Raw genomic sequence first — 144,179 nt, 5'->3', positions numbered from 1 at the left:
TTATGTGTTAGCAGAAGAGCCAACACCGTGTTAGGAGTGGAGGCCGAAATGTACGCGTTTTAGCTCACGCAGGCTGGCGTGAGGAGGGAAGAACTATACTGACGTGAGATCTGGAACATGGCAAGGATTGAGAATTCAGAAAGCGGACGTAATTAGTTTGATACTTAACTTCAATTCATTATTGATGAACGTCGCTCTTGACGGTACATGATTCACAATAATATCTGTTCGGAATTGTAACTGAAATATGACGCCTTGCTAGGTCGTAGCAAATGACGTAGCTGAAGACTATGCTAAACCATCGCTAGCAAAGTCGGCTGTATAACTGGGGCGAGTGCTAGGGAGTCTCTCTAGACTATACCTGCCGTGTGGCGGCGCTCGGTCTGCAATCACTGATAGTGGCGACACGCGGGTCCGACGTATACTAACGGACCGCGGCCGATTTAAAGGCTACCACCTAGCAAGTGTGGTGTCTGGCGGTGACACCACACTCAAAATTTTTGAAAACATTATCAGCGATCTTATATTAATACGATAATTAGAAAACAGTCTTGATCGCAACTTTCTTGTAATGGAAGTGACAGGTTTCAATCTTTAAGGATCATCTTCAGACTCTGAAATAACATACGTACAGATAGAGGGATCCTTACAGTAACGTATATACACTAAAATAAGATTACAAACTACATATACCCAGAACGGCAGGTGGACTTCAATGGAGCAGGCTGCCCCGATCCACGACGCTAAACTGACTGCTAAATGGGTAGGAAGGGAGTGGTCATAATAGCACTATTCCCACTCACCGTCCTGTGTATGACATCAGTGTTAACCAATCAATAGTACAGTGTGTACTATTAGCACAAAATGTATTACAATAGTCTACAGGGTGAAAAGTATTTAAACCGACAAATTCTGGGAGGTTGTAGGGGACATCTAAACAAATGTTTTTCGATAATGTCATTTTTTCGTATGAGGAGTAGTTAACCCGGTAGAGGAAGATTTCTCAGGCTGCAAATTAATTAAACCAACAAACACTTTTCCATTTTTTTATGACCAAGAGACAACACATTAACACAACCCAATTTCAATTACACTAGATTTTCAAGTATGCCTCCAATGACACGTAAACAAAGGTTACACCGTCAGATCATGTTCTGACACGGGCAAAAACCCCAGGAGTATCCTGAATTGTTCCTGCTGCTGCTGCTACTATCCGGGAAACCAGATCCTCTTCTGGTGCAACAGGAGTTGCGTAAACAAGGTTGCGCATCTCTCCCCACACAAAAAAGTCCATAGGGGACAATTCTGGGGATCCAGCCGGCCATGGTACAGGACCACCTCTGCCAATCCACGTTTCTGGGAACCGTCGGTCCTGGAATCGACGCACACGACGGCTGAAATGAGCCTGCGCCCCGTCATGTTGGAACCACATGCGTTGTCTTGTACGAAGCGGGAAGTTGATAAACCCGCTGTGCAGCTCGTATGTTGTGGTGCGCTACGTAGTACGCACCAACTATATCAATGTACTCACTCCAGGTGTATCGCTCCATTAGTAAACAGAGACAATGCACTACTACACTGGTGGACAGCAGTTGGCTACAACTGAAGAGCGTAATAAGGCCTCCTCCGGTTTAAATAATCCTCATAGGAGAAAACGACATTAGGGAAAAATATTTGTTTAGATGTCCCCTACAACTTCGCAGAGTTTGTCGGTTTAAATACTTTTCACCCTGCATATTACTAAGATACATCGTATAATTGTTATGAAATAGCTTTTCAACAACATATATAAACTATAGTAAACGATTGGCTTAAATTAAAGTATTCTAGGCTGACGTTTTCATCCGTTCCGTAACATACATATATGGAATAGCTGTCAAAGGTTGCTATAACGATAAAGAGAAGCTACTAGCGAAGATAATCTATATGGACGTTGATAGTGACCGGCGACCAATATCAATGAGACATTCTGAAAAGCTGTCACGGAGTGCTGTAACGACAGCAAAGACGATGTATGTAAACGTTAAGGGTTGCCGTTAAAAACGGCGTCCTCTATCGATGCGACACTTCAAAATAAATAGAAAATATAGTAGTGAATATAATAGTCATTATAGATTATTCATAGCAATATGAATGGCCGAACAGCGAAACATGGGGCGTTAGTTAACAAACAATCTTGCCTGTTATGGCCGGCCGGGATGGCCGAGCGGCTCTAGGCGCTACAGTCTGGAACCGCGCGACCGCTGCGGTCGCAGGTTCGAATCCTGCCTGGGGCATGGATGTGTGTGATATCATTAGGTTAGTTAGGTTTAAGTAGTTCTAAATTCAAGGGGACTGATGACCTTAGCAGTTACGTCCCATATTGCTCAGAGCCATTAGAATCATTTTTGCCTGTCATGTAGGAAGGAAAAACATAGACACAAAGTGCTGCATAAGGTTTTAGATATACTGAGCTCGATTACATCTCGTGTTCGACACAGAGTCTGAAGATGATCCTTAAGGATTGAAACCGGTCACTCCGATTAAAAGAAATTTGCGATCAAGACTGTTTTTTAATTATCAGTGGTATACTGGTGGCGTGACGTCTAAGGGTGAATACATTACATGATACAAATTATCTCATGAGACTAGGAATAATGTTATCAGAGAAGAGGTTAATGTTCTCAGTATCAATGATGAAACAAGAAAAGACAGAACATACCGGTAGGAGCACTGATACAGGATCGCAAATGACAGAATACCACAACTGATTTCTACTACAAGTTGGAAGGACTGCTATAATATCTACAAAGAGACAAGAATCAAGAATAATGGGATCGGTTATCAGACATATACCTCCTAAGGTCATGGAAAGAATTAGGATGAAGAAAGAGAAGAAGTAGAGAAAGAAGAAGAAGTAACTGATGATGATGATGAATGCAGGAATTTCTCCGCAGACAGTGCAGAAGTCTTTTGTTGATGTAAGGAACGTTATATGTCAACCACCAAGAGCTGCTGATAAATATGTTTTCATTTATAACTAGTTCCGTTTTTCAGATCATGGACAGGTACCTTAAAGTTATTTACGACAGCCTGCCTGATAATATTGAAATTTAGATGTCAACCATTAATATTTGTATACATGTCACTTCTTAGCTGTGAGGGCGTGCAGAAAGGTAATGCCTCCGAATTTTTTATTCTGTTCAAAATATCAGTTTCGATACTACACGTCATACATAACACTCGGTCGACTTTACAGCTTCGCTGTCACAAGTTCCAACTATCTGCCGCTAGAGCGCTCAGAATTGTAGTCGGAGTATAACGTAACTATGTCTGTGGGTGAGAAACACTGTGCTGTAATCGAGTTTCACCATTTCGAACGGTTCTTCCACACAAGGAGCAGCCTCTACTTCAGCAAGACAATGCGAGACCACTGCGAGCGCTGCGACGTCTGCAGCAATCCGACGCCTTGAGTTCGCTGTTATCGATCTTCCTTCATGCAGTGCCGACTTGGCCGCATCTGATTTTCATCTGTTTCCAAAAGTTATGAGGCCGGGGGGTGGGGAGGGGGGGCGGAGGACGGTCATGAAAAAGTCAGACCATTTAGAAAATGCACCAAATCTACAATTCTGAAGATACGGCTTGAAATTTTGTAACATGCTTCACGTGAAATTAACAAATGTACTGTTCAGTTCCTTGGTTATGTATATAACTTTTTTACGGAATTTAAAACTTATTTTCAAAAGGTAACATAAGTACTCTTTTCTCAGAACTGTTTCAAGACATTTTTACAATTTTGGTAAACAATTTTGGAACAGTGATCAATAGATAATTATATTTTGACTAAAGTTCAGTCTTGATCACACCATTTATGTTTCAATGACATAGGTAACCGGTTTTCGGTTATTTTTACATAACCATCATCAGACCTGTGGATTAATTTTAAGAAATACTAGAAACCAATCTTTAAAAAAAATGAAAGTGCCTAATGACGACAAAATTTAACAAGATAAAATAAAATTAGTTACACCCATGCCTCCCTTAGGATGGTAGGCGGAGCTCTCCTCAGCTGCTACGAAGTCAAATGACGGTTATGAGTGCTGAGCACGAGCTTAAATATGCAGAGGCTCCGCCTACCTCCTGTCACATTACTTCATAACTGCCAATCAGCGTTCATAATACGACGCTATCGTCAAAGTATAAAAGTAGGAAATCCCCTAATAACATAAAATTGATTCATTTAAAATGTCTGACTAACAGATAGTTAGTATGTGTACAGCTTATTTATATTTTAGATAAAAACTGTAAACTACGATGTGTAATAGTTGTGCCCTCTATGGGCAACCTTAATACTATTACAGTGTCAGTTACATCAAAGATGTGAAAGTCCTTGGAGTTGTGGTATATATCGATTATACCGAGTCGCCTACATCACAATTGCATCTTTGTTGGATGCTGCAGAATCGTCTTACTTTAACTGTAGTATTCATAGCAACATTCTTTATAGCAGTAGGGTAGCAGCCAAGAGTACGTTCCGCATCTAAAAAATTTAATCAGCGGTCTCTTCAATTATTCAGACATACATAATGCGGAACGTACTCTTGGCTGCTACCCTACTGCTATAAAGAATATTGCTATGAAAACTACAGTTAAAGTAAGACGATTCTGCAACATCCAACAAAGATGGAGTTGTGATATAGGCGACTCGGTATAATCGATATATACCACAAGTCCAAGGACTTTCACATCTTTGATGTAACTGGCACTGTAATAGTATTAAGGTTGCACATAGAGGGCACAGATATTACACATCATAGGTTACTGTTTTTATCTAAAATATAAATATGCTGTACACACACTAACTATCTGTTAATCAGACATTTTAAATGAGTCAATTTTGTGTTATTAGTGTATTTCCTACTTTTATACTTTGACGATAGCGTCATATTATGAACGCTGATTGGCAGTTATGAAGTGATGTGACAGGAGTTAGGCGGAGCCTCTGCATATTTAAGCTCGTGCTCAGCACTCATAACCATCAGTTGACTTCGTAGCAGCTGAGGGGAGCTCCGCCTACCAGCCTAAGTGAGCCATGGGTGTAATTAATTTTATTTTATCTTGTTAAATTTTGACGTCATTAGACACTTTCATTTTATTTAAAGATTGGTTTATAGTATTTATTAAAATTAATCCACAGGTCTGATGATGGTTATGTAAAAATAACCAAAACCGGTTACCTATGTTATTGAAACATAAATGGTGTGATCAAGACTGAACTTTAGTCAAAATACATTTTTACAAAATTTTCTGTATTTAATCTCTTCGCACACTTCTCTAATGAGATTTTTCGGATACATCGAATACGAGAAATCTAATAATTTTTAATATAATTCTGTACGTATATATTAAATTCATGCAACATTCCAACGACTTTTCTCCGCTTTTCAACATCTTGTTTAGGCGTTTGTTTAGGCGTTGGTCAACAGCATGTACATATATTACAAAATGCATAGCATTGTACTGTCTGTTATAATGATATTTATTCTGCTACAGGTTTCGGTCTTAGACCGTCATGAACGGCAGCTGAATAAATATCATTATCACAGACAGCACAGTTTACATTCAGAATTTCTAAATTTACTCTTGCGACAGCGATTACTGGGTTGATACAAATGAGTGCACAACATTTCAAAGTTCTAAGCTTCATAGCTTCTGAGAAAAAAGTCTATGAAATTAAAAAAAAACTTTATTTTCAGGAAATTAAATTTACAGTGTTAGGTTTTTCTAGTGTTAACTGTTCAGAAAGCCCAGATTTGTATCCAGGATCCTCTTTCCGTTCAAGGTTTCAGTTCCGTTTACTTCTTTTCTAACTTCCTCTCTTTGCCTGGTTTTCAACTGCCTTTTTAGCTGCAGATAGGCACTGTAAATCTATTTTTCTCAAGATACCTTGAGTGAAAATTTTAATTCTCTCTAACACTTTCATCCTCCCAACGTTACCATCATTAAATACAAAAAATGGATCATAAATTGGAATTCTGACAAATGTAGCAGATGAAAATGTTGTTTTAGAGCACTGTTCCCTAATGAGTTAATTTAGAGACGATTTGGATTCAGCTTATTACCATGAACACACTTTTCTTTGTAAGTTCAAGATTCATAGCCTTCTAGAAGTACGCCGTGACAGTTAGCTGGAAAGCAATGCACAGAATCGTTGGTCGCCGAGCTAGTATTTAAGTGTTCCTTCAAAAAAATGGGTATGGAAAGAAGCTCGCGTCACACATTACTCATATTTCAGATACCTCGGGTGCGATTGCGACATCGAAACTTTGGGGACTTACGTTCATGAGTTGTACTAACAAACAAAACATAAATTGAAAATTGTCATTTTCGGTCAATTTCATGAAGGTCCTCTTTATAGAATACCTTCGAGTTTTTCACTTTGATAGGTGTCGTTTGAGCATCAATCAACTGTACAATAACGTCATATATTTGCTCTTGAGCTGTTACATATGCGATGTTGTAAGCTGTATCGCAGAGTTAGCTTATCTTTGGTGTGCGCATAGACGCAGTAGCAGACCGTGGTTGGCGGTGTCAAAGTGAGGAAGCAGTTGCAATGTAAAAGTTCAAATGTAAAGCCTCAATTTATCGACGTGTTTAATTGATATTATTATGTAATGGTAAGTGATCTGCGAGACAAGAAGTGTAATAGAATCTTTTATTTACGTGAAGCGTAATTATGAGGTAATTTTTATAAACTCACCCTATTATTATTGCTGCACAAGTTTTCACCTACCGTTGTCTTATAATTTTTAATTCATCATGGTTTCTTCGTACAGAAACCAGATGGCAGTTATAAGAGTCGAGGGGCATGAAAGGGAAGCAGCGGTTGGGAAGGCAGTGAGACAGGGTTGTAGCCTCTCCCCGATGTTATTTAATCTGTATGTTGAGCAAGCAGTAAAGGAGAGAAAAGAAAAATTCGGAGTACGTATTATAATCCATGGAGAAGAAATAAAAACTTTGAGGTTTGCCGATGACATTGTAATTCTGCCAGAGACAGCAAAGGACTTGGAAGAGCAGTTGAACGGAATGGACAGTGTCTTGTAAGGAGGATATAAGATGAACATCAATAAAATGAAAACGAGGATAATGGAATGTAGTCGAATTAAGTCGGGTGATGCTGAGGGAATTAGATTAGGAAGTGAGACACTTAAAGTAGTAAAGGAGGTTTGCTATTTGGGGAGCAAAGTAACTGATGATGGTCGAAGTAGAGAGGATATGAAATGTAGACTGGCAGTGGCAAGGAGAGCGTTTCTGAAGAAGAGAAATTTGTTAACATCGAGTATAGATTTAAGTGTCAGGAAGTCGTTTCTGAAAGTATTTGTATGGAGTGTAGCCATGTATGGAAGTGAAACATGGACGATAAATAGTTTGGAGAAGAAGAGAATAGAAGCTTTCGAAATGTGGTGCTACAGAAGAATGTTGAAGATTCGGTGGGTAGATCACATTACTAATGAGGAGGTATTGAATAGAATTGGGGAGAAGAGGAGCTTGTGGCACAACTTGACTAGAAGAAGGGATCGGTTGGTAGGACATGTTCTGAGACATCGTGGGATCAGCGTAGAGAGTAAAAATCGTAGAGGGAGACCAAGAGATGAATACACTAAGCAGATTCAGAAGGATGTAGGTTGCAGTAAGTACTGGGTGATGAAGAAGTTTGCACAGGATAGAGTAGCATGGAGAGCTGCATCAAACCAGTCTCTGGACTGAAGACAGCAACAACATGGTTTCTTCAAAAGTAGACAAAGAACCAAGTGTATTCCGAAAATACTTCGACTTGCAACTAGCAGAGAACTCATTGCACCTCACGAGTGTCTCTGTGTAGATACAATAATTTACAGCTTTAGCGTAGGGGCGCACAAGACAGAGCAGTACTGCAACGCGTTATCCAGATCTGCGCAGAACAGGGGTAAGGACTAAATATTTTGATTTCTTTTTATTCAATCACCGCCAACTTGTGTCATTCAGAGACAGTAGGATTTTTCTGTATTGTGTATCAGTTTTACTTGAGCGATCTGTGATCAGTTTTGCAAAACTTCGAGTAATTATCGTAAGTCTTATGTCAAAGATCATTAATCAGGCAATTTACACTGTTCAAAATTCTTGCAGTCAGATTATTCAATTTTCCAGTATTAAAGTCCTGCCTGCCCATTACCACAGTTCAGTTTTCTCTTACGATTCATTATAACTTTTTCACAGCTCTTATTATTGTCATTCATATTTTTCGTTACTTACAGAGAACTTTCAAATTCGGTAGCAATGAAGCGATGAAAACAGAGAATAGATCGAGTTTCCGTTTACAAATTCGAACGTACGACAGTGACGGTATCAACAAACTGGTGTTTCGTCGGGAGAAACGTGCTCGTCGCTAAGGTGACTACGCAGAGAAAGAAATATGTAGACTAGAAGAATGAAGATACAAAATGTCAAAGTTTGTTTTATTTAAAAATTTTATGTTTTCAGATTAGAAATGCGGGGCATTAGTTGTCATCACGCCATCATACGTAGCATACCTCCACACGGAAATGTGGAATACGAATGCAATATGTAGAAGAAAGTTAACAGTTAGCACACGATGGTACTTATGTTCTTTGACACCACTGTTTTAATATTGGCACGTAGTCTGTTATAAATAACTACCACGTTATCTGTGATCGTGTGAAGATAGAAATCGATTGTGAATAAAAAGAAATATTTTTCGGCAGCTCTAGCTAGTACTTACAAGCAGTGGGTAGCACGCTTGATTATATACTGAGGGAACATACAAGGAAAGGAGTGGTTAACAGACTATGGCTTTTGATGGATTACCAAATCGTGACAGAATACTGGACAGAATAATACAACAGCTTTAAAGTTATAAATTTCAAGGGCACGAGGAAGAGTAAAATTTTATGAACGTCTCATGAAAACAAACAGTATTAGAATTTAACTGACGATCCATTCTCACTGGCCGATTATACTTCCATATGCTGGATTTAATTTCTCATTTTAGTTCCCCGGACAAACAATCTATTTAGCTCCAAGCGACTTCTTACTTTGGAGGAAACCAAAATATTTCTGGAGTTTTTAAGCGCCGTAATTCGTGTAGACGTCGGCAGATTTTCTTGCAACGCCATCGATGCTTCGTATTCAGTTTAAAGAGATCGCGACCATTCACCTATCACATGGCTGCAAGAAACTCACATTGATGCCACGTGCCGTGTTTGACACTGAGTACCTGGGTAGCAGCGGGGTGCCTGATCGCTGAGGCGGAAAATTGCAGAAAGCGCCACCATGACCGGAATGCAGCGTCCGCTTGCTCTTTTGTGAACAGAAGACCAACTACTTCTCAACCTCCTTGGAACTCCGCTTCAAGACACCTGCTTCTGACAATGACTTCCTGTTGGCAATATGTCTGCTCCCTAGTTTGGTGAGCCAGAGGGGCATTCATAGCAAGATGACGCACTAAAACCCCTATACAGAGTAATATTTGGAGCGAAGTGATTGGGAGTTGAAACACTAGCTACCAGTAATGGTCACGTGGTTACAAATCATGTGGGAGAAAAATAGTTTGCAAATTCCTAATAACAATGAGAAGAATCTTTCAGTCGAAGCCGTAAGAGATTTGCCATTTGTTTCACAAGGTTAAGCTGCTGTTGACGACAATGTTGATTAATAGTAAAAGGCTTTTTTGAGCAACTAGAATATACCAATACTTCGTGTATGCAAAAATTTTATCCTACATTTAGCCCCGCGGGGTAGCTGTGTGGTGCAAGGCGCCTTGTGACGGTTATCGCGACTCCTCACGTCGGAGGTTCGAGTCCCCCCCAGGGAGTGGGTGTGTGTATTGTCCGTAGCGTAAGTTAGTATAAGTTAGATTAAGTTGTTGTAAGACTAGGGACAGAAAACCTCAGCAGTTTGGTCCCATAGTACCTTAGCACAAATTTACAAAAAATTTTCCTACATTTAGAACGGAAATGTTGTAGTTCATGAAACCCTTTGTGCCTAACGCTCGACGCTGTAAACAGCGTTCTTGCTGACAATTTGAAGTTAGTGTAATTTAAAAACCAAAATATTTTGAAGTGAGAGTTTCTTATTCGAGATTTTGGACAGAAATAATGGGAAATAAAAGAGAAGAGAAACGTTTTAAGACGTGTATTATCTTTGGTGGGTATAATGGACTAACAATTTCTTTAAAATTGTTCAGAAATTTAAAATTATTTGCTTCACGTGGCGTAGAAAGTAGAACATCAAAGAGTCGCAACTGTGACCTTAGTATCACTTTATGTAAACGGTTTACTTTTTTGTAACATTCAGCAGGAACCGGTGTCTCGTGCACATGTGCTATTTATTTTTGAATACACAAATGTTTTTCATAAATCTCTGTAACTCAAGAACCACAACATGTAAAAGCAATAGCAAAAGGAGAGTCAGCGATATAAAATACGTATATAAAATTCTTTTTCTCTTCTGTTTTCGTAAGAGCATAATTCTGTATTTTTTTTATTTCTTCCTCGGCCTGCATTAGTGAGCAGACATTGCGAAAAAGCACGCAAAAAAGTAGAAGCACGAAATTCCCTAATAAGAAAGCTGTCCAATAGCAAATGGGGTGCCAAACCTACGTGGTCAGAACTTCAGCCCAAGCTTTGTGCTTCTCAACTGCCGAATATGCCTGCCCGGCATGATGCAGATCCGCCCACGCAAAAAAGGTAGATATTAACTTGAATGAAACATGCAGGATAGTGGCAGGCTGCATGAAACCAACTCCCATAGAAAATCTTCACAGGGCTGCAGGTTTCACAAACCCTGACTCACGTAGGAAAGCCCATGAACATACCGAGAAGCTAAAACAAACCTTTGATGCCAGTCACTCAATATTTGGCCTAGAGTGTGGCCCCAGCAGATTCAAATTCAGACGCCGTTTCCTAAGTTGCGTCTTAGATGAGCCCCCCATCTACTATCCACTAAGAGAGGACCCACCAAGTGATTGGAAAACCTGGAGAATGCTTAACCGCATCAGAACTGGGGTGGCTCCTGTGAAATCTAATCTGATCAAATGGGGTTTGTTGGACGAAAATGACGACAAATGTGACTGCGGCACTCGACAGGACATGGAACATCTTCTACAATGCCCTGCCTGCCCCCACAGATGCACCCTCGACGATCTATGGCTGGCTAAAGAAGAAGCATTGGACATTGCCCAATACTGGGCAAACAAATTGTAGTTTCCGGACACGAAAAAGTAAAGTAAGTGAGCAGACGCGTATTGCAGGTTAATCTGATGTTTTCTGGTTTAAGTCTTACAATTATATGTGTAAAAAAAACTTTGTTATTATTCTTATCATAAGTTCTCCTAGTAGGGATATTTTCATGCTTCTGTACTAATTAACACTGTTTCAGATCTTTTCGGTTGAAAGAGCGGCAGATCATTCTGGACGCGTAACGGTGGAACGCGCATTGCGTTCAGTCATTAATTCGTTGCTTGCTAATAGCAAATCACGGACCTGAGATTAGATACCGATCATTGAAATGTGTCTTGCCCTTGTTATGTGTAGGAAATTGTCACGAACAGTTCCGTCACTCGACTCTGAACAATGATTCTGTGGAGCTGAAGATCTGTCAGATTCTAGCCCCACTGATCGATACTGACGGATGGTGGTTGATAAAGACTAGCTCTGGCATTTGTTAATAACATGTCTATAGCCTTTACTGAGCATACTGCGTGGTCATACCTCGCACAACAGCGGTGCGTTTTTTGAGCCCACATTCTCATCGTCTAAATAATGTGTTACGCTCGCTGGCTATAGTTGCATTGTTGTTGAAGAATTTCATTCATGTCAGTTACTATTAAGTTAAATTTGTCGCTACATTTGCGAACTCAGCGCTCAACCAGAACTGTTATTAACTTATATAAAGAGCAACGTATCAAATCGCTAAACTCATCCAGATTCCTGGGAATAGTATAGTGCGAAGTTACGACTTTTGACTGTTGAGCATGGAGTGAGTGGAGGGAAGCGTAGTTTCCAGCGTGTGTAGCGCGCGTCAGCAGATGATTACGATGACATGTCAGTTCTACTGGGCGCGGGACGTGGCAGGGTGGCTTGACGGCGTGAACAGCAAGCTGGTCAATTTGCGATCTTTCTGAAACGATTTTAAAGAAACTGTTCTGTAATAAACTGTCTTTCTCACGAATCCTATAGTTTAAGCCGTCAGCTTCATGACGAACCACCTGTTGTTGTTGTTCTCGTGGTCTTCAGTCCTGCGACTGGTTTGATGCAGTTCTCCATGCTACTCTATCCTGTGCAAGCTTCTTCATCTCCCAGTACCTACTGCAACCTACATCCTTCATCTCTTGGTCTCCCTCTGCGACTTTTACCCTCCACGCTGCCCTCCAATGCTAAATTGGTGATCCCTTGATGCCTCAGAACATGTCCTACCAATCGATCCCTTCTTCTAGTCAAGTTGTGCCACAAACGTCTTTTCTCCCCAATCCTATTCAATACCTCCTCATTGGTTATGTGATCTACCCATCTAATCTTCAGCGTTCTTCTGTAGCACCACAATTCGAAAGCTTCTATTCTCTTCTTGTCCAAACTATTTATCGTCCATGTTTCATTTCCATACATGGCTACACTCTATACAAATACTTTCAGAAATGACTTCCTGACACTTAAATCTATACTCGATGTTAACAAATTTCTCTTCTTCAGAAACGCTTTCCTTGCCTTTGCCAGTCTACATTTTATATCCTCTCTACTTCGACCATCATCAGTTATTTTGCTCCCCAAATAGCAAAACTCCTTTACTACTTAAATGTCTCATTTCCTAATCTAATACCCTCAGCATCTCCCTACTTAATTCGACTGCATTCCATTATCCTCGTTTTGCTTTTGTTTATGTTCATCTTATACCCTTTTTTCAAGACACTGTCCATTCCGTTCAACTGCTCTTCCAAGTCCTTTGCTGTCTCTGACAGAATTACAATGTCATCAGCGAACCTTAAAGTTTTTATTTCTTCTCCATGGATTTTAATACCTACTCCGAAGTTTTCTTTTGTTTCCTTCACTGCTTGCTCAATATACAGATTGAATAACATCGGGGAGAGGCTACAACCCTGTCTCACTCCCTTCCCAACCACTGCTTCCCTTTCGTGCCCCTCGTCAACTCTTATAACTGCCATTTGGTTTCTGTACAAATTGTAAATAGCCTTTCGCTCCCTGTATTTTACCCCTGCCACCTTCAGAATTTGAAAGAGAGTATTCCAATCAACATTGTCAAAATCTTTCTCTAAGTCTACAAATGCTAGAAACGTAGGTTTGCCTTTCCTTAATCTAGCTTCCAAGATAAGTCGTAGGGTTAGTATTGCCTCACGTGTTCCAATATTTCTACGGAATCCAAACTGATCTTCCCCGAGGTCGGCTTCTGCTAGTTATTCCATTCGTCTGTAAAGAATTCGCGTTAGTATTTTGCAGCCGTGACTTATTAAACTGATAGTTCGGTAATATTCACATCTGTCAACACCTGCTTTCTTTGGGATTAAAATTATTATATTCGACGAACCACCTATCATTTCGTTAATGGTCATAGTTACTAAGGTGTTTCAGCCGTAGGTAATACTGCAAGAAATTCTTAGTTGGCAGTTAAAAATAGTTGTCTCTCTGAATTTGTGTTTGATACGTGTTAGGTTTCATGTTGCTGTGTGTTAGATGTAGATAATATATTGAATAACTCTTTAAAAGTGTCCGGATATCGCTGTCTGTTTCCAGTCTTGAGAAAATGAATGTACATAAAGTGCTCCGACACGAACTCGTGAGCCAGTCAGAACACTGGAATGCAATGTTCATAAAATCCCCGTATCTCAAAAATGTTTTAAGGTATCTAAGCAAGATTATGGAACATGATGACGATTACGAAAGTGTTTTTCCATGCGATTAATAAGGGGAATTTCCATAGCTACAGCGATATTCAAGCAACCACAGCTTTTTCAATGAAATAGTTTTATTATTGAAGACGAAACGAGAACTGCTAAGGGTTTTTTTTAACAATATAAGTGAAGAAGTTACTCATTTATTTTTATACTGAGAATTTGCTGTTTCATAATCTATTGACCTGACTTGCAGTCAGCTGTTGATGTAATAATACGCTATGTCAGGATTCTGCCGCAATTTTAACTACATCACTGTTAGTAATGCTGTGTTTTAACAAGAAATGCAGATTGTAACGGGGCATCAGAAGAAGTTACCGTATTCCTCGAAAGTCGTCAGTCCTTCATGAATCAGTGTCTCCTCAGCTACCTGCTTGGTATAATGGCTGACAACTCAAGACCAGTCCCATCGTGTAACATTTGCTGTGTCTTCTTTCATCAGCATTTCAATCTCAGTGAGTGTAAACTTCTTGCGCTGTTTTGCCACATTACTTTTCATCCAGGTCGTACTTAGATGAGCATGATACGGATGAAGCCTGATTAAACTATGTCCTTTGCCGTTAGCCAGTTCGTCGACACGGTAGCATGAGGTTTTGGTTTGTACAACACTAAAAGTTACATCAACTTTACCTTATATATCCTAGGTTAAACTTTATCTCATGGAACATTTCTTTGTACCCAGAGAAAAATACTCCATTCTTCCACTGTATAGTTGGAGCTGTATTCATCACAACAGAGTGGAATGGAGTTACTATTGCCGAATTCTGAGGAATGTTTTGCAGCAGAACGTTATCTTCCCAGCCGGTGACCGTGTTCTTCGACGACAGTTTTATTCCAAATCTCGTATTCAGATGCGCTGCACTGTTGTCATCAACGCACAACGTCAACACAAAAGACTTTTCACAATACCTGACGACTACAAAACACTTCAACACCAGAAAAAACGACTTTACTACGAGAGCTGACAGACGTTGACGCATCTAATGCGTGACACCACGTGGCAGTGTATACTCATGGTGTGGCAACAGGGGCGCCTTACCAGCCGAACTGCTGGCGGCGTAGTAGGGAAGGCTGGTTTGCCATTGGTGTTACCTGGGCAACGACGTCATGTCCCCCTACGGTCAGCCGCACGTCAAAAGTCGCAACTAATTTTAAACGCACTATAGTTTATGAGGATATGAAACAGAATCAGTTTACAGGCTAACAAGGGGAGGCCGCCAATTGTGAAATTCAGATTCGATTCATACTGTGCATAATAAAAGCTCATGCCCAGAGGTGTAATGTGGCAAAACACCAAGATGCACTTCTCAGCCGTTGTCGAGAAAATCGACAGTTAAAAGAAACCGTTGCGGTGAAATACTCTCTACGATTATTAATTTTCCACAGCGTCGTGGCGCAGCGGTAAGCGCTCGGGTTCGTAATCCGAAGGTCACCGGATCGAATCTTGCGCTATGCAACTTTTCTTTTTGTTTTTTGTAAATCAAATGTATACACACACACACACACATATATATATATATATATATATATATATATATATATATATATATATATGTGTGTGTGTATACATTTGATTTACAAAAAACAAAAAGATAAGTTGCATAGCGCGAGATTCGATCCGGTGACCTTCGGATTACGAACCCGAGCGCTTACCGCTGCGCCACGACGCTGTAGGAAATTATTACTCGTAGAGAGTATTTCACCGCAACGGTATCTTTTAACTGTCGATTTTCTCGACAACGGCTGAGAAGTGCATCAATATATATATATTCATCGTCCGCCACCAATTGTGTTCTCCGATTTTTGCCGATATGATACGATACGCGTGGTATGCATCAAACCTGACGAACGATAGAAAAATTTTTCAGAATGTCAATCAGGTGTGTTTCCCAACAGATAGTTTAAAAAACAATTGTTCTTGTAAAAACGCATCGTTTATCAGATGCGCTCGATGCCGTGCTGTTTTCTGCTTTCCATGTTTCTATGATAACTATCACTCTGGTTGGTGCGATACTCCAGCTACTTCTGGTCACTAATTGCTAATTATGTGCGAGTGTATACCGAACTTTTCAATAAATTGTATCCACTTGAATACTATTTGTGATGTTGTGTTTTATTTCAAGTTTTATTTTTCCACGACAAACGACTTTCAGCAACTTATTATATGCATAATTGTTGCAACTGATTGCCGGGAATTATATATATATTTTAATTACAAAAAAAACAAATAATTAAAAAAAAGTTGCATGTCGTGAGATTCGATCCGGCGACCTTCGGATTACGAACCCGAGCGCTTACTGCTGCGCCACGACGCTGTAGAGAATTATTAATCGCAGAGAGTATTTCACCGCAACGGTTTCTGTTAACTGTGGATTTTCTCGACAACGGCTGAGAAGTGCATCTTGGTGCTTTGCCACATTACACCTCTGGCCATGAGCTTTTATTATGCGTAGTATGAATCGAATCTGAATTTCACAATTGGTGGCCTCCCCTTGTAAGTCGTAAGTACGGCAGCTGGCGGACTTTCATATACATATTTTTTTCCGAGAGTACACTGTACCACTACTAGTCATTTCCTTTCCTATTTCTCAAACAGAGGGCTGGAAAGACAACTGTCTATATTCCTATGTACGAGCCCCAGTCTCTTCTGTCTTATCTTCATGGTCCCTACGTGAAATGTACGCTAGCGGCAGTATGTTCAAATGTGTGTGAAATCTTATGGGACTTAACTACTAAGGTCATCAGTCCCTAAGCTTACACACTACTTAACCTACATTATCCTAAGGACAAACACACACACACCCATGCCCGAGGGAGGACTCGAACCTCCGTCGGGACCAGCCGCACAGTCCATGACTGCAGCGCCCTAGACCGCTCGGCTAATCCCGCGCGGCTGGCGGCAGTAGGATCGCTTTTTAGTCAGTTTCTAATGCCAGTTCACTAAATTTTTTCAGTAGTGGTCCTGCAAAACAGCGTCGCCTTCTTTCCAGAGATTCCCATTTCAGTTCCCGAAGCATCTCCGTAGCACTTCGCTCCTACCAGCAATTTATTTAGCAGCCCACCTTTGAATTACTTCCACGACTTCCTTCAATCCTACTTGGTGATGCGGATCCCAACCATCATCTGAGTAGTACTCGACAATGGGTCTCATTAGTGTCCTATATACGGTCTCCAAGACTAAACCATCCACGTTCAAAGTCACTATGTTCTGCTGAGCGGTCCATTTCGCTGTTACTGCATCTCTACTGACAGTCTGATAGTTCTCTTTACATGTGGCTGTACATACAAATATACATTGGTATTAGTTACAAATGTTTTGCTAATTTTAAGACTTAGGCTATCGATGTTTTCTGTAAAACACTTAGGCGAGTGCCAGGATACCTCCTGTAGAAATAATTATTGCCGATTTGATGGCACGTTCTTGGATTATTGACTTAGTATTTCATCTCCAATGATCTCACGGTCGAGATCACTGTAAAACCAGGATCTTCCTTCCTTCGTTACCACTAGGAGGATAAATCAATTGTTTGTCACGAGGTTAGACTTGCAGTGAAAAGCTTTAAAAGATCCGGTATGAAGTGAGTAACTCAAGCGGTAAGACACAGCGTAAAGGAAACTGTTCTTCGTTCGTGTAAGCGGAGTTTGTTTTGAACTCTCTTCATAATTGGGGTTGTGTGCTGTCACTCTTGTAGCAAATATTCTGTATTTTATTTCTGACTGTGCTACTGCAGCTTTCCTACAATTACTCCATCTTTTGAAAGAATCACGTTCGTACGTTAATCCACCTGATAGCATATATACAGGAAGTTCTGTCATCTCGCAAATTATCTCGGCGTGACTGATTAATTGTACATTTTCGGGTGCTCTTCGACATGGTAATTCCATTTTACTGTGCGTTACTTCTATTATCAACCCTGTCGTATCCTTCACGTGCTGCGAAGCCGTTATTACGCTAGGAGCAAAAAAACTGAGATATTTTGAAAAAACTGAAAAAAGGCCGAAATTTTCCAAGTTTTTTGACTGCAGAAAGTTTTCCCAAGCGAAATTTTGTTGGCAAAAATCGGTTTTCTAATCTTTCCAACCATATGAACGAGTTGAAAAAATAAACTCTTCTACCCCGCCTTTTGCAAGGTATATCTGCTATTTGACTGGACTACGCGTGCTCATTGACTGCACTCCATCAGTGCATAACACAGCAGCTCGCAGCAGCTGAAGAAGACGGATGGGTCGGTCGTTGAAGTGCTGTGCAGGAAAAGGAACCCAGCAGCTCTACTGAACAACTGATAGCGCACCGTAAATCACACAGTACAGATTTACTGGCCAAGTTGTGGCGGTTCCTTCTCTCACTCTGACATACCGTTATGATTTGCAGGCTGAGGCGAAGGGGTGTGTTCTCCCTGGGGGAATAAATTCGTCAGCGAGTTACCTACACCTGCTACTGATTACTTACTGCTTTTAAAGTAATATCAGACTGCAATGTTTTATAACGCTAACTCTAAATTTGTACGTACAACATTTCTACGAATTTTACTGTTACGTTGACTGTACCAAGGCGATTAATTTTGGAAAGTAATGACACTCTGTACATCAGCCCGCAGATAGGCTGGACCAAGTCCACGCAAGCACAGTGCTGGAAGACAACTTCCGTACTTGATGAGGTATTGATTTAATGTCAAATACTCTCAAACATGCACTAAGAAACATATTGTAATAGGTAAAAGTTCCCCAACGGTTTCTGTTTCAGAAATCTATCATGTTCAAAAAGCGGCACTGTCAGTAATAACATTTTATTTACGCTTCAACCTAACTGGGATCCAAACGCAGAAATTTTTTCTGTTACATAACTGTACTCCTAAAAAAATTTTCAAATGTGTATGAAATCTTATGAGACTTAACTGCTAAGGTCATTAGTCTAAATTATCCTAAGGACAAACACACACACCCATGCCCGAGGGAGGACTCGAACCTCCGCCGGGACCAGCCTCACAGTCCATGACTGCAGCGCCTGTACTTGTCAAATTTGTGACTAATGACTGTTATCATTCCGGGAACTATACAAAACATCTTCCTTACTTTTGAAACTACTTTCCCTTTCGATGCAGTTTAGAGGTCTTCCAATTATAAATTGATAGCTGTAAGACTTTTTTTTCCCTTGTAGCTGTCTAAAACCAAGTATTCCTGAAGCGGAACTGAAGAACAAACGTTTCTATTCGGTAAACGATACTATGATTCACTGTTTCCAGTATAAAAATGTGGTTACCTGGTCAGATATATATTGACAGCCCGATGAAACGTTAAGCACCCAGGAGATATGGCCAGATGTCAATGTAACAAAGTACACGCACACACTATGGACAGGTATTATAAATTATAAGGGACGATCAAAAAATTCGCGTTTGAGAGTGTATATGCAATGTTTCATGGCTCCGATGGCGGTATGTAAGAACCGACGTACAGGCAAGGGGCCAGTGTAGCACGCTCGTCTTTCCGACATGCGAGCGGTAAATGTGAAAACGTATTTGGCGACGTTATTAGTTAATCCGTCCAAACGTAACCAACGTGCTTTTATTCTTTTCTTGACTGCTGAAGGATGAGCACCGTTAGACATCCATCGGACATTGAAGAATGTGTGTGGGGAAACATACACTGGTGTCCAAAATTAAAGCAATGAACTGCTATTTCCCTGTCCTATACGCCTAGAAACACCAAGGTATTTAGGTTCCACGGAGCACCAACCAGGGGCAAATTTTGCCCGTGTTACAATAAGTTGTATATCTTGTAATTTGTTGTAATATGTTTTTATTTTATGTAATTCTGTTTCCATTGAGATATTAGTTTAACAGGAAATAGTGACAACATAACTGAATGCTTAATTTTTTTTACACTCATAGGGTGAATATAACAACCAAGAATGGTCAAATCTTGGTCAATGAAAGTTTGTGTAAACAAGATAAAAAGGTTCGTAATTTAATACAAAGGCTGTCTAAAGTTTCTATGCACTCTTTGATCTATTAACTGAATAATACAGCTTTGTCATTGAGAGAGAGTTTCAAAAACAGAAATGAAAACACTTGCTAATATAGATGTTATTGTACATTAAAAAACTCTCGGAAATCACTTTTCGCTTGGAGAGAATATTTTCACTTACGGATGACATTTACCTCCTGCACACAAAATGGTTGATTCTGAATGAGTCTCACACAGATGGCGCCCACAGCTTCCACATTTTAACTTGGTTCTTGTGATATTGTCTCTTGCTCTCTACTTACTTGCATTCTTCAAGCATAAGTAGCACCTTGCTTTCCTAGTTGGTATTTAATTTGCAGCAATTTTGTTTACCTCTAGTTTCTTTCCTAGGATCTCTCCCATCGCGCAAATAATAGGCATCTGGAGTCCCTTCAAATTCATGGCTCGCTCTTCTACGTATTGTTTCAAACGTTCGTGGCCTAATTCATGGAGATACAGTTTTCTCGCGTTTGGTTTCCTTTCATTTCATTTAGGCGCATTCATCTTGAACAGTTCGTATGAGTTAACTGCAGCTATATCAAGTAGGCTATAGAACATTGACAGTGGCCATCTTCTCGTACCCCTTTTTGTAGAGTATGTCCTAACCATGTGATCTACGGCATCCACTCCTCCCTTGGTGGAATTATAGTAAGGTTTATGTGTGTTTTCTTTTTTGGTGTATCAACTTCTACTCCTGCATTACGATGTTGTGCAGATAACATCAACAGATTTTTCTTTGGTTTTTCCTTTGTGATGTAAGAGACAATTGTTACTGGCGGCTTCTTAGAAGATGGGTCTGTGAATGCGAATTTGGAGGAATACAGCTCTCTGCCTGCTGTCGCCTTAAGTTCCTGAGGTACATGTTTTGTGTTTGATCTGAGTGTCCCAACCAATGTAAGTTTGTAGTCTTGATAGAGAATGTCCGCCAACTCCACAGAAGTGAAGAAGCGGTCAGTAGTGACATTGTAGCCTATATTCTTTATTGGCTCCACCAGTCTCTTCACAATCTCAAGAGGAACTCGTTCACTGGCAGGTCTACTGTCTTTTCCAGCATACACTTCCAATTTTACTATGTATCGTTCAGTTGCACTAGAAAGGATTCTAACTAATATTCCATATTTTTCAGGTTTGTCTTTGAGGAAAACTTTGAAAGGACAACGGCCTCTGAAAAGACACAACATTTCATCAGTTGTATTGTCAGGTCCACTTCTGAAGTACCGTGGGAATTTTCCATTCAATACTTCAAATACTTCACGCAGCGGCGCAAATTTGTCACGTACACATCTGTCTGACATGGCGCTTTAACATCAATGCGAAGAATTTTCAATAGCTGATATGCTCTTGTCTTACCCATAGCTCCTCTATAAATCGCTCTTTCCAATAAATTTGACCATAAAGCAGATAAAGAAATATTGGTGTCCTGGGGAACTCCCATTAGAATTAAAATTCCCATCACGCATATATTTCAGAATAGCTAACGGGTTTTTCACTTTCCCAGCACTGGTTATTCCTTGACATTCACGGACTATGTTACCAAAATCCCTTTTACTATGTCTCGGAGCTTCTGCAAGATACACTCTGCCAGAACTTGTAACATATTTATGTGGTTCGTCACCTGCATGGTTTGTTTCTGGAATCCTTTTCTACTTCTGTATGATCTGACTCAAAATCACTTAAATCTGATAATTCGTCGTCGAATAACAGTTCTGCAAGAACTTCTGCGTCGTCTGCGTCGTTCAAGCCTCTGTAACTCATCTTACAAAATCTACTTCACAATAAAGGAATCTCTCTACTGTGACAAACTGCTAATAGTAATAGTGGCAAGTTTAAAATCAACAATGAAAGTGAAACTCAACGATTAGACGCTCAAGAAACCATTGTAAAAGTCATGTTTGAGGTTGCCAACTGAATAAAAGAAAGAAAAACGTGCTGGCAGATTTTGCCCATGCTTGGTAGTTGTAGGGAAGGTAATAAGAATTATGGTCGCATGGAGTACCAACCCCGGGCAAAATGTGCCCTTGGCCGTAAGAGTCCTGTTTTGTACTTGCAATTATAAAAATGTAACCATAGAAACCTACAGCATAGTGTATTATAAGGTAACAGACAAATAGAAAAAGACCCAAAAACATAGAAGGATATTTGCCATGACATTTTTAAAAAATAAAAATGTACGGGCAATTTTTGCCCGTGCTTTGTGTTTCTAGGGACATAGATTTCACGATATAATCACACAAACTGTCAAGAGATGTCGTGAAGGTCATGTTCAGCACGGAGGATGGCATTCCTATCACCAGACAACCACGCCAGCAATGACGTCAGGGCACCTATCAAGCGGAATAGTGTTTACAGGGTGTACGTCAACAGTCGCTGTGTACACGTTACTGACTGCAACAGGCAAGACGCCTACAGACTCTCTGCTGTTGAGGGCCATAGGAAGAATGGAAGCACTGATGTGGCCTGATGGCTTAGTGTGAATAAAATGGTTCAAATGGTTCTGAGTACCATGGGACTTAACAGCTGAGGTCATCAGTTCCCTAGAACTTAGAACTACTTAAACCTAACTAACCTAAGGACATCACACACATCCATGTCCGAGGCAGGATTCGAACCTGCGACCGTAGCAGTCGCGCGGTTCCGGACTGAAGCACTTATAACCGTTCGGCTACCGCGCCTGGCTAATGTGAATCGTTCTCTCTCGGATGAGGTGACAACTTATAGAGACCGAAACTGCATCCTGGAGAGCAGGACAGGGCCAACCACGTGCAATTTCAGAATGAGTGGACCGTTATTTTCTGTATGTTCACGACGGTACCGCCTTACTACTGCACTTCAACTGAGATCTGATCTCGTAGCATCCCCCGGACGGTGCTCAGAGGACTTCAGCAGAGTGGCCTTTATTGTTGAGGACCTGCTGTCTGTTTACCTCTGGCGTGTCTTCAGAAAAGGGAACGTCTAGAGTGGAGATGTGAACACGCCACCTGGACAGTCAAACGGTGGGCCAATGTTCTTACCACAGATGAGTGCCGATTTGGTTTGGACAGTGATTCCTGAAGGATTCGCGTCTGTAGGGCACGTGGAAAACGATTTCGGAACCCAAACGTTGTGGAAAGAGACCGATGTCGAGGAGGATCCATAATGGTGTGGGCAAGGATTATGTGGACCACTTGAACAAATCTTCATGAAATTGTACAGGTGAATCAGCTGGATTTAACTGCTGTCAGGTACCGCGAGGAGATCTTGAGATAGCATGCGCCGTTGTTGCCAGGTGCTGTGGGTCCAGACTTCATACTGGTGGACGATATTGCTTGACCTCATGATAAGGAAAGGTGGTCGATGTATTTTTTTCAGATGCTAGATACAGCACCCATGACGCGGCCTGCTCGCTCTCCCGAATTGAATCCCGTAGAGCATGTCTGGAATGCACTGGGGAGACGGAAAGACGGCTTGCATCATTTCAGCGACCACCAACGACTCCCCAAGACTTGTGAGCAGCTCTGCATCCGAAATTCCTTCACCAGGGAAGACGAATGGAATATTCCAGAATTTGAAGTACGAACAGCTACTAGCATGAGTTTCTTAGAAGTAGATAGCTTAGGGGTTGCGAAGCAACTCAAATCGCTTGATACGGGCAAGTCTTCAGGTCCAGATTGTATACCGATTAGGTTCCTTTCAGATAACGCTGATACAATAGCTCCCTACTTAGCAATCATATACAACCGCTCGCTCACCGATAGATCTGTACCTACAGATTGGAAAATTGCGCAGATCGCACCAGTGTTTAAGAAGGGCAGTAGGAGTAATCCATCGAACTACAGACCTATATCATTGACGTCGGTTTGCAGTAGGGTTTTGGAGCACATACTGTATTCAAACATTACGAATCACCTCGAAGGGAACGATCTATTGATACGTAATCAGCATGGTTTCAGAAAACATCGTTCTTGTGCAACACAGCTACCTCTTTATTCGCACGAAGTAATGGCCGCTGTCGACATGGGATCTCAAGTTGATTCGCTATTTCTAGATTTCCGGAAAGCTTTTGACACCGTTCCCCACAAGCAACTTCTAGTGAAGCTGGGGGCCTATGGGGTATCGTCTCAGTTGTGGGACTGGATTCGTGATTTCCTGTCAGGAAGGTCGCAGTTCGTAGTAATATACAGCAAATCATTGAGTAAAACTGAAGTGATATCAGGTGTTCCCCAGGGAAGCGTCCTGGGACCTCTGGTGTTCCTGATCTATATAAATGACCTGGGTGACAATCTGAGCAGTTCTCTTAGGTTGTTCACAGATGCTGCTGTAATGTACCATCTAGTAAGGTCATCAGAAGACCAGTATCAGTTGCAAAGCGATTTAGAATATGGTGCGGCAGGTGGCAGTTGACGCTAAATAACGAAAAGTGTGGGGTGATCCACATGAGTTCCAAAAGAAATCCGTTGGAATTCGATAACTCGATAAATAGTACAATTCTCAAGGCTGTCAATTCAACTAAGTACCTGGGTGTTAAAATTACGAACAACTTCAGTTGGAAAGACCACATAGATAATATTGTGGGGAAGGCGAGCCAAAGGTTGCGTTTCATTGGCAGGACACTTAGAAGATGCAACAAGTCCACTAAAGAGACAGCTTACACTACACTCGTTCGTCTTCTGTTAGAATACTGCTGTTCGGTGTGGGATCCTTACCAGGTGTGATTGACGGAGGACATCGAAAGGGTGCAAAAAAGGGCAGCTCGTTTTTTATTATCACGTAATAGGGGAGAGAGTGTGGCAGGTATGATACGCGAGTTGGGATGGAAGTCATTAAAGCAAAGTCGTTTTTCGTCGCGGCGAGATCTGTTTACGAAATTTCAGTCACCAACTTTCTCTTCCGAATGCGAAAATATTTTGTTGAGCCCAACCTACATAGATAGGAATGATCTTCAAAATAAAATAAGAGAAATCAGAGCTCGAACAGAAAGGTTTAGGTGTTCGTTTTCCCCGCGTGCTGTTCGGGAGTGGAACGATACAGAGATAGTATGATTGTGGTTCGATGACCCTCTGCCAAGCACTTATATGTAAATTGCAGGGTAAACATGTGGATGTAGATGTAGATGGAAGTCAGTGCCTCAACATGCGGTTGATGACACCATTCACAGCATGTCCCGTCGTTGTCAGGCCTGTATTGGTGCCATAGGTGGTCACACCTAATATTGAGCTCATTAACCAGTGGTCAGAATGTGTGTTCAAATCCGTTAAGTTGAAAAAAAACGAATAACACGTTGTCTAGCATTATGCATGTTGAAGTTGATTATGTTCTGTATTCTTTACATTGTTTCTACTTCACTATCACCTGTTTATACTGTTTCGTGGCAAAACAGACGCAACCTTGCAGATTTCCATTTTGTACCTTTAATTTTGTACACCATTGTATCAGTCGAAAATGATCACTGTGGAATGTTCCGTGGAAAAGGGTGCCGCTGCTTCATGATAACCCACTTTGAAACACCCCAATTAAATTCCTTTACTGGGTTTTGTGAAATTTATCGAAGCCGCCAAACAGTTAGTTATTATGATTATAACACCGTGTGCTTAATGCATGAAAGGCTATCGGTTTTTCTGCTATGGTTACTGGGATATTTCAACCGAGTGCGGCTGTTTTGCAACTGAATAGTGGAATGATTGAAAGTTTGTCTGTTATTAAGGACCACAAAGTGAAACGTCCCCTTTTGAAAAATTATATAAAGACTGTGCTTAAACTGACACACAATATTTTTAGCGCAACGCAATCTGACTTTCAATAATCCCTACAAAAGAATGGTCCTGACTAACATTAACCTATACCTTTCACAAATCACTTACCTTACAAAAATGTTCATTACTCGAACTACTGCAATACAGCGAGCGCCACTACTGCCAGCTAAATAAAAGATTCAAACTACTGATAGGCATAGTTAGCAAATGAAGGATTTTAATAGAGAACAAACAATGTATTTACCTTAATAGTGTTGAAAACTAATAATATACATACCAGTTCATGACATCCAGTCTTACAAATTTCAAAACTCCGCCATTTCTCTCCCCACATCCACCACTGCTGGCGGCTCACCTCCAACTGCCAACGCTACGCGCTGTTAACAGCCAACAGCCCAACACTACAATAGCGAATATTACAACAATGCCACCCAGCCACAGACTGCCCATAGCACAGCCAGTGATTTTCATACAGAGCGCTACATGGCGTTACCAATATAAAAACCTATAGAGCCTATTAACAAAAGGTTGTGATGTACAAACAGATACATATTTCCTACTAACACACAAATGCTGAGGCAGTTGCTAGCTTCGTCTTACACGTCTAATTACGGTTAGATCTTTTTGTTGGTTGCTGATTTTAAGTACTTCGTCACACGCAATGATGATGGTTAACATTCACAACAATCCTCACTGCAATCCACGGTTGTTGCTGGCCGACGCGGTTGACGCGAAACACGTGATTCGGCACTCGTCACTTTATGTTCCATATCACGCGCGAATCGGTATTAGTGAGGGCCAACCCTGACGACGATCAGGGGGACGTACTCACTCGTCATACTCCGGTGAATTTTACCGCTTACAAGTCACTAGACCTCCATTCTTGTCCGTCTTTCCCGCACTACAGCTCGCTCGATACCCTCCAGTTCTACTCCGCACTCGACACTCGTCTCACTGACTCCTGCAGCGCTTGACAATCGACTCCTGTCTGCTATCGACCTGGGCGTCGGATACTAGCACCTATGTTCGTGGGATCACGGATCCCTTACAACTTCCACATATAGCAAAAGTCGTAGCGTAGAACTTACACCAGTACATTTGCGACACCCTCGAGCACCGTCAGACTAGGATGTGCACCAGACTGCTTCACGCAGCGGGACAAGGCGTTGTAGCAAACCGAAGCGACGGTGGCATTAATTCCTCACAGCTAGCTCAAAGTGACTTTACCTGCTTGTCACACCGATACTGGACTTCACGTCCTTCGAACGGAAACCTTCTGATCACCCTTTGCCTCTCTGTGGCAGGTGCAAATGCCACCAGAAGGCATTAGAGTTGTCCGTGTTTAGTATTGTTAGTAGGCCTGGAAGGGAATATTAGGGCGGGGGTGAACAATGTCAGATGTTAAGTGTTCACTGAGAAGCACGTGGAGCTGTCACGTACTCGTGGTAGACAGCGTTATCAGCATCTGACAGAGTTTCGAAGGGGCCTTAGTGTGGACCTTTATTTGGCCAACTGCGCCGATCGTGCAGTATCCTGATATGTGAGGCGTTTGGGTGTGGCAGTGGACCATGCTGAAATGCCTTAGAACGCGAAGAGAAGCAGGAACGTGATACCTTCTCTTAAGCAATTGAAAGCGAAAAGTAAGATTTGCAGCTGGCCAACGGTTCTCTTGTGGTAAACGGCTAGGCACAGTAGCTGAACATTTACTCGTTTTCTTAGTTTACACAGACGTACGCAGATATACAAAAGATATATACTTTCCTTTTCTTAAAACACTAAAAGCAATAGTCGTTAAAACATTAATATCATGCATTTTTTTATATCGTAAAATCCTTCAAATTATGTAAAGGTAATTACTGAAATTCTAAATGTGCCAAAATTTCATTTCTCTTTAAAATTGGAACCAATAAGGTTTAAAAAGGATTATAATGAGCGAATGTATTTAGAACAATCACATAAGTTGTAGATATCCAAGTTTCCTTTTACGTTAAACATTAAAACCAAGAATTTTAAATCACCCACTGTATTCTTTCTAAACCATATAAGCCTAAGTTCAGACACTCTTTCACGTTATCGCATCGTAGCTGACTAGAGGGATACTGACATATGAATGACTTAAGGCGAGTTCAACCAATAACGTCGTGAGAAAACCATCGTTACAGTAGTTACAGAAGAACCAATAACAAAATTTAATTACAATTCCCTGAATCATAACACACGCTAATGCGGCCGGTCACATATCACCCTTTCATCAGTATCAGATACATCTGTACATGGCTGGCTTTCCTACTATCCCAGGCTAAGAACAAACCCTGTAAACAACAAACTATCACTATCAGTCTTAATCAACTTTAATTTCACCCTACCTCTTGAATATGAGGCAATTAGGAACAATACATTTCAATATTGATGGGATTGATTGACATCTTAGTAATCACAGATATCATTTAACTCCCTTACATGCAACTTTCGGTCAGTGGAACCTGAGAACCCGTATCCACAATCACGTAGTGCCCTGAAGCTGACATCACCTTTCTAGAATGTGATGCACACAGTTCAACACGATTTACGCATACCGAAAGGCCTACAACACAAAGGCATCCGATTTAGCCACACATATGTGGAAATTTGCAGAACGCTGCCGGGGCACAATTTCTTGACAATACAGTCAATAATAAGCCCAACTCGCTCTTCGGTGCAACATCCAATGTGATGCGTCCCAGAGGAAACAGGACAAATGCTCCCGAGACTTGCTAACCGAAAGCAGTTTAATTTTCAGGACGAACCTGCACGCGATCAGAAACTATCACAGACGAATGAATTACTGTTGCAGCCAGGGAGAATGACCCAGTTGATATTCCAAAGTCTATGCGGAAAGTCGCCGAAATCAGAAGGAGTGCCCGTTCCGATGTGGTGTGCTCCCCGCCATCCGCTGGCTGCACAACATCCGGGCCGCTCACCCATCGCTGCCCGCCTCCGGTAGCTGAGTGGTCAGCGCGACAGGACTGGCTGTTGTGTTGTCCTAATCATCATCATTTCATCCCCCTCGACGCGCAAGTCGCCGAAGTGGCGTCAAATCGAAAGACTTGCAGCCGGCGAACGATCTACCCGATGGAAACCCTAGTCACACGACATTTGCACTACTGGTCATTAAAATTGCTACACCACGAAGATAACGTGCTACAGACGCGAAATTTAACCTACAGGAAGAAGATGCTGTGATACACAAATGATTAGCTTTTCAGAGCATTCACACGAGGTTGGCGCCAGTGGCGACACCTACAACGTGCTGCCATGAGGAAAGTTTCCAACCGATTTCTCATACACAAACAGCAGTTGACCGGCGTTGCCTGGTGAAACGTTGTTGTGATGTCTCGTGTAAGGAGGAGAAATGCGTACCATCGCGTTTCCGACTTTGATAAAGGGGTCAGATCGTAGCCTAGCGCGATTTCGGTTTATCGTATGGCGACATTGCTGCTCGCGTTGGTCCAGATCGAATGACTGTTAGCAGAATACGGAATCGGTGGATTCAGGAGGGTATTACGGAACGCCGTGCTGGATCCCAACGGCCTCGTACCACTAGCAGTCGAGATGACAGGCATCATATCCGCATGGCTGTAACGGATCGTGCGGCCACGTCTCGATCCCTGAGTCAACAGATGGGGACGTTTGCAAGACGGCAACCATCTGCACGAACAGTTCGACGACGTTTGCAGCAGCATGGACTGTTAGCTCGGAGACCGTGGCTGCGGTTACCCTTGACGCAGCATCACACACAGGAGCACCTGCGATGGTGTAGTCAACGACGAACCTGGGAGCACGAATGACAAAAAGTCATTTTTTCGGATGAATCCAGGTCCTGTTTACAGCATCATGATGGTCGTATCCGTGTTTGGCGACATGGCGGTGAACGCACATTGGAAGCGTGTATTCGTCATCGCCAAACTGGCGTATCGCCCGGCGTGATGGTATGGGGTGCCACTGGTTACACGTCTTGGTCACCTCTTGTTCGCATTGACTACACATTGAACAGTGGACGTTACATTTCAGATGAGTTACGACCCGTGGCTCTACATTCGATCCCTGCGAAACCCTACATTTCAGCAGGATAATGCACGACCGCATGTTACAGGTCCTGTACGGGCCCTTCTGGATACAGAAAATGTTCGACTGCAGCCCTGGCCAGCACATTATCCAGATCTCTCACCAATTGAAAACGTCTGGTCAATGGTGGCCGAGCAACTGGCTCGTCACAATACGCCAGTCACTACTCTTGATGAACTGTGGTATCGTGTTGAAGCTGCATGGGCAGCTGTACCTGTAAACGCCATCCAAGCTCGGTTTGACTCAATGCCCAGGCGTCTCAAGAACGTTATTACGGCCAGAGGTGGTTGTTCTCGGTACTGATTTCTCAGGATCTATGCACCCAAATTGCGTGAAAATGTAGTCACATGACAGTTTTAGTGTAATGTATTTGTCCAATGAATAACCGTTTATCATCTGCATTTCTTCTTGGTGTAGCCCCACCCTCTGTCGTCCGGACCACCAGTTCCCCAAGGCTCGCCCGGCGCGCCCCTTAAAACTGCTGTCCACGGCCGACATCTCTGACCACAGAACATTTTCTCTTTGCGTGAAAGCGCGCTGATGCCAGAAAGCGATACGGTCGCATGTAAGCATCGCAGACGGATGATGCGAAGGTCATACGACCGTATCACAAAGTTGATTCTTGAATACACGAAAACAGCAACCAGCGACTGTTAATGATGCTATTTATTTTCAACAATAACGCCTATTACTGGTTTCGTACCGCCAGGTTCATCTTCAGCCGTCTTTTCACGTTTAGATTACATATGTTGTTTACATTTGTTTTCGGTAGTTTTTTCCCCTTGTCGCGAAAGTTCCCCGTAGTGATGGTGTGCTACAGGAAAGAGCAGTGAGAGAAGCGGCCTATTCAGCTATAACTGTACCTAACAACGAATGAAAACGAAACAAATCCCTAAGGTGGAAATGTATTAGTTTCCGGCTCCTTTCGTGGAATTTCCTGCATCATTATGTTGTACAGTTGACTGCATGTGTTCACATTATAGGTTAAATCACGCACATAATGAACATGTCTTGTAGAGAAGTGTTGGCTAGACCGTCAGAGAGAGCTCATCGCTGGTTCCTGCTACTACTAAGGTGAGTTCACCATTCGATCTTTACATATTTTTACCAGCTTCAAACAGGAGGAGTGCATTAATGGATAGGAACAGTGATTGTTGTGTACAGATGCGAGCTGAGTTGGCGACCCCTCACTCACAGCTCCAGGCTGCTTCGGCTTCGGTCACACAGCTTGAGGCTGCTACCAAGGGGCGTCACTGTAAAGGATCCAAAGTGGGGATGCAAGGGGCATCGAGCACGTCCCATGTGTCCTCCGACTGGTCTACTGCTGTGGCCGCCCAGGGTACTACCTGCAATGAGGTTGACCCCTCACCCGTGATCGAATGGGAGATCATTCTAAAGACTGCCAGGCAGTGAAAAACTTTCCGATGGCCGATCATAGAGCCTCCCCGATTCGCTTGACTAACAGGTTTCGGGCGTTATCTGTGGCTGACGATGTTTCTCAGCCGGATGCAGTCGTCCACCCCGTTCCAGAGGAAGCTTCTCGGTCCGAAAGATATGGACATTCACCTAGGGTGGGTCTGCTGGTAGTTGGCTCCAACGTTAGGGGCGTAATGGGGTCCCTTAGGAACATGGCTGTCAAGGAGGGAAGGAAGCCAGTGTGCACTCCTTGCACATTCTGGTGGGAGTCATTCCGGATGTGGAAAGGGTGCTTCCGGATGCCACGAAGAGTACTGGGAGCAGCCAAATGCAGGTGGTGGCTCATATCGGTACCAATGACGTGTGTCGCTTTGGATTGGAGCAGATTGTCTCTGGTTTTGGGCGGCCAGTCTTGCTTCTGAGTTTAAGGCGGAGCTCACCATCTGCAGCATCGTCGATAGAACCGACAGTGGTCCTTCAGTGCAGAGCCGAGTGGAGGGTCTGAGTCAGAGGCTCAGGCGGTTCTGTGAGCTTGTAGGTTGCAGATTCTTTTACTTGCACCATCAGGTGGTGGGTTTCCGGGTTCCGCTTAATAGGTCAGGAGTCCACTACACACAAGATGCGGCTACACGGCTAGTTGGGGATGACTGGAAGGGACTGGACGGTTTTTTAGGTTAGAGGGTCTCAGGGTACCACAGAAGGGGTGAGGGGCGTCTAAGAGTTGGCAAGTAAAACACAGTAAGGTAGGTGTAGAAACGATTGGTATTGTAGTTGTAAATTGTCGTAGCTGTATTGGGAAAGAACCAGAGCTCCAAGCCCTAATAGAAATCACTGAAGCTCAAATACTTGTAGGTACAGAGAGCTGGCTAAAGTTCAGCCTAAATTTTTTCAAACGATGTATCAGTGTTCAGAAAGGATAGGTTAAATACAGTTGGTGGTGGAGTACTTATTGCTAACAGAGGTAGTTTGCCTTGTAGCAAAATTGAAGTAGATAGTTCGTGTGAAATAGTATTGGTAGAGGTTATACCTGACAATTGGACTAAACTATTAACTGGATCATTTTACCGAACGCCCGACTCAGAAGATATAGTTGCTGAACAGTTCAGATGAAACTTGATTCTCATTTCAAATATGTACCCCACTCATACAATTACAGTCGGTGGTGACTTTAATCTACCCTCGATATGCTGGAAAAACTAAATGTTTAAAGCCGCCGGCAGGCATAAAACGTCATCTGAAATTGTACTGAATGCTTTCTCAGAAAATTATTTTGTACAATTAGTTTATGAGCGCACTCGAAGCGTAAATGGTTGCGAAAGCATACTTGACATTTTAGCAACAAATAATACTGGACAAATAGTGAGTGTTGTGATGAATACAGGGATTAGCGACCACAAGGCAGTTACTGCTACACCTACAACCATCAAAAAGAAACGCAAATTATCTATTTAAAAAAGCTGATAAAAATGCTCATAACGCCTTTTTAAGAGACAGTCTTCCCTTCTTCCGATCTGAATATGTAAATACAGAAAAGTTGTGGAATGTTTTCAAAGTGATAGTACCAACAGCAATAAATTAATAAGTGATGGTACTGATCCCCCATGGTACACAAAACGGGTCAGATCGTTGTTGCAGAAGCAACGAAAAAAGCATACCAAATTTAAAAGAACGCAAAATACCCAAGATTGGCAAAGTTTTACAGAAGTTAGAAATATGGCACGTAATTCATTGTGAGATGCTTTTAATAATTTCCACAACGAAATTCTGTCTCGAAATCTGGCAGAAAACCCAAAGAGATTCTGGTCATACATAAAGCACACCAGTGGCAAGATACAATCAATACCTTCACTGCGCGATAACAACGGTGAAGACACTGATGACAGTGCCACTAAAGCAGAGCTATTAAACGCGTCTTTCCGAAACTCCTTCACCAAAGAAGACCAAGTAAATATTCCAAAATTCCAGTCAAGAACAACTGCCAAGATCAAACACATAGAAGTTGATATCCTCGGTGTAACAAAGCAGCTTAAATCATTTAATAAAGGCAAGGCCTCCGGTCCAGATTGTATACCAGTCAGGTTCCTCTCAGAGTGTGCTGATAAAATAGCTCCATATTTAGCAATTGTCTACAACCACTCGCTCACAGAAAGATACGTACCTAAAGACTGGAAAGTTGCTCAAGTTACACCAATACCCAAAAAGGGAAGTAGGAGTAATCCGCTGAATTACAGGCCTATATCACTAACGTCGATTTGCAGTAGGGTTTTAGAACATATTCTGTATTTGAACATTATGAAGTACCCCGAAGAAAACGATTTATTGACATATAGTCAGCACGGATTTAGAAAATATCGTTCTTGTGAAACACAACTAGCTCTTTATACTCATGAAGTAATAAGTGCTATCGCCAGGGGATGTCAAATTGATTCCATATTTTTCGATTACCAGAAGGCTTTCGACACCGTTCCTCACAAGCGTCTTCTAATCAAACTGCGTTCCTATGGAGTATCGCCTCAGTTGTGCGACTGGATCCGTGATTTCCTGTCAGAAAGGTCACAGTTCGTAGTAACAGACGGAAAGTCATCGAGTTAAACAGAAGTAATATCCGGCGTTCCCCAAGGTAGGGTTATAGGCCCTCTATTGTGCCTGATCTATATTAACGACATAGGAGACAATCTGAGTAACCGTCTTAGATTGCTTGCAGATGATGCTGTCATTTACCGTCTTGTAAAGTCATCAGATGATGAAAACGACTTGCAAAATGATTTAGATAAGATATCTGTATGCTGCTAGAAGTGGCAATTGACTCTGAATAAAGAAAAGTGTGAAGTTATTGACACGGGTACTAAAATAAATCAGCTAAATTTCGATTACGCAGTAAGTCACAACACTCTGAAGGCTGCAAATTCAATTAAATACTTAGGGTTTGCAGTTACAAATAACCTAAATTGGAACGATCACATAGATAATGTTGTGGGTACAGCAAACCAAAGACTGCGATTCATTGGCAGAACACTAAGAAGTCTGCCAAAGAGACTGCTTACACTACGCTTCTCCGCCCTATTCTGGAGTACGGTGTGGGAGCCATATCAGGTGGGACTGACGGATGACATAGGAAAAGTATAAAGAAGGGCAGCTCGTTTTGTATTATCGCGAAACAGGAGAGATAGTGTCAGAGACATGATACGTGAATGGGAGTGGCAATCATTAAAACAAAGACGTTTTTCGTTGCGACGGGATCTTCTCACGAAATTACAATCACCAGTTTTCTACTCCGATTGCGAAAACATTCTGTTGGCACCCACCTACATAGGGAGAAATGATCGTCACGATAAAATAAGAGAAATCAGGGCTCGCACGGAAAAATTTAAGTGCTCGTTTCCCGCGTGCCGTTCGAGAGTGGAACGGTAGAGAGACAGCATGAAGGTGGTTCATTGAACCCTCTGCCGGGCGCTTCATTGTGAATAGCAGAGTAATCACGTAGATGTAGATGTAGTAACCCCACCACCCTTTCCCCGACCCCCAGGAGGGACGTTAGCAGACAATTACATTAACCACTTAGAACAAACACTTTTCAAAGCTAGCAATCGCTTCAAAAGCAAGTGCTCAGGAAAAGAGGAATAAGAAGTAAAGAAAGAATAATATACGATATGTGCTACAGTCAAGTAGAAGCGTTATGAACAGAAGTTGAACAGGTAAGTGGTCGCATAAAACCCCACTCACAAATTAGGCTTTATTCCTTTTCGGACCGGCCAGCTGCTGCCTACGAGACCATACGAGGAGCTATCTATAACCTTCTATTTGAGGAGCAAAATAACTGAAAATGGTCGAAGTATTGAGCATATAAAGTGTAGACTGGCAATGGCAAGGAAAGCGTTTCTGAAGGAGAGAAATTTGTTAACATCGAGTACAGACTTAAGCGTCAGGAAGTCGTTTCTGAAGGTATTTGTATGATGCTGCATCTGCTTCTTTATTCAAGTGCGACGCTAATCACTCGCCTTTTTTTGTTTTTTGGTTTTTTGCTTCTTTTAAGTAAGTTTCTTTGTTGTTACGTAGCCAGTAGTTCTTTCTGGTGTAGCATGACTCTTTTCAAATGTTCTCGATGAAACCTTTCGTTTTATTATAGAGGTTGGTCAGTTCCCTGGTCAAACAGGCTTCGCTACCGTGCCGAAATCCGACTACGGAGGCTGTCGGATTAAAACGTACTTATTTTATTCCTGCTTCTGTAGTTTCTGTACCACAGAAACCACAAGCAGCCCATCCTTGCACTGATAGGCCTTGGAATGAAATTGCAATAAATGTAGAAGCTTACAGCTTTTGCTTTGCTTACAGCGAATGTTGTTAATAACTTCTCACTATAGCAGTTATGAGATCTCTGCTACGGACGTTCTTTGCCTTCGACTGCGATTCGGCTCTTCATATGTAAGTATGGCATTGGGACCGCTGCTACGCACTAAATTTTGCTCGAGACGTTCCTACAGCAAATTGGTCTTTAGCCTATCACGATTGCACTGCTTCAGTAACATCGTTGTTTGTACGCACCATGTGAGCATTATGTAAACAACCTCGAATGCACCACGTATGCACTAAGTGTTTAGAGAAAACCTATGGCAGAGTAAATATCACTACAGGAATGCCAGAGCGTTCTAAGGTCAGAGCTGGTGTTATAAACGCAGATCATTGTCTGCAATAGATTTTAATTTAATTTTAAAAGAGATAGAGAGACAAGACCAAAAATTAAACATATCTGAAATAAGATCAGATAATAACACAATAAAAACCCTTGTATTGGTGGACGATGTTGTTCTAATCAGTGGTATGGAAGAGGACTTGAATTTAATGACGGACATATTGGACGGACAGCAAGATTACAAATTAACGAGGAGAAAATTGAGTACATGGCCGTGACCAGCGCTCTCTGTGGTGGCATCCCACGGACAGTCGATGTCACTTTTAAAGTAATGTGCATATTTCAATATTTGGGAAGCGTTTTTAATGAGCGAATAGAATGGAAGTTGAGTTTAGGGCAAGGTCACAGCGGGAAGTAGAACATATTTTCTCTTACGGGACGTGTTGAGCAGTAGAGCACCTTCGAAAAGTTTTAAAATCAGACTAGAACAGATTTCACCCTCTCGACAACTCTGTACGGTTATGGTACACTTATAGTAAGGAAAACGTATGAGCAGAAGCTTCCAGCCATCGAGACAAAGATATTAAGGGACATATTTGGCGCCAAGAGGAACAGCCAGTCATAGGAATGCAAGATTATTAAAAAACCAGGCACAGGCAGAACTATACTCACAAGCGGATGTTATCCGAAGGATGAAGAAAAGAAGACTGGTACGGTCAAAAAACCTAGTTTGATCGTCGGTAAAGCAGATGCCAGACTGAGATTCATTGGAAGAATCCTAAGGAAATGCAATCCTTAAATAAAGGAAGCGGGTTACAGTACGCTTGTTCGCCCACTGCTTGAATACTGCTCACCAGTGTGGGATCCGTACCAGTTAGGGTTGATAGAAGAGATAGAGAAGATCCAACGGAGAGCAGCGCGCTTCGTTACAGGATCATTTAGTAATCGCGAAATCGTTACGGAGATGATAGATAAACTCCAGTGGATGACTCTGCAGGAGAGACGCTCAGTAGCTCGGTACGGGCTTTTGTTAAAGTTTCGAGAACAAACCTTCACCGAACAGTCAAGCAGTATATTGCTCACTCCTACGTATATCTCGCGAAGAGACCATGAGGATAAAATCAGAGAGGTTAGAGCCCACACAAAAGCATACCGACAATCCTTCTTTCCACGAACAATACGAGACTGTAATAGAAGGGAGAACCGATAAGGTACTCAAGGCACCCTCCGCCACACACCGTCAGGTGGCTTGCGGAGTATGGATGTAGATGTAGGTGTAGATGTACGAGTAAATGTAGCTGGCATGGAAGAGGTAAGACTACAAAGAGTAACGTTCTCAGAATTTGTCGAGGGCATAAGGGACCGAGAAATGCCACGGACAGGATGGAAGTATGAAATCGATAGGGACAGAGAGGGCCTGAGAAAAGGAGTGGACTACGAAAGCAAGCAACAGAAATGCTTGATGGGAAAATTTAGAGAACGCATATGGTATCCCAGGCCGAAGCTGCAATTAATAAGAAGACGTGTATAGTCATCTGGAGCTTCAGTAACGCAACTCTAATAAAACGCAATATGTTGAAATTTTTGTTCGTTTTAAATGATAGAAATAAAAAAATAAAAATGGGAAATAATGGCTGCAACTAATTATTCCACTACTTTCTAACCAGGACAAACATCGAATAACAAATCACATAGTTGTAGCCATGATGTGACTGACACCAAAATTATTAAAATTGCTGAATACACATAATTACTTTACACAATTTGACAAAGGTAGTCCCTCAGTAAGGGGACACTGGAAATATTCACATAATATGCAAATGAGGTCCATAATTTTCATCGCTAATGCAACTTCTTTAACTGGATGTACTTGCAGCAGCTGTATCTAGCACCAAAATTACTTAATCACCATAAGCCCGCCAATTTAGGTTAAATGATTCTGTTGATAATTAATGTCCACAACGCAAACAACATTTTGTTGCCACAGTGCGTGTTTTAACCAACCGTAATTCGTGCAAGCACTCTGCGAGTAATTACGCCTCGAGCGATCAATTACTATCCGCTATCGTGTTTGCCGAATTTACATGGGAGCTCTTGTGAGTGCAATAAATGGAGCTGCATCACGAAACTGCTCTGCTTAGTGGTTTCCCGGCAGTGCACAGTGGACAGAGATCCGACATTACTGTGGAAGTAAAAATGAAATAACTGCTACATTCAATTAGTATAGTCTAGCTGTCTTTGGCAACTCTTTGATATCACTCTATTCGTTGTCTGCGCTGTTAGTAGTTTGAGTGCCTCGGTATGTTCTTTTGTTACTGCAGCCTCCACAATTTTCGGAAAGGACTTCAATAGCAGCTTCCTCAGAGGCGATTTGTAATGATTATTCTGTCGTCACTGTTATTTAGATTGTACGGACCTGGAATAACCCACATATAGGTAAAATAGAGCCGTTCATTCCACCTTCGTCTTGCCGCAGTCCGCAGTTCGTGATTGCTGAATAGTGTCGCGTTGAACCTCCGCCGTTGTAGCGTGTGTAAATTTGGCTACGTTTGCTCGGAAATAACGTCACAGTACTGTGCTTTCGGCTGCACTTTTGAAGCGAGGTAAATTTTATAGGATTACTGCTGAAGGTAGAGAGATGCAACAAGAAACGTTTTTTATGGATAATTTATCTTAGAATCCGCCCCGATAGCAGAGCGAGTTAACGCCCGATTCTGGGATTCAGGGAGACGTTCCTTCCCCAGATCGGATCCGCCCAACAGATTAACGACGATGGCTGGTGAGCCGGACATCCTGTATATAGTTTTTGGGTGGTTTTCCATATCGAGTTAGGTAAATACAGAGCAGGTACTCACGTTCAAATGGTTCAAATGGCTCTGATCACTATGCGACTTAATTCTAAGGTCATCAGTCGCCTAGAACTTAGAACTACTTAAACCTAACTAACCTAAGGACATCACACACATCCACGCCCGAGGCAGGATTCGAACCTGCGACCGTAGCGCTCGCTCGGCTCCAGAATGCAGCGCCTAGAACCGCACGGCCACTCCGGCCGGCGGTACTCACGTCTCACCTCAGAAACACTCTACGCATACATTTAGAGAAGCGTTCTCACACTTGCACAAAGATTAACTCTGTACATACACAGATAGAGGTACACAAGATTCCGATTCCGGTGCGCGGGTGGTGGCCAAAGTGTGGCCGAAGGGGAAAAGGGGGGGGGGGGGGGGGGCGGTTGGAGCAGGGCCGCAGGCAAGTGTTGATGACGTCGGGAGAGGCATCCGACCACCAACTAACATTGCCTCACCCATATAACAATCCCGACCCTGTGGAAGAAACGGGAAAGACGAAGGATAAGAGATCGACCTTGTTAAGATTTTAAATTCAACGATTAGTATATCAAGTGACAAAGAGCTACCACATTTTAAATTAAACATATTTGTGATCAGCATTGCTTATATACGATCTGAGGTTAATTTCTTGACTTAGAAATGTTTCTCATTTGACTGTGGATGGCTGAGGTACATGGGAATAGATGAAGAGTAACTGAGCCCAAATATCAGATTACCGTTTCATTTTTCTTCACGTTTAATGTTCGGAATACTTGAAGACCGGTGTATGCTTTTATCGTTCTTTTTACTTTTGTTTAATGTATCATTACAGCAAATAAAAGAATGAAAGACGATAAAAATGCATAAAGACATGAATTTGATATTTAACTTCATGACATTATGCATCTGTTTTTCTCGGACTAGGCAATGAGAAACGCAGGCACTGGTTGCAGTACGTACATAAAGCAGTGTCCGATAAACCGTGATATGATAATACTGAAGAATACAGCTGTCTCATGTGCAAGAAATTGTGCAATCCAAAATAGTCTTTGGTGGCATATCATTTTCTCTATTTAATGAGTGGTTTCTGTAGCGTTAGATCAATACTAAACTCGTCTCTAAAAGATAAAACGAAAGAGCAAACGTAGCGATGAGAGCATAATGATAGGTAACAACAGTGCCTGTTAGCTGTAGCGGTACCGTTCTACGCCAGAGGAGCATCTGGACGACAATGCACTTGTCTCCCGAAGCTATTAAAGAAATGGAGAAATAAAAAAAATATATAACTTATAACCAAGTTTGACACCGTCACATGTTACAAAAACGTGGTTGGTTATACAGTAATAAATACACATGGCCTGTAATGCAGGCTCAACATACTCTGCTTAATTTTCTCATCACTGTTTGTGTGCCGGCCGGAGTGGCCGAGCCGTTCTAGGCTCTACAGTCTGGAATCGCGCGACTGCTACGGTCGCAGGTACGAATCCTGCCTCGGGAATGGATGTTTGTGATGTCCGTAGGTTAGTTAGGTTTAAGTAGTCTAAGTTCTAATCCCATAGCGCTCAGAGCCATTTGAACTGTTTGTGTGACATATAATTTGAAAGGCAATTCGACGTTTGCAACATTTATAGATTTAGAGAAAGCTTTCCTCAGTGCTGACTGGAATACTCTCTTTGAAATTCTGAAGGAAGTAGTAGTGAAACGCAGGAAGTGAAAGGCTATTTACTGCTTGTACAGAAACGAGACGACATTAGTGAGAATCAAAGAGGCATGAAAGGGAAGCAGTAGCGGAGAACAGAGTGAGACAGGTTTGTAGCCTATTCTCTTTGTTACTCGATCTGTACAGTGAGCAATCAGTAAAGGAAACTAAAGAAAAATTTGGAGAAGTAATTAAAGTTAAGGGAGAAGAAACGAAAATCTTCAGGTTTCAATTTGAATCTTCCAGGCTAGCTGCTAATAGTTTTATTATAGTTCGTGCAATAGGCCTATTTCGGTAGTATTGTCATTGTCAAACACACCTGCCAACATTCAGTCCATAAATCTCGTGGCAGGACTGCCAAAATAGGATTATTCTGCAAAATACAGTAAAACTATTAGCAGCTGACTTGGAAGATACAAATTAAAAGAGTTTCAGGATGTGGGCCTACTATTAAAAAAAATTACCCTGAGATTTGCCAGTGGCGTTTGCAGTGTATTTTTACAGAAAGGACAGGACCTTTCCACATGATGCACGTATCTATTGCACTGCAGTCGATATATCCACATGTGGGCTCAGCTCTCGGCCAAAAATATTGATAACAGTGAAACCAGTCATAATGCAGCAAATGTGAAATAGTGCTTTGGTAGTTTTTATGAGTCATTAATATTAGTGTCAATCAGCTGTTGTGTTCAGCGTGACCAAGATAATATTGTTAAAGCTTGATGGTCGTTTGATACATCTGTATGTAGTGTAATGGTACTTGAATTACGTAACCATTACGGCACCTCAACTCAATCTCTCGATACGAGCAAAATTCTACTGTGTTTCTGAAAAGTAGTTGACATATTTCTGAGACAACATTCAGATTTGATTTCATTAATGTAGAGGTACTTCGATACATCGATATGTTTGTATTGCAATGATATTATTCTTATGTGTATTCTATCTTTTGTCACTATGATCTTTGACGTACTTGTAACTCTGATTTTTGGGCGCGTAAGCGGTTATTAGTTGTTAGAGAGTCGGACCTTGAGAAAGTCAAGTCTTGGACGTCATGTTGGAAAGACGCATATTGTAGTCAGCTTATAAAATGTGAACTTTAACAGTGAGGAAGATGTTTTCAATTATGTTTAGTATCGTGAAGTGATGTTTTGTGTGTTACGCGATATTGCAACAAAAGCAATAAAAAGGAAGTGTAACTTAAATTCTGAATGCTGATTATTTTTTACATCACCATTGTGCTAACTTTCAAAGATTTAATCTTCAAGAATGGTTTGTGAAACACATCTATAAAACTTTTGAGTATAGCAGAATAAAACCTAGGCCTCTTTGCATCCGAGCTTGGAATCATCACCACCTAGGTTTTCAACGAGACCAACGTGGGTGGGAAACACGAAAAGATGAGTGCCTAGTTTATTCATTATTACATGAAATGACTTTATTAACTGTGCTCTGATGACACCTGCACATAATAACCTTGTTGTTGCCCGAAAATGCAGTATTTAGCAGCGTGAGCAACACCACAATCATTATTAAATTTTGACCTTTGTTGTGGTAGGGTTGTTAGAGTAGGAGGATAGTGTTCAGTACACGCCCATTATCGCTAAGGCATTTATGATTGGCACATTACGTCGCTTGCTTAAAAATTCTCTGTCATAAGTAGAACAATATTTCTCTGCACATAGCAAACAATACACGAAGCTTGCCTTTCGGTAATAAGTGAAAGCTTACGAGAGCGTAGCCATAGGCAGCATATTTTTAATTCGGTATCTTGAATAAACTCAGCTGCCGAACAATCATGTTTTCTGTACCAGAAAATTTCCTGTTTTTGCTAATTGACATTACATTGCGTCACCGGAATCTGCTTCAGAATTCTGATGTTTAACCCGCAACTCTGGTTTTTCACTATGAAAACCAATAACTTCGATCTATAATGTTGATCTTCCCTTCAACAGTTGCTGAAGATTCAAGATGTTCAGTTTAAAACTACTTTCAATTTCAAGTTAGTGCCCCACTTTAGCAATAAATGAGGTGTTTCAGCTCGCTTATTAAAAGAAAAAGCTGAATGTACTTTAGTGGCCAATGTAAGAGCAGCTGCTTGAATGTGTAGAAAATGATGGCTGCTGGTAGTCTGACCCTTCTTCCCCTATTCACAGCTTCGGTCCAAGCGGCATGAGATAGGCCCCTTTGGAAACTGTTGCTGGAATCTCTTTTCTGCTAAAAATGTGAAATGTACTCGTCATAAAAATTCAATATTCCATTTGTAATTATTGTTGCGATATCTAGTACCTGAAACGTGCCCCTAAAGCAACTTTTAAAGTAAGTATTCATTATAGCGTTTGAATCAGTGCGTGCATCTTCGAATTCTACCAGTCTCTGCTGGCAGTTTACACCTTTGATTTGTTTTAGTTGTGAGATAAAAATATCACTCTTAGTTCCCTTTCATGCAATTGTGCATACAGACTAAGACGCAACAGAGAAATATCAGCATGCTTAAAAGTGTATTTCATGTTACGCTTTAAATAATGTTCAGCTGAAAGCCTCTTTTAAAGTACTGCTGTAAGAATGACAATTTGTTTAGGTTTTTAGAACTGCAGACTTAGCAGTTACGTTTGTTACAATATAATGGCGCTGTACTATCATGGGTGTAAGCAGGCTTGGGCAAATCAGCAGCTACTGCAGATTTTTTGAGAAGGAATAATAAAATAATAGCAAATAGTCATAGAACTACTTTCAATAATGAATCTTTCTCAAATTTATTCTTGCTCTAATTTCTGTCTTGTTTCCCATTATTAGTTATTTCGACTCCTAGGCAATTATATTCGTCAGTACGTGCTTCAGGACGTGCTCTTGTTCCCACCAATTCTTTAAATTCTAAATCTTCATTTATTTCTCCAGTTACCCTGTAAGCCACTTAAATTCTGTTTATATTTAGATCCCACCTTTTTAGATTCTTGTATGTATAAATTTACTCCTTTAATTTACCGTCACTTTTTCTTTTAATTCATTAGGTTTTATACTGTACTCTTCTGTATTTCTCAGTACAGTCGTCTGAACGGAAAACACAATTTTACCAGTCGATTGCCAGTTTCTCGACGCTGTTTTCGGAAACGAATGTGGCTCTGTGCAAGGGTCCCAAATTTACAAGAGTAAACTTTACATTCGATTTCGTCGCCTTCACAGAGTTGACAGACAACTTTGGGGAAAATATATAGTAATGGAAATCAGTGTAAAGGCATGTGGTTTTTGTTGAATAAACATGTGTTTCACTTGTTTAGTATTGCACCCATTTTTCTGGCCAGTATACAACAAAGCAATATAAAATAAATTGCCATTTTACCATTAGAATTATGCCGAGAACTTAAAAAATGAAAGAACGGTGGTCTTTCGGGTTAGGAGGGGTGGAAGTTGGTGTAAAGGCAGGTCCGCTAGATGACGCGCACAGAGGTGAATGTGAACCGTTCGCTTCAGTTACAGTATGGAGGTGAGTCCGCTGACGCCGTACGTCAGTTATTGTGGTAATAGCGCGTGCAGCGTCTCCGTCGGGCGAAGTCCGAGCAAGTATCAAGGCGTAAAAGGAAACGGGCCTGTCTAATGACCAGGCTGCTAAGAAATTAGAGCGTTCCAGTTTTGTTACTGGAATTTTTGTCAGACAGGGTGGACAGTATGTCAAAAATGGCAATATGGCCCTACAAGAAAAATGTCAGCGTGAGATACGAGTTTGATTCTGCGTAAAGCAGAAATCAACGGCTTGTCTTCTTCTCAAATCGTGGCTGATTTGCAATTATTAGTCACTTCTAGAGGCGTTAGAAAAATCCTGCCTCAAGAGATGAATCTGTCATTCAAAAAAATGGCTCCGTAATCCAACCTTCAACAATGCGCTTATGGAGGCTCTACAGAAGTCTGCGGAAGTACATAAGTCGTGGACCGTAGAATGGAACAGCGTAGTTTTCACTGATGAGAAGGAGTTTCATTTGAATGGGCCAGATGGTTTTGAGTATTAGTTGTATAATCTCTGTACAAACGAACATGTTCGGACGAGTAGAAACTTCGGCGGTTACGGCGTTGTGACCTGGCGAGCATTTTTCGTCGAAGGTGCGTCAAGCATAGTATGGTTGCATCCTCAATGTGAAATCCGATGATTATAAATGAATGCTCGAAACTGAATTGGTTCGTATGTAAGACGAATTTGATGATAATAATTCACTATTCCAACATGATAACTCTGGGATTCAGAAGTCTGCCCAGACAAAGTCCTGGTTTCGAGATAAAGGCATTCCACTCATGAGCTGGCAATAGAGAAGTCCAGATTTAAATCACACGGAGAATCTGTGGTGGATCCTAGTACGAGATGTTTATCGAATTGGATGGCAGTCTGAGACTGTCGCCGACCTGAAAGCTGCAGTTCGAATGGAGTGGACCTCAGTGTCGGAAGAAGAGACTACTGCCCCCTAAACAATCAACGCCTAACAGTATTTTCGCAGTTATTAAAGTCAATGGAGGTTCGACCAAAGACTAGGATCGACTAAATATTAGGTTCGACTGAATACTAGGTTAGATTACATATCAGGTCATTCTTGTCATCTGTTCAGTTAATACGTTAGATTATTCTGACAACAATACGGAAGTGGCTTTGTATCAGTTTCTTTAAAGTACAAATGCTAATGGTAAAATGAGAATGTATTTTGTTTTGCTGCAGTACCAGATACATATATAAACATATTTCTCCACAAATAAACATGGGCCTTTATACTAATTTGTACCACTGTGTGTAAATACGTATGTCGTGTGTTTCTTGTATAGTCAGCACAGTTTTGACTCGAACCAAGAGTGGCATAGTTCTGGGTCCAGGAAAGAGCAGTATAGTTTTATTTCAAGAGACGTTCTGTACGCAAGTGACTTAAGAGTCAAACGTTCGGAACGAGCTGTAGGCAGTTAGGAGTTGGCCACCAGATGGGTGGTAGGGTGCCAACGATCTGTTGATAGTTACAGCCTATCAATATCGGATGGCATAAAGAGTTTCCTGTGACATTATTCACGTGGATGTGTATCGGAAGTTAAACGCGTCACGATATGACTCCAGTGAAGGTTAATGTGACAGTAATTCAGTCAGATCTAACTTTCAAATACCGGAGGTGTTGCAACAGCTGTTTACCTTTTGTTTGTTAGAATGGAATGAATTGGTTCGACTGGTGATAACTGGTTCGGATAGGAGATCCGACTCTTCTGCAGTTAATAAATGTAGTCTCGCTCGATCAAGGTTAGTTGAGTTGAAGCATTTGTGTATTGTTGTGGATTTGTCGGCGGTGTGTGAGACAGTAGCTCCACTGCATGGTTAAGAGATTTTTGGCAGACACTACATACGTGTGGGAGGTATATTCTACGGTACCAGCAGTTATTAATCGATTTAATTGTGCGTCTCAGATTTCCAAGTTTAATTTTGATCTTCAATGGAGTTGAACCATTTACCACCGAACCATCTGAATAGACAAAGTTGTCTCATCCAGTTCTAAAAGGAAGTTACGAGTGGCTTAAATTAGAGTCTTTATATCCTGCAATTTGTCCAACTCCTGAAGCAACTCTGTAGTCTATTATGTTGAATCGTTCAAATGGCTCTGGGCACTATGGGACTTAACTGCTGTGGTCATCAGTCCCCTAGAACTTAGAACTACCTAAACCTAACTAACCTAAGGACACCTACATACATCCATGCTAGAGGCAGGATTCTAACCTGCGACCGTAGCGATCGCACGGTTCCAGACTGTAGCGCCTAGGACCACTCGGCCACCCCATCCGGCCTATTATGTTAAATGTCAGAGCTAAAAGAGGCTGTAGTACTTAGATGCGTACCTTTGGTTTTTTTTTTTTAATTTTTACTCTGTTCAGTAGAGAGTTGCCAGTCCTGGTTACCTATTAACTTACGACTATAATTTGAAAGAGAAATAAAATATTGCTATTCAATGTGGAAACAAAAGTGTTCCGAATTGTTAAGATACTTAATCCCATCTTCTGTCCTCTATATAAAGAGAAGGAAAATATATGATTAAGAATTTTAAGAAAATAATCATTAAGTAAAGAAGCCCGTTTCTTGACGTAGTTGGAAGCTTGAACGTTTGTGGGATACGTAATGACATTTCGAATTTATCATACATTGATAAAAAAAGGACACAACCACTACTGAGAGCCTAAACGTAATATGAAATATATATGAAGGAAAAATCAGAGATAATTTCACTTTCCAGGAAAGTAATATTACGGTTTTTATTAATATTTCGAAACATTCTATTTTCATGACAAAGAGAGAGATTATTAATAGGCAGTCAGACAAGGGTGGTAACGCTGAAGTGTAGTTAGATTCACCGCTGACTCTAGGGGAAAGATTTGCACTCTGTAACGAGAGTACCGAATAAAAATATCTGTCTTGCTTATTTGAAGAGAATTAGTTTGAGGGTATCTAACTTTATAGGTACTGAATTTGTAATTTTATAAGTTCCTTGAAGAGATTCAGCAGCGATATAATCCTGCGAAGTTTAAAAAAGCTACGTGGCTGAACGCCATTTGAGTGTGACTTATATTGCATTTCACTCTCGTGTGTACGACGGAGTAAAGTAAGGACGAGAGGGTGCAACATGAGCTACCAATAGTGATGTAAACCGAAATGATACTTCAGGCGTAGACAATTTGTTCACTAAATTGTTTCACAAAGTAGTGTGTGTGGACTAGTTTGTGAACTTAGTCCCGTACTACGCTCGGTAGAAATATTGTGGGATGCCATAATACGGCACACAGAATATGCTGGTGTGTAATGATCATGGTTGCTCGTTAAATGAATGACCCTGTATCAATTGAAACAAAAAACAGCTGGTATTCACTGTGACTTCTTAACAAGTACAGCGGTAGAAAAATTCTAATTTTAACTCAGACGTACTTCCTTGATTTACGAGTACAGTGTAACTTACGGGTTTAGCAAGTGCGAGTGACTTTATCGAAAAGTGCCACAGTATAAACAGAGGGGTCCAAAAAATGTATCCACTGTTTAAAAGTCCAAAATTCGCAAACTAACTGACGGTGTTGTCTCATCTTTGCTAGTGTAATAGTTTGTAGTTCCGGCAATCACCACACAAGCGTTGTATTGCGTTGTTTTGTTTTGTAACAGTGACAGGTCCAGCTAACTCCCGTCGTGAGTTATAACAATTCACTCGCTCACCACAGAAGGCTGTGGGACAGTGTGCCGTTGGAACTGGAGTGAGTCGCCCAAGTGTTCGGCGAATTTTGAAGACAGCAAAGTGGAAGTGCTACATCCCACGATTGCTACACGGAATGAACGAGGACGACCCAGATGGTAGAATGGAGTACTGCGAGTGGCTTACTAACATGGTGCGCAACGATGAAGGGTTTGCAGAGATGATTGTGTGGTCTGATGAGGCACAGTTCAAACTCAGTGGTACAGTAAATCGGCACAATTGCATCTACTGGGCCGCCGAAAATCCGAACGTCTATGTAGACAAAGCCATTAATTTGCCAGGTGTAAATGTGTGGTGTGGGATGTCTTACCGAGGCTTGATTGGGACACTCTTCTTTGACGGCACAGTTACTGGTGAGATGTACCTTCAGAAGCTTCAGACATCCATTTTACCTGCCATCCGAGACTTTATGGAGACGGAAGAGTTTACTTTCAACAATATGGTCCCCCAGCCCACTCCCAAAATCGTGTTAGGGCGTATCTCGACGAAAATCTACCAGGAAGATGGATAGGCCGTAGGGGTGCTGTGGAGTATCCACGGCGTTCCCCAGACCTAACTCCTCTGGACTTTTATCTGTGGGGAGCACTAAAGGACGTCGTTTACTGACAAAATCGATGCACATTGGATGAACTTCGAGAATCCATCGTACATTCATGTGCAAATATTTAACTGAACACGTTGAAGTCAGTAGTTCGTGCTGCAGTTCGGCGGCATCGTTTGTGTGTGGATGTTAATGGTGACCATTTCAAACACATACAGTGATATCTTTAAATTGGGCTTTAAGCTACACTTTCACCAAAAATGGGACAACTTCGTCAATTAGTTTGCAAGTTATGGACTTTAAACAGTGGATACATTTTTTTGGACCCCTCTGTATTTTTATTACGACGCTGTGTGTCGAGGATTGTGTTTAATTGATTTTCGGGGAAAACGAGAGCGGGGATGCATTACATGGGAGCGTGAAAGTTTTATTGTGTTGCTTTGACTGTAGTGAAACCCTGTGAATGAAAGAGAAACTAAGTAACTTGAGGATGTAAAATAATAGTGAAGAGTATAATAATATAGTGTACAGTGAGTTGGTTATAATTTTGGGAAATATCACGAAGTGGTGTTGCATATTAATTTGGTTTGTGTTAAGGCAGTAGAGCAGTCTTAGAAACTAGTCTGTACAGGTATCTCATAAGCCAAGAGGCTGGACAACACTCAGAGCAGAGACAACCAGCTGCATCGTGCCTGAGAGCTACATCACCAGCTTCAGCAACGACATCAGCTTCGGGTACAACTTTGGCTATAGTTACAACGTAGCCTTCGGCTACGACATCGGCTGCCATCTTCGACAGTCGGTAGGAGGTTACATTCTTGAGAAACTGAGTAAAATAATATACTTGTTTTAGCAATTTTCGTGCGTTTCGTCAGTTAAATAGTTTCAATAAAGGTATTTCTAGTGATTATTGACGTCACAAATAGTAGCGCTTATGGAGCATTGGTCGTGTATTGTGCCAAGTAGTAACTGACAGGATATGTGACTCTTAACTAAAGAACCAGTAAGAGTAAGTTTTTACAAAAGGTACAGGATAAGATGGATCCTGAATTGAAGACGTTCCAGGAATGAATGAGGGAAGATGCAAATACGATACTTAATGACCTGAAAAAAGGTCGGGAAGCTGGACTTAAGCAATGAAGAAGGTTTGGAGGGGGCAAAATGAGGAGGACAGACTGTTTGATGTATTTAGATGTTAATATGGCTGAAACAGAATGATTTCTCTTTGAGCTGTAAACACTTGCTGGTGAAGAGGAAAAACTAAGAAAGTCCGACAAAATGTCTTCGACCATGATGAGACGTGTGTGTCTAGAGTTTTAAAGATTTGTGATGTGTCTGGACTCTGGCCTAAACTTTTAGGCTGGAGGTTTTAGTGTATTGCAAAGTGGCTGGCTCTTCCCTTTTTTTTCCTTGCGGTCAGGCAGCCACTTCCATCTGCTATATTGTTTTAGCTCCCTCTACCACTTTCTTCCTGTGTCATCCACTTTACTGCTGGCGGCATGCTCCGTCCCATGCTTCGGCTTGGGTAGGCACATATTTTTCCAAGCTTATTACCTGTGTTTTAGGTTTTCTTTTATCTTACTGTTCCGAGTCTTTTCCTGACACCCGTCTCAATCTGTTTCTGAGCGGGCGCTGAAGACCTTGCCGTCGTACGTACAACCCTCTCCATCCATCCATCAATCCATGAATCCTATTCACTGGAGTAGACCTGTCCTCAGCGATGAGTGCCGCTTCGAACTGAGCCCCGATGATCAGCGCAGGTATATCTGGAGACGCGCCGGATAGCTATGGGATACCAACTTGTCTCCCGCCACTCGGGCACACAACCAAACGTATATTTTCATACATTTCTTCTTCAAATTAAGGCCTATTTTTGATACTAGTAGACATCTCCTGGCCAGCAATGTTCTGTTGTTCACTTCTAGTTTGCTTTTGATGTTCTCCTTGCTCCGTCTGTCATTGGTTGTTTTCCTGCCTAGGTACCAGAATTCCTTAACTTCGCCTAATTTTTGACCATCAATCCTGATGTTACGTTTCACTCTGTTCTTCTACACTTTGTTCTGCTACACTTCATTACTTTCGTCTCTCTCTGGTTTACTCTCAATCAATATTCAGTAGTCATTAGACTGTTCATTAACTTTCACTGACGGTTGCAGCGTCATCATTGAATCTTATTATTGATGTCCTTTCACACTGAGTTTTAATTCCACTCCTGAACCTTTGTTTAATTTCCATTATTGCACCTTCTATGTACAGATTGTCTCACAACCTTTTTAATCAGCGTACATCGTTCTTGGTGTTTCTTTCTTATTATTCCCTCTTGGTTCTTGTACATTGTGTACACTACCCGTCTCTCCCTATAGCTTACCCCTATTTTGCTCTGAACATCTTACACGATTTGACATTGTCAATGATGTTTCTAGGTCGAAAAATCTTATCAACGTGTCCCCAATTTCCTTCAGTCTTGCAACCTGAGCACAGCCTCTCTAGTGACTTAACTTTTCCTAGGGACAAATTGATCTTCATATAACACACCTTTAATTTTCTTTTCTAGTCTCCTGTATATTATTCTTGTCAGCAACTTGGATATATGAGCTGTCAAGCTGATTGTGAAAAACTCTTGCACTTGTTAGCTTTTGCAGTCTTGGGAACTGTGTGGGTGATATTGTTCCGAAAGCCAGATGGAACGTCGCCAGACTCATACATTCTACACACAAAAGTGAGTAGTCGTTTTGTTACCACTATCCCCTAACAATTTTAGAAATTCTGATGGAATGTTATCTATTCCTTCTGCATTACTTGATCTAAAGGCTTCCAAAGCTCTTTTAGATTGTGATTCTTATACCTAGAATCCCTAACTTCTCTCACTGGACCCTGTTTCTTCCTCTGTCACATTTGACACATTCCCTTCTCATAGAAACATTCGGTGTACTCGTTCCGCCTTTCTCTCTCTCCTCTGCATTTAACTGTGGAATTCCCATTGCACTCTCAGTATTACTACCCTTGCGTTTAGTTTCACTAAAGGTTGCTTTGACTTTCCTGTGTGCTAAAGTCAGTCCTCTCAACAATCATTTCTTTTCCGATTCCTTCAATTTTTTTGTGCAGCCATTTCATCTTAGCTTCCCTGCAAGTCCCGTTTTATTTCATTTCTCAGCGACTTGTATTTCTGTATTCCGGAATTTCCATGAACATTTTTGTTCTTACTTCTTTCATCGATCAATTGAAGTACTTCTTCAGTTACCCATGGTTTCTTCGCAGCTACCTTCTTTGTACCTACGTTTTTCTTTCCAACTTCAGTGATTGCCCTCTTCATTTGTAAATCCTACTTAGCTATTTCTTATTGCCATATGTATAGCCTTAGAGAGATTCAAGCTTATCTCTTCATTCCTTAGTACTTCGTTATCCCACTTCTTTGCGTATTGATTCTTTCTCGCTAATCTCTAAAACTTCACCCCACAATTCATCAACACTACATTGTTACCTGAGAGGATATCTTCTTCTGTGTCAGCCTTAAAATCGAGTACCTCCATTCGAAATCTCTGACTGTGTTGTAATCTAACAGAAATCTTGCGTTATTTACCGACCTTCTCCTAGTATACCTCCTGCTCTTGTCATTCTTGAACAGAGTACCCGCTATTATTAGCTGAAACATATTGCAGAACTCAATTAGTCTATCTCCTCTCTCACTCCTAGTATGAAGCACATATTCTCCCACAACCTTTTATTCTACTCCTTCCCCTACAACCACATTCCTCTTTGCCTTGACTATTAGACTTTCATCTCCCTTTACGGACTGCATTTCCCGTTCAATATCCTTATATATTTTCATCTTCAGCTTGCAACGTCGGCATGTATCCCGGAACTATCGTTGTCGGTTTTGATTCTGTCGATTCTGATGAGAACAACCCTACAACTGTGCTGTTTACGGTAACACGCTCTCTGCCCTTCCTTCCTATCATAACGAACCCTACTCATGTCACACAATTTTCTGCTGCTGTTGATATTACCCTACACTCATCTGACCAGAGATCCTCGTCTTCTTTCCGTTTAACTTCATTGACCCCCACTATAGAATGAAACTTTGCATTTCATTTTCAAATTTTCTGCCTTCCATACCACATCCAAGCTTCTGACATTCTACACCCGAACTCGTAAGGCGTTATCTTATCGTCGGTTATTCAGTCTTTTTCTGGTGGTCACCTTCCTCTTGACAGTCTCCTCCCAGAGATCCGAATGGGGGACTACTCTAGACTCTTTCGCCTTTTTCAATTAGAGGCCATATGTTCTGTGGATTCACATTATGTATCTCTCATGCATTGGTTTCCTTTGCCTTCCGCATTCCCATGCTATTGATCATAGCTGATTCTTCCGTCTTTAGGGGCAGTTTCACACCCCTAGAGCAAGAAAGAGCCCTGGGACTCCATCCGCTACTCCACGCTCTTTGACTAGGCTGTTGGCAGACCAACGGTAACTTCTTACACCACAGGTCTTCGGCCGCCAGTGCTGATCTGATTTCTATTCAAAGTTGAAGCGGTGTGGGGAGGGGGGTGGGGGGGGGGGGGGTAGGTTCGAACCCGGGGCAGAAAATTTCGATCACTAATCGGAGACGGTACACCCCTTTCTTCTTTGGGGAACGTCACCTGAAATCGGATCGCCTGTTCAATTTGATCACTGAATTCATCACTCGGTTTTTTTAAAATTTATTACAGAGGGCAACCATCCCTATGACCGAACACACTGAGCTACTCTCCTGGCTTCCCTAAACCATGACTGCTGCAAGTGAATCCAAACCAAAATGCGGCAAATCAGCTCAACTTCATCAGTAGTTAATGCAATCGTCTTTTGGCTCCTCTAGTGGCGTGCTAGGGTCTGCGGAGCACAGATCTGCGCAGACGTACGCTCGTGAGGAGACAAAAATTCAGAAGGATCCATTACTGGATATCAGAACAATCACTGGAAACCGTACCATCAATTAAATACGTGGTAGTACGTGTATGGGGCGAATTACAGTTAAGGGGACCGAAATACCAAAACAGTAATTCTCTGTTGTAGGTAAAAAAAATTACGCAGTACCTTTCGGTGTCTTCTTCTGCAACACTGCTTCCAGTTTTTGGTTATCTTTATAATAGCATAGCTTCTAAATTTCTTCGGTAATACTACGTTGTTTTACTCAGTGATGCCAGTAATAGAAATTTAGAAAAGGTTGTTTCTATCACCATCTCACATATCCTTACAAAATGAGAGATGATGTCACGACTTTTAAATTATACTGAATTGCCCCAGTGAAAAAATAAACCTTAGTCTTTAGGCAGATGGTGAGCATTATTTATAGCCTCTTACGAGAATTCTTACAATTCGATGTATCTGCAGCTTTTAATAGTGACTTAGAGGTCGCAGTACTCATCGTCATACTTGGCTAGCACAATAGATCGTGCTGCAACATAATGCATGCTGTAAGCCAGCATATCACAAATTCACCCTGGCCCACAACATTATATAGCCAGCTCTTCTTCTTTTGAGAAGAGCTGCTTAAAAAACTGCAGAATTAATAGTAGCAAATTTATCTCTTAAATCTGAAGCTTATATAACAATTATCCTCATTTGTGTTCACCATGACGTAATATACTTGTTTGACATTTCACACGTAACCCGAGACTGTCTTTCTCTTCTAAGGAGTAAAGAGGCGGTAAGTTTGTCGCGAAAACCTTTGCATGGGGACGTTCCTACTGATTGTGTCTTAAAACTAGTCATGACCCTGTAAATTTGCAGTTACGTAAGTCTATGACAATTACAATGAAGAAAGTAGTTTTACAAAATATGTATAACAATACACAAGTCATTTTTTAAACAGTTAAGTTCAAAAAACACTCATCTACGATTTAATATTTCTCATTTATGTGTCAGTGTTAGGTGAACTATTTTATCACTGTTACCGCTAAACGGCAGAAGCTTAACGTGATTTCTATAACACCTGACTGCCTTCTGTATATTCTCGTCCATCTATGCATAGCTAATACCCGTAATAACAAGTTACGAAAAAAAAAATGTTGTTTAAAAGAAACAGTTTATACAAAAGGGTACTTGTACTATCATAATTGCAGTTGCCCCTCCATTTCACCACTGGCTGTCCAACAACACGAGATGAGATGCCATGGAGCAGCATATATATGTTACATTATATGTTTGATTAAATGTTTGTGCAGTGTGCTGACTCTAAACTCGTTGTTACTAGAATTCAAAAAAATTTACGCAGCGTTTTATACAAAGCGCTACGCTACTGTTTATTAACAGACCATAGGACTTTACACAATATTAATACTATTATGTACACAGTTGTAAATAAAGTTTTACTTTTTTAAGCAAATATAGATTTTATGAGGATATGTCACTGGTTGAGTGTATTTGCATTTACTTTTTTTAAAATGAATCATTTTGTCATTGATGGTACACACATCTCTTACATACAATATTTGAATAATACAATGTAAAGTTTCATAATATATCAATGAAATAAAGCCCTTCATACTTTATCGTTTACTGTTAGAATCTGAAAACTAGAAAAATTAATATTTGTTTTCTTTTTAGTTTTTCTACAAGAACATTTGGGTAAAGAAAAGGTGTGTACTAATATTCTTAGTTAAATGAACTATACGACTACAGCATAAAATTAAAAGTAATTTTGTACTTAATCTACACAAATTATCTGTTTAATGGATTATGCTAAAACCTGCTTTAATTAATATTCATTTTTTGTTCATTATGACATCGTCATAGGTCTTTATCACTGTTCATGTGTCCACATCATTTTAAATTTTTCACACTAAGAAATTTCTCTGATTTTGAATATTTTTTATTTCACCTATTTTATTTTTCTGAATAGCAATTACAGCCCCACTCATTATCTTCAATTCATCTGCTTTTGTTTTAAGGTCTACTACATTCCTCATTTCAAATTTCTTTCTTGTTTTGGGAAATATCAAATAATATACACTGAAGTGTGGTACGTTTGCTACCTCAAAGACTCCTATTTTCCCCAAAGTTTAATAAGTCTTGTTTAATTGCTTCTTAGACCATTCAGTTAACATACTGTGGACTAATTTATTACTCTCATCTGGTGGTTTCTTCCTTCTGCCTACTTCATATTCCTTTGAAGGTTTCTCTTTTACCCTTTTAATGTCATTCTCATAACCTCACCTGAACCTATTGTCTGAGGTCTTCCTCCATTCCCTCCTACATACTCCTTTTGTGGCATCCAGTGTTTTTTCCCTTTCTGTATTACTTTTTGTTAAGGTAGTAGGCAGATTCACCCTCCTCATTTACACTTTCCTCAGCATTATTTTCTTCACTGTGCTGATCCTTTATGATTAGAAATACCTGTACTGAGATTTCCATCTCTATACCTTTTATATTATTTATCTTCTGGTTTTCATCCAAGGTTATCTGACCTGTGTCTAACAGACATTCTAGTATTCCTTCACTACTGTCTGTGCTAAGTATATCCTCCCTAACTACTTGTAATTGTTCATGTACCAGTATTTTCTGACATATTTCTTTAGTCTTCTCAACTACATTATGTTCCTGTAACCCATCACATAATAGTTCTCTGTTATCATTCATACTTGCATTATTTATTTCAAGTTCATCAACAGCAGCCCATATTCTAGTAACCTCATCATCCATTACCTCTCTATCACATCACTGTCTTACTCTTGACTAGAACTATCGCTGTCCTCTGATCCTTCACAATAATTCACACTGGCAATATGACTCATAATATTGACCCTACATTCAGACTACACCTTTCCTTTACTTCTTCTCCCTTCTCTTTTTCATATTCAGTTACATTTCCTCCAAAATTGCATAATGCACCTACTCAGTGTTGATATTCTTCTGTTGCCGCATTACCAGTGATATCACTGGTTTCTATAGCCACGTCTCCTACTAATTCTCCAGTGCCACTGTCCACGACCTGTCCTATGTATTTACAAGCCCCACCCAATAACTCATTGGGAGCACTATCTTTTGTAATATGCTTTCTTTAACTTCAGACTCCTCTGTAGGCAAAATATCTTCTATGGCTACCTGATAAGCGTTCCTTTGTTTATTATACCTTTGAATATCCTTTCCTCTCATCATCTCAGGGAAAGCCTGCAGCCATTTTAATTTAGAGACCCACTCTTTCTTTTCCCAGTACTTCATGTCTTTATCACACCAAGTATGGAATTGATTATTTATTTCTTTAAACGAAAATTTATTTTTGTATTATTAGTTTGCCTGTCCTCATAAGATCATTTTACATTGCACACTCTATTATTGTTCTGCCTTTGCTGTTGTGGTGGCCATTGTTGAGCCCTATCCTCTCTATCCGCTCCAGCTCGACCCTCCACTGTTGCACCCTTTCGTTTCCCTCAATATCACATGGGTAATATGTCCTAGTATTGTAAATGCCTCTATTTCCACAATGTCTTCCACTTCTCCTACCTCTGTCTGTTCGTACTGCTCTCACAGCATATTCTCTATTATCACTTTGGTTACTGTTATTACTGGTTATTGTTGGACTTATTTTGGTTGCTGTGACGTCTATCCTCCTTAGATTTGCTCCACACATCAAGTTCACAAGCTCTCCTTCAAAATGTGGGTTGGTCACAGTTTTCTAGGCTGACATAACCCTGTACACTCAAGGGTAACTTCCTGTGCAAAATGTGCAATAAATGCTTCTGTTATCAATTCCTTTACATCTTCTACCTTCCTACACAAGCCTTCACAGTATTATCTCATACTTTTACTTCCCTAACTTCTGTATATCAGGGCATCTAAGAATTCCTGTTATATTTCACTCTGTTTACTACTTGACCAAATTTCTTCCCCAAATTTGTCCAGAAATTCCTCTCTCACAATTCCCTGTAACTTTGACTGCCCAGTTACTAGCACCACTAGTAAATCTGTTTTTAGCTATTGCAACTCTCTGTCTTTCTGATAATTCTATAGGTATGAACTACCCATATGACTTCATAAATGTCACTGGATGTACAATTTCAGCTATTATAAGTCTCTGTCTTTCTGATAATAGTTTAGGTATCAACTTCCCATATGACTTCATAAACGTCACTGGATGTACCTTACCTTTTGGGTCAGATTTTTCTATTTAAACTCTACTTGGTATGGAAGGCCCCTCCAAATATAACATTACTATTTTCTAAAACTTTAACCTGTTTCAGTAGTGTTTTATTTTCTCTGTCTACCCAGTATTCATCTTTGCAATAGTTTCATTAATTTTCCATTTACTGCCTCTCCTAATCCCTTAATCCTATAATTTGTTTGCGACTGTGCTTCATGGGTAGTAGTTTCTATATTTTACCGATATGTTCCTCGCTCTTATCTACTCTTTCATTCACAATCTTCACCTGTTTTCTGGCACTTCATCCATTTCTTTCTGGTCTACAAACAATTCTACCTCTTCCTGTAGATCCTGTAGATTTATACTTTAAACCTGCCTTTCCACCCAGTTTCCTCTAAAGTTGTGTGACTTGTTCTGTTAGTGTTGGCATTGGTTCATTGTGGTTTGTTTCAAATACCTGTACTGACCATTTCAGTTGACTTTGATCTGATCCCATTGCATGCGCAGTCTTATTTGTGTTGATAATGATAGAACTTGTTGGCTCTGTTTCTGTACTGACTGACCTAATTGACTTTACCACCTCTTTTTAATTTAGAAAACGGTTCCCAATTTCATTTGCTGAATGACATATAATTTTTGGAAGACTCGCTCACATGTCCGCTAAACTCGATTCCCATGTGAGTAAGTCCTATCAGCAGGAAGCCATGAGCCATGCTTCTCCCAGATTTATCCTAATAAATAACTGACCGTGGTTAGACACTCAAGTGTAGTAAGTCATTAGCATTCAAATTACTGACCTCTCTCTAAGAATCAGAGCTTGCAACTTACCACACAAATAGATTCATAGTTAAAGAAACTGACAAACTAATGTTATTTAATAGCGCTGAAGAAGTGGACACAAAAAGTATTTGGCAAAACTTTGAGATGACGATATTACGCTGCAAAAGATCAACCAGGGCTGCATATACGTACTGAGTTAATTAACAGTAAAATGATCACTTTCTCCGCACAAAACACCTCTATACTAATCCGGATACACTTACAAACAAAATTTACTGTTAAATAATCAGTGGACGTAACCTCCTGAGCACGGAAACTGAGTAGCCACGCTGGTTGGTGCTTTTATTGCTAATGTAACTAGTGATCATTACTTCTATATTACGTTACAATATCTGATCATTCTGTATGGAAACGTGCTTTGTATTATTATTAAAACATTACACTTCATATCGAAACAAGCCTACAATGATGTGATTACACTTTCATTAAACAAAGAAGCACAGTATCCTACATTTTAACAAACTGGAATTTACTTTCGTCACACACAAATAAATTTATGAAATCGTGTAGACCGAAATGCCACGAAAGTAAGTTTCTATTGAAGGCTAGAAAAATTACGCAGTACCTTTTGGAGTCTTCTTCTGCATCAATGCTTCCAGTTTTTAGTTATCTATGTTATAACATAACTTGTAAATTTCTTGGCAACACTACGATGCTTTATTCGATGATGCCAGTAAAACAAATTTAGAAAAGGTTGTTTTTAGCACCATCTCACATATCCGTACAAAATGAGAGGGAAGGTCACGACTTATAAATTACACTGAATTGCCCCAGAGAAAAATAAACCTTAGTCTTTAGGCAGGTGGTGAGCATTATTTATAGCCACTTACGAGAATTCTTACAATTCGATTAATCTGCAGCTTTTAATGGTGATTTTAGAGGTCGCAGTACTTTTCATCGTCATACCTGGCTAGCACAGTTGATCTTGCTGCAACATAATGCATGGTGTAAGCCAGCATATCACGAATTCAACCTGGCACAAAAAATTATAGAGCCAACTCTTCTTCCTTGGATAAGAGCTCCTTAAAACACTAGAATTAATAGTAGCAAATTTTTCTCGTCTATATGAGGCTTATGTAACAATTATCCTCAGTTTTGTTCACCACAACGTAATATACATGTTTGACATTTCACAAATAAACCCGAGACTGTCTTCCTCTTCTACTTAGAGAACTTGTAGTGAGTAAAGAGGCGGTAAGTTTGTCGCGAAAAACCTTTCCTTGGGGAAGTCCCTACTGATTATGTCTTAAAACTAGTCATGACCCTGTATATTTGTAGTCACGTAAGTCCATGACAGTTACAATGACGAAAGCAGTTTTGCAAAATACGTACAACAATACACGAGTCATTTTTCAAAGAGTTTAAGTTCAAAAAACATATATATACGATTGGGTATATCTCAGTCATCTGTCTGGCAGCAGCACGGTGCAGTGTTAGGTGAACTCATTTTATCAATGTTACCACTAAATGGCAGAAGCTTACCGGGATTTCACTACCACCTCACTGCCTTCTGTATATTGTTGTCCTTCTATGCACTGCTAATACTTGTAATAACTAATTACGAACAAAATGTTATATTATTGAAATGAAACAGTTTGTACAGAAGGTCACGCTACTTGTATCGTTACACACTGACCGCTGAAGACTCCTCAAAGCAGAGAAATCAGTGTTTGGAGCCATCAAAGAAGCTAGAATACGATACTTGCTGGCAGATTAAAACCGCGTGCCGGACCGAGACTCGAACTCGAAACCTTTGCAAAGGTCCCAAGTTCGAGTCTCTGTCCGGCACACAGTTTTAATCTGCCAGGAAGTTTCATATCAGCGCACATTCCGCTGCAGAGTGGAAATCTCATTCTGGAAACATCCCCCAGGGGGTGGCTTAGCTGTGTCTCCGTAATATCCTTTCTTTCAGGAGTGCTAGTTCTGCAGGGTCGCAGGAGAGCTTCTGCAAAGTTTGGAAGGTAGGAGACGAGATACTGGCAGAAGTAAAGCTGTGAGGACGGGGCGTGAGTTGTGCTTGAGTAGCTCAGTTGGTAGAGCACTTGCCCGCGAAAGGCAAAGGTCCCGAGTTCGAGTCTCGGTCCAGCACACAGTTTTAATCTGCCAGGACGTTTCATATCAGCGCACATTCCACTGCAGAGTGCAAATCTCATTCTGGAAGCGAGAATACGTTGTCTGAAAGAGAAAATGGTGTGACAGCAACACCAGAAAGAATTGAATATGGATCTGGGATGCATTATTGTTATGCACGGTAGGTGGAGAACCATATTTTAACTTAAATTTCCTAGAAGTTAATATTGTTGATGTTCTGGTTCACTTTGGTTAAAAATCATTAAAGGTAGAGAGCTGAAGTTTTGTACATTGACTTAAAACATACTTAGCTGAAAGGCAAACTACTCTAATAACTTAAATTTGAAAATTAAAGACATTTTTGAAGAAAAATTATTAGTTAACTATTGATATTTTTGATAATGAGTATTAAAATTGTTTGAACTATAATTATTAGTTAACTAACGATATTTTTGATAATGAGTATTAAAAATTGTTTGAACCATAATTTATGACAGCAACATGGCTTCAAAAAAATGGTTCAAAAAATGGTTCAAATGGCTCTGAGCACTATGCGACTTAACTTCTGAGGTCATCAGTCACCTAGAAGTTATAACTACTTAAACCTAACTAACCTAAGGACATCACACACATCCATGCACGAGGCAGGATTCGACCCTCCGACCGTAGCGGTCGCTCGGTTCCAGACTGTAGCGCCTAGAACCGCACGGCCACTCTGGCCGGCAACATGGCTTCAATGTGTACCTATACTGTACATGAATAATTAACAGACTTTATTTCACTTGCAACACGAAATTCATTTAAGAAAAACTTGTAAGACCAAAATCTGCGGTTCATACATCAAAGTGTTCCAAAAAGGTCTGTTAAAAGATGATAAGCCATACATAGTCTTACTAGCCTTATTCTTTGATCTTCATTATTTAGGAAACTGAGTTTTTCAGGATTTCCCCTCGTGTTGAGGAACTAGTCCCCTGACATTAGCGTTTGTTAGGGCTGCAGACATACAATCGCGAAGAGACAAGAAATTCGGAAAGAGCCATTACGGGATTGCATAAGAGTCACTGGAAGCAGTATCATGAATTAAATACCATGGAGTATGTGTATGGAGTGAATTACAACCAAACGATCACATACATCTAATCGGAGGTAGGGCAGCTGCCTGACTAAGATTCACTGGAGAAATTCTCGAGAAGTGTAGCCCACTCCCGATAGAGATAGCCTGCAAAATGCACACTGTCTCAATGGTTGAATGTTGCTCGTCTGGGACCCGTACCAGATAGGACTGACAGAGGAAATGGAGAAGAGCCAATGAAGACCACAGCGTCTCTTCATCAGTTAATTTAATACGCGCGAAAGCGTCACGAAGATGCTAATCCAAGTTCAGTGGCCGACGCTGCAACACAGGAATCATGCGAATTTACTGTGCGAGTTTACTGTTAATATTCCGAGACCGTACGTATCTAGAACAGTAAACCGACATCAACTATCTGCTCAAAAGCATCCGGATCACCCTATTATTATTTAATAAATTGCAGCCAAATAGCCATATACAGTTACTTTGCTTAACATTTTACATTTACATTTTTGCATATTCATTTATCGATTTCATTCTTTCACTGCACTTTTCTATGGGATGTCGTTCACAGGCTTCGTTACACAGTTCACGTACACATGTTGTGGTTGGGCCATGATAAGTTTTGTTTTTGCAGATTAGACGATGAAAGCCGTGAATAGAAAGCCTAGTTACCACATGCCGCTGTTCGAAGTTTGGTGCTGTCCATGAGCGGTTCGTCATTGAATCGGTGCCGTAGAACTCCGGCCATATTTGTTCTCGTTTGTCCTCCATGATCTTCAGTTGCTTTCTGGAAGCCCTAGTGTGTGGCATCATATGTCGAAGTCTGATGTCTTCAACTAGGAATGTCTCTCTCGCTAGCAGGTACACTAGTCTAGATCTTGTTGTCTTTGACAGACCTAGTGCTCACTTTAGATAAGTCGATTTTACCTTTTCTAGTGTTTCTAGATATTTTTCTGTCAGGCGGTCCCATATAACCTCCATCCCATAGGCCAGGATTGGCAAGATTTTTGTGTTGAATAATTTAATGGCTGTTTCTAGACTGAGTGGGCGGATGTTTTTGATGCCCTGTATTGCTATTATTGCTTGGGCTACACGTTCTGTTGTATGTTTTGTGAAGCATTTGGCTGTTGGTTGCAATGTCACTCCTAAGTATTTAAAGTCAGATGAGATTTTTTTTTTTGTCCTCTGATGCTGATTTACGAATTCTTGGGTGTTTTGCCTCCTTTTCTGAAAATTACCATTTCTGCCTTTGTTACGTTTATGTGTAGTTTGTGTTCACTGCACCATCTGTCTATTTTCTCAATGATTCTCTGCAGCTTCTGTTTATCTGTTGAACCTACGGCTATGTCGTCAGCGTATGCATATACATACACATCTTCTTAATTTTCTCCAATTCGGAGTACTTCTTCAGTGGCAATAATGTACAGCAAAGGCTTCACTGGGTCACCCTGTAAGACTCCATTCGATTGCAAAATGGGGTTCGAAAAAGAGACGTTTCTGGTGTGGTGATTAAGTTGTATTCGAGGATTGACTTGATTATTCTTGCCCATACGTTATCTTCTCCCATTGTGTTTTCCAGTTTTCGGACCATGAGATCTCTTTCCAATAGGCCAAAGGTTTTGGTAAAGTCTATGAACACTGTGTGGAACATTTGTTTCTTTTGTAGCGCTTGGTCGATGTTGTTTAGAAGAAGCCTGACTGCCGTAAGTGTTGATCTTCAAGATCTGAAACCCATTTGTCGTTCTGGGAGATGACTGTCCACAGAGGCTTGGATTTTTTGTCTTGTTATCTTTGAAAACATCGTGGACTGAGCATTTTCCACGGCTATGCCTCTGTACTTTTTTGGGTCCATTGGGTCTCCTCTACCTTTGTAGAGAACTTTTATTTTCGAGTGTCTCCATTGTGTCGGAATTCCTCCAAGTTCCAGGTATTTGTTAAATAGTTTGGTCCATACGTGTTGGAGGGCCTCTTTTGCATCTTTTATATTTTCATTATATATATATTGTCGGGTCCTGCTGCTTCCTTGTACTTCAGTGCTTTTATTATTCCTTTCACGTCTTCTTCATTTAGAGGTTCCCATATATTGTCTTTTTCCTTAGTCTGATGTTGTTTCTCTTTCTGTGTAATGCCAAAAAGTTCACTACATGTGACGAGAAACTGACAACGAGGCTGGAATTACTTCGTTGTTAGTAGAGAAGCCGTAACAGCAGTATCAATTGGTGAAGAAAATTCAGTGACCCTGAACGTGGACTAGTCACCAGATGGCACTCAAGTAGTAAATCAGTCAGGGACGTTTCAGCTCTTCTAAACCTGCCCAATTCGACTGTCCTTTATGTGACTGTGAAGTGGAAACACGAAATAACAACCACAGCTAAGTCAAGAACTGACCGACTTAATGTACTGAGAGATAGGGGCAACCAAGTGCTGAAGAGGGTGGTTCTAAAAAATCGCATGAAATCAGCAGAAGCGCTCGTCATTTCCAAAGTAATACCATTATCCTAGGTAGTGCAACGACTATGTGCAGGAGTTAAAAGGGAATCTGATACAAGGGTCTATCAGCTCCTCATGGGCCACAGATTTCTGTAGTCAAGGCTAAGCGACCCTTGAGACAGTCTAAAGAGGGACGCCTATAGAGTGTGGACGACTGCAAGTAGGTGATTTGGAGTGATGAATCACTCTAAACCCTGCGACAATCCGGTGGAAGTGTCTGGGATTCGAGAATGCCTGGATAATCTTATCCGCCACCATGTGTAGTGCCAACGGTGTAGTACAGCGGAGGAATTACTACGGTAAGAGTGTGTTTGTCGTTGTTAGGTTATGGTCTCCTTGTTGCGCCTACGCAAACGCTAAATGCGGAAGGATATGAACATATTTTACAACTCTCTGTTCTGCTTACTGTAGAGGAACATTTCAGAGACGACTCTATTAGCGAGACAGCACACGTAGTCGTAAAGCATTACATCTGAACCAGTAGTTTTTGGGCAATAGCGTTCCTGAAATCCATAGCCTGCCCAGAATCCAAATGTGAAACCAGTGGATCATCTCTATTATATGTTAACACATCAATTTCGCTCCAAACGCCACCTTCCAACATCACTACCTTTTCTGGTCTTGCCTCCGAGGAAGAGTGGTCTGCCATTCTTGCACAGACATTCAGACATCTCACTGAAGCTGTCCCCTAAAGGGCTTAACTAGCGACAGAGACGGAGTGTGGACAGACCTCATATTAAAGTACACTGACAGTTTGGCAGCTACTTTTGGTCAGATTACGTCTTGTTTCCTCTCACGTATATTTCTCGAAACGACGATGTTCGTCCAAAAAACGATTCGCGACTGGAACACGAAAAGTGGTGTATCGCATTGGTACACTAGGTACCTTCCGCTATACACTGTGACATGCTGAATAGGAATGCACCATAGATAAAGTAGATGTAATGTTACTTTTTGTAACTGCTCTCATGGGTGTATTATAATACACTTCTCAAAAGAATACGGGGAACACACACGTGTATCAACGGCTGATACGTTAAATCTGTTTTGATTTGATTTGATTTGTGTTAAGTTCCCATGCGCCGGGCTGTGTGGTATAGCGGTTCTAGGCGCTTCAGTCAGGAACCGCGCGACCGCTACGGTCGCATGTTCGAACCCTGCCTTGGGCATGGATGTGTGTCATGTCCTTAGGTTAGTTAGGTTTAAGTGGTTCTAAGTTCTAGGGGGCTGATGACCACAGCTGTTAAGTCCCATACTGCTCAGAGCCATTTGAACAATTTTTAAGTTCCTATGGGACCAAACTGCTGAGTTCATCGGTCCCTAGGCTTACACACTACTTAATCTAATTTAAACTAACTTACGCTATGGACATCATACACACCCACGCCCGAGGGAGGACTCGAACCTACGACGGAGGGAGCCGCCCGAACCGTGGCAAGGCGCCTGAGACCGCGTGGCTGTGCCGCCCAGCAGTCTATTTTGATGCAGATATTTCCTGTGCTCTTACTCTATAGTTTGACATCTTCGCTTTCAATGTGTGCAACAATTAACTCATTCACCATCTATCGGTTCTGTTATGCATTACCCTAACCGGTGACCCCTCAGAAGGAAGTGACTAATGGTGTCCCAGTGTTCTGTAATGAGGAACACATTTGAAGACGTATCCAGCCAACCACAAGCAATGCCACACCTTACAGCATTGCGAGTTGCTAACGCAGTCTGTTTGATCTAAAATTGACGGACTTTGCGTCGCGTTGCTGCAGGTGTCAATATTTCTCCATTTGTCAACCATACATTGTGGACACACTACAAGGAGTCAGATCATGTAACGCCGGAAATGCATATCCTCCTATTTCCATCTATTGTACTATAATTTTTTTTCCTTTATTTGTTACCTGAAGATATGACGTTTCTGTGACTTTATATATTGTAATTGTTTCACTATTTGTATATATATGCATTTGTGTCGATGTGTAATTATTTTGTTTTGTAAATATTATTTGTATTTTTTCGCTGGGTCTGGCCTAGGGAAAACTATGCTATCGAACGACTACATCCATAGGTCGTGTGAAGAACCAAAGTGTTTAGGATCTTTGGTAGTGTTAACTCTGCCACATGGAGCGCGGGCAGAGGGAGTCTGGCTGGGTTAGTGCAGTGGAGCAGGTGTGTTGTGTGACACTCCCGCGAGTTGCCGCGCTTTCGGATTTTGGCAGCATGTAATTGCGCTCGACTTGCTATGTTAGTTTCTGACATGGTGCCGCGGACGGGAAGCGTTAGCTGGCACACATCAAGAGCCCGTTTCGCCTGGTGACCGTGTCGAGAAGAAGGCGCGCCAACATCCAGCTTGTGCAACAGCGACGGCCGACAATGAGTGACTGTCGCCACCTCCTCGATCGACCTCTTCAAACCTTCAATCAACCAACAAGGAAGACTGGAAGCACGTAAAGTTTTAGAACTGTATGGCAGACCTCAGCTTTTCAAACTGTTCAAAACACGTAGCATGAACCTTTGTTGCTCATTGTCCCAATTGCATCACCAAGCAGGGTCCCTTCCTTTTCCGGAATGAACCCGAGTGTCGTTGAAATTCAGACGCCAGCATTAAAGTAATATCATTCCATTTCACTGCTTTAATTTCAAAGTTCAGTTAAAGTATTCACAGCTGGCTACAATATTTAGAATACACAAGCACAAATTAAGAGTGTGAGTTTTGTTTCCATATTTTAGCTTACCTGTGACTGCAGCTCAGCTTGGTACGTACTAAATTTTACTGTTGTTAATTCTTCAGAATCATTTAATTCAAGTTCAAAGTTAAATCTCTTGTTTCTAAATTGCGTAGATTCAAGTAGCTTTTGAAATGATTGTTGAGGTAGCCCAAGACTAACCGTATTTTACTGAATTCCGATGTGCTTCAGAAACAAAGCTCACTATTAATTTCAGTCACTAAATTAATTTTCAATTTTCCTGTTTTATTAATTCTTTTGCTAAATTAAGTCAGAGTGTAGCGAAATTTATTACTTCTGACAAACATTCAGTTTTCACACAACACGTGTCAACCTTCAGTTGCCACGCTTTTAGTGCTAATTATATGTGCATTAATCTTTCATTTTCAGTTATTATAGTAGTTGTCCATAGGACTGGCGACCGCAGTTTTCCCCAAATTTCAAATATCTAATTAACGCCAATTAATTGTTAACGTAACGACCGCACATTCACTTTCTTTTTAATTTTACTCTTTTCTCAAAATTAATTTCCACCAATTTCATTTGCATTTTTACTTTCATTTAGATGTAACCCTTTCCTCCCTCTTTACCAACAGATTTATTCGGTGACGATTGCTTTTCCCAAATTTCCATTAGGTGCACGCGGTTAAATTTTTCACTGTCATTAAGGTCGATAAGTGAGGAGGAGGTTGCAATCAGAACAAAGAGAGGATAGAACATGATAGCCAAAGCATTACAACCCCACGTGACCGCCTGTATCTGACGGACTCCGCACGCCATATAGCTACAGCCAATGCACTAAAGGACAGTTTCAGAATGGCTACTGGATTCTCTTTGTCCGATCAGTGTAAGGAAAAGATTGCGAGAAAGGACCTTACAAGATCTGACAATCGAGACGTCCTGTTCGAGTGGTCCACTCATCGCAGCTCGGCTTCTGTTCTACAGTTCTCACGCCAACTGTCAACTTCATCGCTGGCTAAACGTGTTATTCACAGTAGAGTCCAGATTTCCTCTGACCTATGGTGATGGCCATGTTCGTGTGCGGAGGTGCTGTGGTGAGCGGTACCCGCCAAAAGTTGTCCAGGACATAGATTCGCCCGAGGTTCTGTAATGGTGTGGAAAGATGTCAGTGTTCACAGCTGTACGGATCTTGACGTTGTCCACAGTCACCTTACCGGTCAGGCAGTAGGTGGAACGGTTCGACCATGTTATGACTGTCGCATATGGTGCTGTCCCTGAATTCCTCCTCACACACAGTAATGCCAGGGCCAACGTAACGGGCGTCACCAGGGATGTTTCGTGAATCCTGAACATTGAAGCAATGAAACGATCGTCGGTGAGTCCCGACCTAAACCCCATCGAGCATGTGTGGCACATGCTTGACACATGTGTTCGTGGTCGTCCTGCTCCACTATACCCTCTTTAAGGTCCCCCTGGGGCTCTCATTGAAGAATGGAAACGGATACCGCATGGTGACTTCCGTAGAACTGTACAGGACATGCCACTTTAGTGTGAAGCGGCGATGAACGCCCACGGAGGGTGTACACGTTACTGAAACTCTCTAAGTGCAATGGCCAACACGCAGGGTGACGGGATGAACGATATTTTCCGCTTTCCTTTCGACACTTGTCAGACATTTCAGTTCGCGTTACACAAATTAACGAGGATAAAATGATGTTTTGCTGTGTACTTAATCTGTGAGACATAAAGGTATAGTTCGGTAACATACCCAGTCCTCTATTTCTTAGTGCTCGACGGAGAATAACAGACGCCCAAATTCAGGTTCCCCTATATCTTTTGAGCGGTGTATAATGAAAATTAAATTTACGAGTCCTGTGACGATATCAATTTTGTATATTTTGGAACTACCACTGCTATGAGTGTGAATTCTGTATCCTTCCTGGTCATGCTGACAAAGTTTCATGAATTTCTTTGTAAAAGTATAGACAGTGGAAATTAAAATGTCCTGTGGTGTCTCTCTAGCTTTAAGTACGCTACTTTTGACGTCCTAGCCCCCTTAATCTGCAGCATTCGTCTGTAGCATTGCACTTTTAAAGCATCTCTTCTTGTATAAACTGTTTATCGTCCATACTTCACTTCCATACTTGCGTACACTCCATACAAATACTTTCAGTAAAGGCTTCCTGACACATAAACCTTTACTCGACGTTAACAAATTTCTCTTCTTCAGAAATGCTTTTCTTGAAATTGTCAGTCTACATTTTATATCCTCCCTACTTCTACCCTTATCAGTTATTCCCAAACAGTAAAACTCATCTGCTACTTTAAATGTCTCATTTTCTAATCTAATTCACACACTCATAGTGCAAGGAAATCGGCATTTACTTACTGGGTAGCAGTGGAAAGCTTTGTTAGACTTGAAAAACTTAGATATAACTGAATGTCTTCATCGTATAGGCGATAACTACATGGGGAGAGAATAGATGACACATCATTAACGTATAATGAGAACAGTATTGGGCCCAGTGCTGATCCTTGTGGGACCTCCGTAACTACATCTCTGCATTGATATTGTCCTCAGCGGCTCTGAGCGTTCACTCTGCACCATTTGTTCCTCTTTGGCGGGAGAGGAGATACGAGCATCAGAACGGTGGAGCGACCTCGCGGGAGTCAGAGTAGTGGGTATCTGTGGGTAGGAGTGGACGGCAAAGGCCCGCCGCCGCCACAAAGGGCCCTCCGGCTGACAGGCTGGTGGGAGGCAGCGATGCACGCCGAATGGTCTCAGCTCCCAGCGCGCCCGGCCCTCCCGACTGCGCAAACGTTCGGTCGGCGGCGGAATCGCGGACACACGTGCCGTCTCGCCGTCCTCCCGGGAAATACGCCGGCTTCCGCAGACAGGCGGGTCGCGTCGACATATTGGCCGATGACGTAAGGCACCTGTGTCGCGCCCTCGAAACGCGTGGCCACATTCCCGAGACCCGACACCGCGCTCTGGGGGGCCAATATTACATTCTCCGAGCAGGCGCGGTATTGTGTTTCGACAGCGGAACTTCCAATTGACAGTTATCAAAGCGGAGTCAATTCCGCCCAACAAATTGTGATGCGAAAACACTACACTCACTCGAGACTAATTTCAGCAAACACTATTGGGAATGTAGCTACTGAGCACTGTTTCGTTGACGTTCGTACAATGTGTTGCACGTATTGCTGCTGCGCACTCACGATCGTACACAGAGAATGATCCAAGGGGAGAAGTTCACAGTAGTTACGGAGGTCCCACAAGGATCAGCACTGGGTCCAACACTCTTCTAATTATACGTTAATCATGTGTCAACTATTCTCTCTCACTGTACATATCACCCATACGATGAAGATATTCAGTTATATCTAAGATCGAGTCTAACAAAGCTTTCCACTGCTATCCATTGTGTAAATGCCGATTTGCGTGCCCTATGAGTGTGGGAATTAGAGTAGAAACTGAGACATTTAAAGTAGCAGATGAGTTTCACTATTTGGGAAGCAAAATAACTGATAACGGTCTAAGTAGGGAGGATATAAAATGTAGACTGACAATGTCAAGAAAAGCGTTCCTGAAGAAGAGGAAATTTGTTAACATCGAGTATAGGTTTAACTGTCAGGAAGTCTTTTCTGAAAGTATTTGTATGGAGTGTAGCCAAGTATGAAAGTGAAATATGGACGATAAACAGTTTAGACAAGAAGCGAATAAAAGCTTTAGAAGTGTGGTGCTACAGAAGAATGCTGCAGTTAAGGGGGCTATGACGTCAAATGAGCGTACTTGGAGCAAGAGAGACGCTACAGGACATTTTAATTTCCACTGTCTATACTTTTACAAAGAAATTCTCGAAACTTTGTCAGCATGACCAGGAAAGATTCAGAATTCACACTCATAGCAGTGGAAGTTCCAAAACATACAAAATAATTTTTTTTACATGTGGAATTTCATCATTTTCTCACATGCTATTGGTTGCATTTGTTGCTATTGGTACAGTTTTCTTCATAAGTAAGACAGAATCTGCGATGAATTTTGCACAAATTATTAAACATAAACTCATTAATGCAAAATTCTAGAATCCTCCAAATCTATTAAAAACTGTGGTAAAAACTGAGATAATTAACTATAAATTTTGAGTTTTTTTCCAAACATGAAGTTTAAATTGTAACAACTCATTCGTTTTTTTCATATATTAAATAAATTATAAAGTTTCATAGAACTGTAAGTATGGTTTGTATGCTGTTTAAAATTCATGGAAAAATCTCTCTTGCTTATGAAGAAAATTGTACCTATAGCAACCAATGCAGCCAATGGCATATGAAAGAATGATGAAATTTCACATGTAAAAAATTTATTTTGTTTGTTTTTGAACTTCCACTGCTTCCTAGTCCTGCTGACAAAGTTCTATGAATTTATTCTCTCTGTGTCAAACATACCAGTGTCTCTTCCTCTGAATCATTTTCCGTATCAGGACACCAGTTTTGGAGCAGTATTTCTCAAGATACCAGAGAAGTTAAATCTCTTCCAAACTACAAAAAACAGCTAATGGTTCACTTTCTGTTACAATAGCCATCTCTCCAGTACACTCTGTGTAGCTCGTTCTCGACAGTCCCCGTCCCCCAGAACTAGTTCCTCTTTACTGTCGGCAGGGTTCTCTTTTTGTATTCTGTTCTTTTCTAACAGCCACTGTCACTGTCATTCCAACCTTCTCCTCTTCCTCTATCCATTCCGCTTCTGATAGTACTAAACATGGTTTGTAACGTGTTAGGCTACTCTACGAAGAAGAATTGGAGAGTAAAGCACAATAATGTTTTCTCCCCTGGCATTGGGAGCTGCAATGTTGGAATTTCACGACGATACACAGGGTGATTATGATTAAAGTTACAAACGCTGTAGAAATAACACAACTGATCAGAATGACGTCAAATTGCAACGGAATACTATCGGTGAAGGGGGAAAACGTATGGCATAATAAAAAAAAATAGAGTAAAAATTTATGAATAAATGGCGCTGTATGTATTAGAACATGTGAATGAAAACACCTGACATGAGCACGACCCATTAAAGTTGGTATAGACACACCGGGTACACGGTTTTTCCTCCTTTCCCGTATGCGACGTTCGCCGTAACTGTCTCAATGCAGGATCGCACTCTCTTGTAAAGCTGTATTACAGGAATGATGACTGTGCACACGTCACTCTGCAGAAGTTCCCAACACTGAAGGGTTTGAAGAAAGGTGTCAGTCCGATGACTGCCATGGGTCTGGAGAAAATGATTCGGAAATCCGAAAAGACGGGTTCGTTTGGTGTGCGACCTGGTGGCGTCAGTGGAAGCAGTGGCCACAGCAACGCAGGAGGAGACGAGTGGTGGTGTGCAAACGTGTAGCGCACGGAGAACTGCCCGAACACTGGACATAATAGTGAGCACTGAGCGTAAAATCCTACGAAACATCCTTCTTTGCTATCCATTCAAAATTACCCTGGTGCACGAGTTGCTTCCTGTTGATGTGCCAGCAAGAGAGACCTTTGCTTTAGAATTTCTTGCTCGCAAGGAATTGGACAATGACTGGCCGTGGAAGATTTTCTGGACAGACGAAGCCCACTTCCATACGACTGATTATGTCAAGGGTCAGCGAATGCTCACAAGCTGCGATCACTCGACGCACTACGCCGCAGAAGGTCATGACTTACTACGAGGAATCGTCACTGGTGGCGGCTCGTGGGCGTACCACTACACGACCGAAACCAAGCACAACTCTATCGTGTGGAAATATGCTCATTGTCCAGTACGAAAAACATACGAAGTGACTCAGTCAGCTAGGAAAGTGCTTTGGGCTATGCTCTACTGTGAATGCTGCAGCCTACATTAAGATACTTGGTAAGTTACGTCGTGCCCTTCGTGACAAATGCCACAACATTAGATGCTGACGGTGTCAGACTTCTTCAGGACAATGCTCGCCCCCATGTTTATTCTCCTGCTCGTGAGAAAATCGCCAAAATTGCGTGGGAGGCGCTCTAGCATTCACTGTATCGACCGGATCTTGCACTGCTGATTTTCATCTTTTGGGTACCACGAAGACATTCCCGGTCGGCTAACGCTTTGCGACAGATGCGTAATTGAAATCAGCGGTCTGCAGATGCCTATACTCCAACCAAACTGACTTCTACGAACAAGGCATATTGAAACTAGTATTATGATGAGAAAAATGTGCTGAGAACGTTCGTGACTATGTAGAAGAACAGGCAAAAGATGTAACTTCATTGCTAATTTCGTTTTGTTTTGTTACCTGTTAAACTTTTTGCTGATAAAGTCGTTGTGCGCTACTTTCTGATCTCCCGTCGTACCTTCTCTGAGCTGGCGCCCTATTGGTTTGACGGAGTCTGTTCAGCACAATAGATAGACTTACTCCGGAGTAGTATTGGTGAATGTTCTTGGGGATCTCGTTGATAAGCACAGTTTCGTCGACAGCCATACAAGCTGAATATATCTGACGTAGCCATAACAGGAGTAAGGGAGCATAAGCAGATAATCAAATGTAAAATAACATACATTTTTAAAACTTTCTACAATATTTTTGAAAAGCTTCAAAATTTTTCAACATTGTTTCAATCTCTGACCATCTTTGTGCATGATATACAACTGGCTCTAGATACCGGCTCCCAGGTTGATGCCATATTGATCGACTTTCGAAAGGCGTTCGACTCAGTTACGCACTATCGCTTGCTTCAAAAAGTCCGCGCTTACTGTCTATCCGATAACATATGCTGTTGGATAGAAAGTTTTCTAACAGACAGAGAGCAGTATGTCGTCCTGAACGGGGTGACTTCAACAGAAACAAGCGTAACTTCAGGTGTGCCCCAGGGCAGCGTAATAGGTCCTCTGGTTTTTACGATTTACATATACGATCTGGTTGATGGTATTGCAGCGGCCTTAGACTGTTTGCCGATGAGGCTGTAGTCTTCAGGAAAGTAGTATCACACGAATGTTGTGAACAAATCAATGAGGATTTGCAGAAAATAAATGCGTGGTGTAATGACTGGCAGTTATCTCTCAATATTAGTAAGTGTAACCTACTGCGTATAACAAGAAGAAAATCCCCATTAATGTACAAGTACAAAATAAATGCCCAGTCTTTGGAAGCGGTAACGTCCGTCAAGTATCTGGGTGTGACTATTCGAAATGATCTCAAATGGAATGATCAGATTACACAAGTAACGGGGACGGAGAACTCTAGATTATGGTTTATTGGTAGAATCCTGAAGAGATGCAGTCCTTCAACAAAGGAAATAGCTTACTATACGTTAGTTCGTCCAGTCTTCGAGTATTGTTCGTCTGTATGGGACCCTTACCAGTTGGGTCTGATTCTAGAGATTGAGAAGGTCCAAAGAAGAGCGGCAAAATTCATGACTGGTACATTTGGCCATCGCGAGAGCTACAAATCTCATAGAAAGTTTGAAGCAGGACACATTTGCAGATAGACGGCGCGGTTAACAGAAGGGGCTGCTCACTAAATTCCGAAATCCGATCTTCGCCTAGGAAGTAGAGCATTACCACCAACTTTCAAATCGCTTAATGATCACGATTCAAAGATAAGGGAAAGAAGAGCTCGTACTGAGGCGTTCAGACAGCCGTTTTTCCCTCGCGCGATCCGCGAGTACCACAGAGCGTGGTCGGGGAGGGGTATATGACTTTGGCGCGAATTGTGCCCTCCGCCACACACAGCTGGGTGGCTAGCGGAGTATACATGTAGATGTAGTAGCAGTGCACCGTCTGTAACAATCTTATTTTAAATATTCAAGTAATACATATATATAGCCGCGCTGTCTGTGACAGCAGCTGAAACAAAATCTGTGTTCAGTGTCGTAAGATTAAATCTACTGAAACGTCCGTACAATGATTTTTGGTACAGTCAGTAACTGCAAGCAGAGATTTGCCACGTCCGTTGTACGTGAGCTCAAAAGTAAAACCATGTTACATGTTTGACAGCTACGCATTTACGAGAGTACACAGACATTACACATCTACATGATTACGCCGAAATTCACAATTAAGTGCATGGCGGAGGGTTCATCGAACCATCTTCACAATAATTCTCTGTTATTTCAATCTCGTACAGCTGGCAGAAAAAACTGCATGTTTCCGTGGGAGCTCTGATTTCCGTTATTTTATTATGGTGATCTTCAGATGTATGTCGGCATCAACCAAATATTTTTGCATTTGGAGGAGAAAATTGGTGACTGAAATTTCGTGGGAAGGTGACGCCGCAACGAAAAACTCCTTTGCTTTAATTATGTCCACCCCAAATCCGGTATCATTTCAGTGACACTGTCTCGCCTGTTTAGCAGTAACACGAAAAGTGCTGCACTTCTTTGAACGTTCTCGATGCACTCCGTCAATTCTGTCTGGTAAGATTCCCACACCGCGCAGCATTATTCTAAAAGAGGACGTATAAACGTAGTGTAGGCGGTCTCTTTATTAGCTCTGTTACACTCTCTCTCCTCTTTCGTGATAATAGACGAGTAACTGCCCTTCTTTGCACATTTTCGATGTCCTGGGCCAGTCCTATCTGGTGGTGGTAAGTTACTATGTAAGTGCTGAGGTCATCGGTCCCTAGGCTTACACATTACTTAATCTAACTTAAACTAACCTACGCTAAGGGCAACACACACACCAATGTCCGAGAGATGACGGGTGGAGCCGCACGACCTGTGGCAATGCGCCTCAGACTGCATGTCTACCCCGCGCGGCAGTCCTACACCCCAACGTTACGATCGTTTCAATTTAAAGGCCCTATAAGGCCTCCTTGAGCAACACCAGATATTACTTCTGTTTTACTCGATGACTTTCCGCCACTTAATAGAAACTGTTGCCTTGATGATCCGCGAGGAGACGAAATTCAAAAAATACCATTTCGGTGGATATTTGGACTCGTCCTGCCCAGGAAACAAATTTGAGAATAAATAAGGAAAACGTATTGCATTTTAAACGAATGATGACTATTCAGTTAACTTGTTTATTAAGATGGATTACGTTGATACCTAAAAGTTACGTATATTTTGTTAGACACGCAAATTACTTGTTTTTTAAATATATACATGCACACTAAAGCAACGAATAAAATTTGTACCAAAGCCAGGACTCAAACCCAGGCCTTCTGTTCACTAGGCCAATGCGTTAACCACCATACCAGCTTGGCACAGTGAACGGAATATCGCAGCACGCCTCCCTACTCAATCCAAATTCCCATTCTTGCCTCACTCCACTTTGTATTCATGCTAAAGACAAACAACATTGCAGAGGCTCTCCAACTGCGTCGAAATACTACCTTAGTATCAAATGAAATAGAGATCCTGCATGAAACCCAGGAATAGATGCTTTAATCAAATGAAACTACGGGATTGCAGAGACCTTTGCAAGTCTCTAAGATCTATAGAGACTAAAGTGACGAATAAAAATTTATACCAAAGATTGTATTTGAACCCAGAACTCCTACTCATTAGGCTAACCACCATACCACGCTGCCACAGTTTTTTTTATTTTTTATTTTTTTTCGCGGGCAAGTGCTCTACCACATTTTTTTTTTTTAGGATGGTCAGGGCGTGGTAGACGCCGCACTAGCAGTGGGGTGTCTTCACGGCACTGCCAGTGCGTCGAGGCCCAAACCCCTCCCACCCCTTTTTTCATGTCGCCTGTTGAGTCATAGCACTAACTGTGCAGAAATCTTAACATAAAACTCCCATTCTCCGATGTAATAAAGGCAAAGAAACCTCTTCTCTGAGTAGGAACTGAACACTGATAAAACTTAACAATTCTTCTTGAATCACACAAATACTTTGGAAGTCGAACACGAGTAATTCTGAAGAAAAGTTTTGAAAAAACTCTTCGTGTAACATAGAAGTTCCGGAAGCAAGGTAATAGTAAATAATAATAAAAACACAAGTGACTTAAATTTCTTCTGTTTGTTCTCATTCAAGGTGTTGTAGTGGTTCCACATATTTAACCGACACCCGTTCTTTCAAAAATGATCTTCAGCATGTTGCCGTAGTGCTTCTTGTGGTTGCGATACGTGCTGATTTTTGCATATTCACACTTCATTTAAACGCAGAATTCTATCTCGTTGTCCGAACCAAGTTTGTTGATGATATAACTAACATATTTTCCCATTAACCACGTAATGGTGTTGGTTTTTAATATCGGAAAGTATGTCATGTCTTGTCTCAGGAGGAGCGATGGCGTTATATTTTCCGTCGAGAATCTGGCGAGAAAGGCGATTTGTTGCCTGATCCAATTCCAGTTATTCACATTGCCGCCACAGGTGAATCTGTGGATGAGTGTATCCACCAGATAGCATTTTCCACAAAGGTGTGTCTGGTTTAAACCGATCCCGTACAGTCTCTCGTTGGTGCTGATGATATTGTTAACTGTTTTGTACCATGCGGAAATAGCGTCTGTAGATAGCCCGGCATAGTTCATCTTCCGCCGTACAGCTTTCATGTTACAATTAGGGAATTTCGTTTCAAATTTGTTTGTGCCCTCATTTAACTTCCATTCAAGTATAATGTCGTGCTCTGTGATACATGTGTTGCTTCTGATTTCGTCACTAAGATAACTTGCTTCGAGGAGAAAGTTCCTCACATACTGCAGACGGCCATTAATCCTTCGCACATCAATCGGTGCTTGCAGGCTATGGGGTGTCACAGCCTCAAAGAGCTTTGCGGTTATACATTGTGGAAGTTCTCTGAGTATATGGAAAGTCCGTTTGAGGAACAGAGAAGACGCTTTATTTCGAATATCCACCAAACCGAGGCCCCCGTTTCTGACATCCAGTATAACGGTAGTCGCACCAACCCTGAATATGTCTCCTCGCCATAAATAATTGGCAACAGTGGACATGAACCCTTTCGCTACTAGTTTATGGATTGGAAATACCTGCGCAGTGAATCCGCTTTAGACAAAATGCAGGAGTTGATGAATCAGACTTTTTGCACCAGGTCCATAGTTCGATGGATGTTCTCCATTACAGCACAATGAACTTTCCTCCTAGTTTCCATCCAGTTAAAAACAGCCATCCTCATCGGACATGCCATTAAGGTTATTCCCAAAGTTTTATGTTTGTTGTCTTGTTTTGCCCATGCCAGTCGGAGGTGATCAAGGCCCCGTAGATTCAATATTTTACTTTTCTTTTCATTTGTTGTCGCTCCCGACGCTAGACAATACTTTTGGATTTCTCTTTCTAGTGTAACTGTCTCCTCCTTATTCCTTATACCACACCCACGTCATCAGCATAAGCTCGTATGACAGTTTTCTCTCCACTCAATGTTATGCTTGTTAATCTTGTGTGGACAGTGCGGAGAAAGGGCTCTAAAGATGCGGAAAATAAAAACATAGATAAGGGACTGCCCTGCGGAACCCCTCGCCTTATCTGTATGGGTTTAGATGTTTGGCCATTGATTGCTATTTTCGCATTTATACCTGTTGCAATATTTCTTAGCATCACTGGGATGCGCTCTAACTGAACAACGCTTCAACTAATCTGAAAATGTACGCAAATGGCTCGCTGACTGATTCGGTTCCAAAGAAACTCAACGAAACAGCGTATTTTGCATTTACCAGGTTTCTGACATTCAGTTAGACCGATGGTGGCTCTGAGTGACTCGTTACCAAAACAATGCAAAGAATACAGTTTTTAAAATTCATTTTTTGTGTTTTAATTTTCCAGTCAATACTAAGAAACAGAAGGCATGAAAAGTGTACAGTACATCGATTATCATAATTAGATGTGGAACTTTCTTAATCAAAGTGTCATAAATGCTATCAATCTTTGGCGTGTTATTCATAGCCTCTCGGAGAGGTGGGAGAAATGTGTAAATAGCAATTGAGATTATTTTGAATTAAATGTTGTTTATTAGTTTCAACCAAGAGACGTGTAATTATTGCACCCAAATCCAGGTGTCGCACATCTACACCTGGCAAACAACTCTGACCTTGCCTCATGCTGAAGTGAACGCTGAAACAGTTCCAGTGTCACACGTTGGGATTTGATGTATGGGATGTTCCGCAGGCCACTAATTGTCTCGCAGGTGCGTAATTATTAACCCTGGCAGGTGGGGCAGTGCCATATCCGCGTCTCTTGCGCCTCTGAACCCTACGAACTCTTTCGGACTTCCAATACCACGTAACAACCTCTTCTCTGCTCTTTAAAACTGAAAAACCCCGCTGCCATCTTGACGACAGTCTCCTATCACTGTGTTTCATAACAAGATCGACGATTCTAATATTATGTGTTGACGATAAATGCCATTATTTTTTTCCAGAAGTTTGTGATTGTGCTCATGGAAGCAAAATTTTAAGATAGTTACTAGTCTATACATTTTATGGTTGCACCTGTAATATCTAAGGCACAATTTACTATTTTTCTAGAATATTCATGCACGTTATTTACTGATGAATCTTTGCAGCACAGAAGTTGCTACAACATTATATATCACATTACTGAATTTCATGTATCATTTGATGACTATGAAGTCAGAGTTTTTAATCGTCTTTCACTCTTTACGGCATCAGCGTTGCTAGCAGCGAGCAGCCATAAAAAGCTTAACCACTAAAAAAGCTTAACCACTAGTAAAGTTAAGTTTAACAGGAGTCTCAAGTATTTACTGGTGACCAACTCTCTCTACTCCATTGGTTATTTTCTGACTCGAGACACTGATCACTCATTGTAGATAATAATATCAAGTAACTCAAGCATTAGTTCAAGCTGACTCTTGTACAAATTTAGTGCAATACTGCGATCGTTATATATAACTGTTGTATAATGTAATTTTCTACTTACTGATGCATGGCTACAACAGCCTAATAGTTTTCATATACACCTCAGTTATTTAACATTTACGTGTTGAGAGATGGCATGAGCCTCCTCTCATTTTTCTATCTTACTCTTTCGATTTTCCTCTCTAATTGCATGCGGTGAAAAGTTGCTATTCCTTCACACACAGACTTCCGACGCAGCATCTCTCGACATCTGGGTGGTCCAGTGACAGGTGGGTTCTGCTGATCTTGAAAGGGTTAAGCCGACAGGTGTGAGGGAGTCGAGTGGATGCTTTCCAGACGTCAACATTGTCATAAGAGCGGGGGCCTGACGGAGCGGCTGGGCTAGAGATTCCCAGGCAGTCTTGGCGGGCAAATTCCCACGTTTTCTGCAAAATCATAACTGTGATTGGCTTGCTCTGGGGATAGCTCCATGACGTAGCAAAATCGGCGCCGAAATTGGCGCCAAGTATCTCCATTGGTGGAATAGTAGTGCGTCGGCAATAGAGTGGAATTTTCCGCCGGTTTTCGAGTTTCTGATTGGGACGTTAAACCACGGCCACTGTCGTGTGGGCGGGAATGTTCTGTGTTCGGCTTGTACGGGTGCTCTTGAGAGGGTCGGCTATCGCCTTTCGATGAGAGTAGGTTACAAGACTGAGTTCTCGCTGCTCTGGACAGCCTGCCTTCCGTTGGCTCTCTAATATACTTTCATTTAATTGTAGCTGTTTGACGAAGTTGCTGAAGTTTCGACTTCAACGTAGCTTTCCGAGTACATTTGGCAATTGAGGGTTCTGTGTACAAGTGGCCTATATTGTCCGTGTTGAGCAGTTTTGGCTAAAGTTGACTGTATCAGAGTTACTGTGTGACTTCGCTTGTTCAAATCAATCACTGTATCATCAGTGATTGTGTGGTGAGCCTTCTTCGCCTCCCTCAGAGGCGCATTTGTATTGATAGGAAGTCTTTAATCTGGAACATCCAGACCAGGATAAGTTGTTTCGGTCTATACTCGCGACATTATCATCACCACGACGGGACGTCGAAGCTACCAGCCGTCGCTTACGGTACGCCAGATAGTGTCCTTGCAGTTAAGAAGACAGCTCGGTAATGCATGTCTGCAGCACCGACAGATTAGGGAATTTTGCTATGTGATAATCAGAGCTCAGCAGAGCACGCCTGTTCCCATCTTTTCTTACGTGGTTCTGTTTTGGATGTTCTTTGTCTGAGTTCTCACTACTGTAGCAGCAGTTAATGTTGGGTTGGATGGGTGTTTCTCTTAAGACCTGATTTGCAAGGAATTGGCGCACATACCACTTGGTCATAAATGTCACAGTCTAGTTTATGGACAAATTCATCTTCACAGCATTTATTTGAGTATCCAAGTTGACGTATTGTAAATGTTTCATGTGTTTTGTTTATTATTTTGAGTTTAGTCATAACAAATCAAATTGTTATTTTGGACAGATCTTTCATTCTGTGTATCGGTAATCCTTTCATTTCCCACTACATTAATGAAACTTTCCTTTAACAAATTAAATTCTATCATATTAAATTATTGCAGGTGCCAAACTCTTTTCTACTCCATTTGCAGGGTCGATTCAGTCAGTTCACGTTTCTTCTTAATCCATGTGCAGCAGCAAAAGTCGGAGTTAGAAATGGGGGGCTAAGAGCATTATTTCCATATGAAGATTCTAGAAGAATTTAGTGTTAAATACACTGTTAGCCCTGGCACCTCGCGTAAAATAGCGACCCTTAGCCTCGAATCTTTCCTGGTAATCACTGATAAGCAAACAGTATTATCTCAGTAGGAACATTCAATTCTTTTCTCTACCTTTTTAATGATTTATACCGAAGTTCTTTGTCTTGTAGTTCCGCGATTAGTATTTAAGTAGCGGCGCATTATTACAGATCTTGTTTTCAGTGATATACTTTTGTTTGTTCATTGTTTTTTGTGTTTGTTTGATGTGGCGTCCGCACCTCATCACATTTTGTCAGGTTTGTGTGCTGTTTCTGTACCACAAAAAATCGTGCATGTAATTACAGCGTTGGAACGGCATTGTTGAAATTTTATGTCTATGTGTAAAAATATAGGGAGTAGATTATTTTTATTGTGCATTTTAGATAAATTAGCGAGGATAGCATAATGGATAAGGGGCAGGTTTCTGACGGGGATAGGTTCGGAGATGAGATGGACTCATTTTTAGCAGGACAGGATGACAGGGTCATTGATGAGGACGGTGATTTGGGCGCGATCTCACAGCAACGTCGCGGCCGTGATTATGGCAGTGAGGTAGAGGATGAGACAGGGACAGGCACATAGGTCGAAACGGTAGCAGAAGTTTATAGTCAAACGAACGACAGCAGGCCGAGGCCAGCTCGGACACGTCAGAGCTCTAGCGCCCAGGTGTACAGAGTTACATCGCCTATGTGTGACGAGGATAAAAAAGATAACATTAACCCAATACTGAGCTTCCTACGATGAATGAAAGAAGTAGCTGACGAACAACGTAAGAAGGAGAAGGAAGAAGCTGAAGGGGCAGTCTGTCTCCAGTGCGAACCAGTTGTGGTCGGTTGTACCGAGTCGCCACGTGATGTATGTCGGTTGTGTGTAACGAGCGGGTCGAGTTGACGGAAGAGCTCCCCGCGTGTTGGTTGTATACAGAATCGCCCCACGAGCAGTTGCTGTGTATTTTTTGCCTTGGTGGGACGTTAACAAGCTTCTTTAAATCCTCCGTTTCAACACTGGAGTTTAAAAGGAGACACCTAACATGAAGGAGCGGTCACTTCCCGTCAACGTTGCAGAGAAGACGTGAACTCCGGTGACAGAGCGTGTTGTCGCGTGACCGTGGCGTGTTGGGTACACTGGCGACGCGTGCGTGGTCGGATGTGTGCATCCTTGCCATCGGAGGTCGTGTTCTGCCTGTTCAAGCATAACTGCAAGTTAAGCTCGTGGAAGGTTTAATCATTAAGTAATAATTTTGTGTAAACAGCGTCTCTTCTGCCTTGTGGCCTCCGGTGACCGGGTTTCCTGTCCCTGGCACTGGTGTAATTGAAGACAGTGATCTTTCCTTCTCCTCTCGTTACTGTCCGATGAGAGGTGTAGTTTTGGCAGATTAATTGTTTCGCTATTATGTCGTGGGTTATGAGTAAATTCATGCTTCTTGTTGGTTGATCATGTGGTCGCTCATTCAGGACTGTGTGGTGTAATGTTTCCTTGCACGAGGTTAGCTCTAATTCTGTCAGCAAGTTAAGCCATCTTATAACAAGTTTTCGGTAGCTAAAAGTCAGTGCAGTGACCAGCTTGAGAGTGGCAGTTGTGTTTACGGGCGTGTTTAAATTGGTCAGTATTCTGTGTAGCCTGAGCATCTCTGGTTGGCAGATTTGTGGTCGCCTTACACGGGTCCGTCATATCTGTTAGGTTCTAATGATATTCCAGGACACTTTTGTTTAAATTTTTTTGAAACTACTCCAAGTTTTTAAATTGCATTTATTGCCATTAATCGTGTGTTTGCTGAGACCTGTTTAATTTTTTTAATGACAGTGTTGGTAGCTTCACTACCTCACCACACTTTATTAACAAAGTTCTATATTTCCTTTAGTAGCCTCTTTACTAATGTTCTTTAAATTTTTTAAATTGTTGTATTGCTATAAATTACTCTGATTGGTGTTAGCGGCGTGTTTTAAAACATAGTTTATTGCCGTACTGCTAGCTTCTGTGTTTTTTTTAAAATAATTTTAAATTGTTGTATTGCTATAAATTACTTGATTGCCGTTAGCGGAGTGTTTAAAAGGCTGTTTATTGCCGTACTGCTAGTTAGATACGAATAAATATTTGTGGCCGGCCGGTGTGGCCGTGCAGTTCTAGGCACTTCAGTCTGGAACCGCGTGACAGCTACGGTCGCAGGTTCGAATCGTGCCTCGGGCATGGATGTGTGTGATGTCCTTAGGTTAGTTAGGTTTAAGTAGTTCTAAGTTCTAGGGGACTGATAAACTCAGATGTTAAGTCCCATAGTGCTCAGAGCCATTTGAACCATTTTTGAAACATTTGTGAAAATCTCAACTCGACCATTGTAATGTTTTTGCTTTATTTTGCTATGTAAGCGGTGCTGATAGACAATAAAAGCGGGTTAAAAGGTGTGAGCTGTCTGGGGAAGTTAACCTTACATTACTGAGCAACTGTTCCACCAGGTATCCAGTCTAGCTTACCAAATTCCCAACCAGACTAACATTAATTATAATATTTTAATAGTCATACGACAACCAGTGATATATATATATGTATATATATATATATATATATATATATATATATATATATGAAAGAGAATTTTAATAAAAAGAAGTAAATCAGTTTATATTTGGAAATTTATTTTAACATTGATCATTGAAATTTCAGCTTATTAAAATTGAGTCATAACTAAGCTGGTGCCTTATTTAGGACTGTGAAAATGTGAGTTTGTAATCTTACAGAACACATCAAATATGGAGCCAAGATTGGGAGACTGCATACAACACTGCATTCATAAAATAACACACGAAGAATGTTGAAACATATGCAAGAGGAAATTAACCACAACCTTACTGATTCAACTTTCACCCAAAGAAGTTATGTTCATAGCGCAATCCTGTCCACCATGTAATTACCACACACTGGTATACTAAATACACACTAACTCTCTGTGAAATCTTCCCAAAAAGAATATCTGAGGGCTACTTTGATGATTACACCACATGCTTCACGTGGTCAACTTGGTTTACACAAAGAGTGTAACTTCAATATAATTTTGAAAATTAAAATAAATTAGATCGAAAAGCAATTTACTAAAGAAAAACCTCGAACTGATTATTATCGTCTTACTATTAACCTGATGGGTCAAACAAATGTATAAGCACGTGGTACTGGTCTCACAAAGTACAGCCCACGTGGGTTGAACATAAAGAAAAGTTGCTATATTGAAAAAATTTGTCAAGACAAAACCTTATAATCTCACGCACATTCGCATTTAAGATTGATACTCTTAGTTAGAGTTACTGATCAACACGGGGTTCCACTTTACTCACAAAGTAGTGACAAAGCAACTACCGGAATATATTCTGAACTTCACACTCGAATTACACTGCGTTGCAATTTAAGATAACATTAGATATTTTAGAGCTAAACCTGAAATAAAGGTGATTAAATTTTCAGTTAGGCTGAACTTAAGAAATCCATTGTCCTATGGACTTAGCAGACACGCGCTTAGCCGGAGATCTTACCACTTCAGACGCTCGCCGCGGACAGACTGACCTGCGCACCTTCCAAGTGTGCTTCCGTATACAAAACGGAAGTAACCAGAGAGGCAGCTTCCTATACCAACATGACAAGGGACAGACAGGACCATACTAAGAATAGAAACCTCTCTGCTTTTAGAAAGTGTAGCTACCTGTTCCGACGTAGTTTCTACTGTTCTCTAGCAGACAGGATTGCCTGCTACCCTCAAGCATGCAACTAGATATACATTTGCTCGTTCATCCTCTCACACAGAAGGGAAGGGGGATGAAAGTATATTATCATATACAGTATATAAAAGAAAGCGGATGTAAGTTCCATATGAGAGTGTGCGACATGAATTACATATAAACTGTGTTTTAAAGTGTAGTAGTGTGACAGATCGTTCTTGTTTATGTGTAAAAGTAACACGTTCTACTACTCAGTCTCCTCCCAAATAGTCAGAAACGCCACAGTAAATTTAGACGAGGAATTTATGCCGTAAATGACTACAGATTTAAGAAATTAACATGAAAGGAATCCAACAGAGACCTTTCACCATAAACTACTAGAAATTTGGTCCCGTTTCCCAACTTGTGGTGTGGCTTGTACTAACCGTAACCACAGTGTGTGTCATATATTTCGTTTTTGTTCTGCGGACTTTGCACACATATGTTTAAATGAGAAAGCGAAACCAAGCATTCACGCAAACTGTGCAAAAACACTGTAAGGTAGACAGACGTCTGTTGAAAAACATTAGTCTGATTAACTTAGATGACGTTTATAACATCCACGAGATAAATTTTAGCTACGACGAGAGAAAATTATGTCTCTACCAATTATAAACATTATCTATCCGACATATGATAAAACAGTGAAATAAAACGATAAATATTTGTTTATATAATATTTTATGATGTAATTGGACATATCGATGTGTATCATACAAAGAAAATCATAATTGTAAATTCCTTTTATGATCTGCGTTTGTCTTCCTTTGTTTTTACCTTTTGTTGGTTGGCTTTTGTATGTTGCGGACGCAAGACGTATATCGAACTGAGGTGTGTTAAGAAATTGTAATTATTTAATTATTACTTGAGAATAGAGATTATTATTATAAATATGAGTGAATAATTATTTGTAACTTTGATTCCTCCCTCAATAAGTGTTAATTATTTCTTTCCGCTGCAAGGAGCACAACCATTGATGATAGCGATTTGTATCGCGATTTTAATCTGTGTTTCTTACGAAAGTATCAAGGTTTGCTTGATGAAAATTAGTCTAGATAGTGCACAATATGAAAGTAAAATTTAATAAGCATTATCCTGTTAAAAGGAAATTTGCTCTAACAATAGAAAGTCTCTATCAATTGTCTGCCGCTATCTTAACAATTATCTCAGCGGCAAATTCAAATTACGCTACTCTGCAGACATAAATGCCGAAGGTAACAAATGTCTAAAAATAAATGTATACCAGTGGTCCCGAACTCATTTTAATGAAAATAATTCGTATCAGATTGTTTCTTTAAAAAATAGTGCTCATAGCACGATCCATATAACAAATTTTTCTTGCTGATGTATGGAGCCGAAATTATTTACGCACGAGCTGCGAAGAATATTGTTTCAGGTGACATACGTCAGTGTTGTGCGTGGCTGGTATTCGGTGGTTTTAATGATCAATAGTTGCATAGAATGTGTTGTATGAACTGTGATTTAGTGACACTTACACAACTTACAAGCAACACTTTAACATAACGTTAACTTGGAGTTCTTTAGCATCTTGACCAAATCTTTAGCCGGGAGAAAAAATATTTAGTAATTACTCACTGTAATGAAATAAGATTATCGTTTTCATTTACAAATTAGTTGAATACCAAATCACTGAATAACACAGCTAACGCCACCGTTTTTCGGAAAATGTTACCTGTTTCTCCGCACTGAAATTAATGTCCATTAACTTTCACCAACTCCTGTGTTATTTGCTGCACTTAGCACAGCTTTGACTATGAATGTCATTTACTGTAATTGTTCGGGATTCCGAAAATTTCATCTCTCTTCCCTGTAACTGCTAATTCATCTATATGCCTCTCCACTGGGCTTATTTAAGTTACGAAGCTGATTGCTAGATTATTACTTAGCTTACTTATAAACAATTACGTTTCATCAGCAGTTAGAGCGACACAATCGAAGCCCTTTGTTCTTTTGTTTGTAACATGCAGACTGGTGTTTCGTGATATCCGGTCGTTTTAGCTCTATAATTTAGGCTCGGGGTTAATCACCGACAAATGCTAGACACTGAATATTAGCTGTTTTATCCCTAAAGACCAGCGCAGTGCAACGTATATAAGGTCAGTTAGAGCTATCATTTCGCGAAATCTCTGCCTTCTCCTGACACACACGTACTGTCAAAAATATCCAGTTTGGTTGGAACTGACCGGGAATGTGCTTCCTAATTTATTTGACAAGGCTCAAGTGCTTTTGTAGTGACAGATTTCGTCAATTACAAATCTCCTGTTTACTAGGATGCACACTATTTTGAGCCAGCTGGTTATATGAAGAAACTTAGTTCAATCTTAAGCTCATAATCTGAACTACGACATGAAATGCGGAAACTGATTTAAATTTCAATATCCATGTGCTACAGCAACACGCTTTAGAAGCACTAAGATTTTTTTCAGACTTCTGCCTTTTCAAAATAACAACTCATGAATGAAGTTGTGTTAACGTCGGTACCGCAAAATTTGGTTACAGTGGCGACAACAGTATTAACTCACGACGCCATTCATCACTCACAGGTATTCAGAAGCAAACACCTCTTGTCTACTGTGATTTCAACACTTTCTCCTGACTTAAGAACAGAAAAATCAGTACAATTTCCAAGCCGTTTCCGATAACAAGTAACAGGAACTAATGAATACTTTGAAAGGGTACAGTACCGCCCGACATTGAAAATAGGTACAACATACTTCAATATTTTTTTCGGAACAACACATTTTTTTTGTAAAATAACTCAATTTCAATTAATACAGCGAAGCCAGATACCAGTGTGGGAAAGAATGACAATTTATTTATTTAATTGATCACATCTGCACTCCCACAAAATAAAACCCTACATCTAGTTTGGAGAGACCTGTGAAATGATTGAATGTATGGTCATCTGCTAACCGCAGATAGTGACTGTGAATATATGATCATCTTTGAGACGATCTTTTGGCCACCTTTGGTGGGACCAAAGAGATGAAATTTACCGGAGCTTTGAGCGCCTGAAATGTGGCTGACCAATACGGTAGCAAGGTGCTCCCCCACTTCGACAGAGGTGCGAGATGACCTGAAGAACGGCCATGTTTCAGCACTCTGCCGCTGGATCTTGTGCTGTTAAAACCTGTCTTAGTTGTGCTCCGTAAAGACAAAAGAGTCGAGACATGGTAAGCATATGGAATACTTAAGAGTAGTTTGAAATAATAATTTCTCTATTTCAGGAACTTTTGTGGGGAGAATTAAATGTCAGGCAGGTAATATTAATGGGATCGTAGTAATCTTCGGAAGTGACCAACGGTCACAATGAAACCACATGTAGCAATAAGTTGAAATACTTCCGTGTGCTTAAGTTAAGCTGAATTACTAGCGCGTGTACTATAAGTTGAAGTATTTAAGAAATAGCGTGTGCAGGACTTGAAATTAGAGGCGAGTACTTCCGGGTGGTGAGTACTGTGTGAGTCTCAATCTGTGTATGAGACAGAGGATAAAGAGAAGTACTCGTCCATGGTATCAGTTGAGGACTCGTGTGTGTGATGAATATGTTTTTAATATTACTTTGCGTGATATGTTTCCGTGTGACGCTTGATTCAAACTATAATACTCTGAGAGAGAAGCAAGGTGAGTCAGCCGTCTATCCAGCAACGCCACTTGGCTTGCATTGCACAGGAAGACGTGCATATATCTCCAGAGTTCATAGTAGTAAGGTAGAATCATGAAGTGGGGCAGTGTCGTGTGAAACTGGGATAAATATTAATTGAAGTGGGAAAGCTGAAAGTGATAATGTTGTGACTATTCCCTGTGTTGTATTTCATGTTGTAGTGTGGTGTATGTCATGTAATTTAAGTATGTGTGGTTTTCATGGGAGAGTAGCAAGGTAGTTTCAGAGGTAGTGGGTTATGCGTGTTCCTTTTGTACCGCTCGGTCTGGAGGAAACTTTCGTGATGATGGTTGTGAGAGTCGAAGTGTGAGATATAGCAAAAGATCCACCATCCTATCCAGAAAGTGCACTGTAGCGTTAAATAATTACGAGACCATAAGGTAGAGAATCACCAACGTAAAGCCATGCCCACTGGGCGGAATTTCTCATGTGTTATTGTTGTAGGTTATAGAATTTGTGTGTTTAGGTTATAGAATTTATCGGAATAAATAAGATAGTGAAAAGAAAAAGATTGGTGGCCTTTTCCTTCGAATTGTATGTTGTCATGATATCCAGAATTTATAATGTGTGCGCCACTCATATTCAGTGCGATAGCCAGGTGTTGATAAAAGCTGTTAAATAAAAAAAGAAAATGTGGTATTGACAGTGCATAGTGAACAGTCAGAGTTCTGTAAATTACTGATAGTCAGATGTGCGTTTCCGTTGCGTATTATTCATATAGGAGGATAATCTGTAACTTAATTGTGAGTACGAGAGTTCATGTTACTCGATAAATAAGAATGAATCCACTCGCTTGGCAGACCACTCATCTTGCAGGCCTGACTGCTTGATGCCACAGTATGAGCAAAGCACGTGGGTGCCTCTCAACTTTTACACATAGAAGTAGTTACATAAACATGGCACATTTGAAACTAACAGGTCGCTGTCTGAACTTTAATAAAATTAAGTCGACGGTGAATTGACACTGTAAATTAATTTGGACGTACACAAATGATCGGCACTATAGTTTTTGTGTTCACAGCAACCGTTTATGGAAAAACGAATACAGATTATATTGCAGGTATTCCCCGTCAGTGTCTATGCACTTTTGGAATTGTCCTGGCAAGTTCCGTATTTGCGTAGCAAACGATTCTTTGGGGGATGCTCTGGCGCCACTGGTAGAAAACTGCATTAAATTAGACATTAGTGGTCTACATCTACATCTATATGGATATTCTGCAAATCAAATTTCAGAGCCTGTGAGAGGGTTCATCGAACCGCCTTCACAATAATCCTCTATTATTTCCATCTCGCACAGCGCGTGGAGAAAACGAAAACCTGTATCTACCCGTACAAGCTCTGATTTCCCTTATTTTATCATTATGATAGTTTCCCCCTATGTAGGTCGGCTAATTTGTCACAAAATCACTTTATTTTCCGACGCAAAACAAAACGCGAGAAGTGTGTCTATTAGATATCAAATTAACACACAGAGCTCAAGAAACTAATCTGTCAAAGATTAACCTCTTACTCCGGATGAACTCTTTCACTGCGCCACATACGGCATAGTTGGTTGGAGAGAGGTCCGGTAAGTAAGGAGGATGTGGCAACACAGCACATCGTAGTTCACGCACGGTGGCAATGCTCTGGCCACTGAGATTTGGCCGCGCATTGTTGTGCTGGAACAGGAGACAAGGGTATCGTCAGGAGTGCCTCAGGGATGTGTGATAGGACCGTTGTTGTTCTCTATATACATAAATTACCTGGCGGACAGAGTGGGCAGCAATCTGCAGCTGTTTGCTGACGATGCGGTGGTGTGTGGTAAGGTGTCGAAGTTGAGTGACTCTAGGAAGATACAAAATGACTTAGACAAAATTTCCAGTTGATGTGATGAATGACAGCCAGCCCTAAATGCGGAAAAAAATGTAAGTTAATGCAGATGAGTAGGAATAACAAACCTGTAATGCTCAGATACAGTATTATTAGTGTCCTGATTGACATAGTAAGGTCGTTTAAATGTTCAAATGTGTGGGAATTTCTAACGGACTAAACTGCTGAGGTCATTGGTTCCTCGACTTACACACTACTTAAACTACAGGGTGTTTCAAAAGTGACCGGTATATTTGAAATGGCAATAAACACTAAACGAGCAGTGGTAGAAATACACCATTTGTTGCAATCTGCTTGGGACAACAGTACATTTTCAGGCAGACAAACTTTCGAAATTACAGTAGTTACAATTTTCAACAACAGATGGCGCTGCGGTCTGGGAAACTCTATAGTACGATATTTTCCACATATCCACCATGCGTAGCAATAATATGGCGTAGTCTCTGAATGAAATTACCCGAAACCTTTGACAACGTGTCTGGCGGAATGGCTTCACATGCAGATGAGATGTACTGCTTCAGCTGTTCAATTGTTTCTGGATTCTGACGGTACACCTGGTCTTTCAAGTGTTCCCACAGAAAGAAGTCACAGGGGTTCATGTCTGGCGAATAGGGAGGCCAATCCACGCCGCCTCCTGTATGTTTCGGATAGCCCAAAGCAATCACACGATCATCGAAATATACATTCAGGAAATTAAAGACGTCGGCCGTGCGATGTGGCCGGGCACCATCTTGCATAAACCACGAGGTGTTCGCAGTGTCATCTAAGGCAGTTTGTACCGCCACAAATTCACGAAGAATGTCCAGATAGCGTGATGCAGTAATCGTTTCGGATCTGAAAAATGGGCCAATGATTCCTTTGGAAGAAATGGCGGCCCAGACCAGTACTTTTGGAGGATGCAGGGACGATGGGACTGCAACATGGGGCTTTTCGGTTCTCCATATGCGCCAGTTCTGTTTATTGACGAAGCCGTCCAGGTAAAAATAAGCTTCGTCAGTAAACCAAATGCTGCCCACATGCATATCACCATCATCAATCCTGTGCACTATATCGTTAGCGAATGTCTCTCGTGCAGCAATGGTAGCGGCGCTGAGGGGTTGCCGCATTTGAATTTTGTGTGGATAGAGGCGTAAACTCTGGCGCATGAGACGATACGTGGACGTTGGCGTCATTTGGACCGCAGCTGCAACACGGTGAATGGAAACCCGAGGCCGCTGTTGGATCACCTGCTGCACTAGCTGCGCGTTGCCCTCTGTGGTTGCCATATGCGGTCGCCCTACCTTTCCAGCACGTTCATCCGTCACGTTCCCAGTCCATTGAAATTTTTCAAACAGATCCTTTATTGTATCGCTTTTCGGTCCATTGGTTACATTAAACCTCCGTTGAAAACTTCGTCTTGTTGCAACAACACTGTGTTCTAGGCGGTGGAATTCCAACACCAGAAAAATCCTCTGTTCTAAGGAATAAACCATGCTGTCTACAGCACACTTGCACGTTGTGAACAGCACACGCTTACAGCAGAAAGACGACGTACAGAATGGCGCACCCACAGACTGCGTTGTCTTCTATATCTTTCACATCACTTGCAGCGCCATCTGTTGTTGAAAATTGTAACTACTGTAATTTCGAAAGTTTGTCCTCCTGAAAATGTACTGTTGTCCCAAGCATATTGCAACAAACGGTGTATTTCTATCGCTGCTCGTTTAGTTTTTATTGCCGTTTCAAATATACCGGTCATTTTTGAAACACCCTGTAACTTATGCTAAGGACGGAACACATACCCATGCCTGAGGGAGGACTCGAAACTCTGGCGGGAGGGGCCACGCAGCCGTTTAAATATCTGGGCGTAACGTAGTGAAGTGATATGAGATGGAACGAGCATGTGAAAACCGTGGTAGGGTAGGTAAGTGGTCGATTTCGGTTTATTGCGACAGTTTTAGGAAAGAGTCGTTCACCTGTATAGGAGACCCGATATAGGACACTGGTGCGAGCTATTCTTGAGTACTGCTTCAGTGTTTGGGATCCGTACCAGATCGGATTGAAGGAAGACGTCGATGAAATTCAGAGGCGGGCTGGCAGATTTTTTACCGGTAAGTTCGAACAACACGTAAGTGTTATGGAAATGCTTCGGGAGCTCAAAAGGGAAGGCGACGTTCTTTTCGATGAACGCTATTGAGAGAATTTAGAGCATCGGCATTTAAGGCTGACTGCCGAACGATTCTACTGCCGTCAACATATACCACGCGTAAGGACCACGAAGATAACACACGAGAAATTAGGGTTCGTGTAGAGGTGTACAGACAGTTGCTTTTCCCTCACTGTATTTGCGAGTGGAACAGTAGCGAAATGACAAGCAGTGGTACAGGGTACCCTTCGCCACGCACCGTGAGATGGATTGGGGAGTATCGACACTACTGGCACTTAAAATTGCTGCACCAAGAAGAAAAGCAGATGATAAACAGGTATTCATTGGACAAAAATATTATACTAGAACTGAAATGTGATTACTTTTTCACGCTATTTGGGTTCACAGATCCTGAGAAATCAGTACCCGGAACAACCACCTCTGGCCGTAATAACGGTCTTGATACGCCTGGGCATTGAGTCAAACAATGCTTGTATGACGTGTACAGGTACAGCTGCCCATGCAGCTTCAACACGATACCACAGTACATCAAGAGTAGTGACTGGCGTATTGTGAAGAGCCGGTTGCTCGGCCACCATTGACCAGACGTTTTCAATTGGTGAGAGATCTGCAGAATGTGCTGGTCAGGGCAGCAGTCGAACATCTTCTGTATCCAGAAATGCCCGTACAGCACCTGCAACATGCGGTCGTGCAGTATCCTGCTGAAATGTAGGGTTTCGCAGGGATCGAATGTAGATTCACGGGTCGTAACACATCTGAAATGTAACGTGCACTATTCTATGTATCGTCAGTGCTAACAAGAGGTGACCCAGACGTGTAACCAATGGCACCCCATACCATCACACCGGGTGATACGCCGTATGGCGATGACGAATACACGCTTCCAATGTGCGTTGACCGCGATGTCGCCAAACACGGATGTGACCATCATGATGCTGTAAACAGAACCTGGATTCATTCGAAAAAATGACGTTTGCTATTCGTGCACCCAGGTTCGTCGATGAGTAAACCATCGCAGGCACTCCTGTCTGTGATGCAGCGTCAAGGGTAACCGCATCCATGGTCTGCGATCTGATAGTCCATGCTGCTGCAAACGTCGTCGAACTGTTCGTGCAGATGGTTGTTGTCTTGCAAACGTCCCCATCAGTTGCCTCAGGGATCGAGACGTGGCTGCACGATCCGTTACAGCCATGCGGATGATGTGCCTGTCATCTCGACTGCTAGTGATACGAGGCCGTTGGGCTAAAGCACGGCGTTCCTTATTACCCTCCTGAACCCACCGATTCCATTTGGATCTCGACCAAGGAGAGCAGCAATGTTGCCATACGATAAACCGCAATCGCGATGGGCTCCAATCCGACCTTTATCAAAGTCGGAAACGTGGTGGTACGCATTTATCCTCCTTACACGAGGCATCAAATCAACGTTTGACCAGGCAACGCCGGTCAACTGCAGTTTGTGTATGAGAAATCGGTTGGAAACATTCCTCGTGTCAGCACGTTGTAGGTGTCGCCACCGGCGCCAACCTTGTGTGAATGCACTGAAGAGCTAATCATTTGCATATCACAGCATCTTCTTCCTGTCGGTTAAATTTCGCGTTCTGTAGCACGTCATCTTCGTGGTGTAGCAATTTTAATGGCCAGTAGTGTATGTAGACGTGGATGTAGAACGCCACGGCTCCATTTTCCGTCGCGGTGTATTCAAAGCGTCGTCTGAGTTGGTGCAGTGTACTGCACTAAGAGTGAGCCAGTGCACCAGCAGTATCCCTTCCTTACCCAAGAACAGAGTCGCCATTTGTTTGTGCACGAATAATCCTGTTCGTTACTTCTTCAGACTTCTTGCACTCCATAGACTGGCGTTTCTTTTCTGTAGTCTCGTAGAAGAACCATGACTTTTAGACGGTGACCAGACGCTGAAAGAATCCGCTGTATCTGCACTGTGCTTTTGCACCAACTGTTGCCATATCTCTACAAATTTCTGCTCCTGCACGACGGTGCGGGAATGGGGCTCCCACAGTGAACACACTTTCTTCAACTTTCTTCATCTTCACATCTTCATACGAGATGGTGTGGAAGGCTTCCTGTCCTAAACTTGTTGCCTACTCTGGCTCATCAATCACGATTCGCGTATGTCCCGTCGTCAAGTCGTTGACACACTGGGTATTGTTGGGTTTGCGTGCAGTTGCTGGATGTGTTTTTGCGTTTTTCAGCACAGTCCCTACCTTCTTTGAACTCTGACCCAACGAAACACTGACATGTGACATGGTGTTGTTTCCCCGCATAACGCTGTGTGCTTTCTGAATGTCAGCAAAGCTTTCGACACTGCAGATTTCGTCATCCTACTTACTGAGCTCTCAGGTCCAACTTTTTGTTCACGTGTTGTGTAATGGTTCCACTTCTACCTTACACATCGCCAACAGGGTGTAAAGAACGGGACAGAAAGTGCAGAATGGCGGGATGTAGAATCAGACGTCACACAAGGATCAGCATTGGGCCCATTACTCCTGTCACCATATGTAAATGATGTGTCAACTGTCCTCTCCAACTGCCCATACTACTGATACGCTGACAACATTCAGGTTACTTTTGAGTGCGGATGCAACAGATCTGTGCATAACCATGCCGATGTACTTGCCCCATCCGCGTAAATGTTGAGAGTAGGTTTAAAACTTAACCGATCCAAAACGCAAGCAATCCTAGTCGCTCACAAGAGTTATTACCTTGTGTTCACAGACACTCCTCCATAATCAGTCCTAAAAGGCACAGAAATAACCTTTTCTTCTTCTGTAAAGAACTTGAGGATAATTCTGGACCGTCATTTAGACTAAACCGAACATGTCACTGCAATCTACAGGGTGTTACAAAAAGGTACGGCCAAACTTTCAGGAACCATTCCTCACACACAGAGAAAGAAACTATGTTATGTGGACACGTGTCCGGAAACGCTTACTTTCCATGTTAGAGCTCATTTTATTACTTCTCTTCAAATGTCATTAACCATGGAGTGGAAACACACAGCAACAGAACGTACCAGCGTGACTTCACTTTGTTACAGGAAATGTTCAAAATGTCCTCCGTTAGCGAGGATACATGCATCCACCCTCCGTCGCATGGAATCCCTGATGCGCTGATGCAGCCCTGGAGAATGGTGTATTGTATCACAGCCGTCCACAATACGAGCACGGAGAGTCTCTACATTTGGTACCAGGGTTGCGTAGACAAGAGCTTTCAAATGCCCCCATAAATGAAAGTCAAGAGGGTTCAGGTCAGGAGAGCGTGGAGGCCATGGAATTGGTCCGCCTCTACCAATCCATCGGTCACCGAATCCGTTGTTGAGAAGCGTACGAACACTTCGACTGAAATGTGCAGGAGCTCCATCGTGCATGAACCACATGTTGTGTCGTACTTGTAAAGACACATGTCCTAGCAGCACAGGTAGAGAATCCCGTATGAAATCGTGATAACGTGCTCCATTGAGCGTAGGTGGAAGAACGAAACTAAAATGAGCTCTAACATGGAAATTAAGCGTTTTCGGACACATGTTCACATAACATCTTTTCTTTATTTGTGTGTGAGGAATGTTTCCTGAAGGTTTGGCCGTACCTTTTTGTAACACCCTGTATAAGATTTCAGCTACGATTCACTTACTAAAGACCTTAAAAAGAAGCTCGTAGAAACACTAATAATAATACCTTGCTATGGTGATACAATTCTTCAAGAACTTTCGCACGAAAGCTCACGCTCAATGAAGCTGGCGATGAATGCTTACGTACGATACATTTATGACATACGCTTTAGACTGTATCACAAAAGTTCACGAATAATTATCAGGGCTATGTGCTGACAAGTGTAGAGACTATCATATTCCACGTTTGCTCTATCGTCTTCTTAGTCATAGCACTCCCTAATATGTGTCTTCAGCTCTCACTCTATCTGAGCAGCATAGCAGACATACTCGTTCTCAAAAAGGAAAATTACCCCACACCGTGACGTAGCAGTGCCATGTCCTCCAACTAATTTTCTGTATCGGGAACCCGACCTTTTAACAGTATTCCTCAAAAAACTAGAGAAATTAAATCCCTTCCAAACCTCAAAAGACAGCTAACAGTCCCCCATCTGTCACAGTAGCCAACTCCCCTACATTCTGTGTACAGCCCATTCTCGTCTGTTCGTCTCCCTCAGAACTTGTGTGCGTCCCTTGTCGGCAGAGTTTCTCTGTCCGTATTGTGTCCTTTCCTGATAACCACTGTCAGTGCCGTTTCGATCTTCCGCTCTTCCTTTATACATTCCGCTTCTTATAATAGTAAACACGCCCGCAAATGTCCTAAGCCAATCTGTATCATTCTGAATTACAATAATAATTACTTTTATTATTGCTATTGTAGTCACTTACTATTGCTATCGTTATCATTACTGTTATAATTTTAATAATTGCGAAGTATTACAAAATCTTTTGTGTGTTGCTCCCAGTCAGATTTAAGAGATCGCCTTACAACTCCAATCTGGTCAGGCTAAATAGTCAATAAATAAATAAATAAATTTGATGGTGACGAAATCAATCTGGCAACTTCCATTATACCTAGAAATGGGTATGTACACTCCTGGAAATGGAAAAAAGAACACATTGACACCGGTGTGTCAGACCCACCATACTTGCTCCGGACACTGCGAGAGGGCTGTACAAGCAATGATCACACGCACGGCACAGCGGACACACCAGGAACCGCGGTGTTGGCCGTCGAATGGCGCTAGCTGCGCAGCATTTGTGCACCGCCGCCGTCAGTGTCAGCCAGTTTGCCGTGGCATACGGAGCTCCATCGCAGTCTTTAACACTGGTAACATGCCGCGACAGCGTGGACGTGAACCGTATGTGCAGCTGACGGACTTTGAGGGAGGGCGTATAGTGGGCATGCGGGAGGTCGGGTGGACGTACCGCCGAATTGCTCAACACGTGGGGCGTGAGATCTCCTCAGTACATCGATGTTGTCGCCAGTGGTCGGCGGAAGGTACACGTGCCCGTCGACCTGGGACCGGACCGCAGCGACGCACGGATGCACGCCAAGACCGTAGGATCCTACGCAGTGCCGTAGGGGACCACACCGCCACTTCCCAGCAAATTAGGGACACTGTTGCTCATGGGGTATCGGCGAGGATCATTCGCAACCGTCTCCATGAAGCTGGGCTACGGTCCCACACACCGTTAGGCCGTCTTCCGCTCACGCCCCAACATCGTGCAGCCCGCCTCCAGTGGTGTCGCGACAGGCGTGAATGGAGGGACGAATGGAGACGTGTCGTCTTCAGCGATGAGAGTCGCTTCTGCCTTGGTGCCAATGATGGTCGTATGCGTGTTTGGCGCCGTGCAGGTGAGCGCCACAATCAGGACTGCATACGACCGAGGCACACAGGGCCAACACCCGGCAACATGGTGTGGGGAGCGATCTCCTACACTGGCCGTACACCACTGGTGATCGTCGAGGGGACACTGAATAGTGCACGGTACATCCAAACCGTCATCGAACCCATCGTTCTACCATTCCTAGACCGGCAAGGGAACTTGCTGTTCCAACAGGACAACGCACGTCCGCATGCATCCCGTGCCACCCAACGTGCTCTAGAAGGTGTAAGTCAACTACCCTGGCTAGCAAGATCTCCGGATCTGTCCCCCATTGAGCATGTTTGGGACTGGATGAAGCGTCGCCTCACGCGGTCTGCACGTCCAGCACGAACGCTGGTCCAACTGAGGCGCCAGGTGGAAATGGCATGGGAAGCCGTTCCACAGGACTACATCCAGCATCTCTACGATCGTCTCCATGGGAGAATAGCAGCCTGCATTGCTGCGAGAGGTGGATATACACTGTACTAGTGCCGACATTGTGCATGCTCTGTTGCCTGTGTCTATGTGCCTGTGGTTCTGTCAGTGAGATCATGTGATGTATCTGACCCCAGGAATGTGTCAATAAAGTTTCCCCTTCCTGGGACAATGAATTCACGGTGTTCTTATTTCAATTTCCAGGAGTGTAAATCCTCATGTTGTATGTGGATGCAGGACTCATCTTAAGACAGTATAGCGTCACTCCCGCGTCTATTGTTGTCTTATGCATGCAACTGTCAAAATTGTGTTCAAATGTGTGTGAAATCATATGGGACTTAACTGCTAAGGTCATCAGTCCCTAAGCTTACACACGACTTAACCTGAATTATCTTACGCACAAACACACACACCTATGCCCGAGGGAGGACTCGAACCTCCGCCGGGACCAGCCGCACAGTCCATGACTGCAGCGCCTCTGACCGCTCGGCTAATCCCGCGTGGCACAAAACTGTCACCGAACTTCCCTCTGCTGCTACGTCAAGGGAGGCGACAACAATGCTGGCTGTGCAGACAGTCCGCAGTACTTCAGATGTTGTTGCCCTGTTCGTGTCGGTACTTGTCGCAGTGCAAACAAATCCTTTTCCTGAGACGACTGTATGACGCAGCACAGCCGAGGGAATTGGAAGACTGTCCTCTCGGGTGCTCGTCTCGTGGCAGCTGAGATCCTGCAAGGTGTTGAGTGTAGCCATCCTGAACGGATAGATTCCACATCTGGATGCCAGTCTTTGGGTTCCAGCGAACACCGGCAGCGATGTCGCGCAGCAATAGATTGCAGTTCCGATAGGTAACGATCCCCCTATTGTTGATTTCCAATATACTGGCACAAGTTTCCACTTCGTAAACGAGTCACAAAACTATCTCCTGAAAAACAAACGACGTCCAAATGCGATATCTGAATGAGAAACGTGATACGCAATTTTTCAGTACGTACAGAATGTACATGTTACTACCGTCTACCTCACACAGCTTCGATGGAATGGTAACCATTTGAGTTTGCAACCATAAGTTATCTGTATCGGACGCTGACTGCAACACCGACCTCGAGGGCAAGGGATTTTATTATTGCTGCTGTACGGCTGCTACTTATTCCGGCTATTTATGTCTCCTAGCCATTCGTCTTGGCACTGAAAATTGAGGTTACCCCCATTCCAAACAGCCACGCACGTCGTTGAACGCCCTGACCAAGTCGAGGCGGACTTGCTCCTTCCTCTTGTTATCAGCTTTTATTATGAAGCATATATGCTTCATTAACAAAAATTTACACGATTTGGGGCATGGAAGATTTTAATAATTGTTTCTACGAGGGGAGAAAGCAGATGATAGGATAAGGAATAGAATGCAATCTTCTCGGCCCATGTTGGAATCCAGAGATGAAAGCGTCTGAATGTTTCGTCAAGCTATTGACGTCAGGTTATTTTTCATTTTTATATGTTACCTTCTTTAACCCTAGTTTGTAGTTTAACTTTGTTGGTGTGCATGGCTCTACAATGGTAAGTGAACTTTGAAACTGTACAATGTTAAGTGAACTTTGAAGCTTACTGGCAGATTGTGCATCGGGCCGAGACTCAAACTCGGGACCTTTGCCTTTCGCGAGCAGGTGCTCTACCAACTGAGTCACCCAAGTGCGACTCGTGACAGTAGGGGGACAACCTATGTGCCAGCGCACGTTGCATTGTTGCCAAATTTATTCAAGATGGCGGCGATGACGTCATCCAAGATGGCGGCATCTAGACTTGGCAACATCGCATGGCGTCATCCAAGATGGTGGATTTTGGCGGGAGAATAGTCCGATTGTGCTATGTCCACTAACCTAAGCCTCCAGAAGAAAAATTGTGGCAAGTTTGAATTCCAACATGATAATGCATGCAAAACTGTACTTGGCTTATTATTGTCATTGATTATCATTATCATTGATTATCATTCATTATTATTGACCTGAGTCCACTAGAAAATTCTCTCCAAATTCAAATTCCTACATGATAATGGCTGCAAAACCTTACTTTTGTTTATTATTCATTATCATTTATTAACATTCATTATCATTGTCATTATCATTCGTTATCAATTATTATTATAGGCCTACCTCCACGAGAAAATTGCGCCAAATTCAAATTCAACATGATATTCTCTCGAAAACTGTACTTCTATGTATCATTATTATTTATTCAAGGTAATTCTCCTTACATCCATAACAAAAATCTATCACAAGTTCAAACCCCCAACACCATAATTGATCACATGTACAAGCTTTCTCCATCACATATATTTTTTTCACTGGTATCCTATCATAATCACATCAAACAATAAACTGCACTTATAGTAACATAGTTGCAGGGGGGAAGGGACTGAAGACTTTATTTCAAGCAGTATGGTCATCACTTGTTCTCCAACACAGTCAGCACATACATCTTTGATATCGCAGTGCAGTCACCACGACATCCGCACTCCAACTGAATTAGTTCAAATCCTCGCCACCCCCTGGCCAACACGCGGAGACACTGCCTACGCCTGTCACGTGAGGTGGCCGGCCACTAGCGTGGGGGGCGAGCACAGCTATCGCTCCCACGTCGTAAACATGTATTCGCTGTACACGCTGGAACTTGTCGAGTTTGACATCACAGTGGCCCCTTGTCCGCCACCATTTGTATTTGTCGCCTCCGCACGTTCCCGCCAAAATTGTCTGCCTCGGAGCTGAATCACACAACGGTCGACCATTCCATGAACAAGTCCGAACCTGCAGATACCGACATCACACAGCCGTTCGCCACGTGTCCTTGTGTGATCGAGAACACAGTGCTACACTTCTGGCGGCAAAGTTTGCTCGACAGTGGAATCTGCCATGACTATATAACAGCACCTTTGGACAGCACTAGAACGCCCGCTAATTGACTTGCTCTTGCACGCGCTTAATAACTGTACAATCGCTGCGCCGCCGCCCTGCTTACGTCACACACCCTCCATACACGTGATGGTCATAGCCTTCTGTAAATACCTGGGAAATGACTCTATTTCAGACATTACAGTTATTCAGGTGTGTTCCAACTGACTTCTCCATTCTCACACAGCGAAACTCCAGAGCGCAGCTGACGTACGCGCGGACGGCTGAGCCCGATCCCTGGCCGGCTAATTCACTCTCACCACCCCGCTATATTAAATAATTCAATTTACAATTTCATATACGTATGCAAACGTGTTTAACTCTCTAATTTCAACTACTTTTCGAGGACCAGACCGCCACCTCCTCCTCCTCCTCCTAGGAACCAGCGCCAAGTTTGAAATCTGCCAGTAAACAATGCTCACTTGCGCTTCCGCCACCAACATAAGAAAATTGTTTCAAACTAAGCCACCAGCACTCAACCTCTTCCTACACGTTTCTCGTAAACGGACGCACCCTGCACTACGTCCATGGATGGAGGAACGAATTTACTTTATTTAGGAATGGAGTATATGTATCACATCGACATGCCCCACATCACAGAGACCTGCAAAACACTCCTACATAACTCATTTATAATGTTCTACACACACGCTTGCTAATTGTAAACCGTTAAAAATAACTCATAGCACAGCCTACAGACATGCGAACCGCTCGTAAATAATGCAAAACGGTTACCTCCAAATATCCAAACAACTGTTAATTTTCGGAAATAATTTCAGTGCATTGGCTGATGGAAGGAGGAACAAGTGTACTTTATTTATTTGCAACATATCTTTTTGAAACTTTTACTTATCATAGGTTTCGATATGGGGAAAGTACATGTGTTCTTGCAGTCTATGAGTCTGAGGTTGTTTGTAGAAAAGCGAACAGACAAGGAAGGAGACACAGTAAGGTGTTTGCGCTGAGGGAGGGGAAGATACTTAATTTGTAAAAAGAGTTCTGAAGGTGACTTAGGTCCGTTGATGTAAGAGGGAAGATTAGCTCTGAGTTTCGGGTCTGTAGAGTGAAAGAGCAGGTTGACGGTGCTTTCCTAAGATTGGAGCGCATTGGGGTATATAGACACTGCAGGAATAGTAAATTTTTTCGTATGCTGCAGAGATATACTGGATATGTACACTGTTTTGTGTCAAATTTGTATATACTGTATTGTAAAGTTATGTGGTATACATTATGTAGCAGCTGTATATATGGTATTGTAAAGTTAATATTGTTTATGTTATGTGATGAGTAGAGAGGAAGTCGTAAGAAAGGTAGCGATATTTCCAGAGCAAAAGGTGTCAAGAGAGTGTATTTCCAATACTTAGCTCATTGTCGAATGCCAGTCAATGGAGACCGCGATCGTAACATTTAACTGTAAGTATAATGACATCAACGACTTCGATATTCGAGAGTGAAAATGTTTTTTTTGTCTGTTTGTTTCTAGTTACTCAGTGGTTTACAGAATGCTGTACTTAGAAAAATTTTGGTGTTTTCTTGTAGTCTGAGTGTGGAGAGAGGGCAAGGAAGAAGAGAAAGTGACGCATTTGTGTTGATGGGGAAGCGATCGCTGATGAAATTGTGGACCAATTATGAGAGGGACTTCTCTCCGTTGCTGTAGAAGGGCTGATCACCGCAGAGTTTCAGGTGTGTAGAAAGAAAGAGCAGGTTCACAGCGCTTCCTTAGGAATGGAGAGCATTGGGACATATAGTCGGTATTGTAAAGTTACTGTGGCTTGTATTGTGTAGGGTTTGTATATAATGGACTGTAAAGTTAGTATTGCTTATGTTATGAGATGAGTAGAGAGGATGTGCGTGTGCGTGTGCGTATAAATTAAGGGGGCTGTGGAGGAAATTTAGCGATCTCTGTAAAAGTAAGCACAGAAAGCCTCAGAAAGAAAAGCAGGATGGTACTTCGATAACGGGCCCTTAGGAGATTAGGCCTGTAAATTCTATAAAAAGTAATAAGAATGATTAATCGGTTGTCCTGGGCTATAGGTGGGTTGCGAACTTTTGCGAATGTTGAGAGCTGGAAGGGTATGAGGTTAGGAGCGCATTCAGTATTATTTTGGTGAACAAGTTCTGTTAGGGTAAGAAACTGAATTTACAAATAAGCTGTTAAAACACGAAAGCAAGCGTTAACTATTTCTGGGGGGCGGGCACTATACAATTTTGGAGAGGTATTTAAATAGTATGATTATCGTTTCTATTGTAAGGGGAGGGCAGCACTGGGATGTGTGTGAACTCGCTCTCGGCTCTTCTAACAACAGACGTAAAGGTGGAGATGTGTCACAAATAGGCCTGCAAGCAGTGGAATGCGGCTTTAACATGAGAGTTGGACCGCAATGAGTTAGGACGGTGACAGACGACGCGCGCGGCTTGGCTTGGATAGTCATATTCGGCGTCCAGGTGATATGAATTTGTCAGGTGTGAATGCGGCTGTCATCAAGTCATGTTTGAGGGGTCGAACAGAGACCTTTGAGCGAATTGAGAGCTGTCGGACGTGTGACTTAGTGTGGGACAGGTTGATTGCGCGCGTCTGGTGAGTTATTTTGCTGTGCGTTATTTAGACAGATTACGAGTACTGATGAAGGTTAGAATTATGTGTACTGCATTATTTAGGAGCAGTTTAATATTGTGCACTGAAATTAGGAGCTGTTTGCGTGTATGCCGATGTGCAACATGACACCAGGTCAGTCAGGGCGAGTGTTTTTTTGTTTGAGTGTGATAGATATACCCGATGCCTAAGTAAAATATACGTTAAGTATTTGTGGGACGATATAGAATATGAGAGAGTTCGAGTTGGTTATTATTTTTTCTACTTGGAGGTTTTGTTAGATCGAATTGCTGAGGCAAGTAGCTACGAGAGCGCGAGGGCTGTGATTGCAGCATATCTCGACCTGTCAGCGGTTAACTACAGGTGGGGCGAGCAATGTTCTCGGCTTAGGTACTGGGGGTGTGCTCTGGCCATGTCCTAGACCTTGTGGATTGAACAACATTATTCGGGCCATAGTTTAGCTAGAATATTTACAGTGGAGTACGTCCGACGCGATTATAAAGGTCCAGGCTGTGGCGTGGGTGGTCTCGCGGTCGTGGTGTGTGAGAGAGGCAAAGCAGACGGTTTTGAATCATCACAAGTGACTTAGGTTATTGGCTTCGTTTGGCACAATTTTCTTGTGTTGGTAGCGAAACACGAACTGACCATCAGAATTCATACTTGGCTTATTTGTATAGAAAAAAATGTGATATACCTTAATGTAGGTTGGTTCACGTTAGTAAACGGCAGTACACATTAGTACATATTAGCTTACGAACATGGGTCGGTAAGGGGCCGTAATGGCCAGTAGGGACTTTAACTATTTCATTCCAAGTCCAGGTGTGGGTGGCACTGGTGAAAATTGATTCCCGGTCTACGTGGACGTGGAAGTTTGCCGCATCAGAGAGGTTAATTAATGGAACAATTTAATTATGTAGTCATGGGGACTTCGTTACATTCACTTGCGGAGGTACTAAGCTCGGCGCGTGCGAAGGCTCACGTGTGGCGAGCGTATGTGCTGGACCACTTGTTGTGACGTCATAGAGGATTCCACTCTCTAGCAAACTTTGGGGCCAAACGTGCGGCAGGGCATTCTTTGTCAACCAGGTGCTGGACCAACCGACCGACCGTTATGAAGACTGCATCGGCAGGATCCAACCTGTCCAGCGAACAGCTTTGGCGCCAACTGGTCGGTGGGGGCGGACTCCACTGTCCACGAAAACATGTTTACATCGCGGGCCTGCGAATCGAGCCGGCGGCAGTGGGCTGTGGCGTGAGCGGCCGCTGGACCGGCAGGGCGCGCGGATCGCATCCGACGGCCGTCACGTGAGGCGACCGCGGGCTTGCCGGTGGCGCGCGGGGTCGGTGGCGACCACATGAACTACTTCAGTTGGACTAGGGGCCTCGTGGCGGTTGGACAGCGACCTCTTGAATGTGTACTAACTCTATTGGAGAACAAGTGATGACGGTACTATTTGAAATAAAGACTTCAGTCCTTTTGCCACGAATTCACAGGAGGTGACTTACGTTAATAAAAGTACACTTTATTACTATTTGACCCGATTTTCATAGCTTAGGAATTAATAAATAAGTGAGGGCGAAAAATTGAAACTTCGTAGGTGTTTGAGACTGAATTTGTGAGAGATTTTTTGTTATGGATGTAGGGGAAATGACTTTCTTGAAGCAAAAATCGACCATCTTGAATAAATAATAATAAATGATAAATGCTAATAAATAATAGTAAATGATAATAATAATAAATAAAAGTACGGTTTTCCAGAGATTATGGCGCGTGAATTGCCCTTTCTGGTCGGCTGTGAGGAGGGAGCGCTGGGAAGCTGAACTTGGCTGGTGACTCTGGAATCCCCTTCCCGCCGACTGCACGCGCTCGAGTGTTGCCTTGGAGCGTCATGTAAGGCGCATAGGGGTATCAGTTTCTCCGGTGATCGGTGTGAATGTGACTGTGTTGAGGTTATGTTTGGGGGAGGCCGAGCAGACACCTTTTGGTCGGTTTGGCGGCTGGTGGTGTTTGGACGCGTCTGTTGCACTATTTTGCGAGCATATCTGTGCACTGTGCGGTGCTTTATTTGGAGAGTTTAAGAGTACAGAGCTCGTCTGCTGATATTGTGTACTGCATTATTTAAGAGCTGTTTGCTATTGTGTGGTGAAATTAGGAGTTGCTTACGTGTTTGTGGCCTGTGTCAGATGACCAAAGTGGGCTCAGTGCGGGTGTTTTGTGACAAATATACTCCACGACTAAATAAAAGGGCTCCAAATAAACAGTGAAGCCCTTCCTTACTTCCCCGAGCAGCACAGCGTAGTGCGAGCTGTTTTTGCGCAATAACGGCAATCTGCTCAGAATGTGAGTGAGTAGACAAATAACTGGACCAATTTATCTGCAGAGGAGTTATAGGTCTGGATTGAAATGAATATCTTGACGGGTGTGGTTGTGTTGCCAAGTGTAGTGCACTACTGGAGTTCAGAAACTGCCTTATGTCAGCCTTACATATCGAAACCTATGGTAAGTAAAAGTTTCAAAAAGATATGTTGCAAATAAATAAAGTACACTCGTTCCTCCTTCCATCAGCCTATGCACTGAAATTATTTCCGAAAATTAACAGTTGTTTGGCTATTTGGAGGTAAATGTTTTGCATTATTTACGAGCAGTTCGCAAGTCTGTAGGCTGTGCTATGAGGTATTTTTAACGGTTTACAATTAGCAAGCGTGTGTGTAGAACATTATAAATGAGTTACGTAGGAGTGTTTTGCAGGTTTGTATGATGTGGGGCATGTCGGTGTGATACATATACTCCATTCCTAAATAAAGTAAATTCGTTCCTCCATCCATGGACGTAGTACAGGGTGAGTCCGTTTACCAGAAACGTGTAGGAAGAGGTTGAGTGCTGGTGGCTTAGTTTGAAACAATTTTCTTAGGTTGGTGGCGGAAGCGCAAGTGAGCATTGTTTACTGGCAGATTTCAAACTTGGCGCTGGTTCCTAGGAGGAGGAGGAGGAGGTGGCGGTCTGGTCCTCGAAAAGTAGTTGAAATTAGAGAGTTAAACACGTTTGCATACGCATATGAAATTGTAAATTGAATTATTTAATATAGCGGGGTGGTGAGAGTGAATTAGCCGGCCAGGGAGCGGGCTCAGCCGTCCGCGCGTACGTCAGCTGCGCTCTGGAGTTTCGCTGTGTGAGCATGGAGAAGTCAGTTGGAACACACCCGCATGACTGTAATGTCTGAAATAGAGCGACGCAAGCGGCGCAGCGATTGTACAGTTATTACGCGCATGTGAGAGAACGAGTCAATTAGCGGGCGTTCTAGTGCCGTCCAAACGTGCTGTTATATAGTCATGGCAGATTCCACTGTCGAGCAAACTTTGTCACCAGAAGTATAGCACTGCGTTCTCGATCGCACAAGGACACGTGGTGAACGGCTGTGTGAGGTCGGTATCTGCAAGTTCGTTGTGTGATTCAGCTCCGAGGCAGATAATTTTGGCGGGAAACGTGCGGAGGCGACGAATACACGTGGTGAGCGAACAAAGGGCCGCTGTGACGTCAGACTCGACAAGTTCTAGTGTGTCCAGCGAAAATATGTTTACGACGTGGGAGCGATAGCTGGGCTCGCCCCCCGCGCTAGTGGTCGGCCACCTCACGTGACAGGCGTAACCAGTGTCTCCGCGTGCTGGCCAGGGGGTGGCGAGGATTTGAACTAATTCAGTTGGAGCGTGGACATCGAGGTGACTGCACTGCGATATCAAAGATGTGTGTGCTGACTGTGTTGGAGAACAAGTGATGACCGTACTGCTTGAAATAAAGTCTTCAGTCCCTTCCCTCCTGCAAAATCAACGGACGTGAATTACGTTACTATAAGTGCAGTTTAGAATTTGACCCGATTATGGTAGGCTGCCAGTGAAAAAAGATAAGTGACAGAGAAAGCTCGTACATGTGATCAATTATGGTGTTGGGGATTTGAACTTGTGATAGATTTTTGTTATGGATGTAAGGAGAATGGCTTTCTCACTGAGAAAATCAGACATTTTGAATATATAATAAATGATGATAATACATAGAGGTACAGTTTTCGAGAGGATATCATGTTGGAATTTGAATTTGGCGCAATTTTCTAGTGGAAGTAGACCTATAATAATAAACGATAATGAATGACAGTGAATGACAATGAATGATAGTGAATGTTAATGAATGATAATCAATAATAATAAAAAGACAAGTACAGTTTTTCATGCATTAGCATGTTGGAATTCAAACTTGCCGCCATTTTTCTTCTTCTGGAGTCTTAGGTTAGTGGACGTAGCACAATTGGACTATTCTCCCGCCAAAATCCGCCATCTTGGGATCGTCATGCGGTGTTGCCAAGTCTAGATGCCGCCATCTTGGATAACGTCATCGCCGCCATCTTGAATAAATTTGGCAACAATGCAACATGCGCTGGCACATAGTTCGTCCCCCTACTCGCGACCCCTCCTCACAGCTTCTGTTCTGTCAGTACCTCGTCTCCTACCTTCCAAACTTCACAGAATGTCTTCTGTGAACCTTTCAGGAAGGCAAAGGTCCCGAGTTAGAGTCTCGATCCGGCACACAGTTTTAATCTGCCAGGACGTTTCATATCAGCGTACACTCCGTTCCAGAGTGAAAATGTCGTTCTATTAAGTGAACTATATTCACAGTAATCAGTACCTGCATCAATATACATACACCTATGTACAGATTTATATTGACATTAGCTGAGTACCCAGCGTTGCCCATGGATGTATTTATCCCATTTTTCTGTTAGTCCATCTTCTACTTCCGTCTTTCTCTATCCATCTGCTACTTCCCCTCTGTCCATCACCTCCTCCCCCCTTGCTTTCTTCTTTCCATCTCCTCCTGCACCTTCTTTCTCCACGTTGTCACGTTCAACTCAATTAGAGGCTGGTGGGTCTTACCCCAACGGTATTTCTCTACAGATCATAACTGACATGTGTAACAACTGTGGCTGAAGTCGTTCCAGTGGTTTACCATGAGCTCTTTACCAGTGGCTTTGCCCACGTGCGCATATTTTAAATGTATTTCCAATGTATTCAACATGTATTTCACATGGATTTGCACTTGGGTTTCACGTGTCTCTCTATCGAATTTTTCCCTGCGGTTTCATTTTCACGCTGCTCAATTCTTATGGCGTCGTATGTCCTGAACTATGTGTCGTACAATGATATAATTTTGCTGATACTCAGTGGTATAATTAAGTACTGTCTGCAAAATGTGTCGCTATTAGGGTTTGTAGTTCTTCATGTGGCAGTTTTACTGTATGAACAGCGATAATGATAAAAGCGATAAACGTTTTATCCTTTCGTTATTTTGTGGGTAGTGTCAACGAGAAGATATTTCGTAAAAATTTGAAATTATGTACAATGTTCGTTGCAAGTCACTAAGTGCTCCCTTTATCAGTTACTGGATGACTAAACTGTCGGTATTCTCATCTCGTGGTATACACTGCTTCTTCAGACCCGCACTTTTGGTATGTAAATAGTTCATAGTCCCATATCGGGTCCTTCCAGACGGTAACTCATATGTCTACGAATTTTGATAGAAATAGGTCCTGTGGTTTAGGAGGATGTGTGAAAGATAAATATACATACACATACACGTACATAGCTACACCTGCTTTTATTATCTGTATAGATTCTGACACAATAACTGGTCGCTATGTACATCTCTGTTCATATACATATAGATGTACCTGTCTATAGGGACACTTGACTACAATAATCGGCTGCTATCTACACTTAATTCACACTGATCAGCCTAGAAAATTATGAACACCTGCCTAACAGCTGGTAGGTCTACTTTTGGCACGGATAGAAGCGGTGACGCATGGTAGTGTGGAAGATTCAGGCCTTGGTGGGCCACTGGAGTGAGTTGGCACCCCATCTCCACACACAAGTCACATAATACTCGTATTTACAGGGGAGAGGGCCGATGAGCTCTGACACCATGTTCAATCACACCCCAGATGTGTTCGATCCGTTTCGTAAGTGGGGAGTTGGCGGGCCAGCACATCAATTGGAACTCACCCTTACATTCCTCGAACCACTCCATCTCACTCCTGGCCTTGTAACATGGGACACTATTTTGCTGAAAAATGCCACTGCCGTCGGGAAAAACGATCGTCATGAAGGGGTGTATCTGGTCTGCGACCAGGGTACGATACTGCTTGGTCGCCATGGTGCCTTGCGCTAGCCCCATTGGACCCATGGATGCCCAGAGCACAATGGAGCCGGCGCCAGCTTGTCCCGCTGTATAGATGTCAAGGAGCTGTCCCATTGGAAGACGACGGATTCGCGCCCTCTCCTATCGGCATGGTGAAGAAAGTATCGGGATTCATCAGACCATGCAGCGCTCTGCCACTGCGACAACGCCCAGTGCCGGCGGTCACGTGCCCATTTCTGCTGTCGTTGCCAAAGTCGTGGTGTTAACATTGGCACGTGCATCGGTCATCGGCAGGGGAGCTCCATCGTTAGGAGTGCTGGATGCACTGTGTGTTCAGCCGCACTTGTACTCTGCCCACCATTAACGTCTGATGTCAGTTCCGCCACAGTTCTCTCCTTGTCCTGTTTTACCAGTCTGCCCAGCCTACGACGTCCGACATCTGCAATGAGGTGGGGCCGGCCAACCGCACGATGTCTGGGCTTGGTTTCGCCTTGGTTTCGCCACGTGGTGAAGACACTCACCAGAGCACTGTTCGAACACTCGACAAGTCGTGCAGATTCATAAATGCTAGTGCGAAGCCTCTGGGTCATCAGAACCACCCTTTGGTGAAACTCATACAGATCGCGCTTTCCCCATTATGCACAGGGACAGCAGGTTTATTGATGCTAGATGCACCATGCGTGTGTCTGACTAGTTGTCATTCCTCGCCAGGTGACGATGCTATCACCTAGACAAGTTTATATCGATAGTAGTTTGGTGGTGGTACTGTTCTGGCTAACCAGTGGGTATCTGTTTATTTAGTAGTCGTTTGGCGATCAATAAACCACTTACATCAAGCGTATCGAAGGCTATCGCTCGTTCGCTGATAGTTGTACCCTGTGAAATGTATCTTAGTGATACATGTTTAGCAGTCCTCCGAACGGGTTTCCGTTAAAAGTTTTCAGTGTGGAGTGCTGCAGAGATGGTGTCCGCAAGGTGTTCAGTGAATCTTCATTACTCGCAACGTTATATATTGCGTCTGGTGTTACTGAGTTTCTGTGTTGCGCTGTTTGCCCTAGGTTACTGAACTGTCTACAGGACAGGACGATCGGCCGAGATTTGCAACTTCCCTGCATGTGGAGTTTGACTCATTCCTCAGTGTCATTCGGTGTAAGTGCGTGGTATATGAGCCGTGTCAGGCTAGAAAGTGAACAACACTATGGCTGAGACTGATGTACTTCATTTTCAACTGCTTCAGTCTATTTCTAAATATCATAACACGTCACCCCTTAGCACTAATACGTGATTTTTGTTTCCAGGTCCCCATCCACCATAGCTTAAGTTAGCACTTGTGTGTTGGTACTCCTGTGAAATTTTCCATCCTGCCAAGTCTGCCCATTGCATGTTGTGGTGTGATAGATGATATTAATGTCAACCCTATATACAGGGCGGACCGTTGATCGTGACCGGGCCAAATATCTTTTTTCTCTTTGTGATAGATGGCGCTGTAATAGTCACAAACATATGGCTCACAATTTTAGATGAACAGTTGGTAACAGGTAGGTTTCCCAAATTAAAATACAGAATGTAGGTACGTTTGAACACTTTATTTCGGTTGTTCCAATGTGATACATGTACCTTTGTGAACTTATCATTTCTGAGAACGCATGGTGTTACAGCGTGGTTACCTGTAAATACCAAATTAATGCAATAAATGCTCAAAACGATAGCCGTAAACCTCATTGCATTTACCGAGCGAGGTGGCGCAGTGGTTAGCACACTGGACTCGCATTCGGGAGGACGACGGTTCAATCCCGTCTCCAGCCATCCTGATTTAGGTTTCCCGTGATTTCCCTAAATCGTTTCAGGCAAATGCCGGGATGGTTCCTTTGAAAGGGCACGGCCGATTTCCTTCCCCATCCTTCTCTAACCCGAGCTTGCGCTCCGTCTCTAATGACCTCGTTGTCGACGGGACGTTAAACAACACTAACCTAACCATCAATTCATTTGACGATACGTGTGACGACATTCCTCTCAACAGCTAGTAGTTCGCCTTCCGTAATGTTCGCACATGCATTGACAATGCGCTGACGCATGTTGTCAGGCGATGTCAGTGGATCACGATGGCAAATATCCTTCAACTTTCCCCACAGAAAAAATCCGGAGACGTCAGATCCGGTAAACGTGAGGGCCATGGTATGGTGCTTCGACGACCAATACACCTGTCATGAAATATGTTATACAATACCGCTTCAACCGTACGCGAGCTATGTGGCGGTCATCCGTCATGTTGGAATTACATCGCCATTCTGTCATGCAGTGAAATATCTTGCAGTAACATCGTAGGAAATCAGCATACATTGCACCATTCAGATTGCCATCGATAAAATGGGGGCCAATTATCCTTCCTCTCATAATGCAGCACCATACATTAACCCGCCAGGGTCGCTGATGTTCCACTTGTCACAGCCATCGTGGATTTCCCGTTGCCCAATAGTGCATATATTGCCGGTTTACGCTACCGCCAAATACTACGCGTGCAAAAATCTGTCATCGTCCCGTAATTTCTCTTGTGCCCAGTGGCAGAACTGTACACCAACTTCAAAGTCGTCGCCATGCAATTCCTGGTGCATAGAAATATGGTACGGGTGCAATCGATGTTGATGTAGAATTGTCAACACCGACGTTTTAGAGATTCCCAATTCTCGCGCAATTTGTCTGCTACTGATGTGCGGATTACCCGCGACAGCAGCTAAAACACCTACTTGGGCATCATCATTTGTTGCAGGTCGTGGTTGACGTTTCACATGTGGCTGAACACTTCCTCTTTCCTTAAATAACGTAACTATCCGGCGAACGGTCCGGACACTTGGATGGTGTCGTCCAGGATACCGAGCAGCATACATAGCACACGCCCGTTGGGCATTTTGATCACAATAGTCATATATCAACACGATATCGACCTTTTCCGCAATTGGTAAACGGTCGATTTTAACACGGCTAGTGTATCACAAAGCAAATACCGTCCGCACTGGCGGAATGTTACGTGATACCACGTACTTACACGTTTGTGACTATTACAGCGCCAGCTATCACGAAGCGATACAAGTGGTCCAGCTAAATTGTTCATATTTCTTTACGGACGACACGAAAATGTAATAAAAATGGGGGTTCCTACTTAAAAAAACGCAATTGATATCCGTTTGACCTATGGCAGTGCCATCTAACGGGCCAACCATAGCGCCATCTGGTTTTCCCCTTCAAGCTAGACAAGTTTCGTTCTTTGTAGTTTCTTCGTATGACGCTTATTTCGTGAGATATTTGGCCCGGTCACTATCAATGGACCACCCTGTATACAAGACAGTGTGCTTCCATTTATAGTACCGAACCTCTCACGTAGTTTTAAGAATATGCTTTGGTTGCCCTCGCCAAACAGCTCTTCTATTCGTGGCGAATCTTAGAGACGACCTGCCCGTATCCTTGCAGCAAACATTAATACTGATGCGAAAATGTGCGCAGTGGTATATTCGTATCAAGGCGGTTGGCAGTCTGTAATTTTCTGAGTTCATTAGTGCTACTTTGTTTAGTATTCTCTCTGCTTTATCTTTTGTCATTTGTATGTGTTGTTTGAAGCTTCGCCTTTCGTCTAAATGCGCCTCCAAATATTTTTTTACTGTTGCAAACTAAACGTTTGTATTCGCCACTTTAATGGAAGATTCCCTTTGTGTTGATCCTTCGAACAAAGCGTAATTTGCTTTGTTGTTCGCGACTGTTTATTTGTTCGACCATTGTGTGCTTCTGTTTAAGGTTCAAACGATCAAAAGCCGACGGTGCTCTACCTCGCAAGCTTACAGTGACAAAAACCTCTCGAGTGGGAGGTCGCAAAGTGCCAATGATGTTTACAGCATTCGACCCTCCACATATCGTCTACCATGCAACCACAATATTGACTAGTAATGGGAACAGGGGATGGGCTGGAGGTGTCCAATGTTGAGTACAGAATGAGGCAAAGGAGCGCAGGGCTTATTCGACGAGTAACTCACAACAGTGTAAGCGTGCTAGCTGTGGTGATACAAAGCAGAGCACAGCAGCATTAAACGAAGCAAACTTTGCATTATATCTACAACAACAGTTGACATTTCATCAGACAGGAACCCAAGGAATTTCGTAGAGTGAGAAAGATGTGGCAGGTGAAATGTAGTGTTTCTGGAAGATTAGTCAGTGAAATGTGTTGTGTCGTGAAGGCTCCACTGGGCCGGCAGTGTACATGAGGAGTACAGTAATGACGATACGCACTTAACAAGCGAAAGTGATAGTGAAATAGGAGTCGAGCCACGTGGTTCATCTTCCTTATCGAACAAGGGGCTACAAATGCCGTCTCCATTGTAAAGGACAATCGCTATCCAAGGAGTGGGTACAAAACATAACTTCGCACATGGAAGTTTATCAGAAGCATAGTAAAAAAACTAATCATGAACAGATTTCGAGTAAGTCCCGAGCGATATGACCGTGTAGGCCATAATAAAAGTTTAAAGGAGGACAGGGCGCACTCGTTACAAAAACTGGGGGTTGCGCATTTCAAGGATGCTTGATTGCTCGATACGGTTTCCTGGATGTCCATGACGCTGACCTACTTCGTTACGCACACCAAATTGCGCGAGACGTGGATTATAGTGATTTGTAGAGACGCTGTGGTTGGGTGCATAGCTCCAAACACTGGTGCAGAACTGGAATACAAAATATAACGAAATTTCAAACAAAGCGTAAACTCGAGGATGCATAAAAAACTGCGGAATCGGCTCGAAATTTTATAGTCGAGATAAAAAAACTTATCCCATCGTTCAGTAAGGAATTTATTTTCAACTCTGACCAACCGGGATTTGATGAGGAAATGCTTATGAAAGTAGCCCATAACGCAAATGCCTGTCTTGTATAACCTTAAGTATAACACTTCATTGCAACTAGTGTTACCCTCTGGGAAGAATTTTGCATTGTTTGACCGTGTTGACCAAGTGGACATTGGCTATCGAACTATGATTTCGTGCAAATTGCAATTAGCAGAAAAACTGAAAGACTTTATTTTTGGAAGTTAAGAAAGTAATTAAATTCACATAAGAGAATGATTATACGGTCGCCTGCCTAATTAAGCATAATAATTTAGAATATTAAGTTCAAAGAATTTAACTATAATTTTACTAAAGGAAACTTTCGTTACTTCTTTCTCTGTAAATTGCAATGAACACACACAACTACCAGACGAACTGAACAGTAGATAGCAGTAGTTATCATTCGTCTAATTGGCAATCACAGAAAGAGAAATGGCCCTTTTCATCTATTAATAGTAATTATTACCTCAACCATTAACCGATTCAGTACCAAATGTTATTAAAGGCATCACAAGACCAAATTTGAGCACGAACAGAGTCCTGATTTAACTAACATCCAAACATCACAAATGCAATTAAATGACACTGTACATACACTTTCTATATTCAATCTACTGTGGGAATGTTTCATATTTCATTAGTAAAACTACTATTTAGATTGACTTTCTCACACTAGAAAAGATTAAAGTGGGGACCCATAAAGAGTCACTTCCTTTATGAGCAAACTGTGCTCACATTTCATAAACAATTTGCATCACACAAATACTGATTTCCAACCCCACTTGAGATTATTTACCTTTCAATACTGTTTTTGCGATATACACTAACAATATTGTTAATTAACTTCAGAAATAAGTTCAAGGTAAAGTTAAGTTTCAAGTAGGTTCAAAATTGTGTGCCTCTTTCATCACTTGTGAAATAAGTAATTTAACTAGCACCACTTATATGCTTTAACACTGAAACTTAGGCACATTCAAATAGAAACAAGTTAGTTCTTCATAAACAGGATACTCGGTCTTTAACACGTTTAAGATAGGACCCTGATTGGTTTCATGAACAAGACAGTTTCAGAGTTCAACCACGAATTTTTTTCATTGAAATTATCATTGAAAAAAAACTCACACACAATCATACTGGTATACATATATGATTTCCAAAGTTGATGAAGCAGTGGCGCAATAGTGGTGGCAAGCAAGTAGCGTTTATCTGGTCTCACCTCTGGCTGTTTAATGGTCTATTCAAATCTTGGTGATGTATTAATCATTTTAGAGCCATTACGAAATGCGAGAGCATCTATTTTACAGCCGAAACCACATCCGAAGCCATTCCATCATAAATCTGTTTATGAATGCCTCACTTGGCACCCGCAGTGTTGACTGTACAACTGCTGGCCACTGACTGCGTACTATGCTCTCTCTTGCGCCCAGATTGACCGCCACTTCACCTTTTCCCGCGCTAGCCCACTTCCGTAGCGGAGGGGGTTCCCTACACCTTCTCCTTCCTTATACTAAAACTTCCCTAAGAATGAATCAGTTTTTACATGCAATTTGTCTTTTATAAACAGGCATATTTTACAAAGTTTATTATTTAAACACACTGTTACGTTTTTTTTAAATATCCATCACAAACTTCAACTTCCCTCTGGCAATTCAAAGACATTAATTAGTAAAGGGCAAATATTTCGTAGTTACATGCATAAAATTGCACAGAATAAATTATTTATGATCGATCTTTGTGTTACAAACCCTGGATATTAGAGGTACCAAGACAGTTGTATCGAAATCAGTTAATATCAATGCCTTTACACATTCGTATACAATTATGCCGATTGTTAACCTGGATGGTAAATTGCCTGGAAAGTTATTTATTGTGCGGCGAAAAGTTACGGAAAATGGACGCAAGATAACTGTGACTATGGTATAACCACTGCTTTTGGTCGATAGCTGATCAAATCAGCTTGCTTTTGCTTCATTCCTGATCTGCGTATAAAAGCCTCTCCTGAAAGTTTGTGACATTGTAGTTCATAACAACTGGAACCACTGCACAAATTCAGACTCCGGATGTTTTTTTTTTTTTTTCGAGCGTATTAAGCATATTATCGCACTATAAACTGATAAACTGCACGACGTACTGTTTAGAATTGATGGGGTCCACACATTCTATCAGTTCATATCACTGTGCTCACCAAGTAGTGGATTCTTGGCTGAATGTCCTGCACAGTTTGTAGCTCTCGAGGAGTTTGCCTTTGATCTTGATGGAGCGAACCCTAGTTACCACTGTGGCACGCCTTTTTCATTCAGTGTTCATGGTGAAAGTTGATGGTTTGTTTCGAACATTTCTTGGCGGTCGGCTATGTCCATTTTGAAAAGTGTAATACACACATCCCTACAGAAAGTTGATCTGTCGCCCTCCTGACGCACACGGTGAGTCATTACCAGCTAATATTGCCGCGCGATTTAGCCGCGTGGTCTGCTTGGTCTTGCCACGGTTCGCGCGGCTCCCCACGTCGTAGATTCGAGTCCTCCCTCGGGCATGGGTGTGCGTGCTGTCCTTAGCGTACGTTAATTCAAAAAATGTTCAAATGTATGTGAAATCTTATGGGACTTAACTGCTAAGGTCATCAGTCCCTAAGCTTACACACTACTTAACCTAAATTATCCTAAGGACAAACACACTCAGGACTCGAACCTCCGCCGGGACCAGCCGCACAGTCCATGACTGCAGCGCTTCGGACCGCTCGGCTAATCCCGCGCGGCGTACGTTAGTTTAAGTTAGATTAAGTTGTGTGTAAGCTTAGAGACCGATGACCTCAGCAGTTGGGCCCCATAAGGCCTTACCACAAATTTCCTATTGCAGCTAATATTTTTCCTGTAATAATTGGCAACAGGCCACTTTTAAATGAGCCTTACTGAAGACTGGGCTTGCGACCTCGCGCTCAAGGGGTTTCTTGAGAGAGCAGCCCTCTGTGCATTGCAGCTGAGGTGTACACGTTCCACTTTGAACCTGCCCATGTCTGCCCTTTAGCCAGGCAGGCAAACTGCCGCATGTTTGCACCAAAACAGGCGGGCTTTTTTACTCCCATCGAAGCGAAGCTAAAGTCCAGTCCAAGTAGGCAACAGGAGTCTTGCTTGCCTGCATGCGAATCCTCCCGCTGTTGTGCGCTACGTGAAAGTTATTCTGTACGCTTTCATTTTAGTCTTATGAGTAGGTTTCGGAAGTCGACGAAAATATCCGAGTATCACAAGACAAGCCTCAGTGAAATATATATTCGTTTTGGGGCATTGTAGTTAAAAAATGCTGTATTTTATTTGTCTTATTTGCCCTTTTTAGCGTATTCCGGGCTTAGCTATTTATTTTGAGAAGAACGGTTTTCTCAGTAACTTCACCATCTGTCGACTAGTACTGAGTACTGGCTATTCTCAATTCGAACCATCATCTGGTCTTCTCTAACACATGCTTCCTCTACTAATCAGAACCATCTTTGAAACCTGAAATCCTTCGTACCTAAGAAACTGAATGTGTCTACTATACTGCAACGCCAACTAAGCTAAGGTTTTGGAAATGTATTTTTCGTAACCTTAGTGTGTTTGGAAATGGGTAATCGAGATCTGTCGATTATTCTGCAAGTTTCCCGTCTGATGGCTCAGAGAACTATGGGTCTTAACATCTGAGATCATCAGTCCCCTAGAACTTAGAACTAGTTAAACCTAACTAACCTAAGGACATCACACACATCCATGCCCGAGGCACGATTCGAACCTGCGACCGTAGCGTTTCCCGTCTGACTTCCTCTCCTTCTTCCTGTGGCAGATCTACATTACCTAAAAATAACATATCTGCGGAAGAACGAGCAGCTCTCCGGTCCCTTAGAGATGACCCTGATATAACGATCCTACCAGCGGACAAAGGGAACGCTACAGTGCTATTAAGTACTGCCGCGTAACGGCAGAAAATAAACCTGCTGCTACAAGAAGAGGCCTACAAGAGGCTGAAGAAGGATCCAACCCCGACGATGAGTAGAAGGTAGCTCTGCTGAAGAAATGGGACTTGCCAGAGCAAATGAAGAAGCGGCTGTACCCCAGAGCGACAGCGATACCACGTGTCTATGGACTCCCCAAGATCCATAAGGAAGGGGTACCTCTGAGACCGATTGTGGACTCCACCAACTCTCACAGTTACGGACTTGCTAAATACCTAGCGTCACTGCTCAAACCCCTTGTGGGACACTACAGCCACCATGTGAGAAACTCAGCCGAATTCGTAAAATGAAACGAGGAAATCTTCGAGCAGATCGACGGTGTGGCCATGGGCTCCCCACTGGCTCCTGCGATTGTAAACCACTATATGGAACATTCGAGGAGGTGGCCCTTCAAACTGCCAGCCAGAAACCAAAGCATTTCTTCCGCCATGTCGACGACACTTCTGTCGTGTGTGGACATGGCAAACAGGCGCTAGATGAATTTCTGGAACACCTTAACAGCATCCATCCGAACATTAAATTTACAATGAAAATGGAGGAAAATGGATGCCTCCCTTTCCTTGATATTTTAAGAGGAAGGCAGATGTTTCACTAGGCCATGCAGTACATAGGAAGAAGACATACGCAGACCTACACCTTCATGCAACAAGCTGCCACCATCCAGCACAAAGACCAACAGTGCTGACCACTCTGGTAAATAGGGCGAACACCGTCTGCGACAAAAATAGCCTACCATCCGAGCATAAACACCTGAAGGAAGTCTTCCAACAAAATGGCTACAGTGAAAAGCAGATCAAAAGGGCGCTAAAAAGGAAGAAGGAGGCAGCGAGAACCCCAGAAGAAGATGATTAAGGAGAAGAAGACAAACGACTCGCGTTCCTTCCGTACGTGGGTCCGCTCTCGGCCAAAATTGTGTGATTTCTGGGCAAATACAATATCAAAACCGTTCTCCGACCACCACCGAAGACGAGGGAGCTCTTAGGTTCTGCCAAAGACGCGCTGATCCTTAAAACACCACGAGTATATAGCATACCATGTGAATGCGGAAAACAGTACATTGGGCAAACACAACGCTGTATATCTAAACGCTGCGAAGAACATATCAGATGTGTGCGACTAGGTCACACAGAAAAATCAGCCATAGCAGAACACAGCATAAATGAAGAACACATCTTCAACTTCGAAAACACGAAGGTACTGTGCCGAGCATCTGGCTTCTGGGAAAACGTTGTCAAAGATCCATAGAAATAAGGATTCACGACAATCTGGTCAACAGCGAGGAGGGATACCTATTCAGCGCAGCACGGAACCCTGCGATAGCGGCAATCCGTCGGGAGCGCGCCCGTCAATGTCCTCCGCCGCGGACGCAGACAGAATGCTCACACCGGGAGCCGAACGCTGCCGCCGGGGGCGACCGCCATCCCCACCACCGGGCGCACGCCGCTGGTCCACCACAGCCACGCGAGGTCTACTGGGGGGGGGGGGGGGGTGACCGCGCATGTAAATAAATAGCCCGCTCTCCGAGAATCTCGACACTTCGCCAGATGAATGGTAGTATGACACTTCCCGAAACGCCGCGAAATATCAACGGTACCACCCGGCTGGAGACCCGAGAAACCTTCATCAGTGAATTTACTGTGTTGGCCGGTTTCTCACTTCCCAGTCGCCGACGACACCGCCGTAGCCTGTTACTGCGCATCGGACCTGTGCGGAGACCTTACCTTGATTTCGGTCATACACTGAGGTGCCAAAGAAACTGGTAGAAAAGCGTATTTCAATACAGAGATATGTAAACAGGCAGAATACGACGCATCGCTCAGTAATGCCTATATAGGACAACAGGGCCTGGCGCAGTTGTTAGGTCGGTTACTGCTACTACTATAGCAGGTTATCAGTATTTCAAAGAGTTTGAACTGGGTGCTGCAATCGTCGAACGAGCGATGGGACACAGCATCTCAGAGGTGGCAATGAAGTTGGGAATTTCTCGTACGACCATTTCACGAGTGTACCGTGAGTATCATGAATCCGGTAAAACATCAAATCTCCGACATCGCTGCGGCCGGAAAATAATCCTGCAAGAACGGGACCGACGACGACTGAAGAGAATTGCTCAACGTGACAGAAGGGCAACCCTTCCGAAAATTGCTGCAGATTTCAATGTTGGGCCATTGACAAATGCCAGCGTACGAACCATTCTAAGAAATATCATCGATATGGGGTTTCGGAGCCGTAGGCCCACTCGTGTACCCTTCATGAACGCACGAAATAAAGCTTTACGCCTTGCCAGGGCCCGTCTATATCGACACTGTACTGTTGATGACTGGAAACATGTTCCCTGGTCGTACGAGGCTCGTTTCAAGTTGTACCAAGCGGATGTACATGTACGGGAATGGAGATAACCTCATGAATCAGTGGACCCTGCATGTCAGCAGTTCAAACTGGTGGAGGCTCTGTCATGGCGTGGGGCGTGTGCAGTTGGAGTGATATGAGAGCCCTGATACGTCTAGACACGACTCTGACAGGTGACATGTACTTGAGCATCCATTCATGTCCAGTGTGCATTCTGACGGGCTTGGGCAATTCCAGCAGGACAATGGACACCCCACACACCCAGAATTGCTACAGAGTGGCTCCAGGAACACTCTTCTGAATTTACACACTTCCGCTGGCCACCAGACTCCCCAGACATGAACATTATGTTGCATATCTGGGATGCCTTGCAACGTGCTGTTCAAAAGAGATGTCCAGCCCCTGGTACTCTTACGGATTTATGGACATCCCTGCAGGATCCATGGTGTCAGTTCCCTACAGTACTACTTCAGACTTTAGTCGAGTCTATGACACGTCCTGTTGCGGCACTTAAGCGTGCTCACGGAGGCCCTAAGCGATATTAGTCAGGTGTACCTGTTCCTCCGGCTCTTCACTGTATTTACAGCATTACAAGCTCAGGACCCGGACGTTGGTTTCCTAAAGCAGTAGGTCGCATTTTTAAAAATCTCTAATAAATAAGTTTGAACAGTAAACTATTTCCGACCGCTTTTATGTATAAAAACTTGTAAATCATTACCATTTCCTCTGTGCCTTAGTGCGGAGCACAAAAAATCTGGTAATCGTAAGGTATATCGTTCGAATCTTGCTCATAGCAACCTTTTCCACTTTCATTTAATTAAAATTTTATTTACAAATGTAAATGTAAATTAAAAAATAGTGGATCATAAATTTTAATAAAAATTACATCCTTTTATTTGTCATTATTAATTCTTCGAAAAGCCCAGTAGTCACACTAAATTAAAATTGATGCTAAAAGACACAAAACTATGTACGAAATGAAATACCTTTCTTAATTTACGGAGGTTGACATTATTATCTATGTATATATTATCTTTTCATTTAATAATAATGTGTTTCTCTATGATATTTAATTGTATTTTCGTATGTCCAGTATTTAAAAGTAACAAGAAGTTATTTTTATTTAAAAAAGGTTTGATTGAATGTTTATATTTGAGTGTAAAGTTTTCTGGTGTATGCTGGTCACGAAATCTTTTCGGGCTTCCATATGGATGGCAGCATAGAGATCCCAGCGAGGTTTCGACATATGTCACTCTCATCGTCTCCGTGAAAGGATGACGGGAGTGAAAATCATCGAAACGTCTCGGTATTTCAACGCCGATAAATATTTGGAAAAAATCATTCTTTGTGCCTCCTTCCCTTCCAGAAAAATATCTGCAGGTGTAATATCGGCACTGAAGTATTTTTTGTGTCTTTCCATTACCACTATGAATAACTTACGTAGATTTTGTTGTTGAATATGAAATGAAATGACGTGTCGTTTGTCTAGGGCCTCCCGTCGGGTGGACTGCTCGCCTGGGGCAGGTCTTTTGAATCGACGCCACTTCGGTGACCTGCTCGTCGATGAGGATGAGATGATGATGAAGACCACATAACACTCCTGAGCGGAGAAATATCTACGACCCACACGGGAATCGAACCCGGGCCCCTTACCTTGGCATTCCGTCGCGCTGATCACTCAGCAATCGAGGCGGACGATGAATGTGATACTTGCTATTGCTTTTACTGCTATTTAGATTACACATTATATTTTTTTTACAACTATGGTGTACTGCAACACAGTTTATTACTTTCATATGGTTACGTATACTCATATAGTGTAATCATCCATCACACAACCTACTTACCTTAATTTAATGATGTTAGTGTGTGAAAAATAGTTGTGATGAGGGTTTATTTAATTCTCTACTCAGTTGTGGCGTCCAGTCTTGGGTAATGTACCATTGTCATTATCATTACCAGACGCCATTTGTAACTTGCATGTTGATCCACTTCATCAGTGGTCAAAGAATAACGGAGTAGACATGCTTGAAACACACAACTATAGCCTGATTTTCTTTGATGAACATGTAATGTCTGCTTCTTTCAATATCACAATTTTATTTTTGAAGTGTATTATGACCTGTGTACAAAATATCAATAGTGTAGTGTATATATCTCGTTCTGATTGAGCTTGTATTAGATACTTGATGTTAATATTACGTGCGTGCATGTTACCACCTTTCGATTGTGTAAATCTAGTACAGTGGAAATTCACTGAAGTAATTTTTGTGATAATAAGTCATACTTTATTCTTGACGTTTCCATATTTGGCCGGAATGTGTTTGTGACTGATTGATGTACATTATAGAAGAATTACGATGTTTAAAAATTTTTTGTAGCCACTTTCACATTGTAAGATTGTAGGAAATCGCATACTTAACGTTATTCTTGTCTTGTACCTCGCAGTATTTCCTGTGAACATGGTGGCAAGTACTGAAACTGGTAGATAATAAACGAAAGATTACAGTTGTTCACTCAAAAACTGAATTTGTTCCAAAAGTTAATGTGGTTCGAACTAGCAACCTTTTCTGTATATCATCTAACGAGGGTTATGCTAAGAGATTATAACTATTTTATACCCAAAAACGGCTCGGATATCTTCAAATATTCAAAAATTCCTTTCAGAGATTTTTCCCGCATGTAAATTCTTACAAATTTTGTTTAACAAACGGGATGTGTGTCACCTCAGCTGCACCGGCGAAAATGTACCAATGAGAACGATGCAACGATATTATAAGTTCTGAAAGTTCAACAGCAACAACTTGTCCTGCTCAGGCAACAGCTTCAACACAATAACAACAGCAACAATAAATCGTAGGTCAAGCTGGGCTGCACCAACAGCAGATGGACATGCAACAGAAAGAGTTACAAGAGTTGAAATCCATGCCCTTAGCGACATCTCCACTTCAGCCATTCGCAACATTCCAGGATGGTGCTGATGACTGGGACATGTACCTGCCCCGACTGGAGTATCATTTCAGGAATCGTTTTTTTTAACACAATTTTGTTAGGGCACATTCATGTCTTTATGTTTGGTACAAATTTTGTAGTTGATTTTAAAATATCTTCACGATAACTAGGGACTTGAAATTAGCTCTGAAGTGGATGACAGTGTAATGGTAACTCGCTTCTTGTCGGTCAGTTTGGCAGGGGTGGGGGTGAAAATGTTTGGTAACAGCTGACATGTTGTTGCTCTGCAGGACCGACATGTTGTGCTGGTAGTATTGGAGTGTCTTCCAGGCGGTACAAGAGCGGATTGGCATGCCTGAGCAGAGAGATCTAAAGAGAAGATGGCTATCGCTTTCTTGTCTGTCTGTCTGTTCGGTATAAATCTCGTAATGAATTTCACCCTAACTTCCCGGTGAGCCAGAGACTTCAGAGTTTAAACATAGCTCAAAACTAGTTGACAATGCTATATTAACTCGCCTTCTTGTACAGTGTGTGGCGGAGAGTACTTCGAGTACCCTTATTACTTCCTTCTTTTGCTGCTCCAGTCACAAATACGAGGCCTGTTCAGAAAGTAAGCTCCGATTGATTGCCAAATTGAAACCACAGTGAACATCAGAAATGTTTTACTTGTAACAATTAGCTACACCTTTCAGCTACTTCTCTACGTAGTCGCCGTTCTGACTTAGACTTTTGTCATAGCGTTGTACCAACTTTTCAATAGCCTCATCATAGAAGGCAGCCGCCAGTGCTTTCCGCCAACTCTCCACGCTGGCCTACACCTCGTTGTCTGTGTCAAAATGTTGTCTTCAAAGACAGCGGTTCATGTGACCAGAGATGAAACTCAGGGGGAGACAATTGCGGACTATATTGTGGGTAATCTAACATTTCCATTGGAAAACGATGCAGGAGCATCTTCATTGCCCCTGCAGAATGCGGCTGAGAATTGTCGTGAAGACGAAACAGCACGACAGTTATGTAATGTTAGCTGCATAGCTTCAGGCGAAATTTCTCACCAGGCCCTCGTACTTGGCGGCAGACACTATTTTCTAGACATCTTTACGCACTCACTGCGAGCTCAGAAATGAGAAGAGCGACGTGATGCTAACTGGGGTTATACTAGAGAAACTACCCAACACATCTGTGCAAAGCTTCATCGTATTTTCATAGTCGTTTCCATTTCGCGACCGATCGGAGCTTACTTTCTGAACGCCCCTCGTAGTTTGCGGGAAGAACGGTTGCTGGTAATTACCGACGAAAGACAGAATCAGTGTAATTTTTACCTTCACGGTATTTTCGGTACATATACGTAGGAGGAAGTTATATAATGGTTCAGTCATCTGAAGAGAAACTGTGTGGAACCTTAAATTTACAGTTTTAAACACGGCTGTCTTTCAGCAACTGTATATAAGTTTCAGCGGAAAAATAACACATCCAACCTGTTGTTAGAAATTGTTTAACACATTGACCGAGATTTCGATATCTCTAAGGATATCTTTATCAGGACGAAAATCTAAAAGCCATAAAGTTCCATTACGAGAAGGCAAGGTTAAGGTTTCGAGCAGACATGCTCAAGTGAAAAATTAAAAATTAAAAACGTTCCAGCCTTCGTACATACACCTTGCAGGGAACAATATCAGACCTTAAATTTACTACCCGTCCCAGTTGTAGTCTCCCAATAACTTTTAGAAACAGATACAAAATTTCAGGCACACAGAACTAAAAAGCAGAAAGTAATTATGTAAATAAAATAATTTCTAAAATACCATGTTTGTCCTAGCTCAGTTCAGAGCCTTAACCACATACAAAATTTTGGTAGGTACGAAAATGATTGTGAGATATAAAACGAAAAACGTGGGGTAGGAACAATAGGTAACTGCTACATGCATAGTTCATCTCCGTAATATTACACTAATCGATACATGGACAGATCTCGTCCAAACTGTTATCTACTGTATGTGCCCCAAGTTCTCTGTTACAAATCTTACAACTATTTAAACAACTATTAAAAATTCACAATCACAAATATTCAGGCCTTTCTGTGTGGGTTTAGGAATGTGTTTGGGGCGACAAGATATTATTTTATGCATTTTAGTCCGATTTAAAAAGCCATATATTAAAAAATCATTTTTATTTAAATAGTATTAATGATTTGATCATCTTAGAAAGCAGCGCGTCTTCTTAAAAATCGAACAAAGGAGTCGAACCGACAGGTGGTCCTTTTTCCAGGATCTTATAGTCACAAAAAGCATACACTGTTTTCCAGATTACGTCAAACGTGATGGTAAGGGTATCCACGCTTGGGAAGAAATCTCATACATACTTCTTTTCGCTGATGACCAAGTGTCGTAGCATGAGCCCAGAATTATTTGTACACTCTTCAGAAGCTGAAAGAGGCATATGAACGACGGGGCCTGACGATTAGGTCTACAAAAACCGAATATCTGAAGGTCGACACAAAATCATAGAGAAGCTGGAGGTTGGAGCCAGTAAGATCAGGTTATGTAATTTTTTTATGTATATAACGTTACGATACCATGATACGGAAAAGTGAAGATGACATAAATAATTACACAGGGCAAGGGAATATGGCTGTACGACATCTGAACTGTTTTAAAAAGTGATTAACGAAATAACAAAAAGGATCAAATATGAGACATGGTTTAGTTGCTGAAAGCATCGCTATATACACAGCGGAAACGTTAGCAGTAAACAAGCAACAGAGGAACAAATTACTTGCACTAGAGATAGACTACTGGAGGCGAAGTTGTGGCATCTCCACACTGGTCCATGTACCAAAAACCAACTGAGGATTTAACATCTACTTTTGACCTTTTTGTATCTGTATCGATATTTCTATGCCATATGTAGTATTGCTTATGTATAATGTAGTATCTGTTGTGGAAATTCTTCGAGTATGTGTACATGTATCAGTTATGGAAAACTTTGGAACGAAGTTGTTTGAAAATATGCCTGTGGGTTTAAATAACTAATGTAATGATTGCTACGTCATGTATTGTAAATGACTGGGTCTGTAGTTAGGGAACACAGTGTTGAATCTAAAAGATGTGGTGAAGCCCCGCAGCTACGGAAGTAGCCTGGCGAAGTGGATAAGGTGTGGTTGTAACGCAAGTGGCAACTAGTCCTTTGTGACGGGTAAGGAGTCTGGGCTGAGCAGTGCTGTGGTTAAAACCTCGTTAGAGTAGCGGATCACTGAGGCTCATATGTTTTGGAATTTTGGGGCCAGACGAGCTGAAGGGCAGTAATCATGGGCCTCGGACGCTCCAGTTAGTGATACTTTTATCATGGCATGGTTTTTGGCCCTATAAAAATATTTCAACGGCAAGAAGGTCAGTAGTAGGGTGGTGCCAAAGTTTTGCCATGACTGCATCGCCGCCAGGTTAACAGCCACTGCAAATTATGCCACCAGTACCACCAAACTTCAAGTAAATTGTTTATATTTGGCACTCTGTAAATGGACCAGGTATTTGTGAAATCTGGTTGATTTTAATAATAATCGTGGTGTTGCTAAGTACTCGATCTTACACCCTCGATTATCCGAAATCACAAACCTGGACAGGAATCCTGTCCTAGTAAATTTGATTCCGAGAGTCCTAATTTATTATGAGAAAGTGATTGAAATTGAATATAATGTGGTGTTTTCATTTACAAAGCCAATTATATCTTTTGAACAGGTCAAAAGACTGCTTATGAAAGCGCATTTGTTATTCGAAGAACTGTAGTTTGTTGTGCTTTACTTAACGAATAATGATAAGAATACTTACAATTCCTCGTACATACTGGTGTAGTTTTGTTAATGAGTATGGTTCTTCAAACCATGAAAGTGTGAGGGTCCTCATGTTTAGGCTAGTTAATTCATGAAGCAATGCAAAGGCTCCTTCGGAGCCAGTGCAGCTAGATTTGCCATTTCATTTTGCCGATTATATGCTCCACTACGAACGTATTTTAGAAACTTTGACGATGGGAGCGCCCATTGTCGCCAATTACCTTGAAACCCCATCAAATATGTTCACTTAACGCAGTCAAAATGGGTGCAAGGATATCGTCCCGATATTTCACGGCAGTCATTCTCCATTATACTGGCATAGTTGGTGTCCTGCCGCCATATTTCATTTCAATGCCTTATAAGACTGTACCGCTTTGATAATGGTGGTGGTCTACGATACATTTAGGGTGTAAACGTTGTCCTCGTTGCGTACAAACATGAGTACTCGTATCTCCAGGGTCGAGACTGATACTCGTCACATCAAAGAAGAGTCTTGTATTCCACTGTTGCCTAGTCCACAATGAATCGTTTCGTGTCCATGTTACGCGAGTCCCTCTACCAAACTGATTTAAAGATAGAGTCTTGAGAGCTTTTCTGGCAAGTTATCTTTGACACAACTTTTCGCTGTGGCAGCGATCACATCGTTATGTGAAGCATAGTTCGTATCGTTGATAATAATTAGCACCGTTTATTTATTTTTTTAGTAATTGAGGCACAAAAAGTCTCCTTGTTGTTAGCGTTTGTCTTCAGACTGCCTTCGTGTATGGAAGTCATTTCTCTTGGTCTGTGTAATCTGGGATACTAACAATATTATTTAGCTTCGAACATGTTATCCCTTACTACTAAACTGATTAACGTCCCTTTCTAATCATAGATAAATAATCATTTTATGTTTCGGCTCCGTAACTACGTTGGAAAGTGATTGGTATGATGCTGTGTCGATAATGTGCCATAAGCGCGCCGTTGTATACACATCTGTGTTTGTGCAACTCGCACCATGCAATCTACATTTTTTTTATTGCGAACTCCGCTTACTGTTTCTGTGTAATGCAAATCTTTTGTTGCACTATACTTCCTATTAACACGGTCCACCGTCACGGAGCTCTTCTCCCCAATGACGCCTCTGGACATTACTCTAAAGGGAAGCCAAGATCAGCAGTTAATGGAGCAGTCTTGTGCTAATTACGAGTTTTGATATCAGTTAACACCATAATTCTGATTACTCATGTTTGTTAATGCCATCCTGGTTTGGTCACCGATACGTGTCCCATCTCCGCACTATTAATTGTTGTAAGATTGAAGTTTAATCTTTATGTTACACATTCTTTCTTTTGAGGGATACTTATGTTGCTGTTTGCAACTGCCACCACAGACATGTACCATTGCGTTAACAGTTTCTGTCTGCTGTTGTACACTGATGGCTGTCCTCAACATCTGTTTGTTGCATCTCTTCCGTCATCAGATCTGTGACGATTCTCAACTGATCTTGTAGTTAGAAACTTGTTTCAGACTCTAAGTGCATCATTTTGGCTCACAGCGATATTCGCTGCGACGTCCTCCTGTTAATTCCCTGCTGTACGGAGTTTCTTATCGTACGTTATTGTCGTCCAAACCATACTGAAGCAACAAAACTCTCGTAATGGCAGAAAGCGCAAGTACTGAAACGTTTACAGTTTTTTAGTTTGCCACAGACTGTACATGCTACAACCTCACAGTAGAAACACGAACTGTTTCTTCTAGAATTAAATTACTAACAAACCACTATGTTGATATCACAACGAATTTCTGTATCAAAACGTTCACTGTTAAAACTTTCGCAGTATGGCACCTTTATTTTGAACTCTGGTATATTCTACACTACATCCCTTCCTCCTGCCCGCATCGTAACCATAGCGAGTGAAGAGACAAGATTTGACATGACACTTCCTGGCAGATTAAAACTGTGTGCCGGACCGAGACTCGAACTCGAGACCTTTGCCTTTCGCGGGCAAGCACTCTACCAACTGAGCTACCCATGCACGACTCACGACCCATCCTCACAGCTTCAGTTCTGCCAGTACCTCGTCTCCTATATTCCAAACATCGTAGACAAAGATCCCGAGTTCGATTCTAGGTGTGGCAAACTATTTTAATCTTACAGAAAGATTCATATCAGTGCATACTCCGCTGCAGAGTGAAAATCTCATTCTGAAGATTACACTTATTGCAGGCACAGGGGCATTTTATCAGTTACACGTCCCGAACTACATACGCAGTGGTACGAGTAGAAGCACCAATAAATGATCCAATGGGAAATAACTTCTTCCAGGCACTTTCCAGTGGTCTACAGAATGTAGCTGCAGATGTATATTTTGATGTAGATCCACACTCAGGTGTCAAAAGCTACGGTATACCTCCTAATACCGTGGCGGATCTCCTTTTGCTCGATGTAGTGCAGCTACTCGACCTAGCATTGGTTCAAATGGCTCTGAGCACTATGGGACTTAACATCTGTGGTCATCAGTCCCCTAGAACTTAGAACTACTTAAACCTAACTAACCTAAGGACATCACACACATCCACGCCCGAAGCAGGATTCGAACCTGCGACCGTAGCAGTCGCGCAGTTCCGGACTGAGCGCCTAGAACCGCTAGACCACCGCGGCCGGCGACCTAGCATTGACTCAACATTGCGTTGGAAGTCCCCTGTAGAAATATTGATCCATACTACCTCCACAGCCGTTCATAATTGCCAAAGTGTTGCCGGTACAGGATGCAGTGCTTCAGCTGGTCTCTCGATTATGTCCCATAAATGTTCGATGCGATTAATGTTGGGCGATCTGGGTGGCCAAACCATTCACACGAATTGTCCAGAATGTTCTTCAAACGAATCACAAACAATTGTGGCCTGCTGACATGGCGCATCATTGCTTGCTACATGAAGTCCCTGAATGGCTGAAAAATGGTGTCCAAGAGGCCGAATATAAGCATTTCCAGTCAGCTGGAGCAAAGGACCAGTCCATTCCATGTAAACAAAGCCCCCACCATTATGAAGTCCCTACGAGCTTTCACAGTGCGTTTTTGACAACTTTGGTCCATAGCTTCGTGGGGTTTACGCCCGCTCAAATCCTACCATCAGCTTTAACCAACTGAAATAGCGACTTATCTGACCAGACCATAGTTTTCCAGTCGTCTATGGTCCAACCGATATTGTCACGAGCCCAGGAGAGGCGCTACAGCCTATGGTGTGCTGTGAGGAAAGACACTCGCGTCGCTCGTCTGCTATTATAGCCCATTTACGCTAAATTTCGTCGGATTGTCCTAACATATAAGTTCGTCACACGTCCCATATCGATTTCTGCGGTTATTTCACGCAGTTTTTCGTGCCTGTTAGCACTGGCAACAAACGCAGCTGCTCTCTGTCGTTAAGTGAAGACCGTCGGCCACTGCGTTGTTCGTGGTGAGAGGTAATGCCTGAAATTTGGTATTCTCGGCACATTTTTGACACTGTAGATCTCGGAACATTGAACTTACCATCCTATTCGTCTAGATTCTGTTAATTCCCGTCGTGCGGCCATAATCACGTCGGAAACCTTTTCACGCGAATCACACGAGTGCAAATGACAGGTCCGTCAATGCACTGCCCTTTTATACCTTGTGTACGTTATACTACCGCCAACTGTATATGTGCATATCGCTATCCAATGACTGTTGTCTCCTCACATTAGATGTCGACGTAAACTGGGAGAGCGTACACAAAATACGATTCCAGCACGGGCTACTTCTGAGGGTAGGCGATAACTGGTCACATAAACATACGGCCACGTTTGTGTGGTCACCATTGAGCTGGGACGGAACATTCACAGCGGGTTTGTTCGTTGTGTGAAGTAGTAATTGTGTGAAGGATGAAATCTGAAAACACCGAATTGTGAAAACTATACTCATTGAGTAGATACAGTATAATATAATGCAACCGTCTTTTTAGTCATCTTAGGGCGATTTCACAATCCCCAAGTGTAAGACAGACGAAGGCCACTTCCAGAAGAAGAAGTTGTAGAGCTCCTTAATTCATCAGAAACTGACGATCAGTCCCATGATCCTGGCAATAATTTTCAACAAGAGGACAATGATGGAAGTAATGTTAGACGTTTTATACCATACGGTACACTGGAAGCTGCGTAGCCTAGACACAAAGACTGCATGATAAGTGACACTGAGATAATCACTAAACACTCTTCCCACCCAAATGACAATGCTAAAGCCGAATAAGAAAAATAGCCATTCTAATCGTAACAACCTGAAAGGTAGCTTTGAATGTCACGATTGGTAAGTAGTCTGTTCATGTCCTTTGCGTCTGGACATGATATGGCTACAGCCACGTCTATTGCGAATTTAGCAGTCTTTGCACCCAAAGACAACATGCATTTAGCTGCTTTTGAAACTGAACACGATTTTCGACAGCCATGTTTGTTCATGCAATTGATATTGCGTGTGTAAATGCGTGGACTGAGTACAGGAAAAACTCATCAGAATTAGGTGTTCCTAAAAATAAGACACTTGTTTCCTTCACTTTAGGGCAAGTGTAGTCATAGTACTGACAAAACTAGATGAGCCAGGTTCCAGGAAAAGGGGGTGTCCCACTAGTGCGAATCCAAAGTCATCTACAAGTACTTCAAAACATGTCAATGTGGAAGGTCGTCCCGAATCTGATGTTCGTTTGGACAACGTTGAGCATCTTCCAGTGGTCAGTGACCAGAAATCGTCTGACAGGTGCAAGAAACCGGGTTGCAAAGTCAAAACCAAATTTTATTGTGTAAAACGTAACATTCACTTATGTGTGGAAAAAATAAAATTTCACAAGGGGAAAACCATAGTTGATGTATTGAAAGGTCTCTGTTGGATTCCTTTCATGTTAATTTCTTAAATCTGTTGTCATTTACGGCATACATTCCACTCCTAAATTTACTGTGGTGTTTCTGACTCAATCTGGGAGGAGACTGAGCAGTGGAACGTGTTACTTTCACACATAAACAAGAACGATCTGTCACACTACTACACTTCAAAACACAGTTTATATGTAATTCATGTCACACAGTCTCATACAGAACCTACATCCGCTTTCTTTTATATACTGTATATGATAATATACTGTCATCCCGATTCCCTTCTGTGTGAGTGAATGAATGAGAAAATGTATTTCTAGTTGCATGCTTGATGTTAGCAGACAAGCCTGTCTGCTAGAGAATAGTAGGACCAACGTCGGAACAGGTAGCTACGCTTTCTAAAAGCAAAGAGGTTTCTATTCTTAGTATGGTCCTGTCCGTCCCTTGTCATGTTGGTACAGGAAGCTGCCTCTCTGGTCACTTCCGTTTGTATTTGTGAGCCACCCTCAGAAAGGGACCAAGTCAGTCTGTCCGTGGCGAGCGTCTGAAGTGGTAAGATCTCCAGCTAAGCGCGTGTCTGCTAAGTCCATAGGACAATGGATTTCTTGAGATCAGCCTAACTGAAAATTTAATCACCTTTATTTCAGGTTTAGCTCTAAAATATCTAATGTTATCTTAAATTGCAGCGCAGTGTAATTCTCGTGCGAAGTTCAGAATATCTTCCGGTAGTTGCTTTGTCACTACTTTGTGAGTAAAGTGGAACCACGTGTGGATGATCAGTAACTCTAACTAAGATCATCAATCTTAAATGCGAATCTGCGTGAGGTTATAACGTCTCGTCTTGACAATATTTTTCAATATAGCAACTTTTCTTTATGTTCAACCCACGTGGGGTGTACTTTGTGAGACCAGTACCACGTGCTTACACAATTATTTGACCCATCAGGTCAATAGTAAGACGATAGTAACCAGTTCGAGGTTTTTCTTTTGTAAATTGCGTTTCGATGTAATTTATTTTAACTATCAAAATTATTGTGGAGTTACACTCTATGTGTAAACCAAGTTGACCACGTGAAGCATGTGGTGTAATCATCGAAGTAGCCCTCAGCTATTCTTTTCGGGAAGATTTCACAGAGAGTTAGTATGAATTTAGTATAGCAGTGTGTGGTAATTTCATGATGGACCGGATTGCACTACGAACATAATTTCTTTGGGTGAAAATTGAGTCGGTTGGTTGTGGTTAATTTCCTCTTGCATATGTTTCAACGTTCTTCGTGTGTTATTTTATGAATGCATATTTGATGTGTTCTGTAAGATTACAAACTCACATTTTCACAATCCTAAATAAGGCACCAGTTTAGTTATGAATCAAGTTTAATATGCTGAAATTTTAACGGAACAATGATCAATGTTTTATTTAAATTCTCTTTATATATATATATATATATATATATATATATATATATATATATATATATATATAAGGAAGAGGTCGCTGCAGATCCCGGGACTATTTTCACACGTCAAACCACGTGATGGAAAATACACTCCTGGAAATTGAAATAAGAACACCGTGAATTCATTGTCCCAGGAAGGGGAAACTTTATTGACACATTCCTGGGGTCAGATACATCACATGATCACACTGACAGAACCACAGGCACATAGACACAGGCAACAGAGCATGCACAATGTCGGCACTAGTACAGTGTATATCCACCTTTCGCAGCAATGCAGGCTGCTATTCTCCCATGGAGACGATCGTAGAGATGCTGGATGTAGTCCTGTGGAACGGCTTGCCATGCCATTTCCACCTGGCGCCTCAGTTGGACCAGCGTTCGTGCTGGACGTGCAGACCGCGTGAGACGACGCTTCATCCAGTCCCTAACATGCTCAATGGGGGACAGAACCGGAGATCTTGCTGGCCAGGGTAGTTGACGTACACCTTCTAGAGCACGTTGGGTGGCACGGGATACATGCGGACGTGCATTGTCCTGTTGGAACAGCAAGTTCCCTTGCCGGTCTAGGAATGGTAGAACGATGGGTTCGATGACGGTTTGGATGTACCGTGCACTATTCAGTGTCCCCTCGACGATCACCAGTGGTGTACGGCCAGTGTAGGAGATCGCTCCCCACACCATGATGCCGGGTGTTGGCCCTGTGTGCCTCGGTCGTATGCAGTCCTGATTGTGGCGCTCACCTGCACGGCGCCAAACACGCATACGACCATCATTGGCACCAAGGCAGAAGCGACTCTCATCGCTGAAGACGACACGTCTCCATTCGTCCCTCCATTCACGCCTGTCGCGACACCACTGGAGGCGGGCTGCACGATGTTGGGGCGTGAGCGGAAGACGGCCTAACGGTGTGCTGGACCGTAGCCCAGCTTCATGGAGACGGTTGCTAATGGTCCTCGCCGATACCCCAGGAGCAACAGTGTCCCTAATTTGCTGGGAAGTGGCGGTGCGGTCCCCTACGGCACTGCGTAGGATCCTACGGTCTTGGCGTGCATCCGTGCGTCGCTGCGGTCCGGTCCCAGGTCGACGGGCACGTGCACCTTCCGCCGACCACTGGCGACAACATCGATGTACTGTGGAGACCTCACGCCTCACGTGTTGAGCAATTCGGCGGTACGTCCATCCGGCCTCCCGCATGCCCACTACACGCCCTCGCTCAAAGTCCGTCAACTGCACATACGGTTCACGTCCACGCTGTCGCGGCATGCTACCAGTGTTAAAGACTGCGATGGAGCTCCGTATGCCACGGCAAACTGGCTGACACTGACGGCAGCGGTGCACAAATGCTGCGCAGCTAGCGCCATTCGACGGCCAACACCGCGGTTCCTGGTGTGTCCGCTGTGCCGTGCGTGTAATCATTGCTTGTACAGCCCTCTCGCAGTGTCCGGAGCAAGTATGGTGGGTCTGACACACCGGTGTCAATGTGTTCTTTTTTCCATTTCCAGGAGTGTAGTTCCGAGGTACTCATCCACCGAAGCGCTATAAAGGCCGACTCGCGGCCACACATCAGCAGTTCATCGACCGCCAGCAGCCGTCCCGACAGCCCGGCTTGAATCTTCTCGCTGATCTCCGGATTGGGCTTGGTATATCGGAGAAGTCTCTGGCGGAGACTAGTAGGAAATTATTTCAGTTGTTTTCTTTATTATTCTTGTATGTAGTTGTGATTCGAAGACGGATCACTGTTTTGTGTTGGTTTTGTACTTGGAGAAATTGTTTTGTTTAATTGAACACTCCAATAAATTGTTTTCGGCTTGGTCGTTAGTTTCTTTTCCTTACACAGACATATCAGTAAAGTAGCATAGACTTCAGCTGATAGGAAGTAAGCTCCAACAGGGCACTCAGTAACGTATGGCCTAAGTGACGCCTCAATAGCTATCTGTTTATAATCATATGTATGTAACCAAGAAGAATCCAGTACAGCCAGTTAAGTAAAATGTATATTATTTTTTTACCAACAACTTGTAATTATTTCAATCGTAGCAGATCCAGACCATGCAGTCAGCACCTTATCGACGTTGCAGACAAACCTACTGTGATTTCAATGTTTCCGTTTAGCATTGACCACCTATCAACATTGGCGACGACTCGTTCGTCGTCATCATAACATGTGCATTCGTCACTTGCAAGCAGATTGGGGAAATTAAGGAGCTCTGAGAACTAATGGACTTCAGAAGTGCTCTTTACTCTCGCGTACTTGCAGTGAGACTCTCTTTATGTGGCCAGTGGGCCAGCAGCTGTTCTCACTCGCACACGGTACGATACCAGGGCAGTTGACGGAGAGTAGTATTGCGGACAATATTAGTCCAGGTGAGTGGGCAGATTTTAGGGCTGCAGCAACCGTCAGCCGACGGTTGACAATTCTGTGTGACAAACTGCCTACTGGCTTCTGTCTCGGGTTGTTCGGCCGACGTTCATCTAATGATTTTTCTGACGTTTCGCCAGCACGAGTGGCTGGCATTGTCAAAGCTTCACCCTCCATTGCCGGTGGTGAACTGGAGCCGAGCTCGCGGCCGCAGACTGTATGTACCTGGCGCGCCGTGAAGAAGCCTTCGTGGTGTGGAGCCATGTTGAAGAACAACTCGGTGTCTTCCTAAGACACTTGAACACCCTCCATACCAACATAACATTTGCCATGGAAGTAGAAAAGGACAAGAAACTGCCATTTCTAGATGTGCTGGTCACAAGGGACGGCGAAAACCTGGGACACAGCGTGTATCGAAAACCGACACACACGGACCGATACCTGCACAAACTGTCAAACCACCACCCGAGCCAGAGAAGAGACATGATTAGTACGCTCGTAATGAGAGCACGACGAATATGTGAGCCTCAGACGAGAAATTCAACACCTGGAAACTGTTCTGAGGACCAATGAGTTCTCCACAAATTATATTACAAGTGTAACAGAGCCAAACACTCGGCAAAGTAAGGAACCAGAAAAAGAAATGTCGGGTACGGCCTTTCTGCCATGCATTCCCAGAGTGACGGACAGAATCGGCCGTATATTGCGCAAACATGGCGTAAAGACGATTTCCAAACCGACAAGGAAGATCAAAGAGTGTCTTAGATCGGCGAAGAAGAAAAGAGACCCACTTGCAATGTCGGGAATATACCGTATACCATGTACATGCGGAAAAGTTTATGTCGGAATGACTGGACGATCAATTAACACTAGGATCAAAGAGCATAAGCGACATTGCAGGTTGGGGCAGGTGGAGAAATCGGCCGTGGCAGAGCCCGCACTGAATGAGACCGACCACGTAATAAAATTCGCCGACACGGAAGTTCTGGCTGTAGAGAAGCACTATCACACACGCTTGTTCAGAGAAGCTGTCGAAATCCAAAAACACGCGAACAGTTTCAACAAGAAAGAGGAAAGCCTTAAGTTAAACGGATCCTGGCTTCCCGTACTGCAGCGAACGACCGTCGCAGGTAGCAAGAGGAGAACCGCACCGGAAATGACCGCGGAGAAGCCCTCGGACGTTGGCGCGCCAGGTACATACAGTCTGCGGCCGCGAGCTCGGCTCCAGTTCACCACCGGCAATGGAGGGTGAAGCTTTGACAATGCCAGCCACTCGTGCTGGCGAAACGTCAGAAAAATCATTAGATGAACGTCGGCCGAACAACCCGAGACAGAAGCCAATAGGCAGTTTGTCAACAAGTGGCCACGAAAGCCTTAATAATTTTGAATTCTGTTTGAATTAACACCAGGCCAAACTCAGAAAAGTAGTTAAGGATAGGTTATTTTCTTGTCAGTCGAAACTTTTAATTGCATCAAGAGAGTGATTTTGAAAATAAATTTTGTACATATTTATACTAAGTTTTTTTAACTGATTTCCAAATCTTTTCCAACGTCCTTACTGCTAGCACTATTCGCAACACACTTTGCAGACAGTATCTACATCACTTAATGTACGTGCACAACTCTGTCATTATAAGACACACAGTTCAAGAAATATGACGTCATTAACATTGAGATGCCTGGAAAACTAGCTTTTTACTTACAACAGACAGAAACTACCTAGACTATATTCGTCCCTTGTTTCATAATGAGAGCACTCAGAGTCTTTCAACAAATTTCAGACTTAATTTCAAAATTTTCCTAAACGTTTTTCTCGCTTCCATACTTAAAGGTAAATATATATTTATCGAATTAACTAATTTTAAAGTAATCAGACATCTGTAGCTGTTTTATCGATGGGAGTTGGTTTGAACTAATGCGGGATATAATGTACATATGAACGACGTACTCTTGTGATGTTTAGACATGGTAACCTTTATAATAAAACCAGCTGTTGGTGTCGTTTGTAGAGAACGAGGATACGGAAATCTTCGTACCGGTAATGTCTAATAGAAATACCGACATGAATTCAGTTAAATTGGCAACCCTTACTTTTGGCCACATTGTGAAATATTAGTGCATTGTGTGAGGGAATAGTAACCTTACATGTGTGAATATAATACACTGACGCCAACAATGTACAATAGGGCGTGCAGCGAACAAAGGGCGGTGTACTTAGCCGTAGTCGGCGTTGGGATCTCCTGCGGCAAAGTCACGGCCAGCCAGGTAACAAGGCGCTTCTCGTTAATGGCACACAGGATCGAGAAATAAAAGGTACTGTTAAATGTGACTGAAAGAGTACTAACTAGTAACTACAGATGTGAATTCGAGTTACCTAACCACAGACACGGGGTGAAATTGGCCCCATATATTCCCTTTATTTGTGGCTAAATTCAACTTAAATTTGCATCTTCCTCTAAAACGTACAAGTATCGTATTTTCAAAAGTGAAATAACATACACTATAGGCTGACAGGCAGCTAGCTATAAATTTATAGAATATATCTGACACTGTTATTATCTTATCGTCTTTACTCCTTTCATCGTTTATTTGCGCCATCAAATCTCAAGCTCTGGTGGAGTATATCTCAACCGGTTCCATCTTTGTCAAATAATGATCTAACGGTTTCATGGTTTGACCGAAAACCAGCAGTGGAAACAGTAAGCCGAGGAAACCGCGTAATTCTATCACATCCACGTCAAGCAGATGTGATTCTTCATTCTCTTTCTAGTTTCTCCTCAATCCGGCCTATTTCTGGTAGTGTATTTCACAATTAATTCCTAAATGTCCATGGAAAACAATTAGGTCCTAGGTTTCTTTTCAGTCATCAATGGTTTCCTCAGCTGTTGTCTCAGCCCAGCTAATTGCATCAAAATACTGTGTTGAGGCGCTCTAGAACGAGAGTTAACAAGTTTACCCTTGAATCATCGGAAATCATTTTTTCCAAACCAGAAATCTCTATTATTTTCGCCGGATTCTTCCTCTGAACTGCCACTTTCTCGATTACTGTTACTATCATGGCGGCTTACAGTAGCTTCTGAGTCACAAAGATTAGTGTCATCATCATTTCGTGTCTCTGTTTCGTCTAACCATAACTTCAAAACTACTTCAAAGTCTGTAATGCCAGACCGAGTTTCCTTTTTGCTTAGCCCTTCCAGAAAATCCATCATAAGAAAAGAGAGCCACTTGTATGAATATCAAGAGCTCAGATAGAAACCCACTGCTAAGCAAAGAAGGGAAAGCAGAAAGGTGGAAGGAGTATATAGAGGTCAATACAAGGGCGATGTACTTGAGGACAATATTATGGAAATGGAAGAGGAGGTAGATGAAGATGAAATGGGAGATACAATACTGCGTGAAGAGTTTGACAGAGCACTGAAAGACCTGAGTCGAAACAAGGCCCTGGGAGTAGACAACATTCAATTGGAACTACTGACGGCCTTGGGAGAGCCAGTCCTGACAATACTCTACCGTCTGGTGAGCAAGATGTATGAGACAGGCGAAATACCCTCAGACTTCAAGAAGAATATAATAATTCCAATCCCAAAGAAAGCAGGTGTTGACAGATGTGAAAATTACCGAAATATCAGTTTATTAAGTCACAGCTGCAAAATACTAACGCGAATTCTTTACAGACGAATGGAAAAACTGGTAGAAGCCGACCTTGGCGAAGATCAGTTTGGATTCCGCAGAAATGTTGTAACACGTGAGGCAATACTGACCCTACGACTTATCTTAGAAAATAGATTAAGGAAAGGCAAACATACATCGTAGAGGGAGACCAAGAGATGAATACACCAAGCAGATTCAGAAGGATGTGGGTTGCAGTATGTACTGGGAGATGAAGAAGCTTGCACAGGATAGAGCAGCATGGAGAGCTGCATCAAACCAGTCTCAGGACTGAAGACAACAACAACAACAACTGAAAAACAAAAGTTAACAAAGAGATTAGAAGGTCTGAAGAATGTTGTTTGTGTTCATGTAATTAAAAGTAAATGAATTATGGCATGAGGCTTATGAATTTTTTCTCATGCAACCACAGACTTGGAGACGAACTGACTCCATAAAGCGCATCATTAAATTCAGCAACAAGTAATTCAATAAGAAACAGAAGGTAGGTCTCGACGATGCTCATGCCAACTGAGGAAATATTAGTTCGAACGTATTGATAATATGGTGCGCTTAACGGAAGTACAATAATGTGAAACCGACGAGTATCTAACAATGTGGAGTATGCAGTTACGGGCTAATGTCAGTAAAATTGTGTGTGGTGAATGATTTAGTTGTTGGAGGAACTTTGTAAGTAGGCTGTTTAGGTTTGGCTGTTCCGTATTTCTATGTCCCTCTTCCCGTATTGGAGAGCGATTGTCCTCTGAAATATGTTACTCTAGTATTACCTGTATCAACTGATCTTGTACTTCCCGGATTTCTCTTTTGTACTGTGTATTGATATGATTTTGATTTTGTTTGAATTTTCTAATTTGTTCATACTCTTTTGTATCAGTGAAGGCTATGGTTCTTGTGTCAACCAGATCATAATCTACCTTTGCAGATAAGTTAGTGAACTGATCCGAAAGTTCGGATACTTTCTCCGATAGTGAACTTATTTCCTCAGTGTGTATGTAAGTAGGCTGTTTAGGTTATTATATTGGTAACGCCACGTAGCGCTCTGTATGAAAATCACTGGCTGTGCTGTGTGGAGTATGTGGCTGGTTGGCATTGTTGAAATATTCTCTACTGTAGTGGGCAGTTGGATGTGAACAGCGCTTAGCGTTGCGCAGTTGGAGGTGAGCCGCCAGCAGTGATGGATGTGGGGAGACAGATGGCGGAGTTTTGAGAGCGGATGATCTGGACGTATGTCAATCAGAGAGAGTAAATTTGTATGACTGGATGTCATGAACTGATATATATATATATATATATATATATATATATATATATATATATATATATAATGACTTTTGAACACTATTAAGGTAAATACATTGTTTGTTCTATATCAAAATCTTTCATTTGCTAACTATGCCTATCAGTAGTTAGTGACTTCAGTAGTTTAGAATCTTTTATTTAGCTGGCAGCATTGGCGCACGCTGTATTGCAGTAGTTCGAGTAACGAAGATTTTTGTGAGGTAAGTGATTCATGAAAGGTATAGGTTACTGTTAGTCAGGGACATTCTTTTGTAGGGATTATTGAAAGTCAGATTGCGTTGCGCTATATATATTGTGTGCCAGTTTAGTGAATGTCTGAGTACGTTCAGTTTTGCTCAGCTGTTTGAAAAACAAATAACGTAGAGGTTTATCAGCACAGTCATTCATAAATTTTTCTAAGGGGACGTTTCAACTTGAGTCATTGTAATTAATATTATTGGTCAACAAAGCTCAGTATTACAAGCGGAAGGAATAACTTCACCTCATCTTAGCTGTAACGTTTACCCTATGGTACACGAAGGATTATCGGCGCAGCTGCACACTTTAACCCCACCATTCCAAGCTATCAATTGAGAGCAGTCCGCTTGGCGATCCTGCCTCTTAACTGATCCGATGTTGCCGCTTGTTTTCTGAGATAGTAATTGATAATAAGAATCACTTTGACCTACACGTTTATTAACTTTACAGTCCACAATGTATACCGATAACAGTCCAATTAGCAAATAGATTACCCCACTGTCTGCACATTGTCATTCCAAGTGTACTTGGCGAGATGACAGTCCGCGATAGGAGGCACTTCGAGACACTCATATATCAATTACACACCTCTTGATAAGAATAGAAAACAGTCGGCGTTATACACCTCAAAGCGACTCCTACGGAAACGTCACTCCGTCGCTCACGTACGACAATAATCAGACTTCCCCCTTCTTCCTTGACTCGTCCGCGGCTCGTGGCATTGCGGCAGCGTTCTCGCTTCCCGCGCGCGGGGTCCCGGGTTCGATTCTCGGCGGGGTCAGCGATTTTCTCTGCCTCGAGATGATTTTTATTCTTCACCTCTGCGTATTCATTTTTCTACATAGTGCCCCGACAGCAAACACATTTCACTTAATGAGAGACCAGTTTGTTGAAACCGTCACTGTAAAATGTTTCACATTGTTCACGGAGCCACAATGCCACTTGTGCTTATACCGCTTCACTATTAATGTGACACCCTCGTAGGTGTTCTTTAAGATTTGGAAACAGCCGCAAGTCGGATGGAGCCCACTCCAGACTGTGTGAATGATGATCGATAACAGTGAACCAAAGCCAGTCGGATTGTTGCAGGGCTCGTGTGTGGTCCGTCATTGTCACGGTGAAGGAGAGCGTGCTGTATGCGCTTCGACTTCTCAACTCGACTGCAGCGTGCCGCCTCTCTCGCGCAGACAAGGTCACGTGGCACGATACAATTTGGAGACCTCTAGCGGCAGAGGGCTGTGAACATGTAGACATGAAGAACGAAGATGTGGAACGTTAATATCGTCGTTTTACTTCAAACGCTTTAAGAGCTTCCGCATAAAAAAATTCAGGGGCGTTACTTTTCAGCTTGTCCTCGTACTATAAGGGGCGTTCAAAAAGAAACGGAGCGAAGGCATAATTACAGAAACCAGTACCTGTATATTAGAAGTATTGACCCTGATGTTGAGACACTTGCCCACTGACACATGGCGGTGAATGGGTGTCTCATAAAATTCCCGGGGCTGCGATATTAAGCAGTTTCGCACTTACAGCTGGACGTTGTCGTTTGAGGTGAATCGTTTGCCCCTCAGAGCCTTTTTAAGGGGACGAAAAATTGCGTAATCACAGGGAGAGAGGTCCGGACTGTATGGAGGGTGGCCGAGAACATCCCATTTGAATTTCTGCATGAACGCCACAACTTGTTGACTTTGAGTTGTCGTGGAGCAGAATGACCCCACGGGTGAGATTACCTGGTCGTTTGGTTTGCGAGTAACGCTGGGCAGTCACTGTTGGCCCGTGCCAAGTGAATCAGAAGGGGGCCTTCTTGGTCAAACGATCTGAGGGGCAAACGATTCACCTCGGACGACGACGACGTCCGGCTCTACGTTAACATCGCAGCCCCGGGAATTTTATGAGACAGCCATTCACCGCCTTGTGTCACAGTGGGACAAGTGTCTCAACAGTCAGGATCAATACTTCTAACATACAGGTACTGGTTTCTGTAATTATGTCTCCGGCTCGTTTCTTTTGAACGCCGCTTATACTATTTGGTATATTCTTTTGTCGTAGAAAGTCACAGCATAAAATAGGAAGAAAAAGTAAGTTGGAGCAATTAATCGTATGCACAGCCCTATTGCAAACCACTGGCAGCTAAAGGTTCCTTACACACTCAAGAAACAAGCCTCATTCTCTCGCACTGTCTACATCGGTCTCACCTATCTGTTGCAGATAGGCTAAGGCAACAATAAGACGCATTCAGGATTCGGAAGTTAGACGTATCTGAAAGGTTCCACAGCTAAGACCAGCCACGCACAGTATTTGATGGCTATTAAACTCCGTTAATCTAAGTAAGAGCAAAATTGCGGATAAGAGGTATTGGGGGAAAATAGTTTGTGTGCAATCAAAACTC

Source organism: Schistocerca serialis, chromosome 7 (genome assembly GCF_023864345.2).
Source record: "Schistocerca serialis cubense isolate TAMUIC-IGC-003099 chromosome 7, iqSchSeri2.2, whole genome shotgun sequence".
In the NCBI taxonomy this organism is placed as follows: Eukaryota; Metazoa; Arthropoda; class Insecta; order Orthoptera; family Acrididae; genus Schistocerca; species Schistocerca serialis.
Note: the sequence above shows the minus strand (reverse complement) of the source record.